This window comes from Amblyomma mixtum, chromosome 9 (assembly GCF_055824585.1).
Source record: "Amblyomma mixtum isolate Tamu chromosome 9, ASM5582458v1, whole genome shotgun sequence".
NCBI lineage: Eukaryota > Metazoa > Arthropoda > Arachnida > Ixodida > Ixodidae > Amblyomma > Amblyomma mixtum.
In genome coordinates, this window is record NC_143020.1 from 26,302,433 (window position 1) to 26,433,539 (window position 131,107).

At 45.9% G+C, this 131,107-nt stretch overlaps 3 protein-coding genes across 9 annotated transcripts; all 3 read right to left on the reverse strand.

Moving 5' to 3' along the window:
- Positions 1-5,635: 5,635 nt before the first annotated feature.
- On the reverse strand, positions 5,636-50,332 carry LOC149328561 (acetylcholinesterase-like). The gene is made up of 7 exons (XM_089562255.1): positions 50,200-50,332; positions 20,995-21,216; positions 18,007-18,344; positions 14,490-14,780; positions 9,488-9,755; positions 7,360-7,718; positions 5,636-6,103 (listed from the first exon to the last, which is right to left on the reverse strand). Exons 2-7 carry the CDS (start codon positions 21,193-21,195, stop codon positions 5,962-5,964), a joined length of 1,599 nt encoding a protein of 532 aa, XP_089418381.1. The 5' UTR covers positions 21,196-21,216; positions 50,200-50,332; the 3' UTR covers positions 5,636-5,961.
- LOC149328562 (acetylcholinesterase-like) lies at positions 46,993-65,748 on the reverse strand. The gene is made up of 6 exons (XM_089562254.1): positions 65,081-65,748; positions 62,147-62,493; positions 58,316-58,606; positions 52,055-52,322; positions 50,200-50,558; positions 46,993-48,284 (listed from the first exon to the last, which is right to left on the reverse strand). The coding sequence occupies exons 1-6, from the start codon at positions 65,279-65,281 to the stop codon at positions 48,143-48,145; spliced, it is 1,608 nt and encodes a 535-aa protein (XP_089418380.1). The 5' UTR covers positions 65,282-65,748; the 3' UTR covers positions 46,993-48,142.
- Positions 65,749-85,035: 19,287 nt separating this feature from the next.
- LOC149328563 (cholinesterase 1-like) lies at positions 85,036-123,915 on the reverse strand. 7 transcript variants are annotated; one of them, XM_089562248.1, is made up of 7 exons: positions 123,727-123,915; positions 106,224-106,445; positions 99,394-99,740; positions 95,790-96,080; positions 91,864-92,131; positions 87,437-87,795; positions 85,036-86,183 (listed from the first exon to the last, which is right to left on the reverse strand). In XM_089562248.1, exons 2-7 carry the CDS (start codon positions 106,422-106,424, stop codon positions 86,030-86,032), a joined length of 1,620 nt encoding a protein of 539 aa, XP_089418374.1. In that variant the 5' UTR covers positions 106,425-106,445; positions 123,727-123,915; the 3' UTR covers positions 85,036-86,029. The 7 variants fall into 7 exon arrangements, with proteins under 7 accessions (XP_089418374.1, XP_089418372.1, XP_089418373.1 ...); XM_089562246.1 differs by lacking the exon at positions 123,727-123,915 and adding an exon at positions 115,675-115,963; XM_089562247.1 differs by lacking the exon at positions 123,727-123,915 and adding an exon at positions 107,303-108,454.
- Between the last annotated feature and the right edge of the window lie 7,192 nt (positions 123,916-131,107).

The following is a 131,107-nucleotide window of genomic DNA, read 5'->3' on the forward strand; positions in this document are numbered from 1 at the left end:
GCCCGCAAAAGAACTGAATCACTCGGCGGCGGCGTAAGCAACAAGCGTGCTCGTCGGTCGTCGAACTACGAATGTCCGCCGCTCGCGGCATCGCTCAATTTAAAGCCGGCAAAGAAACTTCCAGATAACAGGTCAAGATCATCTACGGTAATCTGGAAAAACCTAGATGCAGCCTTTCATGGCTGCGAACAATCGAGATTAGTCTGGTCGCTTCTCGCGCCACGAACAAAAGTGATAACGACCCTTTCCTGCTGCCTTGAGCGTGAACGAACACACACTGCAATGATACGTGGCATTACCTCCCTTCCAAAGAAGCATCGTCTCGATGCTTTAAAATGAAAATAAACACGGACAATGAAAACTTCCAGTCCTTTAGCGTTCATAATATGGCTTCAGGCGTACGACATGTACGACTTCCGGGCGTGTGCGGCGTCGCTGAGATGCTGTCGTGCCGTCGGGGATGACTTCGTAGTCGAGGTCACCGATGCGACGGAGAACCTTGTACGGGCCAAAGTAGCGTCGCAGCAACTTTTCACTCAATCCACGGCGGCGAACTGGCGTCCATATCCAAACACGATCACCTGGCTTGTAATGCGTGTCTCGTCGGCGCAGATTGTAGCGTCGGGCGTCGGTGTGCTGCTGGTCTTGAATGCGAAGCCGCGCAAGTCTTCGGGCTTCCTCGGCGCGATGAAGGTAGGCGGCGACGTCGAGGTTGTCTTCGTCAGAAACGTGCGGGAGCATTGCGTCGAGTATTGTCGTGGGCTTCCTGCCGTATACCAGCTGGAATGGGGTAAACCTGGTTGTCTCCTGGACGGCAGTATTGTACGCGAAGATCACGTAGGGCAGAATGGAGTCCCACGTCTTGTGTTCGGCGTCGATGTACATGGAGAGCATGTCTGCGATGGTCTTGTTCAGACGCTCTGTGAGTCCGTTGGTTTGTGGATGATAGGCAGTGGTCCTCCGATGGCTTGTCTGGCTGTAGTTTAAAATGGCTTGCGTCAGCTCCGCTGTAAACGCCGTTCCTCTGTCTGTGATGAGCACTTCCGGGGCGCCGTGTCGCAGCAGAATTTGTTCGACAAAAAATTTTGCGTCTTCTGTTGCGGTACCACAAGGCAACGCTTTTGCTTCGGCGTAGCGGGTCATGTAGTCGGTGGCCACGATGATCCACTTGTTTCCTGATGAAGAGGTCGGAAAGGGGCCGAGGAGGTCCATCCCTATTTGCTGAAAGGGCTTAGTTGGCGGTGGTATGGGGTTCAGGAGTCCGGCTGGTCTAGTCGGAGGCGTTTTGCGTCGCTGACACTCACGGCACGTTTTCACGTAATGGGAAACGTCGGTAGCTAGCCGTGGCCAATAGTACTTCTCCTGGATGCGGTGCAACGTGCGAGCAATCCCGAGATGTATATCTTTTCTTATGGGCAGTGCATCCCCCCGCCCCACCGGGTACCCCGGCATGGAGGTGAATACGGCACCCAAAAGTCCTAGCATTATGAACTTATATTAGCAGCCGCCGCGGTGACTCAGTGGTTATGGCACTCACCTGCTGTCCCGAAAGACGTGGGTTCGATCCAGGACACGGCGCTCGAATTTCGTTAGAGGCGGAATTCTAGAGGCCCGTGTACTGTGTGATGTCAGTGCACGTTAATGAACCACAGGTGGTCGAAATTTCCGGAGCCCTTCACTACGGCGTCCCTCACAGCCTGGGTCGCTTTCGGACCTTAAACCTCCATAAACCATTAAACAAAATACAATAGCATTGAAGAGACGTGCGAGGCTCTGATCTTCAAAATGAAATAAAAAAACGAGAGCAGAGGAATGCGAACCCAGACACACGCTTTTCTCGCAGGCTTCGAAGACATCAGTAGTGCCAGCCAACCCGCAAGAAAATACTTCATGGTTTCTTATACTACTGTAAAAAAAATTGTGGCTTATGGGGTTTTAACGTGCCAAAGCGATTTAGGGTATGAGGGACGCTGTAGTGGCGGGCTCCGGAAATTCCGACCACCTGGAGTTGTTAAACGTGCATTGACACATCTCACAGTACACGGGCCTCTAGAATTTCACCTCCATCAAAATTCGACCACCGCGGCCGGGATATAACCCCTGTCTTTCGGGTCAGCAGCCGTTCCCCGTAACCACTGAGCCACCGCAGCGGCTAGAGAAACAGTCGTGAAAATCTTGCTTCGGCTAGTTTGTTCACCCTTGGAAATTTATTGAAAACGGTGCGGCGAACGGAGACAAAAGTAAAACATACAGGACTGGACCAGCGCCTCACAAATGTATAGGGTTTTGTAAAGAGTACTACGAGCTCATATTAGCGGTGGCAAATCTTAAAGCTACTTGAAAAAGTTCTCTTCACATCCATTCCCATGGGCCTAACCTCCAGATATTTATTATAACCGCCGGCAGCACAGCAACCGCATTTTTGTGACGCCAGAATTGGCGCGTCTACAGGCAGTGCTTGGAGCTTCTGCCAAAAGACGGCAATGCATGCAATCGTGGGGGAGCACGTAAGAGACTTAAGGTTCACCATTTGGCCTCAAGACTGCCAGAACAGGGTACTGTTTGGTACCCAGTATAGAATCCCTGAATGAAATGAGTGAAGCCTTAAAAAACGAGTACTTTCGTTATTTAGTTACCAGAGTCTCCAGTAGGGTAAGAGAAATAAATTTTATTGTGTCATAAATTTTTATAAAAATTGCTGCCGTACCTAAGCATACAGTGCTTGTGGGTGAGTATCGGATGAAAGCAATGGAGTAGAGAGCATTGAACTTTTGCAGATTACAAAAATATTGTTATATACGTGACTCCATGGCAACATAAGCCCTAAATATAAAAAAGAATACTTGAAAGACCGTTTGGATAACTTGGTTTAGGAAGCATAAGAGGGTTCTCACACAGCTTCCACCCTCGCCGTTCGATGGCGCTCTACGTCACACCAGCGGTAACTCAGGGCGTTCCACGTCCGCCGCTTACGAACGTGGGTGGCGCTGATGAACACTCTCAAGGTGAGGTTATTTGTAAACATAAATACCCCCGAAAGCAGAAGGTTTGACAGCCGTCGCCGTAGCTCAGAGGTAGAGCACCGGACGCGTAATTCGGAGGTCGTGGGTTCGGATCCCACCGGCGGCATGTGGTTGTTTTTTCTTCTGCTTTTCTAAACAATTAGCTTTAAGCGACAACATATTCAGTAATATTCTTACTTGATGAACACCACAACAAATAAAAATAAATTAATTAAAAAATCCCCTGTGCTCCTTGATTTCTGTGGCTGTTGGCTTCTCTCATATTTATAACGAGCCCCTCATTCCCCTTCCCTTGTTTGCTTAATTGCTTAGCGAGGGTCTCGGTTCTGGCAGCCTTGACGCCATAGGAAGCATAAGAGGGTTCTCACACAGCTTCCGCCCTCGCCGTTCGATGGCGCTCTACGTCACACCAGCGGTAACTCAGGACGTTCCACGTCCGCCGCTTACGAACATGGGTGGCGCTGATGAACACTCTCAAGGTTAGGTTATTTGTAAACATAAATACCCCCGAAAGCAGAAGGTTTGACAGCCGTCGCCGTAGCTCAGAGGTGGAGCACCGGACGCGTAATTCGGAGGTCGTGGGTTCGGATCCCACCGGAGGCATGTGGTTGTTTTTTGTTCTGCTTTTCTAATCAATTAGCTTTAAGCGACAACATATTCAGTAATATTCTTACTTGATCAACACCACAAAAAAAATCAAAATAAATTAATTAAAAAATCCCCTGTGCTCCTTGATTTCTGTGGCTGTTGGCTTCTCTCATATTGGTTTGGTTTGGTTTGGTTTGGTTTGGTTTACCGGGGTTTAACGTCCCGAAGCAACTCAGGCTATGAGAAAGGCCGCAGTGAAGGGCTCTGGAAATTTCGACCACCTGGGGTTCTTTAACGTGCACTGACATCCCACAGTACACGGCCCTCTAGAATTTCACGTCAACAGAAATTCTACCGCAATAGATATCCTAGCGTGCAACTGACTGTTTAGAGAAACAAGCAACAATACTGTAGTTTCATTGAACTCACATAAATTAAACACAATCCTATTAAGTTATTTTATTTTCAAATTGTCCTTCGGAAACAAAGCGCCTATTGAAGAGATATAGATGACTTTGAAAAACATAAGGGTGCTTAGGATACTTTACGTGCAGAGAGCGCAATAGAACTACAGTCTGAAGACCACTTCGCCTACGTCTCCAAATGGGTCACTACACCTTGCCGCATACGCGAAACCTTTACAAGCCAACAATACTCCATCTTTACCAATTTACTTGTATGGTCGCCATAGTCGCTTGAGGGGTTTCTCCCGTACGGTAGGCATATGCCACTTTGTTCCGTCTCCGTTACAACTGAAAATAGGGAGCTGCATAGGCAGGTCCGCATACACCCAAACGCAGCTGCCAAAGTACGCCGAGCCCGCCGCCAACTGCAACCTCCCAAGTCGACCATGTCACATGACCTCTTGGCATCACACATGCCTTCGACCAATCAGAGCTCGCTCATGTGTCCTGTGTTCATGACATAATACACCTCTTCGACAAAACATGAAATTTCGTGACAGACGACGCTGGTCGTCCCTTTTTTTTTCATGAGGCTTTTATTGGAATCGAATTGAAACTGTTGCCTGCAATGTTTACAAGAAGTTGTGTCTAGAGAGACGTGCACATCGGGCGGGCAGTGATTATGCGTGTGGCGTCACTTCCTACCGACCAGTTCGAGCGGCGCCGAGCGGCGGTGAATCGCAGGTTTTCGAGATATCGAACGCAATTTATTGCGCTTATTAAGGATATGCTTCACGTTAGAAACCAACAACAAAAATATGACTGCAAAAAACACATCCTGTAAACCTGTACACAGAGCAGTGGACCACATTCAAAAGTTTTTCAGTAAAGCCAAATTGAATCGTACTTCTCTATTTACTGGCGTACACAGCTTACTTTCATCAAAATAGGGCAGGTATTCATTTTTCACAGCAGGCCAGCAGTGACGGGTGCGTATCTGGCTGCCATCGCTGTCGCCAAACATTTTCTGCACAGCGCTGCTTATTTAGGATGATTCACCGGTTCCATTAGGATGCCCCAGACCACAGAAATAGCGATTTTGTAATTTTTCAGTCTCTTCATGCATGTCTTTCAGGACAGTGATAGTACGGAAGCTTTGCAAAATAACAGGTCATATCTGAAAAATAAACATTTAAATCCACAAAACTCTCAGCTTTCTTTTATTTCCCAATCTTATTAGGTTTAGTGGCGTCAAATTCTGGCCTTTTTGGTTGAACATGATAAAACAGAGCATGACAAGACGACACACAGAAAACGTCATTGTCCTGCCCTTTTTTCTGTGCGCGTCGCTTTGGTGATGTGCACCGTTCATGGTGCTAATCGTTAGTCGTTGGGAAAGATGCCATGGTTTCTGCGTACTGCCCTTTTCGTGCGTCAGTGTGCGCTTAGGAATAACTAGCACAGTCATTCTTCGTGAAAATGGCGACTTTGCTGGTGGAAGTAAATTTTTCAAAGTTCTCGGTAGAATAAACTTCGAGAAACTATAATGTGACGTTAATAGCTGCCGCGTAAATCAGCAGCTTTAATTTATATTACTAAGGACGAAAAAAAACGCTTTGGTCAATCCACTACTCAGTAAATCCGAGAATGAAAATTGTAACTTTTATTAGCTTCAAACTATCGAAAAGGAAGCTGGGAAATATTGAAGATATCAAATACACGCTCTTCGAGTTTTTAAAAACAAACAATTTTTTTACAATGTAAATAAAAAACTGCGGTAAATGTCATCATTTCACCTGAGGGAATGACAGGCGACGCGAACTTTATTCATTGTAACTTCAAATAAAAAAAACTGCAAGATTTTGACTGTGGCAGTATCTCCGCACAAACCGGCTAACGTCAACGTGCAGTACGCTTTCGAACTGTGCACACCATTACATACATATTTAAAGATGCCCGCTTGAGATGGTGCAGTGGTCGGAGCGGAAGCCAATAATATTGGTGGAGTTGTTGTTCTTCAGCAGCATGGAATTGGGTGAACTGGCAGTGTACTTTGGCCAGGAAGACACCCCCGGGTGGACAGGCAGGCTGCAAATTCGGATTAAGACAACGCACTGTGAGGACGGCGGGATTGAATTCCAACAGCCTCAGTCGCTCAGCGTGCTATTATCTGCCATTCGTCCTAAGATCCGAGGTCGCTCACACACATGCATTCCTCTGGACACAACACAACACTCTAAGCAGCATCGCTAGGAAGGAAGGGCATGATGTACACTCGTAATCTGTTACAAAATAGGTTACAGGAAGCAATTAAAACTTTAAAAATGTCCACCTAAAACCGCATTCGTACTACACATGAAAAAGTGAATGAAATATGAAGAACGACAATCCAGGAATTAAAGGTTATGTGCACCAGTATGGATTATATACGAGTATGTAACATCGCTCCCGATATATTCTTAAGCTTGTTATTTGGGGTCCGCGCTTCAGAAAGTTACTTAGATGAGCTTGAGTCACCACATGACCCGTATACATTGTACAGCCAATGTCGTTTAACGCTTCCTTCAGCAAGCGTGAAAATCTGACCCTCATGACGTTCTGTTCGTTGTAGCTGCACTCAGGGATATCTATTGAGAACCACTGAAGACTTCAAGATCTTCATAAGCATTTAATAGTTCCCAAATGTCAAGAAGCCCTTGCGGATTTCAAGCGCCGTGCGTTTGTCTTCGCCCCGTCGAATCTTTTTTTCGGGGTGCTGACTTAGAGAAGATTTTTATTGACCTATATCACAGCGCCTTCATAAGGCTAAGCACCCTTCTTCCACGACTTAAAGAAAACAGTTCTGTGATTATCAGTTCTTTTTCGGATAGAACGATAGGGGAGTTGCCATGTGGACTAGTTTATTCCTAAAATAAGGGAATAAGCGTAAGGTATACACGTTCCTTGTGTTTACATTTAAAACAGACTGCTGCATCGTGACATATGGCATTAAAATTAGAAGCGATAAAACTTTCACAAGAAGAACAGCTAAGCCCATTCCATTTCTATGATGCTGAGAAAGAAAACAGAATTGAAAACATAATTTATTTCAAGCATGATTCCTGCTGTCTCAGGAGGAAGAAGATGGGGATGATTTAAAAAAAAAATTAATGACGTGACACACGCAACTAGGCAACAATAAAGTAACTACAGGCCACCGAAACCAAATCTTCCGTAACCTTGAACAGACATAAAGAACCGTCTCAATGTAACTTCTGGTCACCTCCGAGGAACTATCTTCAGCAAAGAAGTTGCCGTAGAAAGGCAAACTTGAACAAAGGAAGAAAAATATGAATGTGTCTCACCCTGCAAACGTGCCCATCATTGTGAGATGCTTCTCGGATGCCGCGACGTCCTCGTCGCTAAAGTGCACGCGCTCTCGGTCCAGTAGAGGCAACCCGAAGATGTAATAGAGGTCCACGCCGTGACCAACTCCAGCCCAGGTCACTGGTTCTCTCTTGGTAGGATAGTGATCGAACACGTACGTGTACACCGTGGCACCATGTGACGCATGGGCAGCGGCCGCAGAATGCATGGGGCACACGAACAGCTGGTCGCCCAAGTAATCCACGTATTTGCGCCTGATCGCAGCTTTGCTTGTGGTCTCGACCTCATCGTCCTTCAGCAGCGAGGGAGGCTTACTTTTCGTCCACGATGAAACTGTCTGGAGAACGCAATGAAAAAGGCTTAAATCTAATATTTTTATGACCGGAAATCTTTTTAACAACTGCGCATAATATTTCGCATAAGTTAAGAGCTCAACAAACCACCGTAGTTACGCGAAGAGGGCTTGCCAAGAAGTGTGAGTTAAATCCGTTGCTTTTCTCTTGACAGCAGCGCCAAGCGCTCAACTTCTATTTGCCTCTCTGCTTAAGTGTCGCCATTTTCAGATAGTATAGAATATTAGTGTCGCCTAATTTCAGTTCCTTCTTCACATCTAGCATTAGAACTTTTTTCTTAAACATTTTTCGTTCTATTCTACCACAACAGCGAAGTCGCAGAAAATGCAATGCTAAGATATTACACTACGTCGTTTTGTTATGACGTATACAATGGGAAATCAACTTTTTGTGAATTCTCATGACCTTTTTTTTCCTGCGCTATATAATTCCTATCATCACGAGAACAAAAAGTTTAGGTCTCCTGTAAATGGTAGCAGATGTGAGCACGAAATGGGTTTATTACAAGTAGCAAGAACACCTGCAATTCTTCGGTCTTGGCTAGACACTCGCCTTGTCTGGTGGCTTTGTCAACTTTGTCAGCGGCCTCTTAATCCTGCTGTCTGGACACAACGGATCGGCTTTCTGCTCTGGCATATAATTCTCAAAGCAACCGCGTTTCAAAAGACGTTTCCAGCGATGCTTCCAACTCTTTTGTCATCATGCTCCATTGCTCGACTTAAGCTGCACCTGCGGCGGCTACATTGAAATCCAGTACAGTGCAGAAGCGTACGTTCCCACGACCCGACACAGGCTTGCAACTCAACTGAACCTCGTTTGAATCTACCAGTCCCATCAGTGCCCACAGAAGGAGAAGAGCGTGACTGCTGAGCACACAATTTAGAGCTGGTGACTGGCCGTTATGCTAGTTGGTGCTACGAGAGCTGTGCTCTTCGGAGCACACAATGCGTAACGTCAGCAACTTTTACGGCGCTATCGATTCGCTTGTCGACTCGATCGGTGATAGCATTTCCCCCACTTCTTGCTGACGTCACATATATGTTTGGTCTCTAGTATGAATTAAGCAAATAAAAAAAACACAGTTCAAGCCTAACTCGCAAAGATTTGCGATATATAGCTGAAATGCTGTGAAACTGGCCTCCCACCTACACGCAGTCAGAGGCACGTTTACAGGCGTTTTGCGCCTGTACACAGTTTAAACCTTCGTGCAATAAAAACGAACGTGGCGCGAGTAATGGGCTGTGGGTGCAAAGTGATTACATTACCCGAAGATGACGAATGTAGCGCGAGGCATGTGTGCGTGGGCATGTATGCCAAAGTCCGCGTAGTTTTGCCGGGGCTTTCCCATGGCCTATGTTCCGCCTGCATGCACCTATTCCTCTTAGGCGCGATGGAAATACTCCGTGAAAGAGGCTATCACGTGATAAGACGGAACTAGGCTGTGCCGCCGCGGTAGCTCAGTGGCTATGGTGCTCGGCTGCTGTCCCGAAAGACGCGGGTTCGATCCCGGCCGCGGCGGTTGAATTTCTTTGGAGGAGAAATTCTAGAGGCCCGTGTACTGTGCGATGTCAGCGCACGTTAAAGAACCCCAGGTGGTCGAAATTTCAGGAGCCCTCCACTACGGCGTCTCTCATAGCCTTAGTCGCTTGGGGTCGTTAAACCACATAAACCAACCAACCAACTAGGCTGTAACAGTGCACGTTCGAGCGGCAGTTAACTCTTTATAAATAAACAAACTACAAGTGTTACTGACCTTGTGAAGGGCGTTTATTAGCATCTCTCTGTCGACGTTGTCGAGATGCTCAGCAGCAATCTCGGGATTAGGTTGTAACCAGTACAACGCGGTGGAACCCTCGTCCGACGTCACGCCAGTGAGCAGCTCCACGCTCTTGTCGAAAGAACCCGACTGAATGGCCAAGGAAGGCTCTTCGGGAAGGAAGGCGTTCTGGTACGTTGGCAGGAAGGGGAAGAGCTTCCCGGGAACAGCTTGGAATGCCGCAAGCATAAGTTCATCAGCCGGCCTGGCGCGGAGACCAGATTGAAAGCAATCATTTTTGATATGCATGTCTTAGTTCGACTAAATAAAAGTAGCTACAACAATGCGGGAACTTCGCTTATAAAATGTATACTTGCTACGACAGTAGTGCAGGGGGCGTTTCCCGGTTGTGCGGCGTCAAATTTAGCGTTAGCAACGTGCAGCGCAGGAGGTGTGTGGGGAGGATAAAAAGAAAGGGTGAGTGGTTCAGCACCCACACAGAAACCTACACGGATCCACGGCGCCCTCTGTGTGGAGCGGCAGATACGAACCTGCATGCTTTTCGCACGAAGCGGCGTGTCGCATCAAACAATTTCAGTAACTGCCACAAAACCGACCAAAAATATATACGGCTGACATTGAATACAATAGAGAATCCATACATAGCAAACATATACCATAGCGCTGCGTTATATGTGTCACATACAGAATATAGAAAAGAAAGTAGGTACCAATGAATGAATAAACGTATTTATTGAAAACCGCTTGCAGCTCTTGCTGAACGTCACGTTACACTGAGGTCATAAGCGTCGGTGCGTTTTTTCCCGCCTGTGCTTCCAGAAAGCGCTTATCTATGGGGCCTTAACTGACTTTTCATCACGCAATTAAGCTGTATTGAGCAGCAAAAAACCATGCAATAATATTTCGTAATATGCCAGCAGCAGCCATCTTATACTCACAAACTTGTTAATCTCATCCGCCCAGCCAGATTTCTGCCGTCCCCTACTACTGTTCCCTCCTCTTGCAGTCCAATCCGTTACGCTTAACGACCAGCGGTTATTTTCCCTTAGCCTTACATCACCTGCTCAAGACCATTTATTCTTGTCTTTGTCGACTACTATGTCTTTGACACGCGTTTATTGCCTCACTTCTCTGCCGTCTTCCTATCTCTTAACGATGACCTATCATTTTGTATTCCGTTGCTGGCTACGTGGTCCTACATTTAACTGAACCCTTTTCGTGAGCCTCCACGGTTGTGCCGCACAGGTGAGTACCGGTGCAATGCAGCAGATGCATACTTCTTTATTTCGAGATATTCGTAAGCTGTTATTCGTGATCTGAGAGTATATGCCTAATACGCTCAAAGCAGTTCTTGTTCTTCTAACCGTTTCATTATTATTACCCGGTTCTGCGCTGTCTACCCACCGGTGTCTCGCCACCCAACGTAAACTGCTATTATCTTCCGAGACTGCAGGACATTAGTTTTCAGCAGATTTATTTTTAGGCCCACCGTTCGTCTTTGACGGTTTAAGACAGTGATCATCCTTTGCAATTCATCCCCTGAGGCATTTTAAAGTCGATGCTATGAGCTAGTGGCAAATAGGCAAGGTATTCTCCACTTAACCCTTATCCCCATCTTCTGACAATCCAGGCCTGTGAATACCTCCTGTAAATAGATAGTGAACAGCATTGGGGACATCGCGTGTCTCTGCCTGGGACCCTCCCTGATTGGAATTTTTGTGGTTATTTTATGGAGCACTGTAGTAGCTTTGCATCCTCTGGTATTTATACATAAATCACTTCTACGCTCTGATCCTGTAATGAGTGCATGTCTCTTGAGGATCCGGTAAAGTAAGTGCTTGCAAGTTATTTATGAAGCATTTTGCTATTTCCTGCCCAATGCTCTATCAATTGGTTGATGGTGTGAGTATGGTCTATTATAGAATAGTCTTAACGGAATACAGCCTGGTCATTCCGGTAATTAAAGTTTAACGTTTTCTTGATTCTGTTAACGACTACCTTAGTAAATACCTACTAGGTGACCGGCAGCGCGCTGACCGGGCCGCAATTTTTAATGTCCGTGCCGTCTACTTTCTGTGAATTAAGGTAATGTTAGCGTTCTCTCAAGATTCTTGTGCACTCGAGGTCATCCTAACCCTCTTAGCCTACAACAATGAAACAAATATAGGGTATTTATAACTCTCTGCCCTCCACCGTTTTCATTGACAAGCCACGGAATAGCTTTTCCTGAAAAAGCAAACAGCGTTTGCCCTGAATGCTCGATTTTCATAGGAAAGCTGCAAACCATCATCTTTTGCACTGACTGCTCGATTTTCATAGGAAAGCTACAAACCATCATCTTTAAACAATTTTTTTGTCAACATAGGCAACGCATCTTAGTATAACAGGTGTAGCGCAGTACGTGAAGCATATGCTGCGTTTTGTCGACCCTCGGCTAACGTAAATCACGCACCGCGTTCACCACAGCTGTGTCATTTTATTGCTGCAAGTGAACGTGGCCGCGCCGCAAGATTGAGATCAGTTACAAATGTGGAGCCGCCGACACCCCTAAAAAAAAAATTGGGCCTTTTCAATTTATCTACCTGATTTCCGTCGGCGGCGTTTCACTTTTTCAAGTCAGTTTGACAGCCTATCAAACAGCCCCTTGCATTTCTCTGCCTGTGATTTACCGTCCCTTGACTATATTCTCTCGCCCACTCTGAGAGTGACTGGGTGGTAATTCTTCACTAATCGCCGTCCCTCTCCGTCGCGTAGCGTTACGGCAGCCATTTCAGTTTTCGCGCTTTGCCGGGCCGTCCTCACTGTCCTCTTTCCTGTCAGCTTTCGTCTTGGCTCTAGCCCTGCTCTTTATAGACAAAGTAACTCCGCAACGCCCTCTGTTCAGTAATTCTATGCTTTATCTGATTCTCCGCTCTTAAGCAGTTATATTTCATTTACAACATTGGAAATCTACTTCCATCTTTAAGTCAGGAATTTGAGTGGAGAATGCTTCTATATGGTCTTTTAGTATAATTATTGCTTTGATATTTTTTATTTACCACACCAGAAAAATATCCGTGATCATGCCTCAATAGACAGAACGGACTGAATGCCCGCCCAACTCTTCCTTTTCTCGTTCTCTTCACTGTATTAATTTTATACATTACGCCATGTACAATAAATGATCAGGGGGGTAATGCCTGATCATCCTCTATGTCTGTTTATTATGCCTCTATCTGTATTCATGAAGCTCGTAATTGATTTTTAAAGGAGCGCAAACGACGCGACAGTAGACAGCAGGGACAGCCACAGTGCTGACATTTATGTACATTTATTCTTGAAATTTACATTTATAGATACACATGGCTTGAAGAGGGTGAGGTTGGAAATATACATGATGTGCAAGAAAAATTGCTAATTGCGCAAGGCGCGCTTTGCATAGTACGCCCTTTCTTTTCCTGTTAACGAAAGAGATGGGGTGCTACACGCAAAGGACACCCAGAGCTAAGAATATTTGTGCTTCAGTTATTTCCCCAGTAGTTCGGTTCCTTCTCATTTGGCACTTATCGAAAATGTGCTTGCACACTATCTGGCATTCATTTGCGTATTCATAGCAGTGAAGCGACCGGTTGCGGTCTTTGGCGTCAGTCAAATTGTTTTTGTGTTCCCCTAATCTGTCATTCAGCAACGCCCTGTTGTCTCACGCACACTTTGCCAACAGATAGTGGAAGCTCGTAAATCAAACCTGTTTCTATGTTTTATCTCACTGCATCCCTTCTCTTCATCAAGAAAGCGTAATTGCCAAAGCGCGCAAAACGCGATTAGCCTTCTTATGTGCATTATATCGGTTTACCATCTCTCGCGCAAATCGGCATGCCTATATATTGTAACGGAAAATAGGGCGACAGATCGCTAACCGGCAGAATACAGCAAGCAGCCAGCCAGCCAGCGCGAGACACTTCAACGTCTTCGAAGACACTTCAGCGCCACCTGAGAACACCAGGTGGCATTACTCCCCCTCCCCCCCCAAAAAAACAAACATAAAAGCGGGGTTGCAGTACGGGCAGTGGAAAGAGAAAAAAACAGCACAAGCACATAAAAATGTACAAGGGAGGTGGGCGAAGGTGTCCCACGCGAAAACTACCGGAACACTGAGCGTACTATCCATTACCGCGTGAAGTAGGGTTTCATGCGGACAACGTGCACAACCTCAGAGCGGGGTGGACGACGCTGAGGCTGCACAGTCCCGTCAGGAAGAACTTCGTAGGTCACTTCGGTGACGCGGCGCAAAACTCGATACAGTCCAAAGTAGCGGCACATCAGTTTTTCAGACAAGCCTTCACTTCCATTCCATTCCATTCAAAATTTCTTGAAATTTTTCATCTCTACACATATCTCGGTGGACACCCGTCATCCCTTTGTAGAGGAAGGGATGAAGTGGGAGTGAAAGAAGGAAGAGAAAGAGGGGCAGTAATGAAGAAAATGAAAATTGTATTTGAGGAAAGGAAATTACGCAGCAAATGTCTCACATATCTCGGTGGACACCCGTCATCCGTTTGTAGAGGAAGGGAGGAAGTGGGAGTGAAAGAAGGAAGAGAAAGAGGGGCCGTAATGAAAAAATGAAAATTGTATTTGAGGAAAGGAAATTCAGACAAGAAGACACTTCAGCGCCACCTGAGAACACCAGGTGGCATTACATGTAGATTTCAAGAATAAACATAGTTTAAAGTCAGCACTTTGTGTTTCTCCTGTCTGTGTCCGCGTCTTTGCGCTGTTTTAAGAAGACTGAACCACCAAATGGCCCACATGCCAGCCGTTATAAGCCCGCAATTAAGTATGTCGATCCTTCAAGACAACCCTAAAAGAAGGTTATGGAAGCAAAGATATCTATAGGATGTGCACTGTTGCGTCATGTTAGGGAGAGCAGAATTTGAGTAGCGAGCCACAGCAAAGACCGCAAAGGACGAAATCATGACAGTCTCGGCGTAGTGATACTAACCGCGTTCGCAGGCAGCGAATGACTTCGTCGGGGTGGGACACAAGCGTCTTGTTGTCCGGGTGGCAGCCGACAATGGCGGCCAGGGCGTCACCCTTGGCCGCGCTCTCGTGGGCGGACTCCGTAAAATCAGGTGCGTTGATGACGCCACTCATGGCGATGGCACGCCGGAACAGTCCCCGGCTCATGGGTGAAAGTACGTGAGCGTGCGCACTCATAGCGCCAGCGCTCTCCCCGAACAACGTGATGCTTGAAGGGTCACCGCCGAAATGCCCAATGTTATTCTTGATCCACCTGCGGAAACGGCCGCAAAGAATGCTAGTTCACTTTCTATTCCAAGGTGTCTTGATGTATTAGTTTAATTCTTGCGCTCTAATAGCTTTAAATAAGTCTTATTAAATTATTCACTCCAAACTCCGGCATGGAGTCCTGAGGAAAAGTAAAAATGTCTCGCTTTGTAAATCTCGAGACTATATATAGGTCTAGCTTCAGACGATCTTGTTGCCAGTATTGCCAAAAATATCATTAATACCCAAAGTGACCATATGAGCCGCGTGCTTACTATGCACTGAATATGGACATTTTTACTCGGGGCGTAAAAATTCTTATTACGCATACAACCTCCTTACGGCTGTGTTACGGAGCTTACGATATTTAGAGCACCTTACAGTGCACGAAGAGGTATCGAGTAAGGAGAACAAGAGCAATAATTATTAGAGAAAGAAAAAAAAATATAAAGTCAGAAATGTGTGCAACGAAGAACAATAGAGACAACAAGGTATCACAAAAGGCAAATATTATCCAAGGAAGCAATATAGACGCATAAAAGACGCGAAAGTAAAGAATTAATAAATAAAGAGCTGGTGTTGTATAGATATGAATATAAAGGGAACAAAAATGAACCCTTAGCAGATTAAAAAGACGAAAAATATCGCAGTAGAATGTATGATCATTGGTAATGTGTTAATAGAGCCGAGCTTTTGCAGGTGATCTACAAGACATATTTGCCACTGCGGTGGCTCTGTGATTACGGTGCTCGGCTACTAATCAGAAAGAGGCGGGTTCTCTCCCGGCCACGCGTTCGCATTTCGATGCAGGCGAAATGTTAGAGGCCAACCTACTTTGGATATGATGCATGTGAAAGTGCCCCACGTTTTCTAAATTATCCGGAGCCCTCCACTGCGGTGTCCCTCATAGCCTGAGTTATTCTGGCACGTTGTACCCCATAAACCAAACCAAGCCAAACCAAAACTAAATGGAAAAAGTAATGTCTTTTTTATGTATTTTGCATCCTGATTTATGTATGCTGACCTGGTCGTTGTAGATCTGTTTCCGCATCTTTCATAGCTGGGCCTTGGCGACGTCGATGTTGTGCTTCGACGTGGGCGGTGAGTTTATGGTCACGAATACTGAGTTCTTAAATGAAATCTTGTAACTTGGTAGCATAAAATATTTTACGGGACATATTTACAGAAACAGTTCCTGCCGACAGCTATAGAGAAGGCGTCAACCTGCTGCATGGCTACCGGCGCGCGTTCTTAATTATAAAATCAAGAAATCCAGAGAAATCATCCGCGATGTCTTCCGAATAATTTGGTGGTGTCCTATTACTGCCTGCCCTCAACGATTACAACGAAGGTTCCTTTGTGCACCTGGCGGAGTCTCGATAGGAGAAAATGGAATATGCGCTGTCACGTGAAGATAGATATGCGCGTTCCCCTGCCTAAGATGACTGAAGAAACGCAAGGTACATGCACGGGGTAATCACCGCCATACCGACGCTGCAAAACATAACAATATGTTAGTAAATTATCCACTGTTAAATACTTTCTGAAAAAAAGAGCATAAACAACTATAGATTGGTTGGTTTGATTTAACGGTGTTTAACGTCCCGAAGCGACTAAGGCTATGAGGGACGCCATATTAGAGGGCTCTGGAAAATTTCGACCACCTGGGGTTTTTCAACATGAACTGACATCGTATACGTGTTCCTCCAGCCTTTCGGCTCCTTCGAAGTGCGACCACCGGACCGAGATCTAACCCGCGTCTGTCGGGTCAGGAGCCGAGCATCATATGGGCTAAAAGCAACGCAGCATTCACATATGCAAATGACATCTTTTTCGTGCATCAGCTACGTAACAAAAACAATGCAGAATCTCAAAGCTCAGAAAGAAGTTGCATATAATGTCTCGTTTTTTGTTTGAAACCATTCGAGCGTCTGTGCAATCATATACGCAATTTTGGCATCATACATTCGTCTTACATGGGAGAGACCTTTGCCCTGCAGTGGGCGTAGTCAGCCTGACGATCGATGATGATGATGAAGATGATCCTTCGTTTTGCTCACCAATATGATTGGATTCTGCACTTATGCTTCAGATGCGGAATTTAATGGACGTCGCTTTATGCTTTTGCGATTTCCGCAATCCCGACTGAATTGTTTTGTTGTGCGCTTCAGAAACTTTGTGCACAAACCAGTAACACCGCAGCAAAAAGTTCACAAATTTGTCCTGGCATACAAAATCGTTTAATAACTCTTGTTTCCCTCTATCCATATGCATCTGGAATTCGTTCCCTTCACCGGCAAGACTTCACGGTTCTGGAGACTTCACGCATGAACTTGGAAATATATTTCCATATGCTATGCAATCAAGGTTCGTAGTAGTATTTGTTTCTTACAGGTGTTCTTTGAGCAGATGTTATGGTCCACTGATTGGTTTCGCACTATTGTAGTAATTATTTCACCGCTTTGCTTGTTCGAACTTCTAGGTTGGTTCAGAATTTTTTTTTGTAGCTGTTGTATTATGTATTACTCAGGCTTCTTTACCTAGTTTTTTGCATAGAAACTAGGACCACCTAACCTTAATTTATTTTTGTTGCTGCCCCTGCCGGCCCCAGTATGTTTTCAGCCCATTGGCTACTATTATTTTGTTCGTATATTTTTTTAATAACGTTCAACACTTTATCTTATTTCCCGCCAATTCCTGTGCAAGGACTTACAGCAGTCTGTTCATACACATAAAATTAATTAAAAAAATTGCACAGGTGGTCATACGGTGCGGCAAGTTCTGCGTTAAACCTATTGGTTGTACATTCCGCGTTTTCCTACTTACCTTCTCACTGCACCTTTCATTTGATATGCTGGAGTATTTTGGATATTACAGGATTCTGGATAAATGAGGTCAGGTATAAATGAGTGAGGTTCGGTGGTTGGCGCCCTGTCGAGGAAGAAGGCGGCTGGAGGTCTTCTAGAGGGAAGAGGTTATGGAGTGGGTGGTGGGTAGTGTATTAGAGGGCAGAGGTTGGGGGTGGGCTGAAGCATCGTTGGGTCTAGGGTATAAGGGGGTGGGTGGATCGTGGGGGAAGGCTGCTGAGCGAGATTGCACTTTTTGGGCTTGATCCGTGAGATGTGCTGCTGGACGGGGGTGGAGGCTTTCACTAGGACGCAGATATCGGCAGTTCGTCGAGAGATAACTACACCTAACGCCGTAAAACAAGATGTAGAGAGTGGCCTACTTACTTCAACGCTAGATTCTGGTCCAGAAACCCCATGTTCCCAGGAGACTCCGGGCTGCCCGTGTTGAGGAAACCAAGCACTCCAACTCGATAGTTCATGGATGCAACTACAATCCCCGTCTTGGCAGCGATCACGGCACCCGTATAGCTGTCATCTGAAGCCGAGTCATACGTGAAGCCGCCTCCGTGGATCCAGACAAGCACGGGAGCGTTACTGCTGCCCTCTCGCGCCCACACGTTCAGGTGCAGGCAGTCCTCACCATACTCGATGTCTCCGGTGTCGACCATGCGCTGCGGACAGCCGCTTCGACGGTCAGTGGCATTCAGCGTTCCCTCCCATGGCTTTCACGAGAGAGAAAAAGAAAAAGAATTGTCTTTGTACTTTCTACATAAAAAAAATTAAAGTGCTTTGAGGCTGTCTCTTATCTCGCGTCATTGTAGCAACCTGTCCGCGGTCATTGGCTCAAGAGGGTTGAACCCTAGCTACTCCTTTTTGGCTGTTCGATGCGTAATCAAACAGCAGCTATACGCCGTCCATTTCTCTGTTCAGAGCAACCTTGCAGAAACTGGCTCACATGTTTACCTTGCGATCCTTAAGCGTAAAGAAAAGTATGATGTGTTATTTATTACACAGGTACAATTGCTATCGTAAGGCGGAGGTTTTTGTTGCCTTTTCTTTTCGTGCAGTGTTATATTCGCAGCATACTGAGAACTGATCCTTCATGCCATGAAATGTATTCAACAAACGTCCTAATAAGCAAGCATAGTAACACGAAGAGTGTTGGTCTTCTAGTCAGCCGTAACGAAATATTCCACGTGTAACACCTGTAATTAGGACCAAAATGTATTATACTTTGAAGTGGGAATACATAATGTAAAGTGGGCTTCGAAGGCAGGCGTTTAGATTCATGAGGGAAGGCTCAGAATAGCTTTCGCCCCGGAGAATTTTCGAATTTGCCCGCAATTACTAGTGTCCTTTCTTTTCTTTCCAGTTTTTCACCTTCTGGAATGCATGCTTTTGAGGTACGCCGCCAAGCCGAGCGAACAGCGTGTAGTGCACTCTCTAACTATGACTGAGCGAAAAACCAATGTTGAAGCTTTTAAGGTAAATAGCAGATATGTAGTCTAAAAAAGGTTTATAATCCTCGGCACTCTTTCATTATTTCAGGACGCTAATACGGCGTAGCCGCACAGGAAATATCGAGAAATTCGTGCAGGTGAAGCATGGCGAGTATTCTTAGCAATAAATGAGGTCCATGGAGTGGGAACATATGTTACTCGAAATATCTGCTCCTTGTGTGCATATTATTTGCAATTTATTAGTATAAATTACGCATTTTTCACGGTGCGTTTTTATCGGTTAGGGCCATTTCGTGCCCGTGCATATTGGTGTGCGACGCGTCTTCAAAACGCCTTCAGCTTTCTCGCCGATATGTGGAATTGCTCAGATATCGGAACCCTCAAAGACCAGTTCCTAAGATCCACTTCGTGCACGTGCATATCTGAGTTGAAGCCTTGAAGCAAAAGTAGAGTCCGTTTACACTGACCCGGATAGTTACATGGATTGCCTTCGGTGTATCCAAAGTTTTTATGAAGTGGACGCCCACATTACAGCAAATACATTCACATGAAAGTGCGGTACCTTTATTAAACTATTCTTAGAATAGCCCGCTCTTTCAAAGCAGGTATTATCAAGGTGCTTTCAGAGCTAGCGCAGCAATGTGCTCCTAGTGCTGCCCACAAGCTGCAATGAGGGCATGATATAACTAAAGCCTGGTTACACATTCAAGGCACCTGTTCGTAGACCGGTCTCCTCGCCATCACCTTCATCAAGTTATTGGTAGTCGGAGAGTGTGCGCACTTCGCCCCATTGGATTCATCGGTGAATGGCTTTAAGATGTTGTCGTCATTGATAGCACCAATAAAGTAACACCACAGGACACCAGGTTCAGACAGTGCAGAATTAGGGTGACATTAATGTCTATCGACATACATTTGATGACGCGGATGTTGGACAGCGTCAGTGGTCATGTCTGGGCTATTAAAGGCGTTGTTTTAGGGCGAAAATTCATGATTCACTTCGCACTCTGCTGCAGCAACACGGCCTCAATCATTCCCACGGCGGTGAACTAATGCATGCAAACAGGAACGTCGGCATATGATATTTCAATTTTTTCAACATACGATGGAATACATGCCGCCGATAGGGCACCACAAGCGCGTGAACGGTGCTCCTCCCAAGTTCTGAATCTTCCACGCAGCATTAGGGGAACAGGATCACCATCGTCTGGAAAGGCAACACTTAGTTGAGCCCGAGCAGGACCTTCCTAATTTTTTTCCTGCGCATCGCTGACAATATCGTGAAGGCATAAGTTGAACATATCGTGCACCATCCCACTTCCCTTCTAAACGGTTGTCGATTACCCGAATGCTAGGGTAAAAAAGAAAACTTGTGTTATCGAGGTCATAAAATTCAGCCTGTGGAATATGCAAGCTTCTAAACAAACAAGAAGGTCTTTCCGAGCTTTTTCTAGGTAAACATTGTGCTCAATAAATATTCGCAGCCTGCTACTTTCATTTAACTCGTGAAAATAAATTGCTTACCATGTCTAGAATGCGTTTTGATTCTCTGCTGCTTTCTACTGTAATCTGGTTGACAGCAGGTTTTGGCTTTTGCTGGTCGGACAATGGGATCTTCAGCGTAAGTGAAATATTGGTCTTTTTATGGGAACCTAAATTTGTTGGCGATTAGCCTCACACCAGAAAACCTTCAAAGAATAGTAGGAATATCAGGAGCCTATTACTCTGACATAAAAGTACAGATGACGCTGATAAATTAACATAGGATGACGACCAAAACCTAACTTAGAGAGAAAATACAACGTGTGCTATCTCAAGGTCTCCCTCCGTCCAAAGTATGGCATAAAACAAATAGCCCGACTTTAAAGAGCTGTCGGCAGGACTAAACCGCAATACACAAGGCGGTCCTTACCTTTGCAGGCACCGGAGGCTTGAAGCGAAGTTCTCCGACAGGAGGCTCCGCGAAAGGAATGCCACGGTACTCCTCGATGGTGGCACCCAAGATGTCAATTTTCCGCCCGCCCACGGGGCCAAGGTCCGTGGTGCGTTGGACGTCGTATGCGGCGCAAAGCAGCGATTTTAATACAATGGCCGCCACCACCGCTGTCTTCATTTTTGTATCCTTTCGAGCTTCCTGAAAAGCAGTAGTAATAAGAGCTATGAAGACAGCAGAGTGCCGCTTGTGCCATGTCAAGCATGTATCAGTCACTAAGTCGATGCCCTTCCCTCAACTCCCACATCTGTTCCGAAATAAACTGAGTGGTGCTTGTGGTCAAAGCGAATGGGATCTCTTCAGTGATACTAGAGGTGAAATATAGTCGAGAAGAATTGACCGAAAAGCTGTACCATGTCTTCGAGGAAAGGCCAGGGTGCACAAGAAAAGAAACTGATTAGACATTAAAGCTCCGTCTTAAGTATGCGACGCAATAGCGTAACGAGTTAACAGTCATGTAGGGAGAAGGTCATTCTCCACTTTACATTAGTAGATTCATCGGTATGCTTGTGCTCCTCCTGGCCCAGAGCAGCAGCATTTAAACGATGCGTCACTGTACTGTGATGGAAGGTGCTCCAAACTGTAGGCATGGTGTGGCCCCGGTTGCTATTCCCGAGTGACCAATCATTAACAGCCACCCGCCGCGGTGGGCAGTTTGGTCACAATCCGCTGAGCCGGTTGTGATGGCGCCGGAAGGTCACATGGCCTAGGTGGCCCACCTGCCGCCTCCCAGGTTGCTCTCTGGGCACCACCTACCAGAGTCATCGTCTTCATTTTCCGCTCAGAACGCTTTTTGGACAGCGCGGCCTTTAACGCTATGGCGTTCAAAAACGTGTTCGGAGACGAATAGAACCGCCCAACACTTCACTGATCTTTCAATTCCGATGCCAATACTATTTCAATCATTGAGAAATCCATTGAGAATATTCTCTCGGAAATAACCGCTACGGTACTGACAATCCGTAAGGTGCGCTACTTGTGGACGAGCTGCCCGTTGTGAATTTAGTGTTACACGAATTGATAAGGATTATTTGTGAATTATATTTTTGAGCTTGAGCTGTTGTTCTCAAGGTTTACGCTGTTAGAATTTTGTCATAGCGCAGTCTATCTCAACTCACCTGCAAAGCGCCTCAGGCGTAACTGCGACTTACGCATGTAAATAAATAAAACCAAAAAAGGATTTTTTCAAATTACATTTCAAGCGTTCCATTTCTTGTCCTCATTTTAGTATGCCTGATTTTTGAAAACTGTTTTTGATGATACGTACTTTTTTTATGACAACTCACGGCAGTTCAACGTGGCCTCCTAGGACATCTCCTGGTATTGTAGTCCTGTGTAACCAGACCTGCTCATAGCGAGAGAATGTAGCGTAGAGTAGGACAGGGCAAAAGAAGTCACGAAGAACACATGTCTTGTCCTACCCTGCGCTATATTTTATCGCTATGATCATGCACCAACAAGCCCAAAAAGCCACGCCTCATTGCTTCCCGACGTGCTACGTAAGGCGCTTGGTTCAAGTGGTTCTGGACTGTTATTTTATGGAAATTCAGCCTAATTAACTGCCACCATGTTATGCAGAATCAGCTGAATGTAATGCACGCATATTTTTTATATTTTATTCATTTTTTTTCACACAACACAAACGGAGGTAAAAAAAGAAGAAAGCACATTGCTACGTGTTCACGTACACCAAACAATTCTTCACTTCAATGCATTCCTTTTACGCGAGATCTCGTTGGAGTTGAAGCCAGTTTTTATTTGTTTTAAGATTAGTAAATTATGAAAGGGTTGCCGCAAAAAGAATCCCCAGCAGCATGGCAAATAATTATTATCAGGCAAATTACGTTTCCCGCAGGAAAGAAGCAGTCTCAGATTTCATGCTGCAACTATTCATATCGAAAACACAAAACGAAATTGTACCCCATTTTATCAACGCTAGTGGATGAGTAGGAGAGTTTTTCACGATGAAGACTCGTCTGGGACGACTGAATTTTCGGTTCTCTATTTATTTTACCATTTCGACGTATATCAGAGCTAATGTCATACAAAATTGCTAAGATCGAATCATTTCTCTTGTGCGGCTTCCATGAGCGACATTTCAGGTTTCTATGGCGTAGTTCGGCCGTATATGTTATACTGAAAGCCATTAAAATCACCTAAGCAGAATCACCATCATACTGTAAAATTTAGAATCACCTCCATACTGCCATCCGGAGTCAAATTTTCACTATCCTTGCCTTTGTCTGGACGAACCATTTAATTATCCATTGGGATGAGCATGCGAAAGAGGTCCTTGTCCATAACACCTAATATGATATAAAATTTACAAAGATCGCCATAATTTCTTCTACGCGGCTGCCAAGAGCGACATTTCAGGTTTTTATGGCGTAGTTCGGCTTTATTATTTGCTATAAAATGTACGGCGCCAAATTATAAGCACCTCCATACTGCATTTCGGAATCAAATTTTCAATAACTTGTCTGGACGAAATATTTATTTCTGCAATGGGATGAGGATAGGAAACTGGTGACCGAAGCTTGACCTTGTGGTAGAGCATCCGTCTCGCATTCGGGATGTGCTGGGTTCGATCCCCAGTGCCTCCGGGTACCCACTGATTTCTTTAACGGGTGCAAGGCTTCCCCTGGCCTGGTGCTCGGCTCTTCTAGGGTGAGATGGTTAGGGAAAACGGTCTGAGACTACAGTTGCTTTGACGGATCAGAGATAAGTTCCGCCGTCAAGCAACACTAAATCAGCCTTGTGCGGTACAAGCCCAACTTCTGGCCCTTTTTAGGACTGCTGCTGATGCTGTGAGCCAGCAGATCAGTGCAGGTGACAGTGTGTAGGCGCTGAGGGAGCTATTCTGTGTGAAAGGGCTGCTTTGACCTCAGGTATGATGGAAAGGCCGTACGTTACACATACGATATGAATTCTGGTAATAGCGGGCTGCTTTCTGCAGGCCGTGGTCATTACATTCTATGATGCGGTCCGCGCAAAGCTTGGCGAATGGGGTTTCTGAAGTCAACCACAGCAAAATTCTTCCAAGCTTGCACGTAACGTACGAAGGGTTGTGCTGTATATGGCGGCAACAGCGACTCAAAATCATGGTTAGCTGCACAGCACATGCAGGACTGGCACCCGACTTTTTGCACTAATGGGCTTTTCTAGCAGTCTTGATCTTGTACGCTAACGGCCATGCTTTGCGAAAGCAACGTGTCGGTGGTACTGACCCATTGCTCCCTGTCTCGATAAAAGGCTGGTGCTCATAGACAAAAAACAACGGTACTTTACCCAGTGATTCGGTCAGTAGTTGTGGCCGCCTCGGACAGCAGGAGATTCAATACCGGCTTTGTCCTCTTCCACAGAATGACTGACAACACAGCTTTCGTCGTCGACCACGGCGGCAAGATATGACACAGCGTCGGAAATTTTCAGCAGCGGCACTTGTTTCGAGTACGACGGAAGCTCCTGATATTGTACAGTAAATTGATACCGCTACGCTCTCGAGTTCCCAGACGTTATCATCAGTGTGCTTAAGTTCGGTACACGGACACTTTATTTTGATGTAAGAGCAGAGACTGTTTGGAGTGCCTCTAAGGAGTGCCGCTAGAAACGACAACTTCTTGAGCGACACCGAGGGCAGAGATAAGATTTCCGCATGAGAGGACAAGAAATGCAGAGTTACATAGCAGCCTTGTATTTTCTCCTGAAAGAAGCCATTTACTCTAGTTCGATGAGCATAACCTAGTCACTGTTCGTTAGAAATAGCTAGAGCTAACGCAACCCCATTCATGCGCATAACGACGTCTGCCATGATTAGTTTTCTCCGGTAGCTGGAACTATGGCACCCATTTCGTACATTTTGGATAGAGCGTTCACTTTTCTCCAGCGAAATTTACCTTTAGGGGTGTAGGTTTCGGGTCATCTCTTAGACGCAACCACTCTTCGACACTATTTCACTGTATCAGTTTCAGAAAGGCTCCTTCAACTTCGTTGTCAGAAATGTCGTAAAGCCGAATTTCTTCCTGCTTGTTTCCTTCAGCGCTGAACATGAGTGCTTTGGGCCTCAAGATAAAAATATGGCAGGGTTTAAACCTTGTGAAATTGCGTAGACGTGCGAAAGCACATATTTAGCCTGATTGGCTAATGGTTTTGATTTGCTGGGGCATCAGCACGCCTGGTAACGTTATTATACCCAGGTTAAGTGAGGCTGATTCATTCGCGCGCCGCGGATTCGAATCCTAGTCGCGGAAAGGTTTATTTTCTTTATTTTTTAATGGTCGAGGTGAAGGATTCAGCGATGAATCGGCTTTTGCAGAACTTGTAGTGAAGTAGAGCTTTTGCTACAAAGCGATGAATTAACATTGAACTGTATTAAATTTTCTTATACATTACTGCCGTGATAACTGCCACAAGTTGATTGCTTGAATGAGAATAGGGAGATAAAAAAACTAATTTTTACTAGCACCAACCACTGGAAAAGATGCCGTCTTATGCTTGTCGCACAAAAGTAATTAGAGCGTAATATTAGTATTAATAACTAAGGTAATAAATGACTTCCCAGCTTTACATTCACATCCTTATGCGTAACCTGCGTCTTGCAAGCCCATTATAACTGTAGCTTGCATTGCAAGCTTTATTGAATCCCTGAACGTTGCCGCGTCAGTGTTGCCGCTTCTTTTGCCGTTGCTCGATAAGATCTATCATTAGGCAAAGTCCGTTTTTGCTTTTACATATTCGATATGGGTAATAAATTTTGCACAATGTTTATCATCACATATTTAGTTATTCGTCATACTAATGGGAAGCGTTCAATTCAGTACGTCATGGTTACTTCTTTTGGATGTTTTGAACAATTTTTTTTCGCAGCCTTCAGCAGCACATTTTAATCATCACCAAGCAGAAATGGTTTTCATCGTGTGCTTGCTGGGCCCTTTGCGAACGGACTTGGCAGTCTAATTAACTAGAACTTTCATTGCATGTATAGATAGAGAACTATCGAAACTTCAGGCCCACGCATTCTGAAGGCTGCAAAAAGGACACGTCGTTATCATAGATACATCTTTCTCTTCTCTACTGGTTAAAAATCCCGCAAAAGCCAGTTTTCTTTGTAACTCTTGAATTGTTCATATTTAGTGCTTAATGCTAGTATCTACCGAGAAATCATGCCAACATTATTTAAATATGATATGAAAATACTTTTTTGTCGGAAATGCGCGCAGGCGATGCTGTAAAACTTTTTTTTTTTTGTTCTGATTAAGATTAACCTTCATTCAATCTTTGCCCTGCAGCGAAATGACATGCAGCAACGGTTCCTTCCTTATTCCTTTTCACAGCTATTTTGAAGCAGCTTCCTGTGCAGGGATAGAACCCACCGTGGCGAATGTTTGCATAGCGCTCTAAAGCGCGTAAATATTTTAATGCCTGTTGAAACCACGATCAAGCTATAAATATGCTAAATGACAGGCGGTCTGAAGAATGGAAATAAATTTGCGTGTTGCCAAAGCGTTGAAACTCCTTAAACAGGAGATTCATCATATTCAAACTTTAAATGGTCTCTCAGTCAAGATTTCTCCTAAGATGGCGCCCCGAGGTCATGAACGTGATCTTTCATGGCTTCTCCAGCTGTGTCGCATGCTACCAATGTTCAGAGAGGCAGCAGGCGATAGGTGAAAGGCGCTGCCAAAAACGGCCCTCATGTATATCATCTCTGAAAAAGAAATCAAACTTCAGCTGATAACATTTTGTTAATTTTAAACACTGTAGATATTTCTTTTAATTCAGTTGCGCCCCGTTTTTGCTGATTAATTGATTCCCGAAGAAAAAGAAGAGGCTTCTAGAGCGAGCTAGGTGTGGGTTAGAGACCGAATTGAAGAAGACATGGAAGCGAGGAGATTTAGACAGATTGTTTTACTGCGAAAGCAATACTACGCTCATGAACGGCCTTTCGCGCAGCGGCTGCCGGCAGCCACGACCTTTAGAATGATCTCTGATATCATACCAGGGTGAGAGATGGGCTACCAAGTCGAGTCGTCGCGCAGCGGCGGCCGGTAGCCACGCGTGACCTGTAGACGCGGCGGACTGCGTTCCTTCTGTTGGAGGCGCTGCGCTTTTCCTTTCGTAACCTACCAGGCTTAACAAAAGCTAAGCCCTCCCCCCCCAGTTTTTTTTTATCTCTCGCAAAAAAAACAAAAAAACGAGATCGAAAGGGGAGCACAGAGGAAACCAAAGAGAGAGAGAGAGAAAGAGCGGAGAGGCTAGACGTTTGATGATGTCGTGGCTTACAGGTGTCTCAAGTGACAGATGAGCGATGCTGGCGTGAGAAGCATCCAGAGTGTACGATGTACCTCGGCCACCCCGGCGCCTGCGTATCGCTTCGCATCCTCCACAGCCCCCCCCCCCCCCTCCCTTCTTGAGTGCGGAGCAAAGTAGAAGAAAGCAGAGAACACACATGAAAGAGGAAAAAATACTGGAAGCAAGTAATGAGCTAGGATAACACCTTCCAAATACGCCTGCTTAATGCGGTCGAGGGCGACAATTTCATGCCGTCCGCCAACATTAATAGTTGTAGTTTTCTTGTTGAGCAGCTACATTCGAAGCTGTCCGTCGTATGACGGGGTGGTTTGCGCCGTAACGAAGTCTCGGCGCAGAAACACGTGCTTTCCAGTGTTCACGGTGGGAAATTTCATGACTTCCTGCTTGGTGAGGGCGAGCGGGACGACTGCTCGTAGTTACTGCAGCCAAGCTTGGCGTCGCACAACGCGCTGAGAGGGCATTGGAGGGGTACAAGATTGTTCACTAAATAATTCCCTGGGATTTCGGACTGGCAACAAAGAAAGCATATCGGATGCATTCAATCGAATATCATCCTTTATGGCAGATTGCAGGCCTCTGAGAACAAAAGGGAGCTTTTCTACCCGGTGCAGCCGGTTGAGATTCACCGTCAGCGAGGCTTCAAGCTGTCGGCGCAGACGCTGCACCATGCCGTTCATTGATAGGAGTTAGAGTGCATAGTAGAGGAGTGCGGGAGATGCCCTCAAAGGGCGGGAAATAGGCTACATTCGACTTGTCGTTCCAGATTAGTTGTGAGTCGCAGCGCACACACAAAGCCAGGAACCCTTGTCGCTATAAAAGCCTCAGTGCCGCTTTGGCGGAAATGTCCGTGACAGGAGTCGCCTTTCGCCGCTGGGTGTATCTCTCGACGCATGTGAACTGATATCTGTACCGTTGTCAAGGAGGAGAGCTCCTACCAGTCCCAAATGCGAATGGTCAAAACAGAATTCAGGCAGTCTAAAAAGTTCATGGCCCGCCCGGGTGCTGCGAGTGATCTTCGTACGCTGGCACTTCTGACATACCTGCGCCCAGCGCCGAACATGAGCGTTGACTCTGCGCCAAACAAAGCGGTCGGCTATGAGTCGAACCGCTAGGTGGTGGAGATGCCAGGGCGGCTGATGCCGTGCAGTGAATGGAGTACTACTCGTTCCAGATTGACGGGTTCCACGGTTCGCAGAATTGAATTTGAGGTGTCGCACATTTCCTTGGATTTAGTCTACGGATGCGGTATTTCTGACAGTACCAGCTACGAATTTCCACCATGTAGCTTGCGTTGCTCGGCGTTATCTACGTGGGCTGCGTCGAACGGTTCGAAATTGACGGGGACAATAATGGCACCGACTGTGCCGATTCGGAGAAGAGGGTAGGCTGCTTCATTCTAAGGTCGTGGTGCCTAATGCATGCCAATGGTCAAAAAGGAGACGAAGGCCTGCTGTAGTAGTGCACGTCCGAAGAAGAAACAGCCGTTCTTTTTGAACCGAAGGATAGAAGCTTGTGATCGGTTAAGATGTAACATGTGCGCTCTTCGAGAAAAAAAAAATGTATGATGGCGCAATAAATTGCAAGCATTTTTGTTCCAAAGGCGCTGCACTGCGCTTGTGCTGGCTTGGGGCGCTTAGAACTGAGGCCTACTAGATGCCACTCACAGCCTTCATATTTGTGAAGGACAGCGCCTGCTGCCGTTGTTGATGCTTCCAATATAAGACGACGTGATGGAGCTTCCAAAAGGGGAGACAGCAGGAACGCTTCCTGAGGCAGCTGCTGTTTTGCTTTTAGACAGATGTAGGCGCACTCTTGATTGTATCAAAATGCTTTTGAGCATTTTCACCCAATAGCGGATAAATAGCGGATAAAAACTTACGAAGCCGAGAAACTCGCGAATCTTGTGGAAGATACGCAGGCAGCACAAACGATCAGCAAACTTTTGGAAAGGGCTGTGTATTTTGGCTGTGTCCGGTCCTTTGTAGAACTACTGCTGACTCCATGGTCCCATAATTGGTTTGGTTTGGTTTATGGGGTTTAACATCCCAAAGCGACTAAGGTTATGAGAGACGCCGTAGTGGAGGGCTCCGGAAATTTCGACCGCCTGGGGTTCTTTAGCAGTGCACTGACATCGCACAGCACACGGGCCTCTAGAATTTCTCCTCCAAAGAAATTCAGCCGCCGCGGCAGGGATCCAGCCCGTGTCTTTCGGGTCAGCAGCCGAGCACCATAACCACTGAGCCACCGCGGCGGCCTCCATAATTGGTTGCATTGCACTTAACGACACATCCAGCAATAGCCCTAAGTGTCCACTGTGACGACAGTTCAAGAGGTTTTGAACACTCTTTTTTATATTTCTGTCCAACAGCATTATTTTTACTCACAGAACGAGCTGCAAGATGTGTCCGAGGTGTTTGTCTATTCGCTGCATGCTGGAAGTTCCTGCACTCTTTGAGGAATATTTAACATTATTTTGTTCTCCCGGAGTTACAAAGTAGAATACACTTCGCCGCTCCAAGTTCTGCGGCTTATGTACAAAAGTTTGTTTTATACGTTCCAATCCTTGTCAATTTAACGAGGACTTATCGGCACTTTCTCTTTTCAGCACGCTAACACTAAGGCACCCAATAAGGGAATAAAATGCGCTCTGTTTTAGCGTTGGAAGCCAGCTAGACGTGCAAAAACGGTCCGTCTACAGTACAAACTACAATCTAACGTACAAATGAACAACTAACGTACCATCTAACGAATCATAACTTAAAAACAGAAGAACGATCCTCACGTGTTCATACAATTAAAAAATTCTTTCACTACCTAAACACACCTGCCACTGAATAGTCGAAACGTGCCCCATCTAGAACACCGTTTAACAACAAATCGGAAACGAGCAATCGCAAACTACCAGGCCACTGATCTTGCGTTTTGAAGAGATGTGCCAAAACCACGACGGAGTAGACACATTACCTGGAATTGCTCGAAGACGAGATCCACTGCCTCCATGGTACAATACTCCTACAACCTGCGATTTCACTTTTACACAGTTCCGCAAAGAATAAACCGTAATCAAAATATATTAGATGAATTTCCTGCACTCGAGGAAACATACGGCAATTTCACAGTTTTATACAGATGGTTCGAAAACAGATGTCTACGTTGGAAACGCAGTGGTGCAAGAGAAATTGAGTCAGATAGTAATGCTTTCACAGTGTGCATCGATCTTCACTGCCGAGTGTAACGCCATCTCTGTAGCCATTAAAAAAAAAACAGAAAACAAATACTTCATAAACAATATCATTTACGGGGACTCCCGAAGTTTACTTACAGCTCTAAAACTAAAAATGCAGTAATTCGTTTACTTGGTGACATTATCCACAGTTTAAAAACGACCACAGCTCAAGAACAAAACCTAACGCTCTGCCGGTTACCCAGTCATATCGGAATTAAAGGCAATGAGAGAGCAGGGCTCTGCGCTGCTCAAGCTCGTGGCCAGCAAATTAAAAAATGAAACATTCCCCTTAAAGATAGCATTAACTTAGTACGACAAAAAGTAAGAAGAAAATAGCAGCCCACTTGGAACAATGAAGCATGTAGCAAACTGCACTTTGTACAACAAGTTTTAGGTGAATGGAACTCCTGCACCCACCATGAATGTTTTAAGGAAGTGATTATCTGGCGTCTTCATAAAGGACACACAAACCTCACACATAAATCTCTACTGGAAAAACAAGACAAGTCCCCATTTGAATTATGCGAAGAAGAGCTAACAGTAAACCTTGTTTTATTTTCATGCAGAAAACTCGAAACCCTGAGGAAAAAGCATTTTCCAGCTTTTTTTGCAATGAACACATATACCATTGATCTAACTTTGCTCTTCGGTAAGAATGCACTTGTTGACATTTCACAGTGTTTTAAATTTTTAAAAAGAGCGTGAATTTTTTTCCAAATTGCAGATTTAATAAAGTATATTCTGGGCGCCCCCACACCCTCCCCAGCCAAGGAGAGTTGCAGAGTTTTCCCAACTTTTTTAAGGCTTTTTGCTAGTAACCGTTTTTAAGATGTTTTTCCTTTGTCACCACTAGTTGGCATAGCTAAACTTTTAGGCCCCCTACATCACCGACATCATTTACCATTGTTATAAAACTCTGCTAAAATTTTTTATACACAATGTGCTTGGCGCACGGTGGCCTCAGCTGCTATGTGCCATTACACGCAACACAACACGTCATACACCTTGCACCCGTTCGTCTTAATCCTTTATCTAGTTTAGGCGTCTTTAGGGCGCTTTATAATAAGCGTATAGCTGATCGTTTTATAATATTTGAATCGCCTTTTCCTCTGTACTGGACTTATTCTCGCCGCTGTATCCGTGACAATATGGCCTCTAATTAATGGAAGCTGTCTCGCATGAACATAACCATATAATGAATTTTGCGCTTTACGAATGTATTAAACGATATCACATGCAATTGTATTTGGTTGCCTTACAAGCCTTCGCTAGAGACGAGTAGCGAAACACGAGTAGCTTGCGCTGATAGAACTATAGATCCCGTGCATCTACAATAGGAAGAACAGAGCAGCAAGATATCTGTCTACTCGTCGGGCACTCCAAAATTCCCCAACGAACTTCGTGTTTGTTCCTAATCCAGCCCTCGCAGGTATTAGAGGGATTGGTGGGAACTCTAAAACCCATCGGCTCACACCGCTTCCGACACTGTGTAGAGCGCGGTGCTTTTAATTAACTACGAGTACCGCACGATCTGCAAACATAGCAGCCCGCTTGCTGAACGCAAACATTCGTGAAATTTCTTCTGGCATTTGATTCTATTTAAGCGTAATAAAGCTCCCAACACAACGGTACTCATTAAGGAACCATTGCACGAAAAATGGCGAGAAAACACGATTAGACGGAGCACTTCCTTGTAATCACCTTCTAATCACTATTGCCTCCTCGTGCAATTCGTGTCACAAATTATCTTCATGCGTAATGAAGTACTTAGCCAGAGCCATTAAATAATCTCTTCATATTTGCCTTCTTCCCGCGCAAAACTGCGGGGCTAAGCAGCCAATGTTAGCTCTCCTCCACTCGAGGTGGCAATATTCCCAACTACTCAAAATGATTTAGGAAATCATGCCCATACGAAATTACGTCTACCAGGGTGAACATAATCGAATATAAGTTTTTTGATATCTACCACAGTTAACTCATCGGTGACGCACAGGGGTTCTCTCAGTGACCAATGACTGTCTAAAGGTGGGCTGTGTGGTGAACAGTAAACATGGTAAAAACAGCACACTGAGACAGGACCAGTCACGAATTAAAGACCCTGAGCGCTGCGTGTATGTCTCGTCTACTTCTTCACCCGGGTGTGCTCACTGTTTTCTGCTGTGTTTTGTCTCGATAAATTTGTATGTTTAGACTTGGGTTCAAAGGACCCTACGGCAGACACCGCGATAGCTCTGAGATAGAAGTCCAGCTCGCGTGCAAGATGACCGCGATTCCAATTTTTTTACCGCAGCTGTTATCAACCGTGCGGAAAAGCCCTCTTTTCAATGAAAATTTGATAATTATGCCTCAGGCGCGGCTTATTCCTTCGGCCAGAGCCGAGAATCTTTTTATCAATACAAATTATTTCGATACTTCAGTATAGTGCATGGCCACCATCTCCTAAATGAAACCTCCAATTGGCCTCTGCTCCTGAGCACACAGCGACTGCGGAGTGATTGGCGAGAGCTTTGGTCACACCAGTGTGCCAGAGGATGTTTTGTAAGTAGAAGCCGCAGTTCAAAACTTATCCCAGAAACACTTAATACTATAATAATAACCAATGATAGTAGTGATAGTAGTTGTGGAGGTCGTCAAATAAGTGACCACGACCACGTTTTTTTGAGGCATATAAGAGAACCCGTGCCATTCCATTCAGTCGTCAACGGAAAGTCTACTGAAGTTGGGAATCCTTAACACGCTGGAAGAAATAATTGCAGCCCACCTAGCACCGCAGAAATGGCTTCAACCAAAAATGGGACAGGCAGAGCAGTGTTAGACAGACTGAGAATGCCGTACATAAGCATAAAGCCAGACTTACATAAAAGGCCGCAAGAGCTGAACATCTTTCACGTAAGATGTTCAGATACCAAATAAATAATAATAATATTAATAATAATATTTTATTTCCACCAAATCAAATAAAATTTGATGGAGGAGGGGAGAAAAAAAGCGGCTATCCGCTTGACGGAGTTCTCTCCTGTTCAGACGGCAGTGACAAAAAACGAGGAACTAAATTGAACATCAAGTCATACATGCATAAAAACATCAATATAAGCAATGTATGTAACCAAACAGAATACGCAGAAATCAAAAAGGGGTATCAGCAACGAAAAAGGGGTATCAGCACAGTAGACGACCAGTTATCAAATAACAAAAAGGGTGGAGAGCAATTCACGAAACAGGAGTTGATGTATTAGCACTTAACCAAATGAACAATCATACTACGCAGAGAGGAGATGGTTATTGGTTATTTCACGGAGGTTTACGCCTGCGTATATTAACTGGTTTTGTAAATACGGTAGTTGGTAATTAATTCTTTGACGACCGTAGCTAGTTCTTGTGAATGATAAAACCCATTGTGGTTTGTGGCGATGCGGTTATGGTGAATCGGACTGATGCAAAGGAGCCATAGAGGAAATGGTGTCAACATGGCGCTATTGCTGAACTGTATACACGCGCAGCGGTCTGTAAGGATAGAGGTTTAATATGGTAATAATGTTGAGGTTAGTTATCAAATCCTGAGTTGTGTGTCTAACGGCAAATCATAAACTATACGAAGGAGTTTTTTCTGAAGTACTAATATCTAGTGTAAGTTAGTATGTGCTGTTGTTGCCCACACTAATGTGCAGTAGTTTAGGTGTGAGCAGAACAGGGAATTATATAAGACAAGTTTGACTGTCTGTGGTAAAATATGTCTGTGGCGTGATAGAAAACCTATAACCTTAGATGTCTTCAACATGACATGACTGACATGGTCATCCCACAGCATATTTTCGTGAAAATAAACACCAAGTGATTTGAATGATTTTACTATTTCAATTTCTTGTGATTTATAAGATAGAGCTAGTTCTGCACTGCAAGTTTTATTCTTTGGACGGAAAATTACAGCTTTGAATTCTGACACATGTATTGAAAGAAAATTTGAGTCTCACCATTGCTCTAGATTATTTAATATGCGATTAGCATGCATGTTTAGATCGTCACAGGTATCACCACGTATAAGGATAGTAGTGTCATCGGCATAAATGATAAAGCGGGCGGAAGTGTCAATAGTTACAATGTCATTAACGTAGAGATTGAACAGCAGAGGGCCAAGGATGCTGCCCTGAGGGACACCGGTATTAACTCTGCGTTGGGATGATTTGAAGTTTCTAATTTTAACATATTGTTTTCGAGATGATAAATAAGATTCCAAGAGATGCAAAGCTTGTCCTCGTATCCCGTATAGTTCAAGCTTTTCCAAAAGAATACTGCGACTAATCCTGTCGAACGCCTTCGTGAAATCCACAAATATGCCTAGTACTAACATTTGTTTTCAAAATGTTCTAATATATATTCCTTTTCGTGAAGAAGGGCAAGCTCTGTTGATTTATTCTGTCTGAATCCATACTGCGAACTATTAATTATGTTATGAGATTACAGAAATTTTTCCATTCGTATTAGCACGATTTTTTCTAAACCTTTAGAAAATACTGGAAGAATAGTAATTGGTCTGTAATTACCAAAGTCATTCTTATTACCTTTTTTATACAGGACAGTCACCTTTGCTATTTGCATATCTGAGGGGAAGGTTGCGGTTTCTAGACATAGGTTGTATATATAAGCAAGAGGAGTAGAGATGTATTCAATGATATATTTCACAGGGCGAATCTGGATGTTGTTGACGTCACAAGAAGTGTAGTTTGATAATTCATGGAATGTTCGTATAATTTCCCTATCATCAACAGGTGCAAGGAAAAGAGTGGCAGGGCACCTAGAGATACGTCTATGGTGCAGTTCAGATGCAGGTTGAACATATTGTGTGAAATGAGTGTTAAATGCTTCGGCTAAGCTTTCTCCTGCATAATCTTTTCCGACATGAGTCACCTTATCAATGGCAGCGTTGACATACTTGGCATCAAGGGATCGCAGCTTTTTCCAAAGTATGTCAGGACGGTCGACTGAGCCAAAGTAATTCTCGTAATAATGTCTCCTTGCATTGCGGATGTCGTTGTTTAACTTATTTCTGTATTTCTTGAATTGTTCAAAAATAGAAATGTTTTTTGATGCAACAAAAGAACTGTACAGTTTGACAGTTTGTTCTTCTGTTTCATAGGCGCAAGTAGCTCTTGTGATACCCATGGTTTCCGTACGTTCCTACCTTTTCGTTTGTTTTTAAGAGGGAAATTCTTGCCATATATAGAGGTAAACTTTTCTGCAAAGGCTTGATAAGCGTCATTGGCGTTGGTTTTGTTATATACATCGTTCCAGTTTACACCGCACATCTCCGCACGAAAAGCGTCGAGGGATGCTGCTGTTATGACTTGGATTAAAGATGCATTCTGCTTTCTGAATTTGGGTTTCACAGTCTGACAGAATAAATAGATTCCCATGTGGTCACTCAAATCACAACAAGTTACCCCAGATATTATGGATGGAGGATTGATATTGGTGATAAATAGATCAAGAAGTGTTTCGGAACTCAAGGTTATACGGGTCGGCTCTTTGGTAGTAATCGCCAAACCGAAGCTGCGCAGAATTATACCGAAGTTGACACTATTTGCTGCATTGGATAACATGTCTATGTTAAAATCACCGCTTATGACTAACTCATATTTATGTTCGCTAATAAAAGTAAGTAATGCGCCTGGTTCCACGCAGGAGGCGAACAGGCCAGAACTGAAGCCATAGAAAAATGAGGCAGAGCAACAGAAACACACAATACGTAGATGAGGCAGGGTCTATGACGACAGCAATCACAGACTGGGTTGGCAACCTCAGAAATAGCTTGTCCGTCAGGTGCAGAGGCCCAACCTAAGCGGAGGAGGCAAGCATAGCACTCGCAATGAGCAAAAAGAAAACAACGAATAAAAGATTTGCGTGAAGCGTGCATGAACAACATTAGGGACAGGTTGTGGCAGGCAGCCAGTAGGATCCTAAAGCATTAGTGACTGCGACATTGCAACTAGCGTGGAAAGCACAAGGACAGCGACAAAAGGAACCGACGGGACAGCACGCTAGACTTCAACTGACGTTTTAATGCACACATAACAGATTTTCACACTTCTATTCAGCGCATGCTCAGGAGACTGTACCCCCGCCCCCTTCTCTTTATCACGAAGCAGGTTGTCATAAAAAAGAGTAAACATTTAAACCAAATTGACGCGCAAGTTTTTTGACAAATACATTATCTCTTTTTTCGTGAGGGCTACTGAAGGTGTGCTCACGCACTTGTCCCCTGCCTTATCAATGCAAAAAGCTTCAAATATCTCCCTATCACCCTGCCTATGAAGCCGCCTCAGCACTCTCGCGTCGCTAAAGAGTGGAACGCATTTTTCTTCATTACCGCCTGTTGTTTTTACTATGCATTTGCGGCAATGTGCGGCCAAATGGCCCCCCGCCATCAGAGCTGCGACTGTAGTCCGGTGTTTTCGTAGCCTTTCGTTCAGGCACTGGCCTGTTTGGCCAATATAACATTTACCACAGCTCAGTGGGATAAGATACACTACACCGATGGTGCAGTTCACAAACCGCGTGGCTTGTTTTGTTGCGCAGGTTTTTGCCTGGTAAGCATTGTTGACCATTCGGCACATCCTAGACAGCTTTTGTGGGGCTGTCAAAACGACAGGGATGCCGCACTTTCCCGCGGCCTTTTTGAGGCGATGGGACAAGTTGTGCATGTAGGGCACAGGCACCGGACGTCCCCCCAGGCTGTCATTGCAGCAGCCTGCTGTCTTGCGTCCCTGTCGGAGCTCTTTAATAAGGCTCTCAGCGACAGACGGGAGTATGCTGTCAGGGAAGCCAGCGCTACGCAGACGGAGGACCTACTGCTCAACACTCACGTTCACTTTGTGTTCACAAGACTTCTGAAGAGCGGCTCTTAGGCAGTTCAGTGCTATCCCTCTTTTTACGGTTCTCGAATGGGCCGAATTATAGCTAAGAACAGGCTTTTTTGAACGAGGGAAGTATGTCCAGCATAGTGAGCTACTACTAAAGCTAATGCTGAGGTCAAGGTAACGTAAGCAACCCTCATCAGGAACCTCACGAGTAAAACTCAGACCCTTACCACATTCTTGGAAAACACTAAAAACACTCTGCACAATGTCATCTCTTCCATCAGGCGTCACACTTTTTAAAACAACAAGATAATCATCAACATATCTAAAAATTTTTGCAACAAAAGTCTTGTCCAGACGCGAAAAAATTTATTTGTCAATAGACGCTAAAAACAAGTCGCTTAAAACCGGTGCAATACGCGAACCAATACATATGCCTTGCTTCTGCAAGTAAGAAGCATCGTCAAATTCAGCAAGTGTAGAAGAAAGGTAAAAGCTAAGCAATTCTAAAAAATTATCTGCTGAAATCCCAGATGAATTTTGGAAGACAGTCACACCCAGCGCTTCAATTCGCTCTCTGACAGCTGTGCAGAGTTGTGTCTGTGGTATAGAGTAAAAAAGATCTACTACGTCAACGGAAAAGGCATAAAACGCATCACAGGTTTTTTCTTGTCTCGAAAGGAAGTCTATTACCTGATTGGAGTTCCGAATTAAAAACGGGTCATCCGGAGTCAACAAGTTAAGGTGTTTTTGTAGAAACTTTGAAAGCTCTCCCTGCCAGCAGTGTTTTTCAGTAACTATTGCCCTAAGAGGTATCCCTTCCTTATGGGTCTTAGCAGAAAAAAATAAGCTCAACCTATCCCTTTCCGAGCCCCCAATACTTTTTCCGAGTTTTTCAAGGTTCATGTCTTGGCATAGGGCTGACGCTCTTTTCTTCACTTTAGAAGGATGACTCATAACGCGGACGAAATTCTTGCTTATAGCTGCGGCTGCTTTCTCACCAAAAACTGACTTAGGCATAACAACAAAACCGCCCTCTTTATCAGAAACAAGCAAAGTCAGTGAATTACTCTTTAAGAACTCTACCGTATTTTTGACCGCTAATTTTTTTCCAGATTTTAAGGGACCTGAAGGAAGACAGTCGACGCCATCTGACACACACCTACACTTTTCTTCACTGCTAGCACGGTTCGCTATGTTCCTTACAATACCTAGAAGAGAAGCAGGGTTCTCTTCGGGCTCAACGCAAAATTTTGGACCAAGTTTTAACACTTCTTCGACCTTATTAGGTAGCTTCTCCAGACCAATACAAGTTACCGGTGCAGCCCTAGCAGGCAATTTTTTGCTACATTTCCTCCAAGTAGTTAAGCTCGGCATACACTGCTTCCACAAAAATTCGCAAACATTTGAAGCCTCACGAGTTCTCGTCCTAAGCACAGCCTCACAGTCCCGATGTACACTCACTTGCGACGAGGTGACGACACGTAGGCACACATGCAAGTGCCTCACTTGTCGCCATAGTTCTGACCGCATAATTTTGACGATGCGTCTTGCATGTTGAACGGAAGGGGCGCATGGAGCAAACAAGGCTTGAACCTCCAAGGGAACCAGACGGTTGTTGAGCGCAAAGGTAAGAATCCTGGCACGGCACGTTGCGATGGCGATCAGGTTCACATAGGTCGTTGACGGGTCACGAAGAAGGAAGTTGGGAAGGACAGGGCCCAATGTACTAGAAAGGAGTATGATCATGGAAGACAGTTGGGCTAGTTGGTGTGAATTCGTTAGTGACTGCGACATTGCAACTAGCGTGGAAAGCACAAGGACAGCGACAAAAGGAACCGACGGGACAGCACGCTAGACTTCAACTGACGTTTTAATGCACACATAACAGATTTTTACACTTCTATTCAGCGCATGCTCAGGAGACTGTACCCCCGCCCCCTTCTCTTTATCACGAAGCAGGTTGTCATAACAAAGAGTAAACATTTAAACCAAATTGACGCGCAAGTTTTTTGACAAATACATTATCTTTTTTCGTGAGGGCTACTGAGGGTGTGCTCACGCACTTGTCCCCTGCCTTATCAATGCAAAAAGCTTCAAATATCTCCCTATCACCCTGCCTATGAAGCCGCCTCAGCACTCTCGTGTCGCTAAAGAGTGGAACGCATTTTTCTTCATTACCGCCTGTTGTTTTTACTATGCATTTGCGGCAATGTGCGGCCAAATGGCCCCCCGCCATCAGAGCTGCGACTGTAGTCCGGTGTTTTCGTAGCCTTTCGTTCAGGCACTGGCCTGTTTGGCCAATATAACATTTACCACAGCTCAGTGGGATAAGATACACTACACCGATGGTGCAGTTCACAAACCGCGTGGCGTGTTTTGTTGCGCAGGTTTTTGCCTGGTAAGCATTGTTGACCATTCGGCACATCCTAGACAGCTTTTGTGGGGCTGTCAAAACGACAGGGATGCCGCACTTTCCCGCGGCCTTTTTGAGGCGATGGGACAAGTTGTGCATGTAGGGCACAGGCACCGGACGTCCCCCCAGGCTGTTATTGCAGCAGCCTGCTGTCTTGCGTCCCTGTCGGAGCTCTTTAATAAGGCTCTCAGCGACAGACGCGAGTATGCTGTCAGGGAAGCCAGCGCTACGCAGACGGAGGACCTGCACAACTTGTCCCATCGCCTCAAAAAGGCCGCGGGAAAGTGCGGCATCCCTGTCGTTTTGACAGCCCCACAAAAGCTGTCTAGGATGTGCCGAATGGTCCAGAGTCATTGTCCAGAGTCCGGGGCGTTAGACGTGCTGACATGAACGCATGGCCGCATACAATACAGAAACAGGTTCGTGCCTGGGTGACACTGAGTAATGACACTTGGGGAGTGACACTTTCGTGCGCGGACGCGTTGGCTGGATCGGGGACACATGGTAATAACTGCGATGCCCGGTCATGGAGGAGCAGCTTGCAAAACTCGTTGGCATGACACCTCACTCTCCGCGATGATTCCGGTGTATCAGAGAGCGCGCATGGCACAATGTGCACGCGCGGCAGTTCTCATTGCTTCATTGGTCTCTGTGGCGTTGCGGGTAAGGCAATTTCCACTGTCGAGGACATCCACGCAGGGTTTGTGACAACCAGAGCAAAGTGGTTTTAGGTGCTCCTTCTGTTTGCTGTCCATGCAGAGCATCGATCTGAGTATTTTAGAAGCTTTCGCAAGTACGCGGCAGTGGCTTCTTGCATCCGTAGTGGACTCCAAAAAAATATTTGTAATCATCATCATCATCAAATCAACCAGACAACGCCCACAGAAGGACAAATGCCTCTTTCATGTCTCCAAAATGAACACTGCTACGTGACAGCTGCGCCGAATCTCTCCCTGCAAACGTCTTAACCTTATCCGCCCACCAAGCGTTCTATCACACTCCGCTACCTTTATCCTATCTTGAAATCCAGGGCGTTGCCCTGAACAACAATCACTTATCTTTCCTTCGTATTAAGCACCTAGCCCAAGCCCATTTCTGCCTTCTTTCGACTAGGATGTCAACAACGTGCGTTTGTTCCGGTCTTTTTACTTTACATCTATCATTTTATTTTGCTAACTGCTGTGTTATCCTGAATTTAACGCAAACCCTTGTCTTTAGCGTCCACGTTTCTGCCCCTAATGTGAGTAGGGGTAAGATGCAGCTGTCATTACTTTTCTCTTGAAGGATATTGGTAAATTGTCATTCATAATTTTAGAGAATCTGCCATACGCGGCCCACACCATTTTATGTCTTCCAGTCATTTCACTCTCGAATTTGGGATCCGTGGACCACGGAGTGCCATATTACGCTATACTGAAGTGCAGTCAAGAATTATTGTTAGTTGTGCAGCCGTCGTTTCTTATTTCGGTTTCTCGCCATAGGAGAATTCCTTTCGGGTGCGTACAGAAAGATATGACTCCCGTTTGACGAAGAGAGTCGTTGCAGCGTCATATAGGCCGCGTCGCCTATCACTCTGAGTGTATTGTGGGCCCCCAGAGCGAAAACCCCTTGCGTGAAAGAGCAGCTGTGAACTCTGATAGGAACGCGTCGACACGCTCAATATATACGAAGCTGAGCCACACAAAATTTTATCAGTATTTTTAAACACGTCTAAGCAAAGCGTCTTTCTTAAACTAGTGGCAGTCTAGAACACCTGAGTAGGGATAAGACTAACATTCTCAGTCCTGCCCTCTGTAATTAATATAATCATTCCTTACACACTTCAATGCATCCTTAATCACTAAATCTTGATAATGTCTTTTCTAATTTTAAAGATGGTGACATTTCAATTCCGTCTAGGTGCGGATAATTACCTGTTACGAGTGCGGTCGATATGACTTTTAAACGAAGAAATTGCGTGAATGGTTCAAAGTTTCTTGCAATACCTTACCCTGTGCCCGCAAGAGAACGGGTTCCGGCACAGTTGACCACTTCTGCTGTCGTTACGTTGAGACAAATGTTCACACGGTGGTGAATAATCATGAGCCGTTGGCGGTTGTGCTTGTTGATTTGAAGAAAGCGTTTGGGGCGGTGTATTCAAAAATGTTTCGTAAAATTTTTTTACTAGAATGGTTTCTGTTGCAGAGACCTTTGTCGATGACTTGACTTGTCACGTTCTAAGGGCTAGCGCACGGAGACAGACGCTTTTAGGCGTGTACGAAGCTTCGAAAAGCACATTTACAGGAGGATGAGGAATCCTGGAGACAATTGGGCGTTCCGATGTCGGATGTCGTAATCGGTCTTCTGCTGGATTTCGGACGCATAAAGATGTGATCGGTCGACTTAGCACGCAATGTCAGATTGAGCTTTGGCGTCCTCTGCATACTTCGTCGTCGAGGTGTCAGCGCACAGGAAAACCATATCCAAAGGCATGTGGTGGCGCCGGCTGCACAAGAGATAAAAAGGCGGGAAAAGCAGTGGAGCTGGGGGGGGGGGGGGGGGGGGGAGTTGTAGGCGAATTGGTAGTAACGCAGTGTATTGTCCCGACGGCGACAGTCGCCTGGCACACACAATAAGAGCATACCTTCCAATATCCGGTGGAAGCGTTGGAAAGGTTATTATTCTCGGCAAGGCAGGCGGTAGAGACTTATCGCTGGGTAGACCAGGAGCGAATGATGTCATCGACGACACGTGATAAGATTTAGCGGCCTCGGTCGGTGGGAAGTTGTTCTGGAGAGCCACAGGGAATAATAATGTCTTTCGGAATGAAGTACGCAACGTTTCTGGCACAACTCGCTGGCAATGGACGCCTGCCTGCATGCCTGACCGCGTAGCGAGTGGCGGCGGCAGTCCATTTATTATCGGAGTTGGATGCTGGATAAGAGCCAAAAAGATCGAGCACAAAACGATAGAAATGGTTTCAAGGAATGTCAGTTGGTTGAAGATGATCAGGAGGCAGCGACGATTGCTTCTTTTGCGTTCACAGAAATGATAGACGGTGATATGTGGCGGATGATATGGTATCGTCCTGTACGTAAGAAACAGCGTGATGCCCGCATGTACGTGCGTAATGAGCCGATACGTCCAGCAATATGCCGATCTTGCAGTTGTGGCTAGGCAGCCGAATGGAGCCTCTGGGGCACCCAGCCAGGAGGTGAGGCACTTAAGGTTAGAGATTTCGTCAGCACAAAGTTCAGTCTTGAACGATAAACAGGTGGCTCCGGGCTTAGCAGAAGAAAGACCATCCGTGAGCGGGCGCAACAAAAGATCCCGCCGCCTTTCTTTACCGATCTGGAACAAATCGAAAATGGCAAAAATAGAAGGCCCCATGTCGTTTGCACTCGAGTCGGTAGGTCGAGAGTATAGCTAGATACGAAGTCACCATCATACTGGAGACAGCAAGATTTGTACACTAAGCAAAGAAGCATGATTCGAGGTTTTCCATGAGCAAAGCGATTACTCGAAAATTTTAATGACGTCAAAAAATGTTCATGTGTGCAGTTGATGCAGCATTATAGCGGCGGCAGAAAATTTGTAGGAAAGAGAGGAAATGTCCCTTTAGTCCTAAAACTTGGCCGACACAGTGCTCCCTAATACGAAACTTGAGCGCAGCTTCCCTTTGCAATATATGGAGGAAGAAAACTGGGAATGCTTCTCCGTGGTATCGACAAGCACGGTGCAAACCTTGCCCGGCTGTGGCGTCCTCTCCCGATTCGCTGCTCCCTGCTGTAACGCATTATAACATGCGTGTCTCATTGCTTCAAAGAAGAAAGCTGAAGGCACAAAGGAAGCGTCTTCGTTTCGACCGAGCCGCGAGACGCGAACCCCGCACAATCAGAGCTGCCAGTGCCCTCGCAGCCCTCGCAGAGTAGACGCAAATGTAAGTGCTGGTTCAGGAATCGACTGCCTACTCATGCCTGACTCAAGTTGCTACTAGCAGCTGCACAGCTGAAGTTAGGCTTCTTACAGCATAATCAGCCACGCACCTGCGCTACAATTAAGAAGCCCATAATTGTTGCAGAAGGAATGGCCTCCCATGGGCAAGGGAGTACGTTGGTTTTATAAGACCCTGTGGGATTTCCAGCACCCATTGACGATCTGTTAAGTAGGTGGCAGTTCACGCACATAAGCCGGGTGAGAGCCAGAGCAAACTGGAGGCATAGCCATTGCTTTCTGCGCGGCTGGGCTCTCGCTCCGAAGGAAGGAAGCCGCTGTTATTTGAGAACACAAGTGTTTATTACAAAGTAAGCTGCATTACGTAACACTACACTAATCCTCAGACTTTAGTGCAGTCCATAGCTAAGTCCCAGCAACCGAAAGCGAGCCCGCAGAGTCGGGCGCGCAAATACTACATACGCGAGTGACGGCACAGATAAGGGCGGTCACATACCGCACAGCGAACCAAAGGATTAAATCGCCTGCATTACAACAGGAGGGAAGAAGGGGAATACGCGGAGCACAGCATCACGACGGAGTTCGCGCGTCGTCGGCTCATCGCGCGTCTTCACTCGGCAATGGCCGGCGATGGCAGGGAACCGACCAGATTAGGCCGTCCCGAATCAGGGAGCGCGTCGGCGCCGCACAGGTGGGCGACCCGACTCCGGAGATTCAGGCTTGGGCTCAAGCATACATACTAGGTTCGCAAGTTAAAGCACACGCGCTCTTGGTCTTTCGGGAAATGCCGGGGCATCCGGGAGCCAAATTCTACGCACCTTTCTTCTGCCCGAGTCGGTGGGCGATCTCCCCATTCATTTGCCGCTCGGGGCCTCTCGGCTAAACAAAGCCCGGCAACTGCCGCTCGGAGTGACCCAATGCAGACGCGAGTTCGCGGGAAGAACGGAAGGGAGGGTGACCCACAGAGATTCCTAGGAGAGGTTTCCTTGCCAGGAAAGACAAACAGCGTGGCCACTAGGGTGACCTACAGAGGTTCCTAGGCTAGGTTTCCTTGCCAGGAAGGACAAACAGCGTGGCCACGATCTGCATGCATTCCGCTCGCGGACTCCCCACAGGGGTTCTTTTTAACGAACGAAACGGCAGCAGCCGGCGAACACTCGGATCGCTCCTGAAGCTCAGTTCCCACATCCCGTTAATTTTAAATGCCCCCCTTCCTCTGAAAACACAGTGACGGTGATTGCCTACCGCGCAACACTGTTTTTGCTAGCATCAATGAGCTGCTTCACCTTTGAAATCAAATACAGAAATAGAACACCACAAAAAGCACAACCTATATACAGAGCAAACGGACAGCATTCAATAGTGCTTCAATAAGGAGAAATGGAATATAAATGCTTTATTTAGTGACTTAACCAGCTTACTTTAAAAGATAAAATAAGACAGGCGTTCATTTTTCGTACCAGGCCAAGAGTGGCGGTCGCGTATCTGGCGGTCTATTTAGATTCTGGCGGCCTATTTAGGCTTATTTAGAAAGGGTTACTGGTTTCACGCCCGAACACAGAATTAGCCATGTTTTAATTTCTCAGACTTTTCATGCATGTCTTTCAGGACAGTGAGACCACGGAATCTTGGCTGAATAACAGGCAATCTGAGAAAAAATAACACGTAAATCAGTAAAATAATCAGCTGTGCTTTTTTCCCCCTCTTATTCGGTTCAGTGGCACAAATACTGACCCTTTTGGTCGCACATGAAAAAAACATTCCATGACAAGAGGACAAACAGAAAACGTAACTATCTTTCTTTCTCTGTGTTTTGTTTTGTTAATGTGCCGCGTTTAATGGAGTTAATCTTAAGTCGTTGCAAAAATATGCCATGGCTTCTGCGCACTGATCTTGTAGCGCCACCGTTTCGGCGCACGCAGTGAAGACCAAGCGGTGAGCACGCGCTAGGGAAAACGCTGGAGTCCTGGGCCTCGGTCGGACCCTCCCGCCGCCGCTCTGCCGCTATCACCTCTTCGGCAGCCTTCAAATAAACGTGGCCGCAGTCGCCTCCTGGACGGCCTCCACATGAACCTCTACAAGGTGGTGACCCTGCGAACCGCCCGTTCTTCACCGGTGGCGTTCCAAGATGGCGTAATGACAGGACCCAGGGTTCGGCGCGCCGCTTCCAGCGTTCCGGCCTCATGGCGTTCGCTCGTGGTTCGCTCAGTTAGAGGCTGCGCTGTACATGAACGGCATCACTATCCAGCCGTTCAAACACGCAGTCCTCTGCAATATCCTCCCGCCCGCCCTTGTGCGCCGACTCGCCTGCTCTGCTTTGTGCTGCCGGCCATACGAGGAGATGCGTGCGGCTCTCATGGCGAACTTCGCCGTCTGCTGTGTTCCGCTGCCGTTCTACGACGCAGCGGACCCGCTTTCGCCGCCGCCAGCCTCTGGCCCTGCACCGGCCTCGCTCGCGCCCACGCAGCTTTTCTCAGAACCCGGCCCGCCTCCGCAGCCCCTGGCCGCTTCGCCGCAACTCTTGCCCTGCTTCTCCAGCCCGGCCATCCCTCCCGACAATACACCCGCTCTCCGGGCCTCTGCTGTGACGTTGAAGCCACGACCCGCTGACACTGACGAGCCCTCGGCAACGACCTAGCCTGCTCGTCACACCCACACCCTCTAAAAAGTACCCACAGCCCTAATCGTGATGAGGAGCAGCATGCGAAGGCGTACCCGGTGACAGCGGTAACAAGCATGGCGGTTACCAACAGCCCTACTTTTCCTGAAAAGGAGGCGACACTGGCTTGGCCGCCGCCTTATGCCCATTGCCGGTGAGCCCATCTGTCCTTCCTGTAGCGATGCGTGCATCTACGCCCCATCAGAGCCCTGTCGCTCAAACTGCTCAACGCGCACCGCTTACCATGGCTCCCTGGGCATCTGTCGGCTTCGCAAGTGAATGTGCCTCCACGACAGACGGGACATGGCATGCTTGCGGTCTGGACGCGTTTCAGCGGGCCCCAGCTACCCCCGCCTGTGGTCGCAGCACCTGCGCATCCTGTTTCTTCCGACGCTCACGTGCCGGACTTGTGCCCTACTCCCCCAACCACCGCTTCCAGTACCAAAGGGGTCACGGCTTGCCCGTCAGATCGAAGCCGCCTTTTGCTCGCTCCCCCTTCGTCTGCCTTGCCGTTGTTTCGCCGCGTCGAGCGCTTGCGCCATCCCCTCCACTTCTACCGCTGCTGCTGCCACAGGCGCACCTTCAACCGCATTCGCTGGGGAGACACACTTCACATGCTCGCTAATCTGGACGCTGGTCCATCTTCAGGCCAACCTCGACCCTACTGTCAGCCCTACAAGTGGGCCTCAACACTTCTTCCCGAACAACCTGTCAACGTTTCCAGGCTGACGTTTCATCTCCCCTACCCCTGTCATCGCCGTATACTTTCTGCATCCCTCGTCCGTTGCGGAGCAGCCAGGCTCGACTCGACCGCCTGAGCTTTGTTCTCCCGCCTGACTGCTTTGCCGGACTACCGACCTGAACTGACCAGCGTTTGCATCCAGTTTCTATTTTTCTTTCGGTGAACCCTCTCCTTTCGTGTTTTCTGTTGTTTTCGCACAAACTCGTCGTTCGCGCTGGGTGGGGGCCTATTTAGCGTCACCGTTTCGGCACGCGCAATGAAGACGAAGAGCTGAGCACGCGCTATAGAGAACGCTGGAGTCCTGGGTCTCGGTCAGACGCTGCCACCGCCGCTCTGTCGTTATCATCTCTTTGGCAGCCTTCAAATAAACGTGGCCGCGGTCGCCTCCTGGGCGACTTCCACATTGACCTCTACAATCTCTTCGTGCGTAGAGGTTACACTTAAGCACAACCAGCAGAGTCATGCTTGGCAATATGGCGAGTTTACTGATGCAGATTTCCCTATAGAATAAACATCGAAAAATTCTAATGTGACGTTAATAGCTGGCGCGTAAATCAGCAGCTTTAATTTACATTACAATAGACAATGACTCAGTTTTCGATAAAAAACAACGCTTCGATAAATACACTATTCAATAGAACCGGGAATGTAAAGCAGAAACTTTATTAGGTCCAAACTATGGAAAAGGAAGATGTAAATGTCGCGTATATTAAACACACTATTGGCACTCTAAAAAAAATATCGTTTACAGTCTAAATAAATGCCATCATTTGACCTGAGGGAATCAATGGCGACGTGAACTTCCTTCTTTGTAGCCTGAAATAAAAATTACTTGTATATTTTGTCAGCATGAGTATGCCCGCGAGAACTGGTTAAGGTCAATTTCCAGCCTCCTTTCGAATTTTGCACTACAGTCGATGCATATTTAAAGATGCCCGCTTGAGATGGTGCAGTGGTCGGAGTGGAAGCCAATAATATTGGTGGAGTTGTCGATCTTCAGGAGCATGGAAATGGGTGAACTGCTGGTGTACTTTGGCCAGGAAGACACCCCCGGATGGACAGGAAGGCTGCAAATTGTGATTAAGCAAACGCGCTGCTGTAACGGCCACAGTCACTCAGCCTGCTATTATCTGCCATTTGTCGTATCATCCGAGGTCATCAACACACATGCGTTCATCTGGACAGAACACAGCACCCTAAGGAGCGTCAATAGGAAGGAAGCGCACATGTACACTCGTAATCTGTTTCAAAGTTTGTTACAGGGAGCAGTTATTAGTGAAAAAATTAAAAATATGCACCTAAATAACCGTATTCGCGCTCCAAATAAAAAAGTAAATGAAATATGAAGAACACCATAACGTGGAATGATTATATGCAACAGTATAGCAAGTATCCGCGTATGAAACACCGTTTCCGATACATTCGTAAGCTTGTTAAGTGGGACCGCGTTTCAGAAGGTTGCTTAGGTGAGCGAGACTTCCACATAACCTTTGTCTAGTACTGCCATTGTAGTTTAATGCTTCCTTTCATCAAGCCTTAAAAGCTATCCCTGATGGCGTTCTGTTCATTGCAGCTGTACTCAGGGAAATGTATTCAGAACCAGTGAAGATTTTAAGACCTTTAAAGCATTTAATATTTCCCTAAAGTCAAGACGCCATTGCAAAATTCGCGCTCTCTGAGCTTCTCTTCGCCATAACAAATTTTATCTACAGGGTGTTGATTTTCAGCAGATTTTCTAATCAATAATTTCTGCAGTGCCTTCATAAAGCTAAGGACTCATGTGATACCACATAAAAGAAACAGTTCTTCATTTATCAGTTCTTTTGTATAGAACGAGCACTACTATTCGTATTTATAACGAGCCCCTCATTCCCCTTCCCTTGTTTGCTTAATTGCTTAGCGAGGGTCTCGGTTCTGGCAGCCTTGACGCCATAGGAAGCATAAGAGGGTTCTCACACAGCTTCCGCCCTCGCCGTTCGATGGCGCTCTACGTCACACTAGCGGTAACTCAGGACGTTCCACGTCCGCCGCCTATGAATGTGGGTGGCGCTGATGAACACTCTCAAGGTTAGATTACTTGTAAACATAAATACCCCAGAAAGCAGAAGCTTTGACAGCCGTCGCCGTAGCTCAGAGGTAGAGCACCGGACGCGTAATTCGGAGGTCGTGGGTTCGTATCCCACCGGCGGCATGTGGTTGTTTTTTCTTCTGCTTTTCTAATCAATTAGCATTAAGCGACAACATGTTCAGTAATATTCTAAATTGATCAACACCACAAATTAAATAAATAAATTAAAAAAAAATCCCCTGTGCCCCTTGGTTTCTGTTGCTGTTGGCTTCTGTCGTATTCGGAGGTTTGTAATCCCGAGTAATTTATTTCTAAAACAAACGTGACATACACACGTTCCTTATGTTGACAGGTTTACTTTTAAAACAGAGTTCAGCATCGGAACATAGGCCATTAAGATTAGAAGCGATGGGGAGTGCCAAAATAAGAACAGCTAGGCACATTTAGTGCTCTGAGGCTAAAAAAAGCGTTAACGGGGACGAAGCAGAAAGAGGGACACGACGCTGAGTTCAGCGTATTGTCCCTCTCCTTGCTTCGTACCCGTTAGCGCTGTTTTTAAAGCCTCAGATAACGCACCAACCAGCCCAAATTTCCATCCTTTTGACATTCAGTGCCTATGATGTCGAGAAACGAAACAGAATTTCAATTATGATGCCTGCTTTGTCAGGAGGAAGAAGATGGGGAAAGTTTAAAAATATATATAGTTTCGCGACACACGCAACTAGGGAACAGTGAAGAAACTGCATATCACTGAAAACAATTCTGCATTTAACTTGAACATACATACATAACCATCCCTTCCAGTAACTTCTGGTTGTCTCTGATAAATTATTTTCTCCAAAGAGGTTGCCGTAGAAGAGCAAACTTGAACAAAGGAAAGCAGCTCCCTTCTGAAAAAGATGAATGTGTCTCACCCTGCAAACGTGCCCGTCATTGTGAGGTGTTTCTCGGATGCCACGACGTCCTCGTCGCTAAAATGCACCCGGTCTCGGTCCAGTAGGGGCAACCCGAAGAAGAAATAGAGGTCCAGGCCATGACCAACTCCAGCCCAGGTCACTGGTTCCCTCTTGGTTGGATAGTGATCGAACACGTACGTGTACACCGTGGCATCGCGTGACGCATGGGCAGCGGCCGCAGAATGCATGGGGCACACGAACAGCCGGTCGCCCAAGTAATCCACGTATTTGCGCCTGATCGTAGCCTTGCTTGTGGTCTCGACCTCATCGTCCTTCAGCAGCGAGGGAGGCTCACTTTTCGTCCACGAAGAAACTGTCTGGAGAACGGAATGAACATGGATTAACCTAATGTTTTTACTGCTGGCAACCTTTTTAACAATCTGCGCAATGTTTCACATATGTTAAGAGCTCAACAAACCACCGTAGTTCCGTCAACATCGCTAACCGAGAAATCTGAGTTTAATCCGCTGCTCCTCCTTTGATTAGCGGCGCAAAGATCTCAACTTTTATTTGCCTCTCTACCAAAATGTCGTCATTTTGATATAGTAAAGAATATTAGTGTCACCTAATTTATTGCCTTGTTCATGCAGAGATAATATCATAAATTTGGTCTCGTTGTCACATATGCAATGGCAGGCAACATATTTTTGATTTGGGATGACCTGTTTTACCAGCTCTAATTCCTTTCATCACGACCAGAAAAAGGGCCAGGAGACCCCTAATTGGGAGCAGACACGACATGGGTTTTATTATTAGTAGCAGGAACACAACACCTGCTTTTCTTTGGTTTCGGCAAGGCACTGCCGAATCCAAACCATTGTGACCGTTGTCAGCGGCCTCATAATCCTGCTGTCGTCGACAGAACGGATCGGCTTTCTGCTCTCGCTATGCTTCCAGTGATGCTTCCAACTTTTCTGTCAACACGCTCCATTGCTCGCCTTAAGCTACACTGAAGGCGACCACATTTTGAATGCAGTACGACGCAGAAGCGCGACCCGACACAGGCTTGGATCTGTGCTGAACCCCTTTTGAATGAACCCGCTCCGTCAATGCACACAGCTGGAGAGCAGCGTCACTGCTGGGCACTCAATTTATAGTTGGTTACTTGCCATAATGCCTGATGGTACTACGAGAGCTGCGCTCACCGGCGCACGCATTGCGTCACGCTAGCAACTCGTACGGCGCTATCGCTTCGCGCGTCGAATCGATCAGGGATAGCACTGCCAACACTTCTTCCTTACGTCACATATCTGTGTTGGTCTGTTGCATGGATTAAACAAATAAAAAAATCACAACTCTAGCGTAAATCGTGAAATTTTGCGACTTCTAGCGGGAACCTTGTCAAACTTTCCTCAAACTTACGCCCGGTCACAGACGCGTTTACGAGCCTTTAGCGATTTTACGCAGCTTCAAGCTTCGTCCAATAAAAACGAATGTGGCACAAGTAATGGACTGCGGGTGCGACGTGTTTACATTACCTGAAGACGGCGAATATAGCGCGAGAGATGTGTGCATCCACCCTGGCCAATTTCCCGCCGTGGGTATGTGCCATTAAGCCTGAGGACATCATCATCATCATAATCATCATCATCATGTGTGCATGATCACGTATGCCATAGGCCGCGTAGTTTTGCCTGTGCTTTTCGATGACGTATGTTCCGCCTGTACGCACCTATCCCTCTTAAGCGGGATGGAAGGACTCCGTGCAAAAGGCTGTCACGTGATGAGTGATGAGACGAATTTAGGCTGTAGCAGCGCACGTTCGAGTGGCAGCTCTCTCTTTATAAATATACAATTTACAAGTGTCACTGACCTTGTGAAGGGCGTTTATGAGTGTCTCTCTGTCGACGTTGTCAAGATGCTCAGCAAGAATCTCGGGCTTAGGTGGCAACCAGAAGAACATGGTAGAACCCTCGTCTGATGTCACGCCAGTGAGCAGCTCCACGCTGTTGTCGAAGGAACCCGACCGAATGGCCAAGGAAGGTTCTTCGGGCAGGAAGGCGTTTTGGTACGTAGGCAGGAAGGGCAAGTGCTTCCCGGGCACCGCTTGGAATGCCGCCATCACAAGGTCCTCAGCTGGCCTGGCACGGAGACCGGATTGAGAGCAATCACTTTTCTTATGTATGCTGTTGTTCGATGGAATAGAAGTGGCTACAACAATGAAGGAGCTACAAGAACTTTGTTTATATTATGTAATTGCTATGACAATAGCTCATGGCGCATTTCGCGGGTCTGCGGCATCGTAGTTAGCGTTGGTAACGTGCAACGCAGGAGAAGTGTGAGGATGATAAGTAGAAAGTTTGAATGGTTCAGCACCCACACAGCAACATACGCGGATACGTGGCGCCCTCTGTGTGGAGGGGCGGATTCTAGCATGTATACCGTTCGCGCGAAGCGGCGAGTCACACCAAACACTTTTACTAACTGCCACAAAACCAACCAGAAAGCTGTACCGCTGACATTGAATACCGCAGAAAATCAATTCATAGCATAACAAATAGCATAAAGTTTCTTTATGGGTTTTACATACAGAATATAGAAAAAAAGGGTACAGATGAATGGATAGACATATTGATTGAAAACCGCTAGGTAATTGTCGCTGAACGTCAAGTTACACAGGGGTCGTGTGTGTAACTTGACGCCTAATGCCTAATGCACTCAACCAATGCCTAATGCCGTGCCTAACCATGCTTAATGCCTAAGACATGCGTAATGCGCTTAGCCCAGTCGTTGGTCTTATAATTGTTTCATTCTCATTATCGGGATCTGCGCTCTGTACCGACCGGCGCCTCGCCACCAATCGTAAACTGCTATTTCCTACCGATACCGCGGACCATTAGTTTTCAGCATATTAATTTTTAGACCCACCGTTCTCCTTTGCCTGTCGAATCTTGTGGTAATCGTTCGCAGTTTACTCCCAGAGGCATTTCAAAAGTCGATGGCATGAGCCAGTCGCAGATAACTAAGGTATTCTCCAATAACTCCTCTTTCCACCTGCTGCCAATCCAGACCTCTGAATACCTCCTGTGACCAGGCGGTGAACAGCATTGGAGACCCTCCCTGATTTGGAATTTTATGCTTATTTTATGAAGCGCTGTAATAGCTGTGCAGCCATTGTGGATTTCTTCTAGTATTTTTACATAAGGCACTTCTACACCCTTATCCTGTAATGAGTGCATGACTGCTGAGGTTCTGGAAAAGTCGAATGGATGCCAGTAATAAATTTACATGCCAGATGGCCGAAGATGGCTACTTGTCATACCTTGTCACTTACGCACTGACGTCTGCGCATCTTTTCATGCCGAACCCCAGAACTCTCGTGCTGGTCTCTTAAAAACATTCACGCGACTTCGGCGCCGGTACTACTGACGTGGCATGTAAACCTTTCTACAAGTACATTCACTCATGCCTTGACTGCCAACGCAGCAAGTCACCACCGCAGCGCCTTTCCGGACCACTGCCGCCTTTACCTTGCCCTGCCCGTCCGTTTTGACCATGTGGGCATCGATGTTTATGGGCCTATGCCGCCTTCTACTTCTGCCCACCGTTAGGTTGTCGCTGTCGACCATCTTACGCGCTATGCCGAGACGTCCGCTCTTTCGGCGGCTACAGCCAGGGACGTATCTTTCTGATCTGAACTACTGAAAGACGAGACCACATATGCTAAAGTCAAACGAGACCCAACAAAGAAGATTGAGAGCGAACTGCAAATCTGCTGACGGACGTCTTCAAATTTGTTCCACCGCAGAGCAAGAATTTATATTACCGACTCTTATGTCATAATGACTCAGCTCCAGCCATCTACGGTGTTCCCAAGATACACAAGCCCGACGTGCCTCTACGGCCAGTAGTTTACTTCACCTGGTCCCCCCTGCATAAGCTTTCTCGGTACCTGCACAGCATCCTGAGCCCACTCGTTGGAACAACACAGACGTATGTAAAGGACTTTTGTGATTTCGTCAGGATGTTACAGGACGTCGACATCCAAGAAGACGACATCATGGTGTCTTTTGACGTCCAATCTATGTTCACCTGTGTGCCAATAGTCTTCGCTTTCCAGTGCTGTAAAGGCGTCCTTGAATACGAAGAGACCCTTCCCAACCGCACTCCGCTTGAAGCTGTGGACCTATGCCGCCTTTTGAAATTTTGCCTGGAGAGCACTTCGTTTTTAACGAGGAGTTCTACAGGCAGTTGTTTGGAACCGCCATGGGCGCTTCAATTTCGGTTACTTGCGCCAACCTTGCCTTGGAAACCATCGAGGCACTCGCCCTTGCCCCTTTCCCTCGTAGCGAAAAAATATTTTTGCGCTATGTAGACGACTGTTTTTGCGTGTTGAACCGGGAAGACGCGCCTGCACTACTACATCATCTGAACTCTATCCAGCCATCCATCCAGTTTACTATGGAAGAAGAGAGTTCCGGTCGCATTGCCTTTCTCGATGTTTTAGTACAGCTCACATCGAACGGTCTCGGGACGTCGGTCTGCCGGAAACCCACACATACAGGCCAATACCTGAACTTTGCCTCTGCACATCCGGTTGGACACAAGCGCTCCGTGGCATCAGCGCTCTTCACACACCCGCAACGCCTGTGCTCATCCCCACAAGGCCGAAGGAAAGAAGAAAAAGGATAAAAGAAGAACTCTCTAGAAATGGCAACCCAAGGCAAATTCTAACTCGCAGCAAAGCCGATGTTCAAATCCACCAACGGCACCGAAGAGAGAGCGGAAGCGAGCCTTTATTCCCTTCGCGGTTGATGTGAGCGAAACACTGACAACAATCTTAAGTGAATACGATATTCAAATCTGTCACGTGCCTACAAACAAGCTCAGACAGCAACTTGTGCGAGTGGAACACAAGTTAGAAAGCACTAGATACCCGGGGTTGTATACAAGATTCTCTGCCAAAGATTGCGACTCAGCCTACATCGGCGAAACTGGAGATGACAGGAGACGGCTCTGGGAGCATAAAAATGACGTTGCCAAGGGGTGCCCCGAAGAAAACGCCTTGGCAGATAACCATAAAAGCATGGGTCACATTATCACCTGGGACGCAGACAGTATCATATCCACCGAGAAATCATTGTCATCCCGCCTACTCCTAGAGTCATTCCATATCGAATCAACTCCGCACAGACTTAATCGGACACGTGGGCCCATGCCTGCCGCATACGCATGCTCATTACAGCGACCTTCACTCGTATAAACACGGCCGATACGTTTTTCGTTTTCATATGTGAGCAAGGGATCTTTAGGAGTCCCGAAACGTCATTTGTTTTTTACCCTGTTGTTCTTCAATTTATTGGCGAATGTTAGGCTTTTCAAAATGATGTCTGTTCAGTAATTCTACGCATTACGTGAATCTCTGCTCTTGGGCAGGTATATTCTTTCTATATAATGTTAGAAATTTACAGCCACTTTTAAGTAAAAAATTTGTGTCGTACCGCTTCCATATCAGCTTTTAGTCTAGTTTGTTCTCCGCTATTTATATTTACCACAACAGACGATTGTCGGTTATTATGCCTCGTAGAAACGACGGACGAAATGTCCGCCCGAGTCTCCCTGTTCTCGGTCTCATCACTGTAATTCCTTTTAAGGCGAAAGGCTTTAACGGCTCATACTGTCTACTTTTCAAGAACATGTAACCGATCACCTTCAGTGCTAAATAATATTCGCTGTTTTGTTTGCTCATTTCATTAAAATCCCACCCCTTATGTAATACCCCCGATACAAGGGGGCCTTTAAGGTAAATAAACTAAACTGAACTCAACCAAGACGTGTTAGCAAATCTGTCCGCGGTTCTGATTGGTTGAAATGGTCGTGATGTCACTGCGCCGTAATGTTGACGGTTGTCCACCGAAGTATGCGAGACAGTTACTGCGCACTTTCCTTTTCTCAAATGCAATTTTCGACTGCTCACCACCGAGATATGTGAGGCAGTTACTGCGTAATTTCCTCTCCTCAAATGCAATTTTCATTTTCTTCATTGTGGCCCCTCTTCCTCTTTCTTCTTTCACTCCACTTCATCCCTTCCTGTACAGTGCGGTTCGGGTGTCCACCGAGATGACAGAGAATTACAGCGCCATTTCCTTTCCTCAAAAAGCATTGCGTTCAAAGGGCAACGCATCGCGCCGAACGGGTGGTGGCGTTGTGTGGGCTCCCGGGCAGCGCTACAACACGCTGTCGCGTTCCACTCCTAACGGCAAAGATTAAGCGTCATTAATTGCCAGTTAATTAATGCACGAACAGAATGTGAACAATCGCGTAGCAGAATGCAGCACTCAGGCTTTCGCCTTTCACCAACTTAGCCGCTAAAGTTCCTCGTAATTTTTTTTTATGCTTACCCATGTACAGCGAAAGATGCCAAGAGCAATGCCTGAGGATCCTCATTGGCTGTTTTTTCTGCGTCTATCGGTATCCATTGCACTCGTAACTGCTTTTTAAAACAGAGCGAAAGACACGAACGCAGACAGAATGGAGGCACATAGTGCTGGCTTTCAACTACGGTTATTCTTGAAATTTATATGCAATATATACATGGCTTGATGCGCGGGGGGGGGGGGGGGGGGGGGGCTAACGTATATATTGCGCCCAAAAAGAAATGCTAATCGTCTTATGCGCGCTTTGCATATTGTACACGTTCTTTTCTTGATAACGCAAGAGAAGGGTTGCTGACGCAAATGTTACTCAGAGCTATGGTGCGATATCTTTCAATTATTTCCCTAGTGATCCGGTCCTTGATTCTTTTGAAGGTGCGGCACTTCTCCAACATGATTCTGCACACTTTCTTACATTCCTTTGTGCATTCAGAGAAATGAAGCGGGAGGTTGCGGTCTTTGGAGTTAGTCAAATGCTTTTTGTGTTTCCTTAATCTGTCATTCAGTCAACATCCTTTGTGTCCCACAGACAATTTGCCGCAAGACAGTGGAGATTCGCAAACTAGCTCTACAAACAGTATACAAACCTGCTTTGAAGTTTTATCTTACTGCAAACTTTGGCTTCGTAAGGAGAATGAAGGGCATACTTGGGAACGGGCTAAAAAAGATGCCCAGGCTTAGCTTGGTTAAGCCAAGAATGCGTTGCATATTGCGCGGTCTTTTTGCGCGAGGTATTGCTTGGCGGCACTCGACTTTCTCAGCAGCTTTTCCTCCGTGACGTATGGATGGATGGATAGGAGCGCCCCCTTTGAAACGGCGCGGTGGCAACCGCCACCATGCTCAGCCGTCTTCTTTTCTTTCTTTCTTTTTTGTTCTTTTTTTCTTTTTAATGGTTTGGTGACGTCACGTTACCACGTGTCGTGACGTCACCAAACCACTTAACGTCACGTCAACACGTGACGTGCTGTCACCAAACCACGTGACGTCATGTCACGTGGTTTGGTGGCTGCCCGGCCGCGCCCAAGGGCTGAACTGAGTGATTGCAATATGCTACGCATAAAACGCGATTAGCATTTTCTTTTGTGCATTGTATCTGCGTGCCACCTCTCGCCCTCCTGCGGCTGAGAAAAGGATGAAAAGAAAATTGCACGGGCCTGCCAACTGGCTCCAGCCGAGACACCAGCGCTGCCACGTGCAGATAGAGGGGAGTTAAAAGATCAGAGGAAAGAGAAAAAAAAAAAGAAAAGACGCGCGTCGCAGCAACAACCGCGTCCGCCGAAGCGCACGCTAGCTGAAAAAACAGATAAGCGGCCTTAGCCGCGCTTCGTCACCACCTCCCACCACCTCTCGCGCATCAAGCCATGTGTTCATATACATGTAAATTTTAAGAATAAAATATTTTAAAGCCAACGCTGTGCATTTCCCTTGTCTTTGCGTCCGTGTTTAGCGTGGTTTCAAGAAGACATAAGCACCAACTGGCCCGCACGCTTACCGTTCTAAGCCCGTAATCAAGTTTATTGATCCTTCAAGACAACCCTGAAAAACGTTTTAGAACCAATGGTATCTATCACATAGACAGTGTTGCGTCAAGTTAGGAAGGGTGGAAATCGACTACCAAGCCACAGCAAAAATCAGATTTTGACCCACTCATATGAATACAACAAAATAATGTTAGTCAGCCAAAACACAGCAATACTAACCGCGTTCGTAGGCAACCAATGACCTCGTCAGGGTGGGATGCGAGCGTCTTGTTGTCCAGGTGGCAGCCGACAATGGCGGCCAGGGAGTCACCCTTGGCCGCACTCTCGTGGGCGGACTCCGTAAAGTCAGGTGCGTTGATGACGCCACTCATGGCGATGGCACGCCGGAACAGTCCCCGGCTCATGGGTGAAAGTACGTGCGCGTGCACACTCATAGCGCCAGCGCTCTGGCCGAACAATGTGATGCTTGAAGGGTCACCGCCGAAATGTCCAATGTTGTTCTTGATCCACCTGCGCAAACGGGCGCCAGGAACGCAGTTTCGCTTTCCATTCCAACAAGTGTTTAGGTCATAGCTTAAATGTTGCACCCTAATAGATTGACATCAATCTAATGAATTTCTTCACTCCAAATTCCGGCATACAGTCGACCGAAAAAGCCAAAGCATTTGGCTTTGCAATTTTTAACACTATATTTAGGTGTAGCGCCACAGGATTTTGTTCCCACTATGGCAAAAAATATCAGGAATACCCAAACTCATCCGGTGTGCCACGTGCTTACTGTGCACAGAATACGGCCTTTTTACTCGAGGCGCAAAATATAGAAAAAAAAAACCTTATCGGGCATACATCCTTGGTATGAACTAAACAATAGGCGCCGACTGTGTACCGGAATTTACGATATTTAGCGCACCTTACAGCGCCCGAAGAGGCACTGAGTGAGGAGAACAAAAACAATGATGATTATAGAAAGGGGAAAAAAATAAATAAGGTCAGAAATGAATGCAACGAAGGACAATGAAGTCAACTAGGTATAATAACCGGCATATGTTATCCAAGGAAGCTATATAGCTGCAGAAAAGACGCTGAAGTAAAGAATTATTGAATAAATACGTTGCGTAATGCAGATATGAACACAAAAGCAACAAAATAAAACGTTAACCGAACAAAACCATGCAAAATATCACAATACAAGTATCATCATTGCTAATACGTTAATAAAGCCGACCTTTTGTGTGGGATATCCAAGATATAATGGCCGCCGCTGTGGCTCAGTCGTTTGGTGCTCAGCTACCGGCCTGAAAAACATGGCTTCGATCCTCTCCACGGAGGTCACGTTTCGGTGAAGGCGAAATGTTACAGGCCAAATGCTACGAGTACATTTTCACCACCTTTGATTTTTGAAGAGGACATCGTCAGCTGACTCTCTAACTCCCTACCGTGCGAGAACTAACGTCTTCAAAGGTTTTTTTTTTTCCACGTAGGTACTATTACAGATTAGAACAATTTATGTCAGTCGCACTGGCATCACGTATCAGATGGACCTCCAGCCTTTCGCATCCCTCGTAGTGCGACCACCCGTGTCTTTGGAGTCAGTAGCCGAGCACCATATCGGCTAAGACCAACGCTGCGTTTTCATATGCAAATGGCATCTTTTTGGTGCAAGCGTACATAAAAAAATAATGCAGAATCTCAGAGCCCACAACGAAGCGACTTATAATCAGTCTGTTTTCATTTGGAGCCGCGTGAGCGTCTGCGGAGCAATGCAAGTGCTTACCGCATAAAACAAAATTTTTTTTTGGTCGCGAATACGCCTGGAGCCAGCATTTATCTTTCCGATGAGAAATTTATTGTTTGTCGCCAGCATTTTCTTTCTTCAGCGCCGTGATATGCCTTTGCGATTTCTGCCATCTTGACTAAAATGTTTTCGCGTTCGCTGCAAACACCTTGCGCACAAACCTATCCTGCACACACCGACAACACCACAGCAAGAAGTTTACAGATTTTTTTCCTGGCAGACAAAATCTTTTAATACCTCCTCTTTCCCTCGAACAATACGCATCTCCAATGCATTCCCTCCAGCGGCCAGACTTCATGGTTCTGTAAAACTTCACGCAAGAACTTGTAAATCTATTCTGAAATGATATGTAATCTGGATCCGTACTAGTATGGTGTTAAGGTCCTAGTACACGGGCCTGCAAAGACTACTTCCGACGTGTGTCATCGGGAAGCAAGATGCGGTGTCAGGGTCGAAGAACGCGGGTCTGGGAGAAATTGCTGCCAAACGTGGGTCGTCGTTAAGCAAGGTAAGGCGAAGGCTAAGCAGCGGCGGAAGCAGCCAGCACACATATGTCTCCTGGGTGGCTGAGAGTACCTGCTTTCTACTCGGCGACCGTTGCCCCAAGCCTGCCGTCATGGACCACACAGGGGACCCAGTGACAGCTGATTCCAATTATGTACTTTGTCCGGTCGGAGTGCAAGGCCAAAACGAAAGGGCTGAAGTTTAAGCAAAACAAGACCCGCTTTCTGAAGTGCCTGCACGTGTCGAACACCACCGCCGCCGCCGCAGGGAGACGGACGTTATCTTCCCCAATTGCTGTGAGCGTGCCGGGGGAACAAAGGGCTTCGTTACCTGTGGCTCTATGGCGTGCCAAGCACCGCGACGAGCTGGCGGGCATCGTTCGAACATCTCCAAGGACAAAAGACCACTTTCCGGCCTTTCTCGTGATCTCGCGTTCCGGCCATGAGCGGCGGGTGTCATTTGATGAACAACAGATGTCGGTGACCCGCGGGAACCTTTGGCTGGCCTGAAACCACCACCACCTACCGCAGTCGACGCCTCGACGGCAACCTTCTTTCCTTCGGACTCAACACGTGACAGGGGCGTGCCCCTAAGTGCGGTGTTGTGTTTGTGCGCACAAGTGAAAGCTCTAGGCCCCTCCCACTCCGTCGTGGGCGTCCTCAACCTAGGGAATTTGGGGAACAAGTGTATAAAAGTCGACAACGAATGCGGCAGAATGATCTCTCACCTCCGGTCTCTCACTTCAGTCTCTCGGTTCAGTCTCTCACTTCAGTCTCTCACTTCGGATCTCTTACGCTTGTAAATATGTGAATAAACCTTCTCTACAGTTTCCTCCTCAAAGGAGTTCGCCATCGTCTTTTGGAGCCGCGACCTGCGTGCCTGAACTACCCTCACAACTCCAGGGCCCCTCCGTCCTCAACAATGGGTTCTTTAAAGCTGTTCTTTGCACAAATTTCACAGTGCTGTCATTGATTTTGCGCTGTTTTGGTAATTATTGCCCCGCTTTCCTTGCTCAGACTACAAGGTTGATTCATTCTGTTTTTTTTTTGTAGCTATTATGTATTGGATTACCCAGTTCTTTTCACCTATAGATATTGATACCACCAAATTTGTATTTATTTCTGTTCCTTCACTCGGCTTGCATGTGTTATCAGCCCATGGGCTATTATCACGCTGTGTGTTTTTTTATTAACGTTCAACACTTGGTAATATTTGGCAAATTCCTGTCCACAAACTTACACCAGGCTATTGGTACACGTGTAATGATTGAAAAAATTACGCCGGTATTCATATGGTGCCTCAATATGTGGGTTAACAATGTTAATTATTTCACTTTGATGTAATTGCCTTCCCAATGGGTCTTTGAATTCAACATGCTGGTGGTATTTTGGAGATTACAGGGTTTTTTATTAATGAGGTGGTGTACTGTGTGGTGGGTAGGGGCTTTTAGTGGAAGAAGAAGCTTAGAGGGCTTCAGGAGGGAAGAGGTGGCGCAGTGGTATGTGGGTAGCACCGTGGAGGATAGAGGTTTTAGGGAGTCGAGTGAAAGGGGAATACGGTAATCTCTAGGGCGCAAGTGTAACTGGGTGGGTGAATGGTGGGGAAGGTTTCTAATCAATATAGCAGTTTTGTGCTCTGATTCTCTTGGGGCGCTGCTGGACGAGGGCTGAGGCTTTTACTTGGACACAGCGCTATTTCGCCAAGAAAAAACTACACTCAGTGCCCTAAAACAAAATATAGAGAGTCCTTACCTTAACGCTAAATTCTGGTCCAGAAACCCCATGTTCCCAGGAGACTCCGGGCTCTCCGTGTTGAGGAAGCCAAGGACTCCAAGACGGTAGTTCATGGACGCAACTACGATGCCCGTCTTGGCGGCGATCACGGCGCCCGTATAGTTGTCATGTGATGCAGAGCCGTAGGTGAAGCCGCCTCCGTAGATCCAGACCAGCACGGGAGCGTTACTGCTGCCCTCTCGCGCCCACACGTTGAGGTGGAGGCAGTCCTCGCCGTACACGATGTCGCCAGTAAGAGATGTGTCGATCATAGGCTGCGGACAGCCGCTTCTGAGGCTCGTAGCATTGAGCGTTCCCTCCCATGGCTTTCACGATAGAGAGAAAAAAAAGGCGTCTTTGTAGATTTCATTAAAAAAAAATAATTTCAAGTGTTTTGAGGTTGTCCCTTATATCACGTCATTGCAACATCCTGTTTGCGGCCATTTGCTTCAGAGGGTTAAACTGTAGCTTTTCCTTCTTGGCTGTTTGGTGCCTAATCAAACAGCAGCTATACGCCGACCATTTCTCTGTTCAGAGCAACGTTGCAGAAACTGACTCAGTAACCTTGCGATCCCTAAGCGTAAAGAAAATGATGGTGTGCTATTAATAAACAGGTATAATTTCTAATATGAGGTGGAGTTTTTTGTGGCCCTTTCTTGTCGTACGCTGTACATTCACAGCGCCCTGAGAACTGTTCCTGCATGCCCCCAACATGTCTTCAAAAGACGTCATAATAAGCAAGCATAGTAACACGAATGGCGTTGGTCTCCTATTAAGTCGTAACGAAATATTCCGCGTGCAACAGCTGGTAATTTGGCCAAAAATGGGTTATACATTAAAGTGTTGAGTGGGGATGTACAAAGTTTTTACCTTATGCATCCCCTTGAAGGCAGGCATTTAGTTTCATGAGGGAAGGTTGAGGGTAGCTATCGCCCCGCAGCATGTCCTCTATTTCCTTTCGAGTTTTGCATCTTTTGGCATAAAGGGGTTTGATGTATGCCGTGAAGCCCAAGAAAACAGCGCATATGTGTCCGTTCTTACTTTAAGTGAATGAGAAGAAATGTGGAGAGATTTAAAGTAAATAGAACATGTAGAGTCTAAATAAGAATGATAATCCTCGGCACTTTTTAATATTCGAGCATGCTAACACGGTGTAGTCGCACAGAAAATAAAGAGCAATTCTTGCAGGTGAAGCTTGGTGAGTAATCTTAGGAAAAGAAGGAGCCCATGGAGCGGGAACATATATTAGTGGAAGTATATGTTCCTTGTAAGCATGATCTTGGCGTTTTATTACTATGAATTGCACATTTTTCGCTATGCTTTTTATCGTTTAGATTCATTTCGCGCCCATGCATATTAGTGTACAACGCGTGTGCGAATCTCCGGCAGCTTTCTCGTCGATATCTGAAAAGATTCATTCAAAATGTGCTCTTTGTGCTTACGCATATCAAAGTAGCAGCCTTTAAGCACAAGTCCAGTTCACCTATAATGAACCTGATGATTGCTTGGGTTGCTTTCGTTCTATCCAAACTTTGTATTAAGTGGACACCCATGTTACAGCCAAAGTACATTCGCATGAAGGTGCAGTACATTTATTAAATGGTGCTTAGAGCAGTCCGCATCTTCAAAGCAGATCTTATCCCGGCACTTTGAGAGCTAGCGCGGTAATGCGCTCCTAGAACGGACCCTTGCTGCCAACAAGCTGCATTGCCGGCGTGACATAAGTAATATGTGAATACTCGTTCCAGGCATTTAGTGCTAGGTCCGACTCCCCGTCATAGCCTTCGTCAGGTTCGTGACAGCCGGAGCGCATTCGTACTTCGTGAACAATGGTTTCATCGACGAATGGCTGTAAGATCTCGTCGTCATTGATAGCACCAATAAAGTAACACCTCAGGAAACCAGGTCCAGAGAGTGGAGGACTAACGTGACATTTCCGACAGTCAACATACTTTTGACGACGCGATTTTTCGACAGCGTCATCCGTAGTTTCTAGGCTATTAAAGGCGTTGTTTTGAGGCAAAAATCATGATTTACATCACACTAAGGTTCATCAACACGGCCTTAATAATTTCCAATGCAGTGAACAAATAGATTCAAACAGGAACGTCAGCTCATTATCGGTCAATTTTTTTAAATGCACTATTGAATATACCACATCGATAGGGCCCCTTAAGCGCGTGAACGACGCTGAATCTTCCACGGAGCTTTAGGGGAGCATGATCACCACGGTCTGGAAAGACAACACTTTGTTAAGCACGAGCAGAACATTCGTGTTTTTTTTCTGTGCATCATGGACGATATCGAGAAGGCATATAAGTTTAACATATCGTGCATCATGCCACTTCCCTTCAAAACGTCGGTAGATTATCCAATTGCTTGGGTAAAAATAAACGCATGTTATCCAGGTCATACATTTCAGCCTGTGGCATATACAAGCTTCTAAACAAACAAGAGGGGCTTTCCGGGCTTCTCCTATGTAAACTTTGTGCTTGAGAAATATCAGCACACTGTTACTTTCATTTAACTCGTAAAAGTAAATAGCTTACCATGGCTAGTCTACGTTTCGATTCTCTGCCGTTGTGCACTGTCTGGTTGACAATTTTTTCTTTGATCGGTCTCACAGTGAGATCTTAAGCGTAAGAGCAATATTGGCCTTTTTTTGGTTCAGTAAATTTGTTCCTCAATTAACGTTTTGTTTGAAAACCTGCTCAGAACAGTAGGGATAGCAGAAAAGCGCAGCTGACGCTGATAAATCACCACATGTTAAATGACCAAAACCTATGTTAGAGAGCAAATACACGGTGTGCTCTCTGAAGATCTCCCTCCGTACAAAGTATTACATAAAACAAATAGCCCGACTTTAAAGAGTTGCCGGCAGTATTTAACCGCAATACACAAGGCGGTCCTTACCTTGGCAGGCACTGGGGGCTTAAAGCGAAGTTCTCCGATAGGAGGCTCCGCGAAAGGAATTCCACGGTACTCCTCGATGGTGGCACCCAAGATGTCAATTTTCCGCCCGCCCACGGGTCCAAGGTCTGTGGTGCGTTGGACGTCGTAAGCGGCGCAAAGCAGCGCTTTTAAGAGAATGCCGGCCACCACCGCTGTCTTCATGTTGGTAGCCTTTCGAGCTTCCTAAAAAGCAATGGTAATAATAGCTACAAGAACAACGCAGTGCTGCTTGTAAGATGTCAAGCTTGTATCAATGAGTCAGTCAGTGCCCTTTCCTCTGCTTCTGACGTTTCACATCTTCTCGAAAAATAAACTTAGTGGTGCATCTGGTCACAGAAAATGGGGTCTCCTGAGTGCTACTAGAGGTCAAATGTAGTCGAGAAGAAATCACCGAATAGCTTGACCATGTCTTCGAGGTGCGAGCGAAAGTGCACGATAAAATAAAAAACAAACTGTGGCGACACTGAAGCTCCGTCTTAACGGTACGACGCAATAGCGTAATGAGTTAATTCACATGTATGCAGGAGGTCATTCTCTACTTTATATCCATAGATGCATGGGAGTTCTTATGCTCCTCCTAGTGCAGTGGTGCAGCATTTATACGATGCGTCACTGCACTGCCATGGCAGGTACTCCAAGCGGTAGGCATTGTGCGACCCAGGTTGCTCTTCCCGAGCAAGGCCAATCATTAATTTACTTCCAGCTTCCACGGTGGACAGTATACTCACAATCCGGTGGGCAGGTTGTGATGATGCCCCAAGGTCACGTGACCTAGGTGGCCTACCTGCATCCTAGGTTGCTCTCTGGGGACCACCTGCTAAGGTCATGCTCAAGATTTTCCGCTCACAACGATTTTTGGATAGCTGGGCCTTTAAGGCTGTGGCGTTCCAAATAGGCTTGTAGACGAAGAGAACCGCCCAACACTTGACTGCTCTTGGAATTCTGATCCCGATATGAATTTATTCTTCGAACGAATCCATGCCTCTCTCTCAGGAGTTAACTAATAAGAGAGCTATTACATGCACCCAAACACAGCCATACGGCTACAAAGGATTCTCAGAAACTTTGCTGTTCAAAAAAAATTCGTCTTGGTTGTGGGTGCGAACTCGAGACCACGGCTTCACCGGAGCAGTCGCTCCACCAACTGAGCTAACCATGACGGCAAGCTTATGGCAGGGCGAGAGAGAATTGATCAATAACTCGAAAAGGGAACAGTGTTGGTCAAATGTTTAGGAGAACACCCCCAAGGTGTAGTAGATTTCTACTAAGGGTGTAATTAGCTGATTTGGTAGAGCGACTGCTCCGTTGAAGCGGTGGTCCCGAGTTCGAACTCCGGACCAGGACAATTTTTTTTAACTGCGCGAAGTTTCGGGGAAAGCTAGACAGCTTCCCTCTGTAGCCGTATGGCTGCTCTTGTGTGGTTGTCAACGAGTAATTACTCCATTATTACGAATCTACTCCACCTTGGGGGATCCCCCCAAAATTTGACCAACACTGCTCCCACTTCCAGTTATTGATCAAATGGCTCTCGCCCTACCATAAGCTTACCGTCCCGGTTAGCTCAGTTGGTAGAGCGACTGCTGCGGTGAAGCGGTGGTCCCGGGTTCGAACCCCTGACCAGGACAAAGTTTTCGTTAACTGCGAAGTTTCATAGGAAATATTCTCGCGGAAATTATCGCTACGGTACTAACAATGCGTAAAGAGCGCCACTTGGTGACGAGTTGCACAGCGGGAATTAAGTCTTACGCGAACTGATACCTATTGTTATTGAATTATATTTCTTAGCTTGATGAGCTGGTCTGGTGATGGTTTACGCTGTTACAATTTTCTTATAGAGCAGTTTATCTCAGCTCAACTGCAAAACGCCTTAGGCATAATAACCAATTACGTATGTAAATAAATAACAGTAAAAATAGCATGTCTTCAACTTGCAATTCGCGCTTCCATTTCTTGTCCTCGTTTTAGTATGCCTGATTTTTAAAACCTGTTTGTGAAGATATTTACATTTTTTATGACCTCTCACGGAAGTTCTTTTGGTATTCATGGCCGCGCCAGGCACATCCTGGCATATTAGTTATGTTTGGTTTGGTTCGGTTTATGGGGTTTAACGTCCCAAAGCTACTAAGGCTATTAGAGACGCCGTAGTTGAGGGCTCTGCAAATTTCGACCACCTGGGGTTCTTTAACGTGCACTGACATCGCACAGTTCACGGGCCTCTAGAATTTCTCCTCCAAAGAAATTCAACCACCGCGGCCGGGATCGAACCCGCGTCTTTCGGGTCAGCAGCCGAGCACCATAACCACTGAGCCACCGCGGCGGCGCATATTAGTTATGTGTAAGCAGAGCTGCACGGCGTGCAATCTGATGTGCTTGGTCTAAGTTGTTTTGGATTCTTCCTTGAGGCTAATTCAGAATAATTTAATGCCCTCGTATTATGTAAACCGGCTAAATTGAAGCCTGAATGTTTTGTTTTAATTCATTTTTTTTAAATCCACAGGCGAAGCGAAAAAAAAAAGAAGAAAGTGCATTGCTTCGTGCTCACCTTTACCATATCATTTTTCACTTCAACACATTCCTTTTACGCAATCTCCCATTGGAGTTGAAGCCGGCTATTATTTGTTTTAAAACCAGTAAATAGTGAAGGGGTTGCACCAAGATAATACCCGCAGTAGGGCATATCATTATTATCAGCCAAATTACATTTCCTGCAGGGAGAAGGAGTCTCCAATTTCATGCTACCGGTATTTTTATCAAAAACTTGAAATGAAATTGCACCGCGTTTGATCACGTTCGTGGAAGTGTTTAAGAGCTTCTCATCATAAAGTATCGATTTTGGTGCCTCAACTCTCAGTTCACTATTTCACCATTCGGCGTCCATCACAGCGATTTTGATATAAAATTGGTAAGATCGGGATCATTTCTTCTACGCTGCCGCCATGAGCGCCATTTCAGGTGTGTATGATGTAGTTCGGCCTTATCCGTTACACTGAAAGCTACAGCGCAAAATTATAATCACCTTCATACTGTACTCAGCAATCGAATTTTCAATACCCTTGCCTGTTTCTGGACGACCATTTATTAATCCATTGGGATGAGCATGAGGAAGGAGACAGACGTGCGATATGAATTTTGGTAGTAGTGAGCCGCTTTCTGCATGCCGTGGTGATTACATTCCATGATACGGTTAGCGCAAAGCATGGCGAATGCGGCTTCTGAAGTCAACAACAGGAGCTTCTGCCAAGCTTGCACGTAACGTACAAAGGATTTTGCTATGACAGGCGGCATCAGGGGCTAAAAATCACGGTTAGCTGCACAGCACATGCAGGTCTGGTACCCGGCTGTCTGCACTAATGGTCTTTTCTGGCATTCTCCTCCTCTTATACGCTAACGGACGTGAATCGCAGCAGCAACGTGTCGGGGGTACGGACCCTTTGCTCCCTGCCTTATTAAAAAGTCTGGTGCTCATGGATGAAAAACAATGGTACTTTAACCGGTACTTCGATTAGTCGGTGCCGCCGCCTCGGACTGCTGGAGATTCAATATCGGCCCTGGCTTCTCGCACGGAATTACTGACAACACAGCTTTCGTCGTCGACCACGTCGGAAGATATGACACACTGACGGAAATTTTGAGCAGGGCACTTGTTACGAGCCCGAGAGAAGCTCCTGATATTGTAGAGTACACTGATACCGCCACGCTCTCGAGTTTTCGGCCGTTATCGTCGGTACCCTCAATGCCGGTACGCGGACACTTCATTTTGGTGTAAGAGCACAGAGTGTTTGTAGTGCCTCTAGAGACGACAACAACTTTGTGAAGGACATCGAGGGCCACGACAAGATTCCCGCATGAGCTGATAAGAAATGCCAAGTATCTTAGCAGCCTTGTGTTATCACCTGGAAAGAAGCCGTTTAATCTATTTCGGTGAGCATAACACAGCCACTGTTACTTAGAAATAACTAGAGCCAACGCAATCCCACTCATGCGCGCAACTACATCACCTAGGATTAATTTTCTTCGGCAGCTGGAACAGCGGTAGCCATATTGTTCACTTTCCATTAGGGCGTTCTCTTCTCTCCAGCTAAATTTAGCGTCTAAAGGCACATGTACGGTACCAACTGTCAGGCTCAAGCGCTCCTTGACAGTATTTTACTCTTTAAGCTTCAGACTGCCTCCTTCAACGTCACAGTCAGAGATATTGCCCGAAAGCCAAATTTCTCATTTTTTCCTTCAGCGCTGAAACACAGTGCTTTGGGATTTTAAATAAAAAGGGTAAAGTTTTAACGTAATTAAGTAGAGTACACAGGGGGAAGGATGTATTCAGCATCACTGGCAAATGATTTCGCTTGGATGGGGTTAAGACTCCGGTTAAGCTCTCGAGCAGTGGCAAGCGAGGTTGCTGTGCTCGCGTCGCCGCGGCTTCGAATCCCAGGAGAGGCAACATTTTTTTTTTTTATTTCATGCAATCAAGGTCAAGGTGAAGGCTTCAGAGATAAATTGGCTTTTGGAGCTTTGGGCTTGAAGTAGAGCTATCGCTCCAAAACAATGAAGCAACAATGAACTTCACGCAGAAAAGTTCCAGAAAAGGCGCAGAAAAGTCGAAACCCTGAGGAAAAGCATTTTTCAGCTTTTTTTGCAATGAACACATACAATTGATCAAAATTTGCTCTTCGGTGAGGATGCATTTTTGACATTTCACAGTGCTTTAAATTTTTAAAAAGAGCGCGAATTTTAAACAAGTTGTAAATTTAATAAAATATATTCAATTAATTACAACAAGCAGGATCTTGTGCCAACACCTCAGCCACTCTCTAAATCTTTAGAAGAAGGCTGACGTCTTTATTTGATCGGGTGGGCGCTTCCACATCCTTCCCTAGCCAAGGATACTTCCGAAGTTTTCTCATGTTTTTAAAGGATTTTACTAGTAACCGTTTTTAAGACGTCTTTCCTTTGGCGTCACTAGTTGGTGTAACTAACGTTTTAGGCCCCCTACACCACCGACATCATTAAACAATTTTATAAAATTCTCCCGAAATCTTTCCTCACGTCATGCATCTTGTACCCGTTCGTCTTATGCCTCCATGCAGTTTAGGCGCCTTTAGGGCACTTTCTTATGCGCGTAAAGCTGATCGTTTTATGACATTTGGATCGCGTTTTCCTCTGCACTGGACGTATCCTCGGCGCTGTATCCATGATAATATGGCCTCTATGTAATAGAAGCTGTCTCTCATCAACATAACCATCTAATTAATTTTGTGCTTACGACTGGATTAAACGATATCACATATAATTGTGTTTGGTTGCCTTACAGCCATTAGCTACAGACTAGTGGCAAAATAAGCGTAGTTTGCGTTTATAGAACTACAGATCGCATGTATGTACATTACGAAGAACAGAGCAGCAAGATAGCTGTCTATTTGTCGGGGACTTCGAGATTCCACGGCAAATTTTGTGAGTGTTTTTCGTAATCGAGCCCTCGCAGGTTTTAGAGGAATTGGTGGGAACTCTAAGCACCGTTGCCTCACACCGCTTTCGGTACCGCGTACACCATGGTGCTTTTAATTAACCACGAGAACCGCATGGTTGGCAAACATACCATCCCGCTTTCCTAACGCAAATATTCCTGAAAGTTTTTCTGACATTTCATCATGTTTAAACGTAGTAAAGCTCCCAAACAACGGTATGAGGAAGTCATTGTGGAAAAGTTTAAAGGAGAGACATTGGTGCTGGGTCCAGCGAGAGGCATACAATGCGCTGGCGAGGGCCCTTATCTTCCTCCCTAAGCCACCACCTTTTCAAATGCAGCCGTAATTTCAGGGCCTCAGTAACGTTGCGCATGAGTCGGGCCCGGTACATCCGGATCTCCTTCAGCAAGGAGCTCCGCCTGGCCAAGACTGCCTCCCACGAGTGGTGATGTCGTGCTGATTAGTATGACCACACTTACAGTATTTTTGAGGATGAATATGTTGAGAGCTGAAGAAGAAGAAGACGACCCTAGTGTTGAAACAATAAATGATAATCTTACAGCTATCGTTACAGAGTGCGCCGCAGAAGTAGGTGGTAGGATGGTTCGACAGGATACCAACAAGCTATCTCAGGAGACTAAAGATCTGATTAAGAAACGTCAAAGCATGAGGACGTCTAACTCCACAGACAGGATAGAACTAGCAGAGCTATCTAAGTTAATAAATAAGCGCAAGGTAGCCGACATAAGAAAGTTTAACATGAAAAAAATCGAGCATGCTCTAAGGAATGGAGGTAGCCTAAAATCAGTGAGGAGAAAACTGGGCATAGGTAAAAAGCAGATGTATGCGCTAAAAGACAAACAGGGCAATGTCATCAGCAATATTGATAAGATAGTTGAATTAGCCGAAGAGTTCTACACAAATCTATACAGTAGCGAATGTAATCATCAAGTTACTAAGGAAGGGAGTCGAGCACAGCAATGGGACATCCCGCCAGTAACGAAGGAGGAAGTAAAGAAAGCCTTAGGAGCAATGCAAAGAGGGAAAGCAGCTGGTGGGGATCAGGTAACAGCAGATTTGCTGAAGGACGGAGGAGAGATTGTGCTACAAAAACTAGCCACCCTGTATACGCAATGCCTTGTAACCTCGAGAGTACCAGAAGCTTGGAAGAACGCTAACATTATGTTAATTCATAAGAAAGGAGACGTCAAGGACTTGAAGAATTACAGACCGATCAGCTTATTGTCCGTTGCCTACAAGGTATTTACAAAGGTAATCGCTAATAGAATCAGGACAACCTTGGACTTTAGTCAACCAAATGATCAGGCAGGCTTTCGTAAAGGATACTCGACAATAGACCACATTCACACTGTCAATCAGGTGATAGAGAAATGCGCAGAATATAACCAGCCCCTATATATAGCCTTCATTGATTACGAGAAAGCATTCGACTCAGTGGAAACCTCGGCTGTCATGCAGGCATTGCGGTATCAGGGTGTGGAAGAGTGCTATGTGAAAATATTGGAAGATATATATAACGATTGCACAGCTACTATAGTTCTCCATAAAGTCAGCAATAAAATTCCAATACGGAAAGGTGTCAGGCAGGGAGACACGATCTCGCCAATTCTCTTCACTGCCTGCTTACAGGAGGTATTCCGGGGACTGGAATGGGAAGAGTTGGGGATAAGAGTTAATGAAGAATACCTGAGTAATTTGCGATTCGCTGATGACATTGCCTTGCTAAGCCCCTCAGGACAAGAACTGCAAAGCATGATCAATCAGCTAGACAGGCAGAGTAGAACGGTGGGGCTAAGAATTAACATGCAGAAAACCAAAGTAATGTTCAATAGCCTTGCAAGGGAACAGCAGTTCGCAATTGGTAGCGAGGTGCTAGAAGTAGTAAGAGAATATGTCTACTTAGGGCAGGTAGTGACCGCAGATCCGGATCATGAGAGGGAAATAACTAGAAGAATAAGAATGGGGTGGAGCGCGTATGGCAGGTTCTCTCAGGTCATGAATGGTAGCTTACCAATATCCATGAAGAGAAAAGTATATAACAGCTGTATCCTACCGGTACTCACCTATGGGGCAGAAACGTGGAGGCTAACAAAGAGGGTTCAGCTTAAGTTAAGAACAACGCAGCGAGCTATGGAAAGGAAAATGATAGGTGTAACGTTAAGAGTTCGGAAGAGGGCGGAGTGGGTGAGGGAACAAACGCGGGTTAATGACATCCTAGTTGAAATCAAGAGGAAGAAGTGGGCTTGGGCAGGGCATGTAATGCGAAGGCAAGATAACCGCTGGTCATTAAGGGTAACGGAGTGGATTCCAAGAGAAAGCAAACGTAGCAGGGGACGGCAGAAAGTTAGGTGGGCGGATGAGATTAAGAAGTTTGCGGGGATACAGTGGCGGCAACTAGCAAAGGACAGGGTTAATTGGAGAGACATGGGAGAGGCCTTTGCCCTGCAGTGGGTGTAGTCAGGCTGATGATGATGATGAGAGCGGTTTTGGTGCAGATGCGTCAAGTTGTGGCGGTGGCGACGGTGATCTACTCCTGACAAGACAGAAGCGTCCACCATCCGTGTCCAGCTTGAATGTGGGGTGATTTTCGGCGTCAACGCCGTCCCCATTTGTCTCCTGCTTTCTAGACCAGTCTTTGGTCCGTGTCCATAGCTTCTTTTCTAAGGCCGGTGGAATCAATTATTAAATGTTACAAGAGGGGGCCATCCAACGTGACGTGGTACAGTGGCGTGTGCCTCGCAGACTGAGACGTGGCGGGGTAATAATCAGGAAACATGGCGTGTAACCAAGTAGGAGGTTGAAGGTGTTGGTCTGGACGAGATAGATGTGTGACAGTTGATCATGAACGAGCTTCTCGGAGGTCCGCTCCCGCGTCCATCCAGAATCCCGGTAGTAGAAGAGTATGTCCTTCGTACATGATCAGGGTGGTCGATGCGGTGTTTTGGGTCAATCATTGTCCAGAGTCCGCGGCGTTGGACGTACTCGCAAGAACGCATTGCCGCATACAGGTTCGTGCCTGGGTACCCACACGAGGCGTGGCACTGTTTCATGCCAGAACGCGATGGCTGGATCGGAGACACAAGGTAATAACTGCAATTCCCGGTCACGGAGGAGAAATTTGGAAAAGTCGTGACATGAACACTTCACTGTTCGCGACGATTCCGGTGTATCGAAGAGCGCGCATGCTCGGCCTCTGTGGTGTTGCGGGGGAGGCAAGTTGCATAGTCGAGGACATCCAGGCAGTGTTCGAGACAGCCAGAGCAAAGTCGTTGTAGGTGCTCCTTCTGTTTTTAAGCGTAGAAAGTTGGGCTAGTTGGTTGGTAGTACTATTGTGAGACATTCCAGCGGCTAAAAAGACAAGTGTCTAAAAAGACAAGAAGGTCGGCGACAAGTGTGGCGTGCGTGTAGTATTTTCGGCCCCGGAAAAGCTGGGACGCATGTGCCGCCTGGTGAATGATGCCATAAAGAGGCCTATGTGCAAAATGAAGCACATCAAACCTCTTGTTGAATGTGAAGTTGGTGTTGTATATAGCATCCCCCTCGCCTGTGGCAGACGGTACATCGGACAGACGGGACGCTGCCCCAACGAACGCTTGCTAGAGCATCGCCGGACAGCTCATTCGTTATCTGGCGGAGGTCACCTAGCTGGCCACATTCGCCGTTGCTCACACAAGCCAGCATGCAAGGTGTTTTTAGAAAGGACAAATGTGATGCGCAGGTTTAAGACTCAAAAGAGCCGAGAAATTTTTGAAGCGTTTAGTATTTTCAATGATAAAGAAAACTGCGTCAGCAGCCCTTGTGTGGCGCTACGCAAAAAAGAAATAGATTCAGACAGGTAGGCGATAAATAGTAGGTGCGCCGATGTGGCAAACATGAGTGGCATGGCAAAAGAGCCTTTTGCATATTTTTGATTATGGGTTAATCTTGTCACGGATTACTTTTCCTTGCGCCTCCTTTTTGTATATTATCGCTGTTTGTGAAATAAACCTCAGTTGAAGTCCGGCGTTCGTGCTGTCTCGTCTACCTTCGTCCCTGTCTTTTTAGCCTCTGGAATGTCTCACAATAGTACTCCTTCTGTTTGGCGTCCATGCAGAGCATCGATCTGAGTATTTTAGAAGCTTTCGCAAGTAGGCGGCAGTTGCTTTCTGCATCCACAGTGGACTCCAAACAACACAATTATCATCATCATCCTATCAACCAGACAACGCCCACAGCAGGAAAATTGCCTCTTCCATATCTCTGAAATGAGCCCTGCTCCGTGACAGCTGCGCCGAACCTCTTCCCGGAAACTTCTTAACCTCTTCCGCCCACCTAGCTTTCTGTCACACTCCACTACCTTTATCGTATCTTGAAATCCAGGCCGTTGCCCTGAACAACAATCAGTTATTTTTCTGTCGCATTAAGCACCCAGCCAAAACCCATTTCTTCCTTTTTATTTCGACTAGGATGTCAACAACCTGCGTTTCTTCCTGTCTTTTTACTTTACATCTATCATTTTCCTTTGCCAACTCGCTGTGTTGTCCTGAATTTATCGTAAACCCTTGTTAGCGTCCACGTTTCTGCCCCCAATATGAGTAGCGGTAAGATGCAGCTGTCGTTACTTTTCACTTGAAGGATATTGGTAAACTGTAATTCATGATCTTAGAGAATCTGCCAAACGCACCCCACACCATTGTATGTCTTGCAGTCATTTCACTCTCGAATTTGGGATCCGTGTACCTCGGAGTGCCATATTACGCTACACTGAAGCGCAGTCAAGAATTCTTGTTAACTGCGCAGCCGTCGTCTTTTATTTCGGTCTCTTGCCAGGGGAGAATTCATTCGCAGTGCGTTCAGCAGGATATGACCCGTGTTTGAGGAAGAAATTCGTTGCAGCAGCCCCAAGTAGGCCAGCTCGCCTATAACTTGGAGTGTGTTGTCGGCCCCCACAGTGAAAAGCGCTTGCGTGAAAGAGCAGCTGGGAACCCTGATAGGAACTCGTCCGCACGCTCGACATCTACGAAATTAAGCAGCAAAAACGTTTATCAATATTTTTAAACATGTCTCCCAGCAAACCTACCTTCATGGGCAGGTGGTAGTCTAGAACACCTGATTAAGGGTAAGGCTAACATTCTCAATCCTACATACTGTAATATAATCACTCTCTGCACAACTTAACATATCCTTCACTACTACAGCTTGACAAAGTCATTTCAGTTTTAAATACGGTAATAATTAAAGCCCCTCTAGGTACGGACCATTACCTGTTTTGAGTGCGGTGGACATGTCTTTTAAGCAAAGTAATTGCGTCAATGATTCAAACCTTCTCGCCAAAACCTTACCCTGTGGCCGCAAGAGAACGAGTTCCGGCACATTTGTCCACTTCCTCTGCGCGCTACGTTGAGACAAATGGTCAATACGGTGCTGAATAATCATGAGCCTTTGGCGGTTGTGCTTCTTGATCTGAAAAGGGCATTTGGTGCGGTGTATCCAAAAATTATTCTTAAATAAAGTCCACTACAACGGTTTGCATCGCAGAATCGTTTAATTTATCGCCGACTATGCCAGTGGTCGTCAGTAATTGGTTATCGTTGATGACCATCTTTAGCCGCACATACGTGATGAAGTCCTCAAAGGTTCAATTTTTGGTCCTCTCTAAATATCTTTCGTATGAGATATATGCTACATCTTTTTATTTATATAATGTAAAGAGAAAAAATATGTTTATAAAATGTAATTGAATGTTTGTACAGATCGACATAGCCAAAGAGACGAGCAGCAAAGCGCAAACGGCGCCCCATACCAGAACACGCTTCGTCCTCCTTTTCTATCCATAATAATAGCGCCTTGTGCTTGACGTTGCCCGTGCGTAAATCCGTGACACCACCCTCCGCGGCAGAACTACTATCGCGTTGCTAAGTGGAGACCGTAGAAGGTGTGTGGTACAGCTGATGAGAATAACATGAACTACGCCTGGCGCAGGAACGGTGCATGATGTCAAAAAATGGAGGTGGGTTAATTCGTGCGTTATGTCGGTCCCTTGAAATATCACGTTGTAAGGGCTAGTCTAGAAGGACAGACGCTTTTAGGCGTGTACGAAGCTGCGAGAAGGACACTACAGGAGGATGAGGAATACCGGGGATAATTGGACGTCCCGGATGTCGGATGTCGTAATTGGTCTTTTGCTTGATTTCAGACGCAGAAAGCTGTGATCGGGCACTTCGCACGCAACGTCGGATTGAGCTTTGGCATCCTCTGCATACTCCGTCGTCGAGGCGTCAGCGCACAGAAATACCATACCCAAAGGCATGTGGTGATGCCGGCTGAACAAGCGTTAAAAAGGGGGGAAAGCACCGGTGTAGTGGGGGAAGAATTTCAGGTGAATCGGTCATAACGCAGCGTATTGTCTCGGCGGGGATGGTCGTAAGGCACAAATATAAAGAGCGTATCTTTCAATGTCCGGTGGAAGCGTTGGAAAGGTGACTATTTTCGGGAAAGAAGGCTGTGGCGACTTTGCTTTGCGTAGACCAGGAACAGAGGATGTCATCGACGAGACGTAATGGCCTGGGTCGGTGGGGAATTGTTCCACGTGGAAGCGCCACGTGGAAGAATAATGTATTGCAAAATGAAGTTCGCAACGATTCTGGCACAACCCTTGGTGACCAACACCTGATTGCATGCCTTGCCACTCTTACGTCTCGCCTTCGTCGTGGGGAAGACAACGACATGGCAGCAGCGAAACGCCGACAAACCCCGAGACGCGCGTTGGGTGAGCGCCTGGATTGCCACGGAAGCCGCGTCCGTCTGCCCGGTTGAGCGAGCGTTTCCCGTACACCGAGTGTGAACGCGCGTTCGAAATGCGCGCGAACGCCGCTCATGGACATTCCGGCGTCTGCGCTACGTGGATGGCATCGTTCCCCTCTCCCAGCGCGTGACGACGGCGTGATCTCTCGGGAGTGAGTGAGTGCGTGTGTGTCTGTGATTGGTGCCAGTGAGAACTTCCTTCCCCTGCAGGCCCGGCCCCCATCTAGGGACCCTAGGGAAGGGAACTCTTAAAAACCTCGGCAGCGGCACGGCCGAGGAGCTTTTTGTCATCATGGTCTTCTGATGAGCTGTCGTGATGCAGCGTTCCTGCAGCTCACTTGTAAATATGAAAATTGCTGTATAAAGTCCTCTTTCATTGTCTTTTTCCAGCAGCCTCGTCTCAGACGTCCCTCATTCTATCTCCGGCACACGACCATGCTACCTCGTCTGTAACAAACTGGTGGCAGCGGTGGGATGCTGCTACCTCGTCCTTAACACCACGTAGCCAGTGGCGACGGCAATTCATTTATTGTCGGAGCAGGATGCACGAATAGTGCCAAGAAGATCGAGCACAAAACGATAGAAATGGCTTCAAGGGATGTCAGTTCGTTGAAGATGACCAGCAGGCAGCAACGATGGCTACTTCTGGCGTTGACACAATTTATAGGCTTCGATATAGTGGCGGACAGTATGGTATCGTCCTGGACATAAGAAACGCCGGGGTACCCGCATGTACGTGCGAGAGGAGCCAAAATTCCAGCATTATGCCGGTCTTGGAGTTGTGGCTAGGCAGCCGAACGGAGCCTCTGGGGCACCCAACCAGCAGGTGAGGCACTTAAGGTTGGAGATTTCGTCAGCATTGGATTCGGTCTTCAACGATCAACAAGTGGCGTCGGGCTTAGCAGAAGAAAGACCGTCCGTGAGCGGCGTAACAAAAGACCTAGGTGCGTTTCTTTAACGGTCTGGAACAAATCGAAAATGACAAAAATAGAAGGCCCCATTTCGTTTGCACTCGAGTTCAGGTAGGTCCTCAGTATAGCGAAACAAGAAGTCACCATCATAGTGGAGACGGCCAGATTTGTACACTATGCAACGAACCATGATTCGAGTTGTTCGGTGAATAAACGATTACTCGAAATATGAAACGTGAAGAAATGTACATGTATGCATTTGATGCAGCCTTTATAGCATTATAGCGGTGGCAGACCATTCGTAGGAAATATAGGAGATATCCGTTTAGAGCTAAAATTTGGCCGACACAGTGCTCCCTAATACGAAACTTGAGAGCACCTTCCCTTTGCGATATATGGAGGAAGAAAACTTGAAGAGGCTCTAAACTATCACACTGAACGAACGCTCTTCTGTGGTGTCGACAAGCACAGTGCAAACCTAGCCCGGCTGTGGCGTCCTCTCCCGATTCGCTGCTCCCTGCTGTAACGCATTACAACATGCGTGTCTCATTGCTTCCAAGAAGAAGGCTGAAGGCACAAATGAAGGGCCTTAGGTTCTGGCGGACTGCGAGACACGTGGCCCACACATTGCGAGCAGCCAGTGCCCATTGCCATGGCAAACGGTGTGGACTTCTCAAACAGCCCCCGTAGAGTACACGCACACATAAGGGCTCACGGTTCGACTTCCCATACGTGGCTGACTCACGTTGAGACTAGCAGCTTCACGGCAGAGCTTACGCTTATTAGAAGATAATCAGCCACGCACGTGTGCTACAATTAAGGAGCCCATATTTGTTGCAGAAGGAATGACCTCTCGTGGGCAAAGCAGCATGTAGTTTTTATAAACCCGTGTGGAATTTTCAGCACCTATTGACGATGTGTTAACTAAGTGGTACTTTACCCCAATAACGCGGGTTCGTGCCAGAACAAGCTGAAGGAATAGCCAGGTTTGCTGCGTGCCTGTGCTGTCGCTCAGAAGGAAGAAAGGCTAAGTTATTTCAGAGCACAAGTGTTTATTTTTTTCTTTATTGTGTCACGGATTCTCTCCGTGTAGGGGGCAGAGCTAAAGGCAAAATGCCTGACAGAGCCTCTGCGCCCCCACAGTTCAAGGCAGCATAACGTGTCATTTACAATCATATTTGCTAAACATTTTTAGCACACAACAGAAAGCAAAAAAAAAATCAGTTATTTAGATCACATGACTTCACAGCATTAGTTTTTCTTCAACATGGTATATTTTAAAGAGGAAGAAAAGGCATATGCAATAGTTATTATGTAATAACAAAATTGGCTTGCATCAGAAGCCAATCAAAGAAAAGAAAAACCACAATTCATTGGTCCGAAAAATAAATCGCATATGCAGTAAATAGATCAGTACACACAAGCATTTCCGGAAAAAACAAGGTTTGGACTGATGTGTGGGGTACATGCTGAAACACTGGCAAATATATTGTACAACCGAACAGAGAAATAACATAACATAATATAACATAAATAATAGAAATAACATAACATAATGCAACGTAGCTGAGGTTACATGTGTTATCAGGGATGAGCGCAAGTTAACAAAAAGAGAATGCAATGTCACTGCCCACTAATAGCTTTTTACAGTTCTTTTTGAAGTTGTGGAAGGATTGTGTGTATTGTACATTAAAGTGATCACTGTTTAATATGTTAATTGTTTGATAATTCAATTTTTGCCTTCCGTAATTAGTTCTTGTGGCGGGCTTGAGATGGTGTGGTCTACGTATTGGGTATGAAGTGCAACTGTCTACGGGTATTGTGTGCAGCCTATTTTTATAAATCCACTGAAGTAGTTTGAAATAATAAACTTGATCTGCTTTAAGCATGCTGTGTTTAATGAAGAGCGGTTTTGTTCGGAGTCCTCGTTTGTCACCAATATAGTTTTCACACATTCTCAATATTTTCTTTTGTATCATGATTAGTTTGTTGTAGTTTGAAGCTGTCGTAGTTCCCCATACTAGAATGCCGTAACTGAGTTTTGAATAAAAAAGTGAATAGTATAATGCTTGCTTCAACCAGGTGGGTAGTATATTTTGTATTTTATACATGCAACCAGTAACTCGAGATAGCTCACTTTTTAATTTGTTAACGTGAGTATTCCATGTAAGGTCCTCTGTAAACCATACGCCCAAGAACTTTTGCTCTGTGACTTCTTCCAGTAGCGTGTCCTCAAATTTCAGATGAACACAGTAGGGGTCTCTTTTATTTGCTGGCTTAAAAATTATGTATTTGGTTTTGCATGTGTTTAAACTCAGCCGGTTGCTTTTAAGCCATCTGGAAAGATGCAGGAGGTAACTGTTAGCTGATGATTCTATGCACTCTTTTGTGGTGCCAGTGAAGAATATATTTGTGTCGTCAGCATACATTATTATTTCAGGGGAGTTTGGTATTGACGTTATATCATTTATGTATACAAGAAATAAGAGGGGTCCTAAGATTGATCCTTGAGGGACGCCATATTCGACTTTCAATTTTTGTGACACCAGACTGTCGACGCATACATACTGATACCGATTTGAGAGATATGATGTAATTAAATTCTTCGCTACACCTCGGACACCGTATACAGCAAGCTTCTTAAGAAGGATGTCGTGTTGCACAGTATCGAATGCCTTTTTCAAGTCCAAGAAGATTCCCAGAGTAAGCAGTTTGTTTTCGATGTTTTCAATTATTTTGTCCTTTATGTTTATCAAAGCTTGTTCTGCAGACTTACCCTTTTGAAAGCCATACTGCGACTTGGTAATTACATCGTGTTTATGAAAAAAAGACGAGAGCCTATCATTGATAACACGCTCAAATATCTTGGAAAATACCGGCAGAACAGATATCGGCCTGTAGTTGGTAAGCTTTTTCTCATCTCCACCTTTATAAACAGGGGTGACCTTAGCTATTTTTAATTCATCTGGGAACACACCACGTGTAAGCATCTCGTTTATTATATGAGTTAATACAGGACTAATAAGATGAGCGACATGCTTGACAGGTAAGGTCTTTATTTCGTCTTCCCCGCCTGCAGCTTTGTTTTCAAGCGCCATGATAATTCTTTCAATTTCAGCAGGGGTCGCTGGTGCAAGCATAATGGAATCAACCTGCCCTCCAGTCATAAAACTATCCACTTCTGAGTTTTGTCCACTATATACCCCTGTGCTAATAAAGTGTCGATTCATTTCATTCACAAGCTCTTTCCCAACTACGCTGGCATTATCGATTACAATTTCATTCACGGTATGTGTTTTTCGCCCTCGGCCAGTTAAATCGTTCACAGTATTCCACAGTCTGCGTTGATCGTTCTGAATGTCGTGAAATTTTCTTTCGTAATAATCATCTCTTGCCTTTTTCAGATCGAAGTTTAATTTGTTTCTGAATCTTTTAAACTCTGTCAATATGTCGCAATTTCGAGAGCTAATGAAACTGTGGTACAATTTATTCTTTTTACGTATTCTTTTGTATAAGTCCGCAGTTATCCATGGTTTTCTAACTTTTTTATTTCTTTTTTTCTGCTTTCGCAGAGGGAAGGCTGTATTGTAGCACTGTTTGAATTTGTGTAAAAAGATCTTGTACGCAGTTGCGGGGTTATGCTCATCGTAGACTGCCTGCCAGCTTTCTTGGTTGATAAGGCAGCTGAACATGTTTAACGCAGTTTCGTTTATCGTGCGGAGCAAGAGGTTTCCTTCATCATTATGTTGTTCCTTGTAGGATGCGTTTACTAGACAGAACACAGGCAGGTGATCGCTGATGTCATTCAAGATTACACCAGCGGAAAGACCTTCGCGATCTATGTTTGTGACACAGATGTCAAGGGATGTGGCCGTGTGAACGGTCACCCTAGTGGGCAGTGTTATCACATTGTTGCACGCGTACTGGTGAACAACGTCTTGAAATGTGTTGGCGTGTAAGTTATCGGATATTGTGTCAATATTTATATCTCCAAGGATCATAAACGGCGCGTTCTCCGAGCTAAAAGAACAAAGTGAAGCTTCAAGAAACTGCATGAATTCAGATACGCAGCCAGAAGGTGGCCTGTACACGGCGCAGACAGTGGTGTTAAGCACTTTCACCGATAAGCTCTCGACATTTTCATCCATTCTGCACAAGCTACCTAATACCTTGTACGGTAACTTATCTTTCAGGTAAATGGCTATCCCGCCACCTCTTTTGTTTTTTCTACTTATGCTTTCCCATTTGTAATCCTGGAGGTAAGGGGGTTCGTTTTCTTCTGTCAGCCAAGTTTCTGTAAGTACTATAACGGTAAATTTTAAGCTAAGTGAATGCAGAAACATTTCAAGATCTTGAACCTTATTTTTAAGGCTTCTCATGTTTAGATGAATTGCTGAAAACTTTCCTACACCGTTTTTGTATTTTTCATTGAAATGATCACATTCATAATAGTGGCATTCCTGTGGTATGTCTTCCATGATAGCTGTTTTGCACTGTACAGCTTGTACAGCTTTTCTAGACAATTATCTGCTCAATGTCAGCCACGCTGCCAATTCTGTGACTTGTGGTTCGCTCGTCCTTGCGGGCAAAAATTTTCCCGCCAGCCACCCACACGAACTTCCATCCAGCTACTTTTTTCTGAGCGATCGCAGCACCCAGAATTATCTTGTTTGAGCGGGTCAGGTGCTCATTCACATAGATGGGTGTGCCGTCTCCGCCATAATCAAGATCTTTTGTGGTCATCCTCTGCGTTCTCGCTTTTTGCAGAATTTTGTCCCGTTTTGTGCGTTGTACAAAGCGGACAACAATGTTCTTTTTGGAAGAGTTTGATGTGGGCACACGATGGCAGATGTCAATGTCCGAATCAGCAATCGGCTCATTCAGAGTACTCCCGATCCTCCTCACAACATCGACGACGTCACCTTCCTCGGGCACTCCCTTTATTTCCAAGTTATTCATCCTCTGATACTGCTCTAGCTGATCTATCCTTTCACTCAATCTGCAGTTTTCAGCTTCCAGCTCCGCGTTTTTCTGTGAAAGACTTTGGACTTCCTTTCTAAGTTCTTTCATTTCACTTATGATCTCATTGACACCATCACAGGTATCGTTGCAGTTTTTGACACTTTCTTTCAATGACCTGAGATCTGTCCTTAGTTCACGCCTCAGGTCCTCAAGTGCCTTGGCAAGATCTTTCACGTCCTTACTCATTTGCGTTTCAAGTATGGCAAGTGCCTTACAGAACTACCCAACAAAATCAAAGGCAGTGTCAAATACAATGTTTGCTGTGTTCGGCAGCAGTGCACAGTCAAGATTTCAGGCTTTATACAATAGAAAAGAATATTGCTCACCTGCCGAACATACAGAAATTAGGTGTTGCTCTGTGGTGCACCGCTGCCGAACTGAAGACTCAGCTGAGGCGTCGCTCCTAATACAGGCAAATTCGTCCACCGGGGGCGTCCTTGTGAATCCGCTGTTTCACCACGAAGCTTGTAATGCTTGCAGTTATCCGCTGACGGCCGCTGATAGCACCGGACCAACGACGAAGCGATGCCCTGCCGAAGATACAGAAATTAGGTGTTGCTCTGTGGTGCACCGCTGCCGAACTGAAGACTCAGCTGAGGCGTCGCTCCTAATACAGGCAAATTCGTCCACCGGGGCCGTCCTTGTGAATCCGCTGTTTCACCACGAAGCTTGTAATGCTTGCAGTTATCCGCTGACGGCCGCTGATAGCACCGGACCAACGACGAAGCGATGCCCTGCCGAAGATACAGAAATTAGGTGTTGCTCTGTGGTGCACCGCTGCCGAACTCACTATGCTCCATTAAATAACACTACACTAATCCTCAGACCTTAGTACACCCCATAGCCTAGCCGCAGCACCCGAAAGCGATCCCACGGAGCCGCGCGCACGAAGACTATATACGCGAGTGACGGTACAGCTACGGGCGATCACAAGCCGCACGGCCAACCAAAGGATTAAATCGCCTGCAACACAACACGAGGGAGGATGGGGAATACGCGGAGCACAGCATGACGACGAAGGTCGCATGTCGACGGCTCATCGCGCGTCTTTATCCGGCGATGGCCGGCGACTACGGGAAACCAGCCAGTTCGGGCTCTCCCGAATCCGGAGGTTCGGGCCTGGGCTCAAGCACACATACTAGGTGCGCAAGTTAAAAAATCCGCGCTCTTGACCCCCCGCAAAGGCTGGGGCACCCGGGAGCTGCACTCTACGCACCTTTCTGCTGCCCGAGTCGGTGGCGACCTCCTCGTTTATTTCCCGCTCGAGGCTGCTCGACGAAACAACGCCCGCCAACTGTCACTCGGAGTGACCCAATGGGGACGCGAGTTCGAAGCGCGAAGAACGGAAGAGAAGGTGATCTACAGCGGTTCCCAGAAGAGCTTCCCTTGCAAGGGAGGACAAGCAGCGCGGCCACCAGTTGCATGCATTCCGCTCGAGGACTCCCCCACAGGGGGTCTTTTTAACGAACGAAACGGCAGCAGCCGGTGCGCACTCACATTGCTCCAGAAGCTCAATCCCTACATCGCGCTCTTCTTAAATGCCCCCGTCCCTCTGAAAACAGAATGATGGTGATTGCCCAGAGCGCAAAACTGCTTGCGCTAGCATCAATGATCTGCTTCACCTTTGAAACCAACTACAAAAATATAACACCACAAAAACATACACCTATATTCAGACAAATTGGACGGCATTGAGTAGTTTCTCCGTAAACGGAAATGGAATAATGATGCTTTATTTACTGTCGTACACAGCTTACTTTCTTCAGAATAAGGCAGGCGTTCATTTCTCACAGCAGGCCAGGAGTGGCGAACGCGTATCTGGCGGCCATCGCTATCTCCAGACACTGTCGGTGTAGCGCTACTTAGAGTGGATTACTGGTTACATGCCCCAGAGCGCAGAAATAGCGAAGTTTTAATTTTTCAGCGTCAGGACCGTTAGAGTACGGAAGCTTGGCTATAAGACAGGTAATTTCAGAAAAAAAAACAGGTCAGTGCATAAACCACTCAGCTGTGATTTCTTTCCCATTTTATTAGGCTAAGTGGCGTAAAAATACAGCCCTTTTTTGGTAGCACATGATAAAACACTTCATGAGGAGAGAACATACAAAAAACACCATTGTCCTATCTTTTTTCTCTGTGTTTCGTTTTGTTAATGTGCCGCGTTTCACTATGCTAATCTTATGTCGTTGGAAAATATGCTATGGTTTCGGCGCACTGATCTTTTCGTGCGTCAAGGTTACACTTAAGCACAACTAACAGAGTCATTCTTCAGCAATATGGAGAGTTTATTGATGCAAGTGAATTTTTCGTAATTGGCCGAAAGAACAAGCTTCGGCAAGCTCTAGTGTGACGTCAATAGTTGGCGCGTGAATCAGCTGTTTTAATTTATACTGCAAAGGACGAAATGACTCAGTCTGCTGAGTAAAAAAACCCTTCGATCAATCCTCTAGCCAATAAAATCGGGAATAAAAAGAGCAACCTTTCTTAGCTCCAAACTATGGAATTGGAAACTATGAAATGTCTCAGATATCAATAGTCTTAAATAAAACATGCGGTAAATGCCATCATTTCACCTGAGAGAATGAAAGGCGCCGTCAATTTTCTTCTTTCTAATATGAAATAAAAAGTACTACCATGCTTTTTGTGTAGGAGTATGTCCGCGCGAACTAGCTGAGGTAAATCTGCAATATCCTTTCGGATTATGCACGCCTTTACACACACCTATAAAGAAGACTGCTTGAGGTGGTGCAGTGGTCGGAGCGGAAGCCAATAATATTGGTGGAGTTGTCGTTCTTCAGCAGCATGGAAATGGGTGAACTGGCAGTGTACTTTGGCCAGGAAGACACCCCCGTGTGGACAGGCAGGCTGGAAATTGGGATTAAACAAACGCACTGTTGTAACGGCCACATTCACTCAGCCTCTTATTATCAGTCATTCGTCCTACCATCCGAGGTCACTTACACACATGCGTTCCTCTGCACAAAACAGAACACTGTGAGCAGCGTGGCTAAAAAGGCAGCGCAGATGTACCCTCGTAATCTGTTTCAAAAAAGGTGACAGCGAGCAAATATTACTTCAAAACTCCCCACTTAAATAACCGTATTCGTGCTCCACATGAAAAAATTGAATGAAATATGAAGAACAACATTCAAAGCATTAAAGGTTATGAGCGGCAGGGTAGATTATATCCGCGTATGAAACCCCGCTCCCCATATATTCTTAAGCTTGCGTACATGGACCGCGTTTCAGAAGGTTGCTTAGATGAGCTTGAACCTCCACATAACCTGTATCTTGAACAGCCATTGTAGTTTAACGGGTTTTTTTCAGAAAGCATGAAAATCTGTCCCAGACATGGCGTTCTGCTCATTGTAGCTCTACTCAGGGAAGTGCATTCAGAACCAGTAAAGGATTGAAGACCTTTAAAGCATATCATATTTCCATAATGTCAACATGCAATTGCGCAATTCTCGCTCTGTACGTTTGTTTTCGCCATGTCAAATCATGTTTATGGGTGTTGATTTACAGAAGATTTTGTATTCAGTAACTTTACAGCGCCTCCATACGGCTAAGAACTCATCTGATACCTCTTAAAAGATACAGTTCTGCAATTGTCAGTTGTTTCGGATAGAACGAGCACTACAATTTGGAGACGTGTAATGCCGAGTAGTTTATTTCTAAAACAAGCGTAGCGTATACACGCTCCTCATGTTGACAGGTTTACTTTTAAAATCGAGTTCAGGGTCACAGCATAGGTCAATAAAATTAGAAGCGATGGAGATTGCAAAATAAGAACAACTAGGCACATTCAGTGTCTATAATGTCGAGAAACGAAACAGAATTTCAAGCATGATGCCTGCTTTGTCAGGAGGATGAAGTTGGGGAAGGTTTAAGAAAATATATATTATGTCTCGACGCATGCAACTAGCCGACAGCAAGGAATCTACAGACGCCTGAAAATAAATCTGCTTTACATTTGAACATACATACATAACCGTCTCGTAGAATAACTTCTGGTTATCTTCGGTAGATTATCTTCAGCAAAGAAGTTGCCGTAGAAGAGCAAACTTGAACAAAGGAAAGCAGCTCACTTCTGAACAATAAAACAGAATCTGTCTCACCCTGCAAAAGTGCCCGTCATTGTGAGGTGTTTCTCGGAAGCCGCAACGTCCTCGTCGCTATAGTGCACCCGGTCTCGGTCCAGTAGGGGCAACCCGAAGATGAAATAGAGGTCCAGGCCGTGACCAACTCCAGCCCAGGTCACTGGTGACCTCTTGGTTGGATAGTGATCGAACACGTACGTGTACACCGTGGCACCACGTGACGCGTGGGCAGCGGCCGCCGAATGCATGGGGCACACGAAGAGCCGGTCACCCAAGTAATCCACGTATTTGCGCCTGATCGCAGCCTTGCTTGTGGTCTCGACCTCATCGGCCTTCAGCAGCGAGGGAGGCTCACTTTTCGTCCAAAATGAGACTGTCTGGAGAATGCAATGAACATGGATTAACCTAATGTTTTTACTGCTGGCAGCCTTTTTAACAATGTGATCAATGTTTCACACAAGTTAAGAGCTCAACAAATCACAGTAGTTACGCGAAGAGCACTTGCCAATAAATTTCTTTTAAATCAGTTGCTTTCCTCTGGATAGCAACTTCAATCAGTCATTTTTTATTTACCTCTCTGCTAAAATGTTGTCATTTTGAGATAGCATGGCATATTAGTGTCATATAGTTTAACTTTCTTGTCCTTATCTTACATTTAAAACTTTGTCCTTGAACATTTCCCGTTCTACTCTACCATAGCAGCGAAGCCGCAGAAAACGCAGTGATAAGGTCATTAATTAGGTCCTCTTGTTGTGACGTATGCAATGACAGGCAACATTTCTGAATATTGATGGATTGTTTAACCAGCTCTAATTACTTTCATCACGATCACAAAAAAATTATGAGGAACTTTAGCGGCTAAAGTGGTGAAAGGCGATAGCATTCCGCTACGCGATTGTTCACTGCACATTTTGTTGGTGCATTAAATAACTGCAAATTAATGACGCTTAAGCTTCGCCTTTAGGAGTGGAACGCGACAGCGTGCTGTAGAGCTGCCACGGAGTCCATGGAACGCCACCACCCGTTCGGCGCGATGCGTTGCCCTTTGAACGCAACTTGAGGAAAGGAAATGGGGCTGTAATTCTCTGTTATCTCGGTGGACACCTGGAAGGGAGGAAGTGTGCGTGAATGAAGAAAGAGGGGCCGTAATGAAAAAAATGAAAATTGTATTTGAAGAAAGGAAGTTCGCAGTAACTGTCTCACATATTTCGGTGGACACCCGTCAAAATTCGCGCGCGGTGACGTCACCACAATTTGGAACAATCTGAAACGCGGACAAATACGCCTTGCTCGTTGGTAAATTGGTTTTTGAGGAAAGGAAATGTATCTGTCTCTCATATTTGAGTGGACACCTAAACCTTGCCGTAACAGGGAAGGGAGGAAGATGGGAGTGAACGAAGACACCGTATTCACTAGACGCACCTTTGTTCATTCCAAACCATCGAGCTGCATGGCCATCAGCCCACTCTTGTTTTGTATTTACATCGAAACGCTGTGCATGAAAATAGAAAACAATAGTATTAACGGCTTTAGGTTACAAGCAGCTGAAGTTAAGCTGCTGGCCTATGCAGATGACGTTGCAGTATTTACGGTTCATCAGGGGAGCATAAGAGAAGCTATCGGGTGTGTACGCGCGTTCAGCGAAGTCACAGGTAGCGGGGTTAACTGGTCCAAGTGCCTTGGGCTCTGGCATGGACGGTGGCCATCCCACCCGGACCATTTCGCCAACGTACCGTGCGCGACGACCCCGGGCAAGTATTTGGGCGTTCCGCTCGATGCTTACCGCGATAGCGAGGAGTATTGGAAAGAGCAAACTAAAGACGCACGCGACCGAGCTGGGAAATGGAAAGGCTCCTCCAGCCTTTCAATTTTCGCCAGAGCTACAGTCTGCAATCTTTTTTTTATTAGCAAGCTCTGGTATGTGATGCAGGTTTTGCATTGCTCGCGTGTGAACGTTCAGAAGTTGCACAGGATTTTTGCAGTTTTCATATGGGCGTCCGAATGGGAACGTTGTAGCAGAACGAACCAGTTCCGGCGGGTAAAAGACGGGGGGCTAGGGCTAGGGCATCTCTTTTTAAGGCAGCTGGTGAACCGTTTTTTGTTTTTTCGCGACGTCACAGACCCGTTCTTGCGCACCGTGTGCCAAGTGAAGCTGCAGCGATTGCTGCCGGAGTTTGTGGTATCCACAGAAGAGCTCTCTGGTGGAACTTTTGGTTACTACAAAGAGATTGTAGCAAGCGTTCGGTTTCTTTCGGCACGTTTTTCCACCGATTATTTATGGAAAAGTAAAAGGAAAAAGTTGTACAATGATCTTTGTGATATTGTTTTCCCAGAGCCCATGTACAGGGCCTTGTACAGTGGAGGCCCGGGAGGGGATGTTTTAAAAAGGGTGAAGAAAATGCAGGTGCCACCAGGAGTAAAGACTTTCTTTTTTAAGTTACACACCGGGACGTTACCAGTTAAAAAGTTTCTAGAGGGAAAGGATTTATTTTTGCCGTGGGGATCGAACTGCTTAATTTGCAAACAGCCTGAAACAATTGACCATGTTTTTTTGCATTGTTGGGAAGGGGTTCATTTTCGGGACGTGTTACAAAGGGCCATAAAGAAAGCTACCACTTGACGCGCACGGAATTCGCTATTTAAGCACTGATAATGAGGATGGGGCACCTTTTGATCTCATAATGCTCTTGGGCCTCCACTGTATATGGCGCTCCAGAATGGCAGGCTACCATTGTGACAAAGACGCACGACCGGCCCGAATTTATTTTCGGGAAAGCATGGACTGGTTTCTTGCAATCCAAAAAGCAGCTGCGGAGCCTCCCGAGTGGCTCTCAAGACTAGAGCCGTTGTGTATGTTGCGGGAATTTTAAGCTGACGAAGCCAGTCTCGTGCTGGCTGCCCACGAGAGTGTCGTATGTATATAGCGTTGTGTGTATTTTTGTTGAGCAATGTCATGTGCCAAAGCCAGGCAATAAAGAAAAAGAAAAGATGGCATGGCGGAGTGGTAGCGTGCTCGACTCGCACTCCGGAGACCGGGGTTCGATTCCCAAGCTCGGCCAATTTCTTACTAGGTTTTATTTATTTATCTGGTCTGACTAGAAAGGTTAATTAGACTAATCGGTTAAGTAAGCAATTAACTAAACTCAAACTTATTTGGAACATCACTATACGATCCCTTTAATTGGTTGCAAGGTTAGTAGCCAAAGTACAATTGGCCCCATTTGATATTCGCGCACTGTGACGTCACGACCGTTTCGACCAATTGAAAAGCGTGACATTTCTGTCGACAGCTCCTGCTTACAACGATGAGGCATTAAAGGCTTCCGCCTTAAAATTATAGGACTCCCGTAAATTGGAGCAGACGTAAGCACGACATCGGTTTCATTACTAGTAGAGATACACCTTCTTTTCTTTGGTTTTGGCAAGGTAGTCGCCTTACATGGTGGCATTGTCACCGTTGTCAGCGGCTTCATAATCCTGCTGTCGTCGACAGAACGGATAGGCTTTCTGCTGTGCCATATAACTCGCTAAGCGATAGGTGATACCCTTTTCAAAAGACGCTTCCAGCGATGCTTCCAACTACTCTGTCATCACGCTCCATTGCACGGCTTAAGCTGCACTAGCGCGACACATTGGAATGCAGTACAATGCAGAAGCGCGACCCGACACATACTTGGAACTGTACTGAACCTCTTTTGAGTGAACCCGCCCCGTCAGTGCGCACAGCTTGAGAGGAGCGTCACTGCTGAGCACTCAATTTAGAGCTGGATAATGATCGTAATGCTAGATGGTGATACGAGAGCTACGCTCGCCGCCGCATGCATTGCGTAACGTCAGCAACTCTCACGGCGCAATCGCTTCGCGCGTCGAATCGATCAAGGATAGCACTGCCACCACTTCTTGCTTACGTCACAGATCTATTTTGGTCTGTTGCATAGATTAACGAAATAAAAAATTTACAGCTCTAGCGTAAATTGCGAAATTTTGCGACATCTAGCGGGAACCTTGTCAAACTGGCCTCCCACCTACGCGCAGACAGAGAAGCGTTTACAAGCGTTTAACGCCTTTACACAGACTCAAGCTTCATCCAATAAAAATTAATGTGGCACGAGTAATCGGCTGCTGGCGTGGCGTGGTTGCATCTCCCGAAGACGATGAAAGTCGCGCGAGGGATGTGTGCATGATCACGTGTCTTGGCCACTCCCCCGAAGTGGGTACGTGCCATTTTATTTGAGGCCAACCAACCAACGTATGCCACAGGCCGCGTAGTTTTGCCTGTGCTTTTCCATGACCTATGTTCCGCCTGTACGCACCTATCCCACTTAGGTAGACTCTGTCCAAGAGGCTGTCACGTGATGAGCAATAAGGGGAAGCTAGGCTGTAGCAGTGTACGTTGCAGTGGCGGCTCTCTGTTTATGACTACACAAATTACAAGTGTAACTGACCTTGTGAAGGGCGTTTATGAGTGTCTCTCTGTCGACGTTGTCAAGATGCTCAGAAAGAATCTCGGGCTTAGGTTGTAACCAGAAGAACAGGGTGGAACCCTCGTCCGACGTCACACCAGTGAGGAGCTCCACGCTGTTGTCGAAAGAACCCGACCGAATGGCCAAGGACGGCTCTTCGGGCAGGAAGGCGTTGTGGTATGTAGGCAGGAAGGGCATGTGTTTCCCGGGCACCGCTTGGAATGCCGCCATCACAAGTTCCTCAGCCGGCCTGGCACGGAGACCGGATTGAGGGCAATCACTTTTCATATGTATGCGGTTGTTCGACTGGATAGGAGTGGCTACAACAATGAAGCAGCTACAAGAACTTTGTTTATAATATGTAGTTGCTACGGGAATAGTTCGTGGCGCATTTACACGTTCTGCTGCGTCGTAGTTAGCGTTGGTAACGTACACCGTAGGAGGAGTGTGAGGAAGCTAAAGAGAAAGGGCGAGTGGTTCAGTACCCACAAAGCCACATACGCGGATCTGTGGCGCCCTCTGTCTGGAGCCACGCATGCGAGCACGTATACCGTTTGTGCGAAGCAGTGAGTCGCCCCAAACACATTCATTAAGCACAACCCCGACCAGAAAGATATATCGCTGACATTAAATACAACAGGGAATCCGTGCATAGCATAACAAATACCATAAAGCTGCGTTATGGGTATCACATAGCGAATATAGAAAAGAAAGAAGGTACAGAAGAATGGTTAGACATATTCATTGAAAGCCGCTAGTAGCCGTTGCTGAACGTAATTCCTAATGCACTCAACCCGTGCCTAATGCGCTCCATGCCTTATATCATGCCTGACCATGCCTAATGTCTAAGAAAATGCCTAATGCGCTCAACCCGGTAATTGGTCTTGTAATTGTTTCATTCTCATTATCCGGACCTTGTGCACAGTACCCGCCGGCGCCTCGCTACCAGTCGTAAACTGCTATATTTAAGACGAAAGCTCTTAATGCCTCATCGTTGTCGACAGAAGGTTGTCAGCAGAGGTGCCATGCTTTTCGGTTGGTCGAAATGGTTATGACGTCATAGTGCGCGGATTCGCCATAATGAGGTCTCCCACGGATGCCTAACGCCCCCTTTTGGAGCAGAAGACAACTAATAAAATAGTTGTCGTCCACTTCGACAGGGGGGCGTAAGGCGTCCGTGGGTGACCACATTACATACCTCATTACTGCGAACAGAGCCATGGATACAACCGAACTCATCGGAGAAAAGAGGGAGTTGTGCTAAAGAAGCAGTCAAAGTCTGCAGTCAAAGTGTGTAGTCGTAATGTGTACTCAAAGTGTGTCGTCAAATAAAGCTCTAGTACAGCACAAGCAGCCTCCCAGTAAATGCCAAAGATGGTTTATGGTTTATGGGGTTTAACGTCCCAAAGCGACTGAGGCTATGAGAGACGCCGTAGTGAAGGGCTCCGGAAATTTCGACCACCTGGGGTTCTTTAACGTGCACTGACATCGCACAGTACACGGGCCTCTAGAATTTCTCCTCCAAAGAAATTCTAGCCGCCGCGGCCGGGATCGAACCCGCGTCTTTCGGGTCAGCAGCCGAGCACCATAGCCACTGAGCCACCGCGGCGGCAGTAAATGCCAAAGTGTGCGCCAGGAAAGGCTTTCGCTTTGCAGCACTCTAGAGAGCCCTAGCGCCCCTTGAATTTTTTTTTCCTTCCGAGACTGTTTAACATTAGCTTTCAGCATAAGAATTTTTAGACCCACCGTTCTGCTTTGCCTGACTAATTTATTGGTCATCCTTTGCAGTTCATTCCATGAGGCATTTCAAAACTCGATACCGTGAGCTAGATGCCCATAACCAAGATTACCTCTTATCCCCGCCTGCGGCGAATCCAGGCCTGTGAATACCTCCTGTGGCCAGGTTATGAATACCATTGGAGGCATAGTGTGTGTCTGCTGGAGGCCCTCCCTGAAGGAATTTTTATGGTCATTTTATGAATCGCTGTAGTAGCTGCGCAGCTATTATAGATATCTTCTAGTATTTTTACATAAGGCACTTCTACACCCTCATCCTGTAATGACGACATGACTGCTGAGGTTCCGGCAAAACCGAATGCTTGCAAGTAACTTTCCTATATCCTGCACATTTTTCCACCAATTGCTTGACATTGATTGAGTATGGTGCAATATCAAATCGTCTTAACGTAATTCGGCTAACATCAACGACACGCCGCCTCCACTACAGCTGCCTCGTTTGGCGCTGTAGCTGAACGTGGCTGCGCAGCAATATAAGATCAGTTACAGATCCTGAGCCGCCGACAACTTATGGAGAAAAAATTCATGTGTTCAATCTCTGTAACAGACTTCCTCTTTCCTTTAGCGGAGTTTTGCCTCTTCACGCCAGTTTGTCAGGCTATCAAACGATCACTTACATTTATGTGCCTATAATTTGATCTTCCATTGTCTATATTCTCTCGTCTACAAGCATTTTGTGATTGGTTACTTATTCTTCACTAATATCCATTCCTGTTGACTTCGTAGCGTTAACACAACCATTTTCCTTTTCACACCTTGCCGTGCCGCCCTCACTGTCATCTTCAACTTTCCTTTTGGCTCTAGTCTTGCGCTTGTCAGACAAAGAAACTCCGCAACGCCTTCTGTTCAGTAGTTCTATGCCTTACGTGAAACTCTGCTCTTAGGCAGGTATATTCGTTTTTATACAATGTTAGAAATATACCGCCATCTTTAAGTCAGAAACTGAAGTGCAGAATGCTTCCATATGAGCTTTTAGTCTAATTCGCTCTTTGATATTTTTTATTTACCGCACCAGACAAATGACTGTTATCATACCTCGTAGGAACAACGGACGGAATGTCTGCCCGAGTCTCTCTCTTCTCGCTCTCATCACTTTAATTCATTTTATTCCTACCCACGTACTGTGAACGATGCAGGGGCAATGTCTGATTATCCTCACTGGCTGTTTTTTCTGCCTCTATCGGTATTCATTGCATCCGTAGTTGCTTTTTAAATCGGCGCGAAATACACGAACGCAGAGAGAGTGGACACTGGAGAGAATGGCTTTCAACGATGGTTATTCTTGGAATTTACATGCAATATATACATAACGTGAAGCGCGGGAGGTGGCTAACATATATATTGCGCAAGAAAAAAAATGCTAGTCGTTTTATGCGCGTTTTGAATATTACGGCCATCATTTTTTTGATAACGCAAGAGCAGGAGTGCTGACACAAAGGTCACCTAGAGCAAAGATGCGGTGTTTTTCAGTTATTTCCCTAGTGATTCGGTCCTAGATCCTTTTGAAGGTACGGCACTTCTCGAACATGATTTTCCATGCTTTCTTACATTCCTTTGTGCATTCAGAGCAATGTAGCGGACATTTTGCCACAAGATAGAGCAGGTTCGCAAATCAGCCCTTTAAAACAATATACAAACCTGTTTTGATGTTTTATCTTACTGCATCTCTTGGCCTCGTAAGCAGAAAAACAGCCGTACTTTGGAAAGGGCTGAAAACGCGATTAGCATTTTCTTTTGTCCATTGTGTCTGCTTGCCAGTTCTCGCGCATCAAGCCACATGTGCATATACATGTAAATTTCAAGAATAAAATAGTTGAAAGCCAGCGCTGTGTACTTCCCTCCTCTAGGCGTCCGTGTATTTAGCGTGGTTTTAAGACTGAAGCACCAACTGGCCAGCACGCCTAACGTTCTAAGCCTGGAATCAAGTTTATTTGTCCTGCAATACAACCCTGAAAAACGTTTTAGAAGCGCGGTTATCATCACATCGGCAGTGTTACGTCAAGTTAGCAAGAGTGGAATTTCGCTACCGAGCCCCAGCAAAAAACCAGGTTTTGACACAGTATATGAATACGCCAAATCATATCAGTCAGCAACAGCACAGCAACACTAACCGTGTTCGCAGGCAGCGAATGACCTCGTCGGGGTGGGACACAAGCGTCTTGTTGTCCGGGTGGCAGCCGACAATGGCGGCCAGGGCGTCACCCTTGGCCGCACTCTCGTGGGCGGACTCCGTAAAGTCAGGTGCGTTTATGACGCCACTCATGGCGATGACGCGCCGGAACAGTCCCCGGCTCATGGGTGAAAGTACGTGCGCGTGCGCACTCATAGCGCCAGCGCTCTCCCCGAACAATGTGATGCTTGAAGGGTCACCGCCGAAATGCCCAATGTTGTTTTTGATCCACCTGCGGAAACGGCCGCAAGGAATGCAAATTAATAGCTATGATGTTGCCCCCTAGTAAATTTACATCATTCTTATGAACTTCTTCTCTCAAAATTCCGGCATACAGTCGACCGAAAAAGTGAAAGCAATTGGTTTTGCAATTTTTAAGACTCTTTTTAGTGCAGCTCTACATAATTTTGTTGGCACTATCGCAAAAATAACGTGAATACCCATAGTGGTCCTGTGTGCCAGGTGCTTACTACGTACTGAATTCGGCCTATTCAATGGGGGCGCAAAATATAGGAAAAATTTCTTATCACGCATACATCCGTCGTAAGGACTAAACAATGGCTGCAGACGGTGCACCGGAATTCACGATATTTAACGCACCTTACAGTGTCCGAAGAGGCATTGGAGTAAGGAGAACAAGAGCAATAATGAGTACAAAAAGAAAAAATAAATATGTTCAGAATTGAATGCAACGAAGGACATTGAAGACAACTAGGTATCATAACAGGCAAATATTACCCAAGGAAGCTATATAGCTGCAGAAAAGACACTCAAGTAACGAATTAATGAATAAAAATGTTGCGTGATGGAGATATGAGCATAAAGGCAACAAAAATTAGACCTTAGCTGATTAAAACCATGAAAAAATACAATACAAGTATCATGATTGGTACTACGTTAATAAAGCCGAACTTTTGTGGGCGATATATGAGACATAATTGTTGCCGCGGTGGCTCAGTTGTTATGGTGCTTAGCTACCGACCCGAAAAAAGTGGGTTCGATCCCGTCTACACCAGTCACGTTTCGATGGAGGCAGAATGCTACAGGCTGGCCTATTTTGGATGTCGGGGCACATTACGGCGCGCAAGGTTGTCGAAATTATCCGGAGCCCTCCACTGCGGCGTCCCTCGTAGCCTGAGCCACTTCGCCACGTTGAACCCCATTAACCAAACGAAGCCAAACCATGACTGAATGAAGAAGTTCTATTCCTTTCATGTATTTTGCATTCTGATTTAAGTATAAATGAGTCTATTGGAGCCTGATAATGCAACCTCGGCGTTGCGATCTGTTTGAGCATATTTTCCTTGGCAACACCGACGTTACGCTTCGACGCGGGTGGGGAGTTACGATCATCATTATGAAGTGTCTTAACTGAATTCTCCGGACTTGGTTGGGTAAAAATACCTTTATTTGACCTACTTACAGGAGGGCTATTCTAAAGAAATTGCTCATAGTAATAATGAGATCCCTTGCAGCCCTTCCTTAAAAATTCCTGCAGTCAACTATCGAGGCGGTGACTACCTGCTGGATGGCTTCTGCCCCACGTTTATCAATATGAAATTAAGACAGGCAGGGAAGTCGTCCGCGAGATCTTCCGAAAAATTTGGCGGTGTCCTCTGACTGCGCCTCTTACCCGATTGTAACGAATTCTGCACAATGCGCAAAGCTCCACCTGCTTGCAGGTGGTGGTAACTGGATCGCATAAATTAAATACGCGTGGTCACGTGATGACGGATGTGTGCGCTCCCCACCTAAAGAATACAGAAGAAATGCAAGTTAGGAGCGAGGGGCGCTCACCTGATCGCTCACGGTTATACCGATGCTGCAAATCCTATAAATGTTTCTGTAAATTATCCGCTATTAAAAATGCTTTGAGAAAAAAAAAGGAACCCAGGGAACGAAAGATTGGTCGAATTTAATGGTGTTTAGCGTCCCAAAGCGACTCAGGCTATGAGGGACGCCGCAGTGAAGGGTTCTGGAAATTTCAACCCGCTGGCGTTCTTTGACGTGTGCTAACATCGCACAGTACTCGGGGCTCTAGAATTTCGCCTCCATCGAAATTCGACCGCCGCGGCCTTGATCGAGCGCGTTTCTTTCGGTTCAGCAGCCGAGCGCCATCACCACTGAGCCACATCGGCGGCTCCAAAGGACGGCATATTAGACGGTTCGAGTACATTTTTACCACCTGTTTTTTTTTTTACATGCATTGACATCACATAGCAGATGGGCCTCCAACCTTTCGCCTCCCTCGAAGTGACCAAGGCCGAGACCGCACCCGTGTATTTCGAGCCAGTAGCTGAGCCCCATATCAGTTAAGACGAACGCTGTATTTGCATATGCAAATGACATCTTTTTGTGCAGGAACTAGTTAACAAAATAATGAGAATCCGATGGCCTAGAAAGAAGTGACCTATAATGAGTAGTCTTCATTTATAACCCCGTGATGGTCTGTGCAATGATATACACAATGTTTGCATAAGTCATCATTCTTTTTGCTCACAAATACGCTTAGAGTCAGCAATGTTATTTCCGATGAGGAATAATTGTTTGTCACGAGTACTTTCTTTCTTTAACGCCGCTATATGCCTTTGCGATTTCTGCCATCCCGACTAAACTGTTTTCTTGTTCGCTGCGCAAACTTTGCGCATAAACCTATCCTGCACAAAGCGATTTCCTGGCAGACAAAAGCTTTTAATGGCTCCTTTTTCCCTCGAACCATACGCATCTAGAATGCCTTCTTTCCGGCGGCCATACTTCGCTTCTTGGAAACTTCACTCAAGAACTTGAAAATCTATTCTGAACTACTATGTAATCTGGATAGGTACTAGTGTGTGTTCTTTAATGCCGTTCTTAGCACAAATTTTACGGTCCTGTCATTGATTTCGCACTTTTTTGTTAATTATTGCTTCCCTTTGCTTGTTCAAACTTCCAGTTTGATTCAGTATTATTTTTTGCAGCGGTCCTGTCAAGGATTTCCCAGTTCCTTTCCCCTCATTTTAGATGAGATATTTGTATTTATTTGTAAATACAAATACCAAATTTGTATTTATTTCAGTTCCTTCACTCGGCTTGCGTATGTTACCAGCCCATGGGTTGTTATCAGGCTGTGGGTTTATTTTTTATTAACGTGGTACACCTGATAATATTTCGCCGCAAAAAGCTGTCCTGAAGCTTACACTAAGCTGTTGGTAAACGTAAAATTAATAAAAAAAAATGCGCCGGCATTCATATGATTCGGCAATTTCTGCTTTAACGATGTTTAACCCACGACCTCCGGAGGTCGTGGGTTCGGATCCCACCGGCGGCATGTGGTTGTTTTTTCTTCTGTTTTTCTAATCAATTAGCTTTAAGCGATGACATATTCTAAATTGATCAACACCACAAAATAAATAAATTAATAAAAAAAAATAATAAAAAGAATCCCCTGTGCCCCTTGGTTTCTGTGGCTGTTGGCTTCTGTCATATTTACAACGAGCCCCTCATTCCCCTTCCTTGTTTGCTTAATTACAATTAATGTCGTAAAACGTAATGTAGAGAGTCCTTACTTCAACGCTAAATTCTGGTCTAGAAACCCCATGTTCCCAGGCGATTCCGGGCTGTCCGTGTTGAGGAAGCCAAGAACTCCAAGACGGTAGTTCATGGATGCCACTACGATGCCCGTCTTGGCGGCGATCACGGCACCCGTATAGTTGTCTTGTGATGCCGAGCCATACGTGAAGCCACCTCCGTAGATCCAGACCAGCACGGGAGCGTTACTGCTGCCCTCTCGCGCCCACACGTTCAGGTGGAGGCAGTCCTCGCTGAGCTCGATGTCGCCGGCAAGGGATTTGTCGACCATGGGCTGCGGACAGCCGCTTCGGCGGCTAATGGCATCCAGCGTTCCTTCCCATGGCTTTCACAAGAGAGAGGAAGTTAGAAAAAAAAATTTATTTGCAGTTTTTACTTTTAAAAACTAAATTTTAAGTTCTTCCAGGATCTTCCTTATGTCATGTCATGGTAACATCCTGTTCGCGGCCATTTGCTTAGCAGGGTTAAACTGTGGCTCTTCCTTCTTGCTTGTTCGGTGCCTAATCAAACAGCACCTATACGTCGTCCATTTCTCTGTTTAGAGCAACCTTTCAGAAACTGACTCAGTCACCTTGCGATCCTTGAGCGTGAAGAAAAGGATGGTGTGCTATTACACAGGTATAATTTATACTATGAGGTGGAGTTATTTTTGGCTGTTTCTTGTCGTGCAGTGCTATATTCACAGCGCCCTGAGAACTGATCCTGCATGCCGCAACATGCCTTCAAAAAACGTATAATAAGCAAGCAAAGTAGCGCCAATGGTGTTCGTCCTCTATTAAGTCGTAACCAAATATTCCGCTTGCAACAGCTGGTAAATACGCCCAAATGTATTATACATTAAAGGTTTATACGTTATCCATCCCCTTGAAGACTGGCATTTAGTTTCATGAGGGGAGGTTCAGGGTAGCTTTCGCCCCGCGCCATGTTTTCTATTTGCTTTCCAGTTTTGCATCTTTTGCAATGTAACGGTTTCAGGTATGCGGCAAGCCCGAGCAAGCAGCGCATAGTGCTTTTTCTAACATTAAGTGAATGAGAATCAATGTGGAGAGTTTTAACCTAAACAGAAGATTTATAGTCTAAATAAGATTGATAATTCTCGGCACTTTTTCAATATTTAAGCACTCTGATACGGTGTAGCCGCACAGGAAATAACGAGAAATTCGTGCAGGTGAAGCCTGGTGAGTAATCTTAGCAATAAAAGTAGTCCATGGAGCGGGACCATATATTAGTCGAAATATATGTTTCTTGTATGCAGCATCTTTGCGTTTTATTACTATCAATTACACATTTTTCGCAATGCCTGTTATCGTTTAGAGTCATTTCGTGCCAATGCATATTCGTGTCCGACGCGTGTGCAAAACTTCGGCAGCTTTCTCTGCTTTATATGGAATTAGTAAAATATTAGAACCCTCAACACTGATTCTTAAGGTGCTCTTTGTGCACATGCATATCTAAGTAGCAGCCTTTAAAACCATTTAACTGGCAAGATACGAAAGAGCAGTGCAATAATTTTTTTCTTGGTTTGAATTTCATTTTATTAGCCTAAATATGCCGCAAAAAAAATGGGAAAGCTTTTGAGGAAGGATTTAGAAAAATACAGAACGTCAACAATTTTGTTGATCTGCCAAGATAGGGAACAGAAAGCAGGGAAACTGCCCCGCGTCAATAAGTCCTACTTGAGGTGGAACTGGAGAAAACAGTTGTTCCCGCTTTTCAGGCACAAAAAGACGTCACATTTGGTGCACTTGAATCCTGACACCCCTTTATGGCAGAGAGCACAGCGCCCCCTATCTTGACGGGTCGAATGCGACTTCGGGTGGTGCTCGCTAGCAGCCACCGGCCAGAGGCTTATGTTGTCATACCTGGAGTCATGTGTGGGCAGCGCATGTTTTCGCACCGTAGTTCCTGGCTGAAGTCTGCACAAAGGGGGTCTTCCAAGAAGACGAGGGCTCATCACCTGCTGAGCTGTCTTGAGTGCATTTCCGACTGCAACACGGAAAGCCTTCAGTGGCATCGCTTTCTCTGCTGACGCTGCGCAGTCCATCTTGTAAACAAGCCAGGAATTTGCGATGCAAACATATCCAAAAAGAGGAAGATGCCATCTGTTTGATTTGGTCGGGGTCTTGTAGAGGTGAACCAGCATATCAGAAAGGTCAATGCCGCCCATGTGTTGGTTGTATTCTTTCACTACCGCTGTGCAGCTCACGGGGACTTTTGACTTATGTGCACCGCTGTATCTTTGTACAGTGCCAACCGGCTCCACACCACGGGCGTTGCTTAGAAGGGTCACGCATTTGTTGCCGTGCCATTTCACTGCAATTATACCGTCTTATGAGCAGAAGTCAAAAGATCCCCGCGCTTCCTTTGACAGTTCTCTGTGACTTTTTAGGACGTCGTTTGCTCCGCCTGTTCTGTTTCCGCGAACAGTGCCGACGCAGTGAATGCCAAACTTTTTCTTCATTAGGCGGATTAAATCATAGTTAGTAAAGAAGTTGTCAAAAAATACTACTTTGGTGTGGGGTTTCTCAATGGTCTTGGTGAGCGTCAAGACGATTTTTGCACCCAGAAGGGGTATTTCATCAACCGAGCCTGCTGGCACGTCGTATAATGTGCTTCATCCTTTATACATGATGATGTCGTGGATTATTCCGTTTGAGCTTGACCGACAGAACAACTTGTAGCCCCACTTATCAGGCTTGTTCGCAACGTACTGCCGCAGGCTCCCGGCACGTGTCCCCTTTTAGGCAACCATAACTTCGTCGATGCTTTGCTTGCTGTCTGCTGGGATCTTCAAGAACTGCTCCCTAAGTCTTTTGAAGAGTGGTCTTACTTTGAAGAACCGGTCGCCATCTGGAACATAACTGAGGTTATCCACGAAGTGGACATGCCGCCTGAGCGCCTGGAACCGCTTCAGCGGCATTACATCGGCAACTGGTGGAAATCGCCCCTCCAACGACCAGTAGTCTTCAAGGGATTGAAATTTATATACTCCCATGAGCACAAGAATGCCAAGGAAGCGCCGAATCTCTTCTGGCGATGCGTTGAGGCTCTTTCCTTGCTGTTGAGTGGAATGCAGATGTGTTTGGTAGGTTATGTGCTCCACCAGCTCATCCGTGAATAATGACGAAGTATGTGTACGGAGAGAACACATCTTGCGGTGATGTATGAACTTTTTCGGGAATGTGTATGTTTGTGATGTGTTCTTTCTTCCAAGCCCTTGGCTTCTGCCGGCTTCGCTTTGCTTTGCAAACTTCTGCGTCGTCCGGTTCGTCGTATACAGGGACGACGACACGGGTACCTTTCTTGGCTTCCTTTGTAGGCAGACCGGAGCAGCTAACGGACGAGCGTCTCTGAAGTACGTTACTACAACTTGGGTTACTCTCAAGGTCATCAGAAGGACTGCATTGCGCGTTCAGACTTTCCTGCTGTGGTTCTCCTTGCCCATCTTCAGAAGCGTCGTGATCGCTGGAGTCCAGCTCCGAGTCGCTCGGATGCAGTGGCACAAGTGCGACGCCTTTATCCTTCCTCCGTGCACCATAAAAGAGTGTTGTGTCCATGGCTACAAGAAGAGAAATACGTCACTTGTCAGAAAAAGAAAAGAAAAATATGAAGTGGCGACAAGCTAACGCTCCACGGTGACAATTTCATCATTATAAAAACACGAGAACTCAATTCCTATCATAAAGCGCACCCCATAAAAAGAAAAAAGCAGCTCACATGCAAGCGGTAACATACAGGTCGTCCTCGGCTATTTTTTCTATGTGTCATTACGTTGATCGTGTAACGTTAAAACTCTATTAGGGATATACAAGTAAACAGCCGAGTGCATAACACTGACGGTAATTTCGTACCGTACTCAGGCAGCTCACCAATTTTGTAGACTCTGCATAGTGTCCTGTACGGCCACTTGTGTTCCGAAATGCGTTACGCGCTTTTGAGCATGCCACGTTGAGAGGTGCTTCTACAAGAAGATAAAATATTGGCCGTCCTTACCTTGGAATATTCGGTCCTGTTGAAGCCAGAACTCGGTCAACGCGGCGAGCGCGGGAAAAAGAAGACGACTGCTTTTCTGGGATGAACCCGGTCACTATGTGCCCTCTATTAGCAACTTTTACAACTAGCACGCAACATACTTCATAAAAAACGCTAAATTTAGACGGACAGTTTCTGAATTTTAGAGATAGGCGTTTTCAGGCTGCCTATAGTGGGTCAACAATATTGTTGATCTGCTGGTTAAAGGGTAATCCCAAGTCGTGTCCACTTACACTGAACCTGATAGTTGCGTGGTTTGCCTTCGTTGCATCCGAAGTTTTTTTATTAAGCGGATACCCATACTGCAGCCAAAATACATTGACATGAAAGTCCCATTCATAGAGCAGTCCACTTCTTCAAAGCAGATCTTATCACGGCACTTTGAGAGCTAGCGCGGCAATTGTGCTCCTAGAACCGACCCTTGCTGCCAACAAGCTGCATTGCCGGCGTGACATAGGTAATGTGTGAATACACGTTCCAGGCATTTAGTGGTAGGTCGGACTCCCCGTCATAACCTTCGTCCGGTTAGTGACAGTCGGAGCGCATTCGTACTTCGTGAACAATGTTTTCATCGGCGAATGGCTGTAAGATCTCGTCGTCATTCATAGCACCAATAGAGTAACACCTCGCGACACCAGGTCCGGAGAGTAGAGGATTAACGTGCCATTTCCGTCAGTCAACATACTTTTGACAATGCGGATGTTCGACAGTGTCATCCGTCGTTTCTGCGCTATTGTTTTGATGCAAGAATTCATGATTCACTTCACACTGAGCTCCAGCAACGCGGCCTTAATAATTTCCTCGGCGGTGAACAAATGCATTCAAACAGGAACGTCAGCAGATTATCTGTAAATTTTTTCAGCATACAATGGAATCTACCCCGCCGATAGGGCTCCTTTAAGCGCGTGAACGACGCCAAATATTGCATGCAGTATTGGGGAAGCATAATCACCGTGGTCTGCAAAAACAACATTTTGTTAAGCATCAGCAGAACATTGCTCTTTTTTTCGGTGCATCAAGAACGATGTAGAGAAGGCACACGTTGAACATGTCGTGCCTCATCCGACCTCCCTTCAAAATGTGTGTAAATTGCCCGATTGGTAAGGTACAAATAAACGCGTGTTATTCTGGTCGCACATGTCAGCCTGTGGCATAGGCGAGTTTCCAGACAAACAAGAAGAGCTTTTCGGGTTTCTCCTATCTAACCTTTGTGCTCCAGAAATATTAGCACTCTGCTACTTTCATCTAACTTGTAAAACGAAATTGCTTACCATGGCAAGTATGCGTTTTGTTTCTCTGCCGCTGTGCACTGTCATCTGGTTGACCATTTTTTTGGTTTGATTGGTGTGATGGTGGGATGTTCAGCGTAAGAAAAATAGTGTTTTTTTTTTACTGTTTAGTAAAGTTATTGGCGATTAACCTTTTATTTTCAAACTGCTGAGAACAGTAGGAATATCGGGAGTGTATTATTCTGACATAAAAGCACAGCTGACGCTGATAAATTAACATATGATGATGACCAAAACCTTTTTAAGAGAGGAAATAGAAGGTGCGCACTAGGTATGCAAAACACGTTGCGGGGCAAGTTGGTGATGCATTTTATTGTCTTCAAACTTAAACATTGCTAACTTTTACAGAGGACGGGCGCTCACTCCAACTATGTTTATTGACGTGTATTTTTGTTGAACATAAAAGAAAGACGACAATGAGCGCATGGGCATCTACGACTGATCACAGAAGGAAAGATCAAGAAAACGGGAGGGTAGGGGGGTGGGGAGTAAAGTGAGGTCGCTTTTTCTTCCAAAGATGACAGCAAATAAAGCATAGTAGATTGAGGCGAGCAGACTGCATTTTGTACCCTAGTTTTAAGCAATGTGAAATCGCTGGTGTGCAGGCGGACACGCACATCGCCTCTCGCCTTGGTAAAAAAGGCTTCCAATATTTCCTGAGCCAATCTATCTTTTCTCCTGGTCAGAATTTCGATCTTGTCAAGCCATGGCTTACAGTTCTGATCGTTTAGATCCTTGCAAGAACGGCAATGGGCGGGTAGATTTATGCATGAGTGTGATACGTTTGCGAAGGTTCGTTATGTTCCCTTTCACGTTCTTTAACACAACGCCCTTTCTGGCCAACGTACACGTTGGCACAAGAAAGAGGGATCTCATAGACTACACCTGTGGCACACCGGACAAAGTGCTTAGCGTGTTTTTTTTTCCACATCCAGATGATGCAGGGCCACTACTGCTGACTTTAAGGCGCATCTTGGCCAATTGAAAAGGTGCAGAGAACACCATCGGAGCGCCGTACTTGTTTCCTAGTGTTTTAGGTTATGGGACACGTTGCGGATGTATGGCATAACCACTGGCTTGGCGTTCTCGGGTCTTTTTATTCTGCGTGTCTTCTTTTGCCATGCCTTGAATTTCTGTAGGAGTGCCTCGGTCACAGCTGTCAACACGCGACCAAGGCACCCTGCTTTTTGTAGCCTGGCTACCTCGCCCCAAAAGCTCTCTCGCATCATGTGAGGGCATCACTTGACCAGTGTGGATTCTAGAGAAAGGGTCGCAATAGCCCTCTTAACAGTTTTCGATTGAGCCGAATCAAACGGTAAAAAATCTTTCTTGGCTCTGTATTCGTTTGAAAAATTAGCGCTATCTCAGATTGTTGAGAACAAAATGTTCTCTAGGTCTCCCTCCGTAGAAAGTATTGCATAAAACGACTAGCCCGATTTTAAGGAACATCACCAGGACTTAACCGTAATACACAAGGCGGTCCTTACCTTGGCAGGCACCGGAGGCTTAAAGCGCAATTCTCCGATAGGAGGCTCCGCGAAAGGAATGCCACGGTACTCCTCGATGGTGGCACCCAAGATGTCAATTTTCCGCCCGCCCACGGGTCCAAGGTCCGTAGTGCGTTGGACGTCGTAAGCGGCGCAAAACAGCGCTTTTAATACAATGGCCGCCACCACCGCTCTGTTCATTTTTGTATCCTTTCGAGCTTCCTGAAAAGCAGTGGTAATAAGATCCATGAGAACAGCACAGTGCTGCTTGTGCGATGTCAAGCATGTGTCAGTCAGTCAGCCAGTGCCCTTCCCTCTGCTTTTATCTTTTCACATCTTCTCGAAAAATAAACACAGTGGTGCATCTGAGCGCAGCTCATCAGCTGTTTCAGCTTTTCGACAGATTGAGGCAAAGAATTAGAGCAAGACATGTATGTACAATTAGAGACAACTTGTTACTTTTCACATATACTCTTTCTTCAAGGAACACTCCACTTGACTGCCATGAAGGAAAGTTTGTGGACGCAGAAATAAATGAATATATGCTCGACTTGCAGCATCAATGCCTGGTTCTTCAAGACGAGGCCTGCGCCAGTATTTCGAGAGGTTGTCAACGCTGTGGGAGCCGATACGAATGACAGGAAAGGGATGTTCTCTCGCATAAGAGGTAAGAAAATCCCGCTAGTCTTTAGATCTCCATTAAAGTCCCCACCCACCCTGCCACCCCGGCAGGTCGCTGCGTTTCTGGCACAACGTTGTCAATGCTAAAGCATGCAGCGCACATCTGTCACTACCGCCACGTAGTTTAAAGCACGATTGAAGTGCACACTCTTCCAAGAGGGCAGTTATGCGCCTTCCCTCTGGCTCAGGTGTCCACGGAGATATGTGAGACAGATACTGTGCATTCCGTTTCCTCAGAAACGAATTTGCAAATTTTACCCTCTGCTTTCCAAGCTCCGGTCCTATTGTTTTCGCGCTGTCGGAGACAGATACTGCGCATTTACTTTCCCCCCAAAAAATACCGAAGACACTTTGAGAATTCTAAAGGGTGCTTGGCGAAAGCTTTGTTGCCAACTCACTGCCCCTTTCCCGAACCCCTTGGCGCGGAATCACTGGGCCGCTTCGGAGACATGCGCCTCACTCACCGGACTGTAACGAGACGTATGGCAAAGGAGCGGCGGTGTAGCTGTCACCGCAGACGTGCGCGCGCTCGTTCTACCGCTACTGTGTGACGTCACGGTTCCGATGCACAGCTACGCCCCCATCGACACGCCCGTTGCTAAGGAGGGGAGGAGGTTGCGCTTTTACTTTTTCCTTTCCAAGCTCCCGCTCCACTGCTTTCGCAGCTTAAAGGCTGTCCACTGCTGGTTACAACGGACAATGGCGATGATGACGGCGACGCCGCGAAACGCACACACGGGAGCCTAAGAGCGGCGCTCCAAAAAACGCGGACACACGTAATTAGCTACGAATCCGCCGGATTCATGGGGTCTAGGGCGAAGACTTCATGCATTGCTCCCACATTAATGTTTGGTTCTTTCTTTCCGAGCCGCGGCAGCCAAAATGCTCCGTCTTAGGCCAAGGTCGCTGGGGCTTTAACGAAGTCACGACGCACAAACACATGCTTTCCCTTGTTCATGCTGGGAAATGTGAGGACTTTTCGCTGGCTTAAGGCATGCAGGGAGTCCGTATGTAGGTGCTGCAGCAAAGGTTATAATCGAATAATACGCTGAGCAGGTGTTGGAGCGGTACAAGACTGTTCCCCAAAGAATCCTCAGAGTGTAAAGACAGGTAATCCATGCAAAGCTCTTCTGCACTGATTGGAAATTGGTTTTTGAGGAGAGGAAATGGCGCAGTATCTGTCTCGCATATCTCGGCGGACACCTGAACCGGGCCGTAAGAAAAGAGAGGAAGGTAGGAGTGAAAGAAGAAAGAGAGAGAGGAGCAGTGGTGGAGGTCTCCTGAATAATTTCGACCACCTGGGGATCTTTAATTTGCACTGACATCGCACAGCACACGGGCGCCTTTTGCGTTTCGCCTCCATAGAAATGCGGCCGCTGCGGTGGGGTTAGAACCAGGGTACTCCGGCTGGTTAGATGCGCGCCTTACCTCAGAGGAACCGCGGCGGGTAACTGATTGGAATAGCGTCGAAAATCGTGCAAAATGGTAGACCCGCCGCGGTGGCTCATTGACTATGGCGCTCGTATACCGAGCCGGAGTACCGGGGTTTGAGCGCGACCATGGCGGCACCTTTTCTCTCTCTATTCTTCCACTCTCACCTTCCTCTCATCCCTTACGGCGTGGTGCAGGCGTTTACCGAGATATGTGATAGAGATAATGCGCCATTTAGTTTCCTCAAAACCCAATTTGCCAAATTGGCAGATCGCAGGCCAAAGAGCATGAGCGCCGGCTTCTCCACCCAGTGCTGGTTCGAGCTTCGCCTCCAGCGAGGATTTAAGTTATCGGTGCCGTGGCTGCAATATGCCGTTGATTGATATGAGTTGGCTCTACTGTGTGGTAGAGGCGTGCGCGAGAAGCTTTGAATATGCCTGAAATAGGTTACTATGGAATTGGCCTGTCACCTGGTTTCTGCAAAATATAAGGCTAATCCAAATGAGGGCTCAAGGTGGTTAAAGTGAGGTGCGTACGTAATGAGGGGCTCCGCCAAATTTGTTAAATATCTTCCTCCTATTCATAATCTCTCCGCGCAGAAGCTGCGAAACTAATGAATCACTGTTACCATCGCTCCGCTGAAGGTGGCATGCTGGCCTCGTTCAGAAAATTTTCGGAATAGCAAAGGTAATCGCATACGCAAGCCGTTCCTTGTCCAAGGCCGAGGATAACTATTCGACGAAAGAGGAGTGCCTTGCCATCGTCTGGGCTATGTTGAAATTCCGCCATTAGCTGTACGGACGATTATTCAAGCTGGTCAGCGATTGCACGCACTAACTCGCTTGCAAGTTCGAAGGACCCCTCGGGACGTCTCGCTCCCTTGAGCCTGCGCCTCCAGGAGTTCGACGTCAGTGTCGTTTACAAGTTCGAAGCCAAGCACTCTGGCATGTACTGCCTGTCAACAGCCCCTGTAGGTGCGCCGCCGCTGGACGATGAGGACGTCTTCCTGGGACCGATGAGCTCCAGCTATTGTGCACAGCAGCAACGCTCGGACCCTGAACTAAAACAGCTCGTCGTAAGGCAAGGTTTTTTCACCCCTCGTATTGTTCAAGTGAGGATTATCTTGGTTCTGCATACAGCATGATGTCCTCGTGAAGAACTTTGCAGCGAACAAAACAGCCTACTTCCTTGTTGTACATGCAAGTCTGCGCAAATAAATTCTTCAGGCCTCGCACGATGAGCCGACAGCTGGACGTCTCGTGTTTTCTCGCACCCTCCGCGCATTCAAGGCAAGTATTACTGGCCCCAACTGTCTGCCGATGTCGCACATTATGTGAAAACCTGCCGATATTGTCCGCGACGAAAGATCCCCCCACACGGCCAGCAGGATTTCTGAACACCGTCGAACCCACCTCGAGACCCTTTTAGCAGATCGGCATGAACTTACTTGACCCCTTCCGAAAGTCAACGTCTGAAATAAGGGGTTCATCATAGCGACCAACTACATGACCCACTACGGCGAGGCATAGGCCCTACCGAACAAAACAGCAGCAGAAGTTGCGAAATATTTTGTGGAGTGTATCCTTCTGCTACACGGCGCCCCCGATGTGCTCAAAACAGACAGAAGAACAGCATTCACACCGGAGGACAAGTGCATACCACTCGCACACAAACGCACTGACCAAGCGCATGAGCAAATGCATCGCCGATATTCTGGCCATGTATGTCGATGCCAAACACAATACCTGGGACAAAATCCTGCCTACAAAACCACAGTGCAGAAGAACACTCTTTTATGCTCAATCATGGCAGAGAGGCCGAGTCCAAGCTAGACGCCATGCTACCCAACGTTACTGAAGATAATGTCGACGGCATCGCCTGCCTTCAAGTGGCCGAAGACGCCAGAAGAGTTGCCCAATTACGCTTTCATGACCAGAAGCAGACCGAGGCCACACGCTGCAACCTACGAAGACGCAACACAGATTACAAGCCAGGAGACTGAGTCTTGGTTTGGAAGTCGATTCGCTGTCGCAGATTTAGTGAAAAGCCTTTGCGCCGCTATTTCGACCCGTACAAGGTTCAATCGTCGGCCAGCTGAAGAACTGGACTACGAAGCCGTCCCTAAAGAAATGACTGCATCCCAGCGAAGCCGCGTAGAACCAAAAGTTTCCATGGCATCCGTCTAAAGCCCTATTATGCGCGCTAAAACACGGTGTGTTTCCAGATTCCGTGTTTATTTTTGCCCAACCAGTTTTATTTGTTTCGAATGAACTTATGCTTTGAAGCATCGGGTCGATGCTTCTCTGACAGGGGAGTAATGCCGCGAATCTTTGTAGTGTTTCTTTATCATTCTTCAAAGCTGCAAGCGCACCGCCTTTTCACTTTGTGATGCAAAGAGCGACCAGATATGTGAATCGCATTTGTGAATCGCATCTGCGAATCGCATCTGTGAATCGCATCCAGGCGGAGCCGCTTCTGCGTTGTTCCAGAATTTTCTAGTAAATTTGTGCGGTTTATCTAGAAAGTTCGCTATCAGCTTTAAATTGAGCCCCACCGAGAATGACGGGCATTCTGTTCGACGACAGTCGAGCACGCCTGTTGCTACGCCGCCGCCGACTCATTCAGTTGTTTGCAGGCGCAAGTCAGTACAAATAAAGAGTTTTGTTTAGAAGCCATTCTCGCAGTTTTCCTGTTCGCCGGACTGCAGTCACCACTACGTGACAATACCGCGATTGTGGCAATGTTGCGAATCCAGTTGTCCTCCGCACCGCAATGTAGCGCCTACACTAAGTTTGCGAATTTATACGGACGCTATTTATCGACAGGAAGCTCATAGCGCAATTAGTTTAGCCGCAGCTATTCCTAGAACATGCATGAAAAATCAGCGCTGGGCGCAAGAGCGCCAAAATCTGAGGCGCGAGCTCAATTCGCGGGTCGACCAGGCTGGAGGCATAAATTTAGAGGCCGCGACATTATTAGAGTAAAATAGCGCCGCGATAGTCGGTGGAATCGAGCAGAAGTTGCCGTAATACGAGGCATCAGGAAGTTCTCGCGAACTTTGCAGCAGGCCTGCAAGAAAGTGCATTAATAATGCGAGCGTTTCTTGACGTGAACCTTTGAATCTCCTATGCATAGCGAGCCAACAAGCCAGCGTAAAATATATTCGTATTCAAATAAACAATACTTAAGCACCGAAACAAACCAACTGTATCGTCTTGTGTTATCTAAGGGTGCTTAAACTTGGTAACACTGCTTTTACACACACTTTTTTATTTCATGGTGACAGCCCTTAGCAAAAAGTAATACGTTTCGAATATACGGTGGGCTATTTAAATTGTATTTTCAACATATTTTGTATTCATGAATGCACTAAAAATATGTAGGAAATCCGTTCCTGAAATTTCATGCTTGGTATTCGAAATATATTCTTAAAATGTGCCAAAAATACCTCACTAAAAGCATACTTCGGGCACTTTTCAAATACGTGAAAAAATATGTATGCAGTTTTAGCATCTTGTCATTGTATTAAAAGTGTACTTTCATAAATATGAAATTAATTCGCCCGAAGTATACATCAATTCTAACAAACGGGCAGTCCTCTTAAACGTATTTGCAGCACACTTCTAGTTGCCGTTGAACAGTCGAGTGCTCGAAATCGCGTTTCGGGAAATGGCATTTTCGTGTTGTCAAGGTATTTGAAGTGTACTTCCGTAAATACGCAATTAATTCGCCGAAAGAATATTTAAATTCTAGCAAATTGGCAACATATTTGCAGCGCACTTCAAGCTGCCATTGAACAACTTAATGCTCGAAATCGAGTTACGGGAAGTCGCTTTCTGGGGTTGGAAATGTTTTTAAAGTGTACTTTCGTAAATACGCAATTAATCCGTCCAAGTATTCTTAAATTCTAACAAATGGGCAGTCCGCGCAAACATATTTGCATTACACTTCAAGCTACCATGGAACAATCTAGAGCTCGAAATGACGTTTCAGGGAACAGTGAAAACTCTCCCTTTCCTGTGTCCTTTCGTTGCAACACAGTAATCATAGCGCGGGAACAACGCAGGACAAAGGCAAGACGGGACGAGAACACCTGCGTTGTTCAAGCTCTATGATTACTGAGTTGCAATGAATTACCAACGTGCCCAAGCCTTTTATATTCTGAAGTCCTTTCGTTTATGGTAAGTACTAGCAGGAAGGTAATCACCACTTATTTACACTACGTGCGGAGTACGTGATAGCATGATACCGGCAAAGGCGCCTTGGGTATTTCCGGGCCCGAATATGCCAGCGAAAAGGACCACGACCTGCAAGGCCGACCGGAACCCTTAGACGCCCTTGTATGTGTTGGTTGACATTTCGACTCCTGACCTATTTCAGACGCAAGTTTCGACTACATTTCGGTTCTAGACCACCCCCGGATTTGAACGCGACCAGCAGGGCCCTTCTCGGATAATTTGTGGGCCCCCAGTCTTTGCGCAAAAAACGCCTCACGGGGCAAGATTGTGCGTCGCTCTCGGTGGGTATACCGGGTGTTTTTTTTTAGAAGGTCCAAAATTAAAAAAAAAGGTAAATTGCTTTAGATTTATTTTATCACTGGGGCTATGCTGGAGGCTTCGGCGGGCGCCAGGCAAGAGGAAAACTGCTTTAATTAGTTCGTTCATTAACTAAATATGTTAATAAACTTTTATAATTTTTATTTTAGGGGTTATGTTGTATTAGCAGAATTGGAGATCGTCCTCCAGACAGTCCCACTGAGAAAAACAATTTTAATTAAAAAATTTTCACGCACGTTACAAGGCGCGAAAAAGCGACCCTGGTAGGTATCTTCACACCGTAACTCAGCGGCGGTGAGCGCCTCTGACGTAGTTCGCTCCGCCCTGCGCTTTGCGTCACACGGCTGATATCACCTGAAGCCCGGACGGGCGGCCTGCGCTATCGCTGCTTGTTTCGCTTCGCTCCGCGGCCTCACGGAATGCCGCGTTGGAACAAAAACGCATTGACACAAAGCGCAAGGCGGAGCGAACTACGTCACAGGCGCTCGCTGACGCTGTGCTACAGTGTGAAGCTGCCTACAAGGGCGACTTTTTCTCGCTTCGTAACGCGCGCAAAATTTTTTTTCATGAAAATTTTTTTCTTGGCTGGACGCTTTGGAGGACGATCTCCAATTCTACTAATACAACATGTCCCCTAAAATGAAAATTATAAAAGTTAGTTAACGTATTGAGTGAATCAGCAAACTAATTAAAGTAGTTTGCTCTTACCTGGCGTCCGCCGTAGCCCTCAGTATAGCCCCAGGGTTAAAAAAATCTAAAGGAATTGACCTTTCTTTAAAAATTTTGGACCTCCTAAAAAAAACACCCGGTATATAAGGCAAGCCATGTAAGTGCATTTGATGTTTGCTGCGGCACTTCCAGCATGATTAGCTGTGTAGGTATTTTTGCCATTCCCATTCCGTCACGTGACATTTTTAATCTCATGTACATCATGATTGATGATAACTGCGCTTGTGCAATTTGTTCTGCAGTTGAAGCATTAACCGCCTCATTTAGTGAAGCCGACAGGTAAACCGTTTTTAGGCCGAAGTGAATATATTTTTAATGTATTAAAGGTATACTTTTAGTGTATTTCTAATGTAATCTTATATATATATAGTATATTTTTATTATATTTTTAATGCAATATAGATATGCTAAGCGGGAAAAAATGTACTTTTCACGTATTTTAAATAACGTTCAAAATATTATTCCTAGTATACTAGAAAGCATTAGTATTGCAGTTTAAGTATAGGGACAGAAAACGCAAAATAAATTGGAATTTAATACAATATGTTTGAAATGCATTTTACGCACATCCTCTTTTTCGCTAAGGGGCACGTGGAACCGTGTGCATAGCGCCACACTGAGCGTATTTTAACTCTTAGTGTCACTGTAGCTTAATCATGCGAGATAAAAGCTCGAAGCCTTGGTGGTCATGGAGGGCTGACCGGTAGCCTCACAGCCCTCCTGTTCTCACCGGCGCTAACAGCTCGCACCATGAGCCCTTTTTTTTAATTCTCTTTCAATAGAAATATTCCTATGCATTGGAGGCTCACTCTTCTCTGGCGTTACAATCTTTTTGCCCAGCAGAGCGATGTTTTCTATCAAGCAGTTTCGCTACGGCGCGGTTCAAAAACAGTATGACACCCCTCCGTTAAAGGTGCACTGAAGATGAATCTGAACTCGTCTTTTTGCCGCGGGAACTCAATCTACACGTTCCGAGCGTTCTTAGAAACTTCGATTTATTGCCCTGTGTGGCCGATTTTCCTAATTAAATTGAATTAACGTCCAGCTACCGCCTTTTTTTTTTTTTAATTCTCCCTCGTACGGTGGGCGGAGTCGACCAACGCGGGGAGTGCTTTTCACCCAGTCCCGTGGCGGCTTGCCGCTCTGCCATCGGCGGAGTAATACGCAGTAGTCCGTAGAAGCAAATAGTCCGCGCGTATTTTTATTTCTGCGGGCTTATTTTGCGGTTATATTATCTGTAAATGAAACTATTTATTCATGGAAACATAAAAAACAAAATGAAGCGAAAGCAAAGCCTCCACAGAGCTGGCTGAAGGGCACTCCAAGCGTTGGTCGACTCCGCCCACCGTACGAGGCAGAATTCAAAACAAAAGGCGGGAGCCGGACGTTAATTCGATTTAATTAGTGATATTGGCCGCACAGGGCAATAAGTCGCAGTTTCTAAGAATGCTAGGAACGTGTAGATCGAGTTCCCGCGGCAAAAAGACGAGTTCAGATCCTCTTCAGTGCACCTTTAAGGCTGCCATGATAGCACTCCAACCCTTGTGTCTGATGAACCTGCTTGGCGGAAGCGCCTAAAATAAGAAAAATAGAACCAGCCGCTAAAAAATACATAAAATGACAACAACCGCTCGGTAATATAGTCCGTTGATACTTCATGTGCACCGTTTTCTTAAACTGTTAAAACATTTCTTTAGTATTTTGATATGCACGGACAACTGCGCGGTTAATAGGTAAACATACGATAAAACCTCTGGCGCTACAAGCTGCATGCATCACAAAAGTATGACTTTTAGGGCGCAAAGCATACAAATGCAGTTTCTAAACAGCTTAAGGAAGTGCTTCTATGTGTCCACCTTATGTACGAAGCGCTCTCTCACGCTTACCTGCAAAGCGCACGCAAGATAGGAACATGGCAGCAAGACTAAATTGTGTTTTCAAGCATTAACTTTTGATCTCGGACGCTAGCGACTCGATACGGAGCTGCAGGGTGTTTGCGGCCAAGGCTTAGTACGAAGCTGGTGCTCGTACATAAAAACGGAGCGGTACTTTACCTGGATTCTTCCGCCAGTGGGGGCCGCTGCTTCGGACAGCTCAAGGTTCCGTACTCACAACGGCTTCTTCGAGACAATGCTGATGACACAGCTATCGTCGGCGGCCTCTTCAGCGTGGTTTGAAGAGTGCAGAAACTTCACAGCACCAGCACTTCTTAAGAACATACCCAAGTACTAACAAGCTGCCGAGTTGTTAGCAAAATGATACCACTGCACCCTCGACCTCCAGAACTTCGCCGCCGATGCCCTCTGAGGAGTGTCGCTAGAAACAACCGCCTGAGCTACGCAGAGGCGGCGATAAAGATATGCAGAAGAGCGGACGTGAAATACAGGAGTTGCATGACAGCCTTGCACTTCCGTTGGTAAGGCTACCGCTCCACGGTACTTGCCTGAACAGAACGCAATTATGGTTTCCGTGTTTTCCGGGCTATAGACCGCTAACTTTACAAGTTTAAAAGCGGAAATTTAAGGGTGTGCGTTATATGCGCGTCTGTGCCCGATCTAATAATCTTTTAGGATCGGTTGTCATAGTCGGAGAAGAGCTGTCGAAGTGAAATAGAAGACTTGGCCCGATGGCGACCCTCACACTTTATCGGCTAAATGAGATAGCGAAATCAGCTCGCTTAAGCAATAAGCTTCCATATGCAAGCGAATGCTTCTCGCGGTGGCTGTTTTTCACTACTTTGGATTTCTTAGCACATGCGCAAAATTTTCATGAATAACTGCAGGACGGTGCAGTCCTTATTTTCTGATGCATTATGATTTTTTTCTTTTTAAGCAAGTGTTTTTTACCTTTCCGTTATATACATTTTTGCTTTCATAGTATCCTACCCATTATGATATGCCACCATGTTAAAGCGCTCCAGAGAGTGTTTGTGTGCTTTCAAATGTTGTTGCTTGTACGAGGGTCGAGGGCTCCTTAAGCTGCTTGCATGCAGCTTTTACCTCGGCTTCGTTCATCAGTGTGACTAGGAAAAATTGAATGAATGAATGAATGAATGAATGAATGAATGAATGAATGAATGAATGAATGAATGAATGAATGAATGAATGAATGAATGAATGAATGAATATTTGCGATGATTCCAAAAAAAAATAACAGCCTTCAAGGCCGCATTCATGCTCAGTCTACAGTAAATCTTGGTCATGTGCTAGCTGGTGACTCATTCTCCGATAATCAAGGTAGCGCTTAAGGAAGACCCTAGGCGAAATGACGACACCACAACAAAGGAAGTTCTTCGTCTTTGCGGTATCGTTCTTTCGCCCTGTGGTCTTCCTTAGAGCGCTAACTTCACTCTCAGAAACTCAGTCTAGTCGCGCGTGCTCGAGCTCTGAAGTCGGATCGAGTAGCAGTGAAACGGTGTCACCTCGATCAACGAAGTGCACAGATGTGGGCTTCCCGGAACTGTGTGAAGTAAATGTCTGCGTTGAAGAAAGCAGGGCGGTGAAGTACGTAAGCTTAGCAAAACTTTCAAGGAAAGCTTGCAGCTTGTGTAGGAAAGCTGCGGGAAGCGCAGAATCTGATCTCGACTGAGAAAATGAGATTAGTAGGCGGTAACATGCCTTCGAAAGAAGACATCCAGAAATTCAAGAGTTGTGTAGCGTGTTGCGCCAGGTTTATGAAAACGAATCGCCTGAGTATTCGACAGCGCAAAACCGGGGGTTGAAGTGAACAGGAAAACTGGCAAATGGAAGATAAGTATCAATTCTGCTTGCGGACAATGTAAACACTTATTTTCACCCGAATTGCATACGTTTTCGTGCACACAGTCCTACCGCCCTCGCTTTCTTCTTTCATAAATTTAGCTTCAGAACTAATGCTGTGTTTTTGTCCACGCAACGTACTATCTTTAACTGCCGTGCGCGTCTGGAGGTACAGGTTTGACTCCAACTATAAATTTTAAGCCTAATGCAAATTCAAGTTGCTCCGACGGTCCGAATTGGTTCTGAAGTGGTTATTTTTAGAAAGATTCGGCAAAGCCCAATAGCTCTTTTTCTTCAGCGCTGAATTCCCGCGCGTTGGATCGCAAGAAAGAACGCCGGCGCGGAAGTTTCCTGCTTCCCACTTGCCCACTAAAATATGTGGGAAAGCACAGAGAAGAATAAGAAGGAAATATTGCCTTTCACAAAAACGGGATAAGGTGGCCAGTATACAGGGTGTTTCATCTAAGACTTTCTGCAATTTTTAAAAATAAGCTATTTTAATTAGATACGGGCTTTTTTTGGCATAGCGTTGTCAGTGGTGTAGTACATCATAATGCAGCTAAGACGTGCTAACTAGCAGGCTTGTTAACCAATATTCAATAGTTAACTTTTAAACTATTACCGTGTGGCCCCTTAATTATTGAGAGGCATGCAGCCCACCGTAAGCAATGTCCATATCCGTTTTTAGAATTTCGAGAACGCGATTCCTCGGCGCTGTGGCCCAACAAATTTCGCCCACATCGCGCCAAAATACATGCGGTTTGAGAAGCTTGCCGGCAAAGCAACCTCTCCAGTGAACCTAACTCGTCGAAATAGCCAAAATTTGTTGGGCCACAGCGCCGAGGATAATCGCGTTCTCGAAATTCTAAAAACGGATATGGACATTACTTACGGTGGGCTACATGCCTCTCAAAAATTAAGGAGCCCAACGGTAATAGTTTAAAAGTTAACTATTAAATATTGGTTAACAAGCCTGCTAGTTAGCACGTCTTAGCTGCATTATGATGTACTACACCACTGACAATGCTATGCCAGAAAAAGCGCGCATCTAATTCAAATAGGTTATTTTTAAAAATTGCAGAAAGTCTTAGGTGAAACACCCTGTGTAGTGAGGTTTAAGAATAATGTAATAATGGTAATGCTGATATTGTGATAAATTATTCCCCTCTACTAAACTGACCTGTTTCGTTGAGTTGAAATAATATTTAGGATGACATTATCTGATACATGCATTCCCACTCTAGTATTTGCTTACTTTATTTAGCTTTATGCTAACATACACCGCTTACGCATTAATGTTCTCGATACGTACCCTTAAGATGATTGTGGTTTATACGAAGTCGAGGTCATTGTTTTATGTACGCTTTGGCATGGGTGCTATATATTTCAGTTGGATTAAGAGCCTACGGTGTAGTTTTGCATGCTTCGCCCTCCACAAGGAGCTTCCGTCTTCACTTCGGAGCGTGGGTAGTCTCGACGGGTGGGGCCAACGTGGGGGTGTCGCAGGCTTCGGTCGCTGTCCGTGGTTTTGGCGCCAAACGGGTGGCGTATTCTTGAACGGCACAGTCGCACGGTACAGCAGGCGGCGTCAAAAAGAGGTTTTTCACCGTCGCAAAAGGAAAAATATCATTCTGCCACAAAAAAAAAATTGACCAAAGCCCAAGGGTGCTCGCATTAAAAGCAAAGCCGAAGCGGCACGACTAAATGTGTTTCGAACTTAATATCCTGGTAAAAAAAGGGGCTACTGCGCATAAAAAGACACCGACAAGAAGTTAACACAACAAACGCAGACTCGCGACTAACTTTATTTGAAAAACGACACTCCTTTTATAGCTTCAAACTGTCACATCACACACATGCGGAAACCAAAAACCTTTCTTCATTCTGATGAAGTGTGATTGAAGGGTCACTTACACAATCTTTACCCTTCTGTTTGATGCAAAACGCCTGAGCCAACTCACGCGCCACCTGGTCACGGCTCTTCCTCAAAACTTTGGTATCTGGGAGCAAAGGCAGGCATGGCTTATTGCGCGTAGCATCCGGGCACGCGCCACAATGCAGGGGTACATTCGACCCTGTTCCTGATTTCATCGAAAGCTGTTGTTCCCTTAAGCGATCATTTAAACATCGGCCTGTCTGACGGATGTATACCCTGCCACAGGTGAGGGCAATCTGTTATACTACACCCGTCTGGCAACTTAGTAACCTGGCTGCGTGAAACCGCGCTCCCTACGCGTCCGCGAAGATGCGGGGGACACTGGCTCGGGTTCTGTCAATCTTTAGGCCCCGCCCACAAGTATGTACCTCAATGTGCACCATGACTGTGCGAGTTTGGATGAGAGACGAATTGCACAGCTCCGCCCAACTATCGAAGGTTTTAAAAGAAGCCGCAAACAAAAAAGTAGATAAAGATCTCCAGAAATAGGATTCGGCTGCTTTCCAACCGTGCCTTGAATATTGTCTTCCATTTTTATAACCGATTTCTGTTAAGAGGTTTGAAGTTGACTGCCACAACCGGCAACATATCGCCAGGCGAGCATACGGAGACGTAAGGTGCTTTTGCGATCAACGGACATTGTGCCATTCTACCATCGTCGTTCATCGAGCTCGACGATCCTCTGACAAGCACGACCAGGCAACGTTTCGAAAGTTTAACTTGCCTTTTTATGTGTTGAGACTTGACGTATTTTGTTTCTCTTGATATAACAGCGGAGCCTCAAGTCGACTTATTGAATATGGCATGTCGGGAGTGAGAATGCAGACAGCCCATTTCAAGCATCCCCAGAAGGAAATTAATTATGAATTGCTTGTTTGCTTGCCATTCCATATCATAACGTCCAGGCGAATTCCTGTTCAAGCTTCTGTACGTGTTTAATAGACAGCTGAAATGAGATCACTAGGCATACTCGCTGTAAAGGCTGCAAAGTGACCGCGTTGATCCCGGGGCAGGATGGAATAGGAAATATATGTGGACGCGGCGGGAGCAGTCAACGGGATAACAATCATAGCATAGCAACGGATGCGGGAAGGGAATTAGTTAATGGGGCATCAATTATATGCCTTGAGATCGCCCAGGCGGGAAATGAGGTGGTTACGTTGCCGGTGGTTCCCGGAAGCTCTCATGTTTAATTACGGACTCCCAGTTTGCATTCCGCAACTATATTGGTGGAATTATTGGTCACTGCGCAAGAGAAATACTCCAAACTGTAGAAGACAAATAAAACGTCCATAGTGACATGGACCCCAGGGAACAATGCGTATTGTGACGTTCCGTGCGTGAAATACCAGGGCCCATACCTGAGAACATTCTTCTGGAAGGTGAGCGAGTGTGACGTTCCGTGCGTGAAATACCAGGGCCCATACCTTCGGCGGAATTTTCTTTGTGCTCAACCGTCCTACTCCCTTGTCTCCCCTTAAACGGTCCGCGTTCGGCGGCGCCGCCTAGACGGAGCCCCCAGTGGCGGCAAGCCACTGAAGGGGTACAATGGTACAAAGGTGCCGGCCGGAGGGAAAGCCAGCCCAATTAGGCATGCCTGGCCGTACAAGGACAAGAGAAGAAAGCTGCCGGCGGGAGACAAACGACATTCCAACGACGGATGTCGGGGATGCCGCAGGGCGCCGCCGTGGAAAGGAGGAAGAAAAAAAAAACATTCCAGTCGGGAAGACAGGAGATCGGGCGTGGCCGGCGGAGCAGATATAGCTGGCGAGTGCGGACGAAAGGCACGCAGAGGACGAGATCGTTCACGAAAAAGGGTCCTTCAGCGCCGAAGCCGGACGGCGCGCAGCTTCTGCCAGCCACCGACGGATCGCAACTCCGGAGACCATCCATCGCCCCCATGACGGCGTCGCCACGTAAGCTCGGACACCCCAGCCTCTGATGTACCATGTATAATTATTGATTACATCATTTTTTGTTTAAACTGAGCCATACGGTGTCTTCTTGCCTCTCCGTCCCGTGTGGACCTGCGCATTATGTGGGGTCGTCACAGTATGTTGCAAACGAAAGCGCTCACGACTGTGCCCGTGCGTTGTTACCCCGGTTCCCACACCTTCGCCGAAACATAATTTTTCAGAGCCGTTATTTAGCTATAAGATTCTTTGAACGTGAGATCAACAATGAAAGTATACCCTAAATTGACAAAAACCTAAAGAGGGAAGATGGGGTCATCATTCGGAAATTCTATCAAATATTATATCAACCCAGTCAAATTCAGCTACCGGTTCCCAAGTTCTCATGATCCCCATTGCGCCTTCTACGGCGAAGAGGCTAACTTATACTATTTGGTATGGGCAGTCCAGAAGATTTCAGATATTAGGTAGAATCAGTGAATCAACACCTGAAGACAGGGAGGCGGCGCTGTCCAGAGCAGCTTTGAGTGGCTAACCGGTCAAGAGCTGCGGCAAAAACCAATGGGGTCTTGGAATCAGTGCCCTACCCAACTTACCTCAATTTATTTTGTTCATTAAATGTTTCCCACACGCACACGTACACACACACACACACACACACACACACACACACACACACACACACACACACACACACACACACACACACACACACACACACACACACACACACACACACACACACACACACACACACACACACACACACACACACACACACACACACACACACACACAAACACACACACACACACACACACACACACACGCACGCACGCACACACACACAAAGCAAAATTTTCTCTCCTCTAGAGTAAAGAGTGATGCAAAAAAAAGATTTTTCTGCCAAAGAAAAATTAGGTCAAGAGTTCTTTCGCGAGCTTGTTGTTACAGCTGTATGTGCAATTCTAAGGCTCACGCGTGAAACATTTAAGAAAACGTAGCCATTAGGGAATTCTTCCGCGATGAAGTCGAATGAATGTTTTGCGACTCATAGCTGCCAGAGATTATATTCAACCAACTAGTGTCCTTTAGCCGGGCTTGCAATGTTAGGTAACAACTGGACTTTGTGCTTGTATTTCACATACATATATGTGCTGTGTCTGTAGCAGAAATTAGATCGGGTTCTTGATCCTCAGTATCAGAACATCGCGTGCACTGATCGGTGCGGTGGATAATGACACACACCCCAAGGGCTGTTAATGACCCTAATGTCTGCTGGAAGCCCAAGACAGCGCTATAAATGTTTGATGTCGAAGATAGTCTTGGCGGCAGTTCCTACGCTCTAAACAAGAAAGCGCCAATATGGGAGTTAAAGCTCAGTGAGCTGTCCTCTAGCGTGCTCCGTGTTGTAAAAGAGAGTGAGCTAGAGGACAGCTAATGCCCCTGTCAAGCGGGCAAGTTAAGTCCACTTACGGAGAGTGCACTTCGCTGTAAGTACACTTTACCGCATCTAAACGACGCAAGTGAGTGTCACTAGAGTAAGAGTGCACTTCGCTAGGAGTGAGTTCACGGACCACACTTTGCTGGCAGAGTGCGTAGCCTCGACGCCAGCGGTTCCAATGGCAAAAAATTTATAGTGTATAAAAACTACTTACAACTTTATTTTACGTGCTATAACACTGTTTTCAGAAAAAAGTTCGTTGGTTGTAGATACAAGCGAAGCAACAAAACAAGTTAACGTGATCAGATGCAACATCGCTGCCCGCCGCCATCTTGTTTGTTGTCAAAATTCTGGATAGTCTTGGCTGGTGTTGACTCTTCTTCTATCTTCATTTTAGTTTCCACGTTAAAAACTGTTGAACCTCGCTTTATTTGCGCTATCTTGGCTGGTGTTGGCTTTTCTTCTATTTTCATTTTGTTTTCATCGTTAAAAACTGTTGAACCTCGCTTTATTTGCGCTATCACGTTAAGCACTCAAATATTATGAGTGTTTATTTCTTTTCCATCGGCCTGTTCAGAAATTTCGCTCATTTCGTGCCGCCATTTTTTTTTACTACGAGTGCACTTTGCTTTCCCGTTTAGCACTGCGTAGCCCAAAGTGTCACTCAGGATGCCGAAGCGCACTCCCATAAGTGCACTTAACTTGTGCGCTTGACAGGGGCATAACTCCATTTTTATTCCTTCTCTGTTGGCAGTGCATATCCCAGCCCCAAAGGGCCAGGCAAAAGCCACCTACCGCCCTGCCTGGTACAGAGGCCTTCGAAAGCCGCTGGCCATTTCTCTACACCCCGCATATAGCGCCAAATGTTGCTTCAACAAGTTGCAACCGCGCCGTTGAGGAGGAGCGGAAAAAGCCGGTTTGTCACAGCTGGCGTAGCGAGAACTGGAAGCAAAGGAAAGACCATGAACCGCGCCGGGAAAGGGGAGGGGGGGGGGTAGGGTCAGAGTCACGAAGGTCAGAGCCAAAGTAGAAGGAGAAAAAGTGGTTTGACGTACGTATATAGTCTCGGCCGGCTGGCTTGCCGCATGGGACGGGTGGCGCTGTGGTTGAACGATATGAAGAGGACGATCGCTATACACGGCGATGGAGCATATCAGGTAACAGCAGCCGCATGGCGCTTGCGAACGTCACCAAGTGTCAGCTGAGGAGTTCAATGCCACGTTCACGAGGTGCGAATAACAGGAGACCCCGACGGATGTTCGCCAAGAGTGTGCGCCGTGCGATACTTGCACATTCGCCACGCCGACGGAAACGGATATTTTTCATTCCTACGGGAAAGTCGAAGGAGTGCTGATATCCGGGCTGGATGTGCAAAACGACATCTCTAGCGGTGGTGCTGGCTTGTACAGCGGCTAAGCCCAGTAACCAAACGAATTCGAAATAGTGAGGCTAGGGACAGTATCTAGACGCGCTTGAAACAAACAGGCGAAAACCAATCGCTAAACAAAGTCGAAAAGAGAGGAGAAACTAAGTAGGTAAACGTGTGCGAAACAAAAAAGCAAAGCCAAATAGCTGTTTGTGTGTCAAGTTGGATCGTCGCATGCATACGATGTCTGTAGATATTGCTTGCTCCAGCGCTACTGCCCTCGTTCCATGCATGTGCCAGACCGACCTTACCTTCCGGAACCTGCACTAATTCCCACTATGTTTCGCTGATTAATACGCTAAGCCCCAAGCTTACTCAGTAACATTTCTAATTGAAAAATACTCGCAGGACGGTTACCAGTATCAGCGGCGTGTGTGTCAATAATCTATGCAGTTTTGAGCCATAAACTACTAGAGCGCCACCACATAGACTGGCGCTTGAAAAGTGCAAAAAGTAGGTGAAGTGCTGAGCATGCGCAGAGTAGAATGACCAAGGGATTAAAGCACCGGCTGAGCCGGCATGTCGTTCGCTCGGGCCCGGCTTTCAACTCGAATGACGTAGTCTTCAATAAATGTGGGGTCGTGTCTCGCGCTCCCACTTCTAAGCTCTCCAACAATGTTCGAGTACGTGCACTGCGGCACACGTGACCTTGTGTAATTTGCATGCTTAAACAACGCGCACAAAAAGGCGGAGCACAAAAGCACTGTATGAGAAGACGAAGAGTGGATTAAAAAGAAGCGTAATCTGAATAACGCCTTTCCTCGGTGCGCACGGGCTCGTCAGCAACCTAAGAACCGAGAAGAAGCATGGTGAAGCTCTGTCCTTCAGATGAAGAAATTACACTTGTGACCTTTTTAACCGCATTCTTAAAGATGAAAATACGATAATATTGGGAAGTTGCCCCAGCTCCAAATACTCATAAAGACTCCCCAAGTTTTGATAATAGGCACGCCCCAGAGAATGCATTACGAGGAAGTAGTCGGCTAATTATGATGAATTAGTAAAGATTCACCCATAAAGCGCTCTTCCTGCTTAACGCCATTGCAGATACCTCAATGACATTGTGACGTCATTGAAAACTAGTGTTGCTGTGTGAATTGATCGCCAGCCATGCAACAAATCGCAGCTGGAAAGTATGCGAACAGACATCAGCCTTAATAGCTACCAGCACAGCCTTCAAATTAGGTTTGAAAATCACCGCCAATCACACGTGTCACACTAACAACTTCACCTACATGCTGCTGTGCTGATTGTGCACAATTCGGTGCATTGTCCGAACAGATACACCATTCAGATATCGCTTTCACATCCCTAAAACTCACTGTAAGACAAATCCCAGCCTTCCTATATCTAAGCATGTTAACATAACTAATCAGTCTTTTGAAAAAAAATTAATTAAGATTACTCGATTCAGGTTTCAAGTCTCACCATGAGCGGAAATTTGCGAATCGCCCTTCCGCCGTAAGTTCAAGACTGTTTTTTCGGGTCTCACTTAGAACGTCACAAAAGTGACTTGTTTTTGTGACAGCGTTATTTCATTCACCTCGCACCAAATTCTTCCAACTTCGCACGCGCTGCCTTGTACTATTCTTGAAATGTGTACTGTTCTTGAAATTTATACTCTATCTTTTCGCAGAATTTGGACAGCGACGAGCTTTTTGATATACCATGATTACAACCCCTGTTGTTCTTTTTTGACGAACCCTGTTCTCGTACACATGTGTAGTTTACAGCCGGGACGCGCCAATCACAACCCTGTCCAAGACCACTAAAGCATATAGTACTATAAAAGCTATGTTCCATCTTTATCACACCAGATCCAGGTCAAAAAGTTCCTATTAAAGCTGTTCGTTTTTTCACCGCTCGTCTATCTACATCCTTATATGTTGCACCCGATCCAGATGACCTTAAAGTTTCGATTGTATATGGAAATATATACCAGCTCTTTCACGGCAGCCCATCACTAATTTTTAAAAATCAAGTTTTAAGGTAAAGAGGCGTCAGTGTTCGGGCTGCACTCGTGGAGAGGAGTTCCAGGAAGAAGAAGAGGAGAAGTGCGCTTCAACGAGTGGATGGATGGATGGAATCGATGGAATGGATGGAAGATAGGAGCGTCCCCTTTGAAACGGGGAGATGGAATTCGACACCATGCTTTTGGCTTTCTTTTTCCGTCTTTACGGTGTTATTGATTGGTCTAGAAGTTCGCCATCCTCTTTCACTAAATTCTTAAACCTACAATTAAATTTTTAACCCTCCCATTTTAACCACATTCTGGCATCAGCGACGACACGTTGGCATTCCTTCTGAACTTCTGGCTACTCCCTTGGTCCCTGTTCGAGTCGCGGCAATAATTCATCAGACAGCGAAATAGCGAAAATCTTCAATAAAAGTGCCTATGTAAAATGCAGAGAGAAAGAAAAATTAGTACAGCATAAAATTGCGTACCAACAGATTTTGCCTTCACAGCTTGAAGCAATTCGAAGGGATATGATGAGCGTTGACTGGTCACATGTTTTAAACAATTAGGATGTAAGTTATGCATACCATTGTTTCATTGAAACGTTTATCCACCTTTTCAGAGTCCATTCTTCCTGTTTGACTTTTAACCTCTCAAGCAAGATAAGACATCTATAGTGTAATGGCCAACAGCTGCTAAGAATAAAAATTAAGACGATTTTTTCCGCAGGTTCATTCAGACCAAAGTTATCAGCTTACTGAGAGAATTCATATTCTGTTGGAATAACATAAATAATAATATAAAAAAAAACTAAAGCAGGCTATCTTGAAAAATCATTCTGCGCCGTTAAAAATAACAGTAAATCTGTATGGAGCAAACTTAACGAAGCTTTATGCCGCTTACATAGAACCAGCCCGATAAAAATAGTTTTAATAAATGGACAAATATTTAATGGGGCTTCCCCAGCAGACGCATTTAATGATGGTTTTGCCAGCCACGTTGGTGGCGCTGATGAACACTCTCAAGGTTAGGATACTTGTAAACATAAATACCCCCGAAAGCAGAAGGTTTGACAGCCGTCGCCGTAGCTCAGAGGTAGAGCACCGGACGCGTGATTCGGAGGCCGTGGGTTCGGATCCCACCAGCGGCACGTGGTTGTTTTTTCTTCTGCTTTTCTAATCAATTAGCTTTAAGCGATAACATATTCAGTAACATTCTAAATTGATCAACACCACAAAATAAATGAATTAATTTGAAAAAAAAATTCCCCTGTGCCCCTTGGTTTCTGTGGTTGTTGGCTTCTGTCATATTTATAACGAGCCCCTCATTCCCCTTCCCTTGTTTGCTTAATTGCTTAGCGAAGGCCTCGGTTCTCGCAGCCTTGACGCCATAGGAAGCATAAGAGGGTTCTCACGCAGCTTCCACCCTCTCCGTTCGATGACGTTCTACGTCACACCTGCGGTGACTCAGGACGTTCTACGTCCGCCGCTCATGAACGTGGGTGGCGCTGATGAATACTCTCAAGGTTAGGTTACTTGTAAACATAAATACCCCCGAAAGCAGAAGGTTTGGCAGCCGTCGCCGTAGCTCAGAGGTAGAGCACCGGAAGCGTAATTCGGAGGTCGTGGGTTCGGATCCCACCAGCGGCACGTGGTTGTTTTTTCTTCTGCTTTTCTAATCAATTAGCTTTAAGCGATAACATATTCAGTAACATTCTAAATTTATCAACACCACAAAATAAATGAATTAATTTGAAAAAAAAAATTCCCCTGTGCCCCTTGGTTTCTGTGGCTGTTGGCTTCTGTCATATTTATAACGAGCCCCTCATTCCCCTTCCCTTGTTTGCTTAATTGCTTAGCGAAGGCCTCGGTTCTCGCAGCCTTGACGCCATAGGAAGCATAAGAGGGTTCTCACGCAGCTTCCACCCTCTCCGTTCGATGACGTTCTACGTCACACCTGCGGTGACTCAGGACGTTCTACGTCCGCCGCTCATGAACGTGGGTGGCGCTGATGAATATTCTCAAGGTTAGGTTACTTGTAAACATAAATACCCCCGAAAGCAGAAGGTTTGACAGCCGTCGCCGTAGCTCAGAGGTAGAGCACCGGAAGGGTAATTCGGAGGTCGTGGGTTCGGATCCCACCAGCGGCACGTGGTTGTTTTTTCTTCTGCTTTTCTAATCAATTAGCTTTAAGCGATAACATATTCAGTAACATTTTAAATTGATCAACACCAAAAAATAAATGAATTAATTTGAAAAAAAATTCCCCTGTGCCCCTTGGTTTCTGTGGCTGTTGGCTTCTGTCCTACCACTCGGCTATCTAGGTACACAAAGCTTCCTAACACATAGTCATGCCCAAACAGTTTATTTTTGAGTATTTCAGTTGAAGGAGGTTTTTCAGCATTGTTACATTTAAAAAATTCACGCGGCTCTGGCACACAATGTATGCAAATCGAGGCACTAAAATATGTCTTTGTGTTAATACCACTTCAATGAACGCTCGTTTTTAGCTTGATCTTTACTGCAGTCACCTCCCCTAGCAGCTGGATGTAGCAAAAGTTAAACCTATTTATAAATATTGAGATCGCAGTAGTCTCCATAATTACCGCGAAATATCAGTTCTGCCAGCGTTCTCTAAGGTCTTCTTACACAAAAAACAGTTCTCATCTCCATGTGTTAATCTGAAATCAAAAATTGCTAAATTTACCAAAATTTCTTGAACACTCGCGCCAGAAGCTGCATTTTACCATTTACTATGTAGTCCATCCACATCTTTTGAACGGAAAACTATGGCGCCAAATTAGAATCTTATCATGGTACTGTCATCCACGATAAAAGTTTTTTATATATTTCCCTGTATTCCGACGTACCAGGTAATATGCCGTGCCGACACGCGTGATAAGTAGATTAACGTAAAATAATAATCCTGGTTTTATACCGCGGATTTATTCACGCTGCAGCTTTAAAATGTAGTATAATTTGCCCGCAAACCACGGCGAATGTGTTTTTTTATGCCAGCAAAAGGGAGTGTTTATATGTTAGTACCTCTGGTAAAAAATAACTCTGGTTCTAAGCGCACTAACGAGAACTTCAATCGCGCTTAGCTGCACAGCATACGCACGACTAGTACCCGGCTGTACGAAGTAAGGGTCTTCTCTGGCGTTAACCTCAGCTCGCAACCTAGCGACGCGATTCGCAGCAGCAACGTATGTGTGGCGCGGGTTCCTTGTTGCTTACGACAACGCTGGCGTTCATGGGTTTCAAAAGCGGTACCTCACTGTACACTTCAGCCCGCATCTGCCTCTACCTTAGAAAACTGGAGCTTCGATTCCTGCACTTGCCTCTTCCAATGAAAACCTCACAATCCAGCTTTCATCGCCGACCTCGTCGGCAAGATGAGACGAACTCTTTGAGGAATTTTCGGCAGCTGCACTTGTTAGGGGCAGAAAGAAGAATTGAAAGGCTCCCGATACTGTCAGATAAAGTGATACCAGTACGCTCTCGACCCTGCCATCATCGCCGTCGGTGTCGTGAACAGCCGCAATCCCGTAACTTTTTATATGATATCAGACCATGGACTGTAGGAGAACATCTAAGGAGTGCCGCTAAAGAGGACAACGACTTCCTGAACGGCACCGACGGCAGTGGTAAGATGCGCGCAAAACTGTAGAAGAAAGAGCCAAGTTGCACAAAAACCTTATGTGTTCGCGTTGATGGGAGATATTCGAGTGTATTTAGGAGGGAGACCTCCGTGACCGCTTCATTGAATTAGCAGGAACAAACGCCACTCCATTCACACGAAAATTGACACTACCCACAATAATTTTTGGTGGATAGTTTCACCTTCAGCAGAAATACTGCGCATTTTCTATTCAACCCCTCTTTTTGGAGCGCTACATTGAACGTTCAAAACTCAACGGAGCCCGGGTTGTCTCGCGTTATGTACTAGGAGCGCTCCCAGACAGGCACTCTTGCATCTGATACTTCCGAGAGCGGTAGAGTTGCTCAAATGCTCTCCGACCTACTAGCAAATCAGAATCGGTTAGCGCTGAACGTTGCAGACATAAAAACATTTCAAAAATCTATAGATGACCGTTTCGAAGGTTTTGAATCTCGTATGGCTGTGGTTGAGTTCGCACTGGCAGCACTGACCGACAAACTACGTTCTATATTGCTTGAAGTTGAAAGATTCAATGCCGAGAATTGAGCGGTGTCATAGGATCGGTAAGCCACGTGATAACCATGCGCGTCCTTTCATCCTGAGAAGTTTGATTTAGTCCGTGAAAAGCACAGTACTAAAAAATGCTTATCATTCTAAATCAAAAGCAGTAGCAATGAGCGAGTGGTTGTAATCGAAAGAAATTGATGTGAGGATGCTGCACAAAAATGTATGTCGATGGGATGATTAATTAATTAATTAGAGCCAAAAACGTTGAGAAAACGTCGATATAGCGTGTACATCGATAAAGTGAGTGGACGGGAAAACAGCTGTGGGCGGCAAAATAGCGGATAAATAGGCAGAAGAGTGAAAATAAAGTTTGCAATGAATTGAAATGTATTCGATCAGGCCTAATTATTGGAACAAAATGTTTCATTCACATAGATAAATTATTCAACTATCAGCGATAACCATTGGACAGTTGAATAGGCTGGACAGGCATATAGTAAGTGGACTAGAAATCAACCACAGCTCAAAATTAGAAAAATCAAAATGGTTTATGGAGATAAAAGAAGGTGTAACCTGAGTAAATAAATCGATCTTTATCTAATGCATAATGTATTTAAAGCAATTAAGTAGTTAAGTTAATTAGCAAACGAAAAGAAAATTAAAAACAGTCAAAGAGAGGTAACGAGTGCCGAGGAGGCGTCAGTGCATTTGCATTCTCCCATTGCGCGTCGCCGCAGTGGCGGCTAATATTTGAGGTTGTTTGTGTGTGGCAGGAATGTCAGTTTTTTTTTGTCAAAAGTTATTTCGTGGTCATCTTTTACTGGTAATGTGACCCCATTCATTAAAAGGGTAAGATCAGTGTGCGGTCCTTTTTTTTTAGACGGAA

Coding starts and splice junctions, on each gene's coding strand:
- LOC149328562 (XM_089562254.1), bottom strand. CDS start 65,281: ATGAAGACAGCGGTGGTGGCCGGCATTCTCTTAAAAGCGCTGCTTTGC. Junction 58,607..62,146: donor GACCAGAATTTAGCGTTAAG/GTAAGGACTCTC, acceptor CCGTTTGCGCAG/GTGGATCAAGAACAACATTG. Junction 48,285..50,199: donor ATGACGGGCACGTTTGCAGG/GTGAGACACATT, acceptor CACAATTTGCAG/CCTTCCTGTCCATCCGGGGG.
- LOC149328561 (XM_089562255.1), bottom strand. CDS start 21,195: ATGAAGACAGCGGTGGTGGCGGCCATTGTATTAAAATCGCTGCTTTGC. Junction 14,781..18,006: donor GACCAGAATCTAGCGTTGAA/GTAAGTAGGCCA, acceptor CCGTTTCCGCAG/GTGGATCAAGAATAACATTG. Junction 7,719..9,487: donor TAATAAACGCCCTTCACAAG/GTCAGTAACACT, acceptor TGCGTTCTCCAG/ACAGTTTCATCGTGGACGAA.
- LOC149328563 (XM_089562248.1), bottom strand. CDS start 106,424: ATGAACAGAGCGGTGGTGGCGGCCATTGTATTAAAAGCGCTGTTTTGC. Junction 96,081..99,393: donor GACCAGAATTTAGCGTTGAA/GTAAGGACTCTC, acceptor CCGTTTCCGCAG/GTGGATCAAAAACAACATTG. Junction 87,796..91,863: donor TCATAAACGCCCTTCACAAG/GTCAGTTACACT, acceptor TGCATTCTCCAG/ACAGTCTCATTTTGGACGAA.